Consider the following 144179-nt stretch of genomic DNA (forward strand, 5'->3'; position numbering starts at 1 on the left):
TTGTGTGTTATAACCTAATCCACTGTCTAGTTGTTCTAGCGCTTCACTAACACCGCAGAATTCCTTCTTTCTTGATTGCTAATCTCCCTTGTGGAGAGCGGTGGAAGCTGCTCTGTTTACAACTAGCCTACTACAGGACCTGCCGTGATGTCATTGTGGAATGCCCACTTCGGTCACACGGTTCTGGTCATGTGACCGCTGAAGCAGACAGAAGCTCCCTAGAACAGTTCCTGCTAAGTTGTGATCATCTTACAGACTCCCACCTGGAAGCGTTTTCCCTTGTTGTGCGGGGCTCCTTTGCACAACAGGACCAGGTGAGTGGTCACAACATCTCCCCCTTCATTTCCCCCCCCCCCAAACCTCAGGCTCTTCACCATTGGCGCTCCTACTGTTTTTGTTTTCCACCTCATGTTCTCTATAGCATCTTTCCTCCCCCCATGTTCTTCACAGCATGTTTCCTCCTCCCCATGTTCTCCATAGCGTGCTCCCTCCATGATCTCCATAATATGCCCCCCATGTTCTCCATAGCATATTTCCTCCTCCTATGTTCTCTATAGCTTGTTTCCTCTTCCCATGTTCTCCATAGCTTGTTTCCCCATGCCATGTTCTCCATAGCATGTTTCCCCACCCCATTTTCTCCATAACATGTTTCCTCCCTCCATGTTCTCCATAGCATGTTTCTTCCCCCCATGTTCTCCATAGCATGTTACCTCCCTGATGTACTCCATAGCATGTTTCCTCCCCCCATGTTCTCCATAGCATCTTTCCTCCCCCCATGTTCTTCATAGCATGTTTCCTCCCCCCATGTTCTCCATATGTTCTGCATAGCACGTTTCCTCTCCCCAAGTTCTCTATAGCATGTTTCTTCCCCCCATGTTCTCCATGGCATGTTTCCTCTTCCAATGTTCTCTATGGCATGTTTCACCCCCATGTTCTCCATAGCATGCTTTCCCTCTCATTTTCTCCATAGCGTGCTTCTCCCCCTCATGCTCTCCATAACAAGTTTCCTCCACCTCATGTTCTCCATAGCTTGCTCCCTCCATGTTCTTCATAGTATGCCCCCCATGTTCTCCATAGCATGTTTCCTCCCCCCATGTTCTCTATGTTCTGCATAGCGTGCTTCTCCCCCTCATGTTTTCCATAGCATGCTCCCACCCTCATGTTCTCCATAGCATGTTTCCTCCCGCCATGTTCTTCAAAGCATATTTCCTCCCCCCATGTTCTCCATAGCATGTTTCCTCCCCCCATGTTCTCCATATCATGTTTCGTCCCCTATGTTCTCCATAGCGTGCTCCCCCCATGTTCTCCATAGCGTGCTCCCCCCATGTTCTCCATAGCTTGCTCCCTCCATGTTCTTCATAGTATGCCCCCCCATGTTCTCCATAGCATGTTTCCTCCCCCCATGTTCTCTATGTTCTGCATAGCGTGCTTCTCCCCCTCATGTTGTCCATAGCATGCTCCCCCCCTCATGTTCACCATAGCATGTTTCCTCCCCCCATGTTCTCCATAGCATGTTTCCTCCCGCCATGTTCTTCAAAGCATATTTCCTCCCCCCCCATGTTCTCTATAGCATGTTTCCTCCCCCCATGTTCTCCATATCATGTTTCGTCCCCCATGTTCTCCACAGCGTGCTCCCCCCATGTTCTCCACAGCGTTCTCCCCCCATGTTCTCCATAGCGTGCTCCCCCCATGTTCTCCATAGCTTGCTCCCCATATTCTCCATAGCGTGTTTCCTCCCCCTCATGTTTTCCATAGCATGTTTCCTCCCCCCATTTTATCGATAGCATGTTTCCAGACCCCTATGTTCTCCATAGCGTGTTCCCCCCATGTTCTCCATAGCACGTTTTCGCCTATATACGTTCTCCAGAGCATGTTTCCTCCCTCCATGTCCTTATAGCATGTTTCTTCCCCCCATGTTCTCCATAGCATGTTTCCTCCCCCCCTTTTTCTCCATAGCATGTTTCCTCCCCCATGTTCTCCATAGCATCTTTCCTCCCCCATGTTCTTCATAGCATGTTTCCTCCCCTCCATGTTCTCCATAGTATGCCCCCCTATGTTCTTCATAGCATGCTTCCTCCTCCCCATGTTCTCCATAGCGTGCTCCCTCCATGATCTCCATAATATGCCCCCCATGTTCTCCATAGCATGTTTCCTCATCCCATGTTCTCCATAGCTTGTTTCCTCTTCCCATGTTCTCCCTAGCTTGTTTCCCCATGCCATGTTCTCCATAGCATGTTTCCCCACCCCATTTTCTCCATAACATGTTTCCTCCCTCCATGTTCTCCATAGCATGTTTCTTCCCCCATGTTCTCCATAGCATGTTTCCTCCCCCCATGTTCTCCATAGCATCTTTCCTCCCCCCATGTTCTTCATAGCATGTTTCCTCCTCCCCATGTTCTCCATAGCGTGCTCCCTCCATGTTCTCCATAGCATGTTTCCTCCCCCATATGTTCTCCATAGCATGTTTCCTCTTCCCATGTTCTCCATACCATGTTTCCACCCCCATAGGTTCTCCATAGCATGTTTCCTCTTCCCATGTTCTCCATAGCATCTTTCCTCCCCCCATGTTCTTCATAGCATGTTTCCTCCTCCCCATGTTCTCCATAGCGTGCTCCCTCCATGTTCTCCATAGCATGTTGCCTCCCCCATATGTTCTCCATAGCATGTTTCCTCTTCCCATGTTCTCCATAGCATCTTTCCTCCCCCATGTTCTTCATAGCATGTTTCCTCCTCCCCATGTTATCCATAGCATGTTCCCCCCCCCCCCATGTTCTCCAGAGCATGTTTTCTCCCACTATATTCTCCTTGGCAGGTTTTCTCCCCCCCCATGTTCTCCATAGCACGTTTCCCCGTTCCATTTTCTCCATAGCATGTTTCGTCCCCTATGCTCTCCATAGCACGTTTCCCTGTTCCATGTTCTCCATAGCATGTTTCATCACCTTAATGTTCTCCATTGTGTGCTCCCCCCATGTTCTCCATAGCGGAACCCCCACATTTCCCCCATGTTCTCCATAACATGTTTTCTCCCCCCATGTTCTCTATAGCATGTTTCCTCCCTCCCATGTTCTACATATCATGTTTCCTCTCCCAATGCTCTCCTTAGCATATTTTCTCTCCCCATGTTCTCCATAGCATGTTTCCTTCCACATGTTCTCCATAGTATGTCGCCCTCATTTTCTCCATAGTGTGCTCCCTCCCATATTCTCCATAGCATTTTTTCTCCCCAGCATGTTCTCCATAGCATGCTTCCCCCATGTTCCCCATAGAGTTCTAGCCCATGTTCTCCGTAGCATCCCCCCATGTTCTCCATAGCATGTTTCTCCCCATGTTCTCCATAGCATGTTCTGCCCCCATGTTTTTCATAGCATGTTTCCTCCCCCCATGTTTTCCATAGCATGTTTTCTCCCCCCCATTTTCTCTATATCATGTTTCCTACCATCACTTTCTTCATAGCATGTCCCCCCCATGCTCTCCAAAGCATGTTTCCTCTCCCTCATGTTCTCCATAGCATGTTTCCTCCCTCCCATGTTCTACATATCATGTTTCCTCTCCCAATGTTCTCCATAGCATGTTTCCTTCCACATGTTCTCCATAGTATGTCCCCCCCCATTTTCTCCATAGTGTGCTCCCTCCCATGTTCTCCATAGCATTTTTTCTCCCCAGCATGTTCTCCATAGCAAGCTTCCCCCATGTTCTCCATAGAGTTCTACCCCATGTTCTCCGTAGCATCCCCCCCATGTTCTCCATAGCATGTTTTGTCCCCCCCATGTCCTCCATAGCATGTTTCTCCCCCATGTTCTCCATAGCATGTTTTGTCCCCCAATGTCCTCCATAGCATGTTCCCCCCATGTTCTCCATAGCATATTTCCTCCCCCTTGTTCTCCATAGCATGTTTCCTCCCCCCATATTCTCCATAGTATGTTATCCCCCATGTTTTCCATAGCATGTTTCCTCCCCCCATGTTCTCCATATCATGTTTCCTACCATCACGTTCTCCATAGCATGTCCCCCCCCATGCTCTCAAAAGAATGTTTCCTCTCCCTCATGTTCTTCATAGCATGTTCTCCCCCCCCATGTTCTCCATAGCATGCTCCCCCCCGATGTTCTCCATAGCGTTCTCCCCCATGTTCTCCATAGCATGCTCCCCCCGATGTTCTCCCCCATGTTCTCCATAGCATGTTACTTCCCCCCCATGTTCTCCATAGCATGTTTCCTCCCTCCCATGTTCTACATATCATGTTTCCTCTCCCAATGTTCTCCTTAGCATATTTTCTCTCCCCATGTTCACCATAGCATGTTTCCTTCCACATGTCCTCCATAGTATGTCCCCCCCCATTTTCTCCATAGTGTGCTCCCTCCCATGTTCTCCATAGCATTTTTTCTCCCCAGCATGTTCTCCATAGCATGCTTCCCCTATGTTCTCCATAGAGTTCTACCCCATGTTCTCTGTAGCATCCCCCCATGTTCTCCATAGCATGTTTTGTCCCCCCCATGTCCTCCATAGTATGTTTCTCCCCCATGTCCTCCATAGCATGTTTCTCCCCATGTTCTCCTTAGCATGTTTCTCCCCCATGTTATCCATAGCATGTTTCTCCCCCCATGTTCTCCATAGCATGTTTTGTCCCCCCATGTCCTCCATAGCATGTCCCCCCCCATGTTTTCCATAGCATATATCCTCCCCCTTGTTCTCCGTAGCATGTTTCCTCCCCCCATATTCTCCATAGCATGTTCTCCCCCATGTTTTCCATAGCATGTTTCCTCACCCCATGTTCTCCATATCATGTTTCCTACCATCACGTTCTCCATAGCATGCCCCCCATGCTCTCCAAAGCATGTTTCCTCTCCCTCATGTTCATCATAGCATGTCCCCCTCCATGTTCTCCATAGCATGCTCCCCCGATGTTCTCCATAGCGTTCTCCCCCATGTTGTCCATAGCATGCTCCCACCGATCTTCTCCATAGCATTCTCCCCCATGTTCTCCATAGCTTGTTACTTCCCCCTCATGTTCTCCATAGCATGTCCCCCCCTCCCATGTTCTCCAGAGCATGTTTCCTCACACTATGTTCTCCTTAACAGGTCCCCCCCCCCCATGTTCTCCATAGCATGTTTCCTCGTTCCATGTTCTCCATAGCATGTTTCATCACCTTAATGTTCTCCATTGTGTGCTCCCCCCATATTCTCCATAGCGACCCCCACATTTCCCCCATGTTCTCCATAACATATTTTCTCCCCCCATGTCCTCCATAGCATGTTCCCCTACTAGGCCTAAGGACGCGTTGCCGTGGCAACTGGTGACGGAGCGAGAGAGACGAGTGTACCTCGCTGCATGCTGGAATATCATCACATCAGTAACATCAGGCATAAACAATTCACCTATCAGTCTATGCTGTGTATCAATCGTCAGAATGGTTCAATGGGACATGAATAATGGTTTGTACAGTGGGTACGGAAACCCTTACAATTTTTCACTCTTTGTTTCATTGCAGCCATTTGGTAAATTCTAAAAAAGTTCATTTGTTTTTCTCATTAAGGTACACTCTGCAACCCATCTTGACTGAAGAAAAAACAGAAATGTAGAAATTTTTGCAAATTTATTAAAAAAGAAAAACTGAAATATCATATGGTCATAAGTATTCAGACCCTTTGCTCAGACACTCATATTTAAGTCACATGCTGTCCATTTCCTTGTGATCCTCCTTGAGATGGTTCTACTCCTTCATTGGAGTACAGCTGTGTTTAATTAAGCTGATAGGACTTGATTTGGAAAGGCACACACCTGTCTATATAAGACCTCACAGCTCACAGTGCATGTCAGACCAAATGAGAATCATGAGCTCAAAGGAGCTGCCCAAGGAGCTCAGAGACAGAATTGTGGCAAGGCACAGATCTGGCCAAGGTTACAAAAGAATTTCTGCATTACTGAAGGTTCGTAAGAGCACAGTGGCCTCCATAATACTTAAATGGAAGAAGTTTGGGACCACCAGATGTCTTCCTAGACCTGCCCGTCCAGCCAAACTGAGCAATCATGGGAAAAGAGCCTTGGTGAGAGAGGTAAAGAAGAACCTCAAGATCACTGTGGCTGAGCTCCAGAGATGCAGTAGGGAGATGGGAGAAAGTTCCACAACGTCAACTATAACTGCAGCCCTCCACCAGTCGGGCCTTTATGGCAGAGTGGCCCGACGGAAGCCTCTCCTCAGTGCAAGACATATGAAAGCCCGCATAGAGTTTGCTCAAAAACACATGAAGGACTCCCAGACTATGAGAAATAAGATTCTCTGGTCTGATGAGAAGAAGATAGAACTTTTTGGTGATAATTCTAAGCGGTATGTGTGGAGAAAACCAGGCACTGCTCATCATCTGCCCAATACAATCCCAACAGTGAAACATGGTGGTGGCAGCATCATGCTATGGGGGTGTTTTTCAGCTGCAGAGACAGGATGGCTGGTTGCAATTGAAGGAAACATGAATGCGGCCAAGTACAGAAATATCCTGGATGAAAACCTCTTCCAGAGTGCTCTGGACCTCAGACTTGGCTGAAGGTTCACCTTCCAAGACAATGACCTTAAGCACACAGCTAAAATAACAAAGAAGTAGCTTCAAAACAACTCTGTGACCATTCTTGACTGGCACAGCCAGAGCACTGACCTAAACCCAATTGAGCATCTCTGGAGAGACCTGAAAATGGCTGTCCACCAACGTTCACCATCCAACCTGACGGAACTGGAGAGGATCTGCAAGGAAGAATGGCAGAGGATCCCCAAATACAGGTGTGAAAAAATTGTTGCATCATTCCCAAGAAGACTCATGGCTGTACTAGCTCAAAAGGGTGCTTCTACTCAATACTGAGAAAAGGGTCTGAATACTTATGACCATGTGATATTTCAGTTTTACTTTTTTAATAAACTTGCAAACATTTCTACATTTGTTTTTTTTTTTCAGTCAAGATGGAGTGCAGAGTGTACTTCAATGAGAAAAAAATGAACTTTTTAGAATTTACCAAATAGCTGCAATGAAACAAAGAGTGAATTCTTTCCGTACCCACTGTATATTCTATTATATGAGGCAAAACACTTAATGACAAAATCAAGGACATGTGAATAAAGGCCTGAAGAGGCAGAATAGAACAATTGAAGAGAAAGTGCTCAGTACAAACAAAGGGAGTAACAATAAATACAGAAAAGTATCAACAAGTATATAAGCACATCTGTAGCACCCTGAGGATTCGGCTGCTACAGGGGTATTGCACCTCAACCCAGAGGTGTGATATTCCACTCCCGGGTAAGGATGGAGTGTGGAACTGAGCTCAGTTAGCTGCATGCACTACACACATCCCATTTCCGAGGAACAGACCGATGGTACTCCCACTAGAGAAATGTGCAGGTACGACAGAGTCTGTTCCTGGCTGGAGTGGGAGGGGGGTGGAACATCCCAGTAGTGTAGGGGCAGATAGGGGGAGCAGTCTGGGTAGTGCTAGGAGCTCATTGGGTGCTGGTCACCTGAGCTCACACATAGAGGGAGTATATAAGGTGGGAACCATCTTAGATCAGGGTCAGTCAGTCTGAGAACCTGAGAAGCAGAGCAGAGGAGAAGAGCAGCTCCAAGGCCAAGAGAGAGAGAGAGGAGAAAGAAAGACCCAGAGGGGGAGAAAGAAGGAACTCCAAGAGCCCAAATTAGACCAGAGGGTGAAGAGTTGGCAACAGGGTACCGGATCCCAAGCTGGCAGAGGCTACAGCACACCTTAGCCAGGAACCGGAGGTCGTGGGCAGGACCGATCTGCCACGATCACCCACTAAATCCACCCGGAAGGCAGACCAGGAATAGGGTCAGGGAACCCAGAGACAAGGGTTTACCACCAAGAGGCCCGAGGGAGCCGGACATAGGTGGATCCCTGGTGGGGAAGGCCAGAGAAGAGGACAGGACAGAAAGGGAGCTCAGGACCACGCTCCAGAATCACCTGGGGGTTGGCTGAGTCCAGGACCTGGTGGACGCAGCACGGCTCGGGTGGTCACTTAAGGCCGGAGTGACCAGAACAACTGCAGTAAGTAAACAAACCCTGAACTGCACAGCCCGACTCTGAGTCTCATTTCCATCCCCGCTGCACCACCACAACCCCCATCCTCTGCAACTGACCCCCTGAGGCTATACCCCTCCCGTTGGGGGTTATACTACCTGAGCTGCACATACATCACCAGCCTCAGCGGACCCTGCTGCAGCGGCGGCCGTATTGACCGCAATTCAACGGGTGGCGTAGTCGACACAAAAGAACATCTAGTAACATCATAAGGACTGCCACACACTGAGCTTGACACCCTGGGCACGGACCGGGTCACAGCCACTCGGAGACTACAACCCCCATCTGATCCGGCTCCGGGTATCCCTAACAGCACTGGCCCAGGGGGCGCGTCAACTTTGGCGTAGTCGGCAGGATTACGTGCCCGCAACAACCGGGTACTGCGTGCCTGAAGAAAAGTTCATCGTTACCTTAAAAAGAAGTCTCCCGCCGGTTCCGGAGGGTCCCCGCCATCGGGCCCCATCACAGGTCGTTTCCCGCCGGTTGTCCGCCATTTGCAGCTTTTTCCCGCCATCCATGGAGTTTCCCGCCACTGGGAGACGATTCCCGCCATTTCCGAAGATTTCCCGCCTTGGGGGAGCGGACGCCATTATGGGCGTGCCAGAGGGTGGCAAAAGGCCACCTCCCATCGTGGGCCAGGTCGAAGAATGGCGCCAAAAGCGGAAACCGCGCCCACCAACAGAGACTGTGATGCTGGAAGTGTCCATCAGCGTAAGAGAACTGCCCCTGGAACTGAAGTTGCCCCGGGACCACCCTCGATGTGGGCGGAGACAGAAGAAGAGAACAAAGATGGGTGTCGCCTGGAGCAGTCTGGAGAGAGCGCACCCGGAGACAAGACGTCTGGAAGAGAGTCCAGAGAAAGCCTACCCGGAGATGGAGGGAGAGCCAGGCAGCACCGACCCAGTGGTCAGGAGCCTGATGCGGGCCGCCACTCCAGGCAGCACCGACCCAGTGGTCAGGAGCCTGTTGCAGGTCGCCACTCCAGAAGGCCTGCTGGAGATCCTAGCACAGCTCCCCCGAGATCGGAAGTGTGCACAGACTGCGCTGGAGGGCCTCGCACAGAGGTTGGCCCGGGTGCAACGAGAGACGTTGGCGGAGTGGAGCCGAGAGATGGCCCAGCAGACCGAGACTCGTCAGCGGAGCACGCCACCCGAGACGAGGAGACAGACCGCCTCTGAGGATGGCGCAGGAGGACTGAAGGCCGGAGACGGCGCCGAGAAGGGAGCCGAACGAATGGAGGCAGGTAAAGGGGACGTCACTACCCCGAGCCGGGAAACCGCGTGCCTGCCCCAGCTCCCCGTCGCAGAGCCCGAAGTACCCCCTGCCGTGCCCGTCGCTGCAACGTCACCGCCGCAGACTAGGCCTCAAACGGAAGCCGCGACCCCTGTGACGTCACACGCTTCGACCCCGAGCGTGGCCAAGCAGGAAGTACCATCAGCCTGGTTGCAAGGCCTAGTACCCCCGGGCGCCGCAATACCAACAGCGCCCCCTACCTCCGCGAAGCCCCCGGCCTGGTCGCAGGGCCAAGTAACACAGGGCGCCGCCGTTCTTACGGTGCCCTTTACTTTCAAGGTGCCCCAGGCCTGGTCGCAAGGCCTGGTTAACCCGGGCGCCGCTACCACCACGGCGCCCATAACACCTAAAGTACCGCACCTGGGTGAGGACCTGTTCGCCCAGCATACGTGCCCGGATGGGCAGCCCTTCATATGGCCACCGGAGTTTCACCATCCCCGACTCCGGAAAGAGAGACCCCTAGACGAGCCCCTGATTCCGGCTCCGAAGCCTGTAAAGAGGACCTCGCCCCCGCTGGAGGAGGAGCTGCGGTGTGAGGAGGAGCAAGAGGACCCGGACGGGTCTGAAGAATCTAAAGAAGGAGCAGGAGGACGCCGTCGTTGAAGTACGGTAGAGATAGACTGTATAAAGTTGCCCGTCAGGGTATAAGAACTGTTCTAGTTAAAATATAGTCCCCGTTGGGACCAGCCAAGAGTGAACTGTTAATCCCGTGTGTCCCTATTCCCACTGACCGAGGACTGAGAGCGGTCATTCCTTTCCTAATACCTGGCCGAGGACTGAGAGCGGCCATATCCCCTTGTATATAGTTGCGCTTTCTAAAGGCGCCCCCTACCGGTTTTATAGAGAACTGTTTTATTCCAAGAGAGACTGTCGCACTTTACCCGGTCACAAGTTGCACCGTGACCGGAGGAACCAGAAACAAGAATGTTATATATGAAAAGTTTATTGCTGATGATATCTATATGATGTTTTCTATGTTTATGTTTATGAAAAAAATTGTATGTTTTGGATGTTTATATTTTACAGCCCGAGGACGTGCTGTGATTTACCAGGGGGGAATGTAGCACCCTGAGGATTCGGCTGCTACAGGGGTATTGCACCTCAACCCAGAGGTGTGATATTCCACTCCCGGGTAAGGATGGAGTGTGGAACTGAGCTCAGTTAGCTGCATGCACTACACACATCCCATTTCCGAGGAACAGACCGATGGTACTCCCACTAGAGAAATGTGCAGGTACGACAGAGTCTGTTCCTGGCTGGAGTGGGAGGGGGGTGGAACATCCCAGTAGTGTAGGGGCAGATAGGGGGAGCAGTCTGGGTAGTGCTAGGAGCTCATTGGGTGCTGGTCACCTGAGCTCACACATAGAGGGAGTATATAAGGTGGGAACCATCTTAGATCAGGGTCAGTCAGTCTGAGAACCTGAGAAGCAGAGCAGAGGAGAAGAGCAGCTCCAAGGCCAAGAGAGAGAGAGAGGAGAAAGAAAGACCCAGAGGGGGAGAAAGAAGGAACTCCAAGAGCCCAAATTAGACCAGAGGGTGAAGAGTTGGCAACAGGGTACCGGATCCCAAGCTGGCAGAGGCTACAGCACACCTTAGCCAGGAACCGGAGGTCGTGGGCAGGACCGATCTGCCACGATCACCCACTAAATCCACCCGGAAGGCAGACCAGGAATAGGGTCAGGGAACCCAGAGACAAGGGTTTACCACCAAGAGGCCCGAGGGAGCCGGACATAGGTGGATCCCTGGTGGGGAAGGCCAGAGAAGAGGACAGGACAGAAAGGGAGCTCAGGACCACGCTCCAGAATCACCTGGGGGTTGGCTGAGTCCAGGACCTGGTGGACGCAGCACGGCTCGGGTGGTCACTTAAGGCCGGAGTGACCAGAACAATTGCAGTAAGTAAACAAACCCTGAACTGCACAGCCCGACTCTGAGTCTCATTTCCATCCCCGCTGCACCACCACAACCCCCATCCTCTGCAACTGACCCCCTGAGACTATACCCCTCCCGTTGGGGGTTATACTGCCTGAGCTGCACATACATCACCAGCCTCAGCGGACCCTGCTGCAGCGGCGGCCGTATTGACCGCAATTCAACGGGTGGCGTAGTCGACACAAAAGAACATCTAGTAACATCATAAGGACTGCCACACACTGAGCTTGACACCCTGGGCACGGACCGGGTCACAGCCACTCGGAGACTACAACCCCCATCTGATCCGGCTCCGGGTATCCCTAACAGCACTGGCCCAGGGGGCGCGTCACATCCATGATAAGAAAGTTATTAAAAGATAATAAGACTAGATGTAACAAGAGAGAGATCAGAGATGCAAAAATCATTTTATTGTGAGATAGTAAGTAAAAAACAGCTAGTGCAAAAGGAGGGCAGTGAAAGCAGAATATATTCATTCTTAAAAAAGTGATACAATGCATATTAAGGTACAATTGCACAAAACCCACAAATAAAGTGCATGATAATAAAGTGCATAATGATAAATAGGTGCATATAAGTGAAAAGAGAATATTGAATATAATAAAACAATATAAAAACTAGTGACCAAGACAAATATATAAAAAATATCTTAAAAGAAGTAACATACACACGTGCACACACACATACTTGGATACGTTATTGTGTTTTTTATATATATATGACAAGATCTTTCACATATATTTAATATACTTACCATTTATTATTTATTTATAACGTATCCTGCTTTCGCTGCCCTCCTTTTGCACTTGTTTTTTACTTACTCACTATCTCACAATAAAATGATTTTTGCATCTCTGATCTCTCTCTTGTTACATCTAGTCTTATTATCTTTTAATAACCTTCTTATCATGGAAGTGCTTATATACTTGTTGATACTTTTCGGCATTTATTGTTACTCCCTTTCTTTGCACTGAGCACTTTCTCTTTAATTGTTCTATTCTACCTCTTCAGGCCTTTATTCACACTTCCTTGATTTTGTCATAAAGTGTTTTGCCTCATATAGTAGAATATACAAACCATTATTCATGTCCCATTGAACCATTCTGACGATTGATACACAGCATAGGTGAATTGTTAATGCCTGATATTACTGATGTGATGATTTTCCAGCATGCAGTGAGATGCACTCGTCTCTCCCGCTCCATCATCGGTTGCTGCGGCAACGCGTCCTTAGGCCTTGCCCCTGTCCGCCCACGCCGCGGTCACGTGGTGGTGGGCGGGCGGGGGTGATGCTGGACGCTGAGCCACGTACATTCGGATGGCTTGGGAGATGCGAGCGCCGACACTCGCAAGTATGTCCTCCGATTCTGACGTGTGCACTTGCCCCGCCCCCGGTCATCCCGGCAACGTGTGCTTTGCCTCGCTCTCTCCAGCCCACGCCATGGTTCCATGGTAGTGGGCGGGAGGAAGTGACGCCAGATGCCAAGCCGTGGACTTCCGGTTGGCGAGGGATGATGATGATACGGGCGCCACATCATATGGAATTTACTAATGGGGAATAAATAGCCACAGTGACCATCCAAACGTACCCCTCTGAGGAAGCTACAAACGTCAAACGCACGTTAGGGGCACTCTGTGGATCATTTGTCCTGACCTTTAGGTAACTATTAACGATCATGAATGATTTGATAGACATCAATGTACTTCAATTGGCATATTCACTGCTTTGGTTAAAATAATTTTTCTACCCATGTGGATGGCAGTGCTTTTTCTGGCTTATATCCTATGACAGGATGATAAACGTTGGCTACTAGTATCCGTGATGGCGTGACATCTTTAGTATTTACATGTGATTTATATACATTTCTTTTTTTGTCTTGATATGTTCATTCACTGTTCCTATTATATGCTTATACTTACCTGCCACAAGCAGTATATTGCACATGTGCTTCTTCAGATTCAAAGTGCGATGTAGTACATATGCCCTTTAGGTCAGGGTCTTATTTCTGGTACATCTTCTCTGTTGGTTTTTATGTTTATATTTTTCTTATCTCTATTCAATAAAATTTGTTATTTTATTCATATTTGGCTGTGTACTCCTATCTTTTCTATATAGGATTTAGTGTGCGCACGTCGCAGCACGTGGGGTCAGTGGAGCTGATTGGCGCTCCATTGACCACAGAAGTGCCGGTGCACACGGAGGATCATTTGTATTCACGTCTTAAAGATGTGAATGCAAATGAATATGGCACCCTCCTCCAGGAAGACGCCAGTTTTCTTAAAGAGTCTGAATGAGGAAGGGAGATTTAAAAAAGTTGTGGTAAAGCGACTTGCTCGGCTGGGTGCGGAGATAGACAAGGAACACTGTCTCTTTAAACTTATTAAACGTCATAAATCAACCTGGAGTCCGTAAAGTAAACATACAAAGATGCAGTACAGTCCGTGTCTCAGACGGGGTCCGGCCACTCAGGGTTAGGCACACACGGTTCAGCACAACACGTGCGAGCTCCTCTCTGGAGCAGGTTTCTCCAGACACTGAACACACCTGAGTGTAAAGGCTGGCTATTTAAAGCCCAGGCTACTCCCTGGAGTGGAGATATGCAGAATGGCTTCCCGCCTTGCACTTAGCCATCCACGTAAAAACATGCCCTTGTAAACCTGGCTCATTAACCCTCTCTGCACCTAATATGCAGGAGCAACTTCCATATCTCCCCTCTGTCACTCTGCCAGTGACTTTGCCACAAAGTATATATCTCTTTTTAATCTAGACTCGGGCGCCGATGCCTGCAAGCTGCCGCCCTAGGCACCGGATCTCCGGTGCCTAGTGGCAAATACGGGCCTGTGTATACTCCATACAATACTGGGTATATGATGCTTTAAAATGACTTGAGCAATTATTTTTATAATTAAGGCTATATTTTATTCACATAACTAATCCCCCTTCTGCCCCCCTCACGCTTCATTGCTCCTCTAATGGTATATACTCATGCGAATAAGATGTTCATTGAGATTGAACTACCTTAATTACCGGAGTTTATTATACTCTATGTGGGTGAGATATAGGCAGTTCGGACATGACACCTCCCACTTCTCCCTACCAGTCAGAAGTTAGGTCTCACATCTGACTACGGTGCCTATCAACACTTATCGATAGTACTAGGTAGTCTTAATGCTGCCTACCTGCCCAACAGTGGTCACAGTAAGTTAAGTAGTCAGTAGTAGTTTAATACTGACACGCAGGGCCACCATCAGGGCATTACTGTCCTTACTGGTGTAAGGGGCCCGGTGAGCAGAGGGGGACCTGTATCGAGCTAGCCTTCCTCTTTCTCCTTCTGCTCAAAGGGCCCCAGCGAACTGAATGTGCGTCCTTGGATGCATGTTCAGTTGAAATCTATTGACGCGCGGAAGCCAGTGGTTTCCCGAACGGCAATAGTTAACAGCCTCCAGCCAATCACAGGCTGGCAGCTGACGTCGGTGTGCACGTCACTGGCGTATGAAGTCACTGTCATGCGCCGGTTTCGCATCTGCGCTTCAGATGGATGGAAGAAGGGGATGCCACTGGACCGCAGTCAGGCAAGGAGAAACTTTTTTTTTTACTTTTTTTTGTAAAGGCACACTATTGGGGTAAAATGGAGACAAATGTGGGCAGAATGGAGGCAAGGGGGTAGAATGGAGACAAATGGGTCAGATTGGAGACAAATGGGTCAGATTGGAGAGAAATGGGGGCAGAATGGAGACGACATGGGAGCAGAATGGAGACGACATGGCGGCAGAATGAAGACGACATGGGGGCAGAATGGAGACGACATGGGGGCAGAATAGAGACGACATGGGGGCAGAGTGGAGACACATGGGAGCAGAATGGAGACGACAAGGAGGCAGAATGGACACATGGGGGCAGAATGGAGACACATGGGGCAGGTTGAAGTCACATGGGGCCAGGATGGGAGAACACAAGGGGCCAGGAATGAGACATGTGGGATCCAGAAAGGAGTACATATGGGACCAGGATGTGGGATATTAGTGCTGTAGGGGCTAATTATGGATATTATTACTGCTGTGATGTATGCTATTTTTGAGGATACTCTTCTCAGTGAGGGGGGGTTCCTGTTACTGTGCAGAGTGACACTATGTCGCTTTTTTTGGTAATATGTGGTCTGGTCATGGTGTGGTGGTAATTGTCCCTTGCATGTGGTATTATTCGGTCACTATGTGGTGGTAATATATGGTCTGGTCATGGTGAGCCAGTATTTGTCCCCTGTATGAGGTATTATTCGGTCACTATGTGGTCTGGTCATTGTGTGCCGGTATTTGTCCCCTGTATGAGGTATTATTCGGTCACTATATGGTGGTAATATGTGGTCTGGTCATGGTGTGGTGGTATTTTTCCCTTGTATGTGGTATTATTCGGTCACTATGTGGTGGGAATATGTGGTCTGGTCACAGTGTGACATTATTTGTCTTTCGTATGTGGTATTATTGGTCATTTTACAAAAAAATGTATGTGACACATTACCTTAAAGAAAAATAAATGAAAATATACCTAAAAAAGAATATTGGATATTGATAGAAATGTTAATAGGTTAGTGTAGAGTAGGGCCCGGCCAAAAAAGTCAGCCTTGTCGTGGTATGAAATAAAGAATGGAGGACAAGGGGCGCTATGGGTGAAACCTGGAGGTGAATGAGGAAGGGGGGTAGAGAGGCGTCTGCTCACCTAACCGGGTTGTGCACCCCTGCACAACCCCGGACACAGCCTGGAAAGAGGAGGACCCGGAGAGCTGCCACGTGGCTGCGGCTGTGCGATCCCGTGACCGACGTTGATGCAGGTCCTCAAGACACTCGGCTCTTATGGCGTGGCAGCTCCTGCCGCGGAAACTCAAGGAGGGATAGTAGCAGACAAAGGGAAGGAAAACCGCGGTCTATGGAGTGCCAGGGACCTGCCTGAAGGTGACCTGAAGAAGGCAGTATTCCACTGCCGAAACGTGTTGTCTTATTCTGACCTAATAAAGGTTTGTTTTTAAGCATAATTCCCCCTCCATCCTGAATCCCTGGCGCTCCATAGACCGCGGTTTTCCTTCCCTTTGTATAACCTTGTCGTGGTGGCGGCTTAAAAAATCATTTGTCCAAAATAAAAGCTGATGGCTGTGTATTTGATCTTGGTTTCAGTGGGAACTGTTAATGTGTGATAGGTGAGGACGTGGTGAAGTGGAGTTTTTCCAAGAGTGGGGGGGGGGGGTGGAGGCAGAGCTGGGGTGGAACCTGGGCAGAGTCTCCAGGGGGCCCCACAATTTTGCCAGTATAGGGCCCAGAAATCACTGGCAGCTGCCCTGCTGACACGGGGCACTGACTGCTGCACAGCTTGTAAATGAGCGCTGCTGGAATACCAGAGGAACACCCTCTACCTGCGCTAAGCGCTGCCTCTGCCTGACATTGACAAGCTGCGCAGCTGTCAGTGCCCGGTGCCAGTATTAAACTACCACTGACTACCGTACTGACTTTGCCCACTGGTGAGCAGGGCAGATACTGCACTCTCTGTGGTGCTAAAGTCCAAATAAAGCAGTGATGAACATCATGACTGCCTAGTACCATGGATAAGTGGTGTCAGCCCTTCCTTCTAATCCTGAGGTAATGCCCTAGACAGGTGCGTAGCTCTGTCTATAATTAATCCCTGCCCTAGTTGTGAAAGTGGGATTAATTATACAAGGGGGAGTAATCACTTCAACTGATGAAGGTGTGATTCTAATACTGCGGGAAGGGATATCGATAGGACATGTCCGATTTTGGATTGCCAATCACATTGTTCTCCATGAGATAAGCTTTCCCCTAGAGAACACAGGAGTTCTCAGCCGAACGTTCCTGTGTAGGGGAGAGTCAGCTGAGATGGCTGTCGGCTTAACGATTGGAAGAAACTTCATTTGACTGACAGCTATTTAAAGTGTATGGCTTAAAGATGGGCCACACCATTCATGGGCCTGTGCATTGTGCTTGTCCCCCAGGCAAAAATTTGCCAGCTTGCCACTGGTCCTATCCTTGGATAGATGGTGGGGTCTGACACCCAGCCCCGCCCCTCTGATCAGCTGTTATCACCTACCATGACACAGCAGAACAGCACGCTGTGCGCTGCCCATTGGTGGCTGCCAGGTATTGACTTCAGTGTGAACTGCCCATGGGTGGCTGCCAGGTACTGACTCCAGTGTGTGCTGCCCATGGATGGCTGCTAGGTACTGCCTCCAGTGTCTGCTGCCCATGGGTGACTGCTAGGTACTGGCTCTGTGCGCTGCCCATGGGTGGATGCCAGGTACCAACTCCAGTGTGCACTGCCCATGGGTGGCTGCCATGTACTGGCTCTATGCGCTGCCCATGGGTGGCTGCCAGGTACTGACTCCAGTGTGTGCTGCCCATGGGCGGATGCCAGGTACTGGTTCTGTGCGCTGCCCATGGGTGGCTGCCAGGTACTGACTCCAGTGTCCGCTGCCCATGGGCGGATGCCAGGTACTGGCTCTGTGCGCTGCTCATGGGTGGCTGCCAGGTACCGACTCCAGTGTGCACTGCCCATGGGTGGCTGCCATGTACTGGCTCTGTGCGCTGCCCATGGGTGGCTGCCAGGTACTGACTCCAGTGTGCGCTGCCCATGGGCGGATGCCAGGTACTGGCTCTGTGCGCTGCCCATGGGTGGCTGCCAGGTACTGACTCCAGTGTCTGCTGTCCATGGGTGGCTGCCAGGTACTGACTCCAGTGTCCGAGACCGATGAGCGGCTGCCAGGTACTGGCTCTGTGCGCTGCTCATGGGTGGCTGCCAGGTACCGACTCCAGTGTGCACTGCCCATGGGTGGCTGCCATGTACTGGCTCTGTGCGCTGCCCATGGGTGGCTGCCAGGTACTGACTCCAGTGTGCGCTGCCCATGGGCGGATGCCAGGTACTGGCTCTGTGCGCTGCCCATGGGTGGCTGCCAGGTACTGACTCCAGTGTCTGCTGTCCATGGGTGGCTGCCAGGTACTGACTCCAGTGTCCGAGGCCCATGGGCGGCTGCCAGGTACAGGCTCTGTGTGCTGCCCATGGGTGGCTGCCAGGTACCGACTCCAGTGTGCACTGCCCATGGGTGGCTGCCATGTACAGGCTCTGTGTGCTGCCCATGGGTGGCTGCCAGGTACTGATTCCAGTGTGCACTGCCCATGGGTGACTGCCAGGTACTGACTCTGTGCGCTGCCCATGGGCGGCTGTCAGGTACCAAAGCTCAGCTGCTATTCTCTTCAATAGGACCTAGAGGTAGAGGCCAGGTAGGTGTCTGAACATAAAACCAGAGGGGGTGAGTATAACTTTATTTTCCAAACCACGTTCAACACTTTGCAAAAAAATAAAACTTCCATGAAAGACAACCTGTAAGAAACCTCACCAGGTAACGCACACTGCCCTTATCCATGGTTCTGTTTAATGAAAAAAAGTGTTTGCTTCTGGATAGCCCCTTTTAAAATGTTATTAAGTACTGGGCCCCACAAGGAGGGGTCTGTCCAGCCCTGGTCCCGCACAAAAACTGTGCTACACCAATGTACAACCTTCACACAGTTACCAACCACAGGTGTACAAATACTATGGTGGACGGGCTGGTAACTTCCTTCTCACACAGTATCGCTACAGCCGCCATTACCGCCCGCTCTGGGCTCTATTTGTCCTCAGCCGTCACTGCTAAAATGTGCCGGGAAGGCGCATGTTAATACACCTTTTATAGAGTCACGCTAAAATGACGTCACGTGAATCTAGAGTCACGTGACTGTACGTCATCAAGGTCCTATCTACTAGGAAGCGACAGCTCTCAAGGTGAGTGGGAATGAGTGTTTGCTCCGCAGTGCTCGCTGGTAGCACGGCGCTGTGCGCAGGACTAGAGGCTGTGGGCTGCGCAGTGGCGCCCGGCATGTCTCCCGCTCAGTGTATGCAGGGTCCCTAGTAATGTGCCCATGTCAGGACGCCTCAGCTGGCACTGCCACTCGAGCTATTAGCCATTGGTGGCGAGCCTGGTTCAGTGTCTGCATGCACTATAAGGCTATGTGCCCACGATGCAGAAATGAAGCAGAAAATTTCTGCAGCGTCTCTGCATGTTCTCGGCAGTAAAAACGCTTGCGGATTTTACATGCGTTTTTGCAGCGTTTTTACATGCGTATTTGACTTGCGTTTTTCAAATGCATTGGGACATCAAATCCGCATTCAGAAACGCACAAATAATGGACATGCTGCGGATTTTTCCGCAAGGAAAATCCGCTGCGGAAAATTCCGCTGCATGAGCACAGAACATGCAGATTTTCATTGGGGACCATGGGGCATGGATTACCAAGCGTTTTTAAAGCATTTACGCTGCGGAAATTCCGTTGCAAAAACGCTTAAAAAACGCATAGTGGGCACGCAGCCTTAGGCTATGTGCCCACGATGCAGAAATGCTCCGGATTTTTTCCTGAGCGTTTCTGCATCTCCCTGGCAGAAAAAAACGCATGCGGATTGTACATGCGGATTGTACATGCGTTTTCCTGCCAGGGACAAGCGGATGTGAAGCGTTCTTCACATGCATTTCCGCATGCGGGTTGACAAGCACTATCCAAGCGATTTTAGCATCACTTGGAAAGTGCTTGACAACTTGGTCACACTATATAAATCCATGCAAATGGCATGGATTTATATAGTGTGACAGAAAGAATGGTAAAAATAAATCTATAGTTACCTTCCGATGGCCCCCAGAGTCTTGCTTCACTCCGTCCTGGCTTGCTGGCAGCTCGCGGTACACTGAAGGACCTGCCGTCACATGACTATGACGTCAACGCAGGTCCTTCAGTCCACCGCGATCTGCGCAGCGGGGGCCATCAGAAGGTAAATATAATATTTATTTTTTATTTTATTCTTTTTTTTATAGGTTCTATGGTACCCGGGTCCGGAGGAGAGTCTCCTCCTCTCCAGACCCGGGTACCATCCGCACATTGAAGCGCATGGATTCCACATGTACAGATGCAGTGATGCGGAATCCATGCATTCCAATGCAAGTCAAAGGCGGCAAAAACGCAGCGCTTCCGGAAAAAAAAATTGTTAGTGCTGCGTCTTTTTCCGCAATGATAATCTGCAGTGGAAATTTCCGCAGCATGTGCACAGCACATGCGGATTATCATTGGGGAACATGGCAGGTCTTCTACCAAGCGTTTTTTAAGCATTTCTGCAGCGTTTTTGCCGCTGCGGAAGCACTTAAAAAACGCATCGTGGGCACACAGCCTAAGAGCCCTCTTCGGGGTCTCCGCGGTGCTTGTTCAGTACAGGCTTTATAAGCCTTGATGTATTCTCTTTCCCCTTGGCCGTTCCGTGACACCGGTTACAGGGAGCCAGACCACAGGCTTCCCCCACAGGCTAGGTGCACACAGATATTTCTGTTGGCAGGAAAAACACTATATATATATGTACGGTTTTATTTCTTTTTGCAGATATCTTTCCTTGCATTTATCCCTTTCATTTAGGGTATGTGCACACCATCAGTATTTGCTGCGGATTGGACCAGGGCTGTGGAGTCGGTAAACCAAATCTCCGACTCCTCAATTTCCATGACACCGACTCAGACTCCCTCATACATGGCTTATGTTTAAGTGATAAATTGACTGTAGCACAGATTCATCTCCGCTAAAGGTCTAGACCCTTAGATCAGGAATAGGACAGACATTTATAGGACATTTCATAACTTTCACAAATTCTTATGAAAAAATATTCCCCACAAACTGCATTGAATTACTGTACCCAATTTATTATATATTTTAGGAGTTGGAGTCAATCCATTTTATACTAACTCCACCAAAATGGACACCGACTCCACAGCCTTGGATTGGACACGGTGCACTTGTGCTGCATCCAATCCGCAGCCGCCAGATGTTACAGCATAGTGGATGGGATTTGTAGAAACCCCACACCCACTATGCGTCTGTGGATCACCCGTGGAAACTGACATGCATCGCGTCTTTCCAGACCGCAGCATGTCAATTTCTCTTGCGGGTCCGCATACAGGCTTTCCCCATAGACCTAACCTCTATGAGGAAAGTCCACAGGTAGAGGAAAAACAAAAGCCTACTCTAATTAGCATATTGTGTGGAAGCCGCCGGCGGTGAGACATCATGTGCACATACCCTTAAATGGTGAAAAACGCTGAAAGAATTGATGTGTTGCAGATTTGAATAAACACTTTATTTCTAACTTGCAAGGAAGCTATAGGTAGAATGTGCAGAAATCTCATTCACTTTACCAGGACTGTAAAATGCTGTTTTTTTTTTTTTTCTGTGGCAAAACGCAGTACGTGAACAAACCCATAATGTGCTAGGAGTACTGCATCAGCCTTCTGATAATGGTTGTTGCATCAGCCTTCTGATAATGGTTGTAATCAGATTTAATCTCTGCACGCCCGTACCTGGACTAACCTGGGAGCGCTGTCACTCCTCTCTGCACTTCACAGGTATCTCGCCCACAGCGCCATGAGTGACAAACCAGCGAGTGCAGGGAGGAGGAGGAGAAGAGGGATGACTTGTTCTCCCTGCACACCCTGGCTTGTCACTTATGGTGCTGTGGGTGAGATACCAGTGAATTGCAGGAGGAGAAGAGGGATGACTTGTTCTCCCTGCACACCCTGGCTTGTCACTTATGGTGCTGTGGGTGAGATACTAGTGAAGTGCAGGTAGGAGGAGAGGGATGACTTGTTCTCCCTGCACACCCTGGCTTGTCACTTATGGTGCTGTGAGTGAGATAGCAGTGAATTGCAGGAGGAGAAGAGGGGTGACTTGTTCTCCCTGCACACCCTGGCTTGTCACTTATGGTGCTGTGAGTGAGATAGCAGTGAATTGCAGGAGGAGAAGAGGGGTGACTTGTTCTCCCTGCACACCCTGGCTTGTCACTTATGGTGCTGTGGGTGAGATACCAGTGAATTGCAGGAGGAGAAGAGGTGTGACTTGTTCTCCCTGCACACCCTGGCTTGTCACTTATGGTGCTGTGGGTGAGATACCAGTGAATTGCAGGAGGAGAAGAGGGATGACTTGTTCTCCCTGCACACCCTGGCTTGTCACTTATGGTGCTGTGGGTGAGATACCAGTGAAGTGCAGGTAGGAGGAGAGGGATGACTTGTTCTCCCTGCACACCCTGGCTTGTCACTTATGGTGCTGTGGGCGAGATACCAGTGAATTGCAGGAGGAGAAGAGGGATGACTTGTTCTCCCTGCACACCCTGGCTTGTCACTTATGGTGCTGTGGGTGAGATATCAGTGAATTGCAGGAGGAGAAGAGGGATGACTTGTTCTCCCTGCACACCCTGGCTTGTCACTTATGGTGCTGTGGGTGAGATACCAGTGAATTGCAGGAGGAGAAGAGGGATGACTTGTTCTCCCTGCACACCCTGGCTTGTCACTTATGGTGCTGTGGGTGAGATACCAGTGAAGTGCAGGTAGGAGGAGAGGGATGACTTGTTCTCCCTGCACACCCTGGCTTGTCACTTATGGTGCTGTGGGTGAGATACCAGTGAATTGCTGGAGGAGAAGAGGGATGACTTGTTCTCCCTGCACACCCTGGCTTGTCACTTATGGTGCTGTGGGTGAGATACCAGTGAAGTGCAGGTAGGAGGAGAGGGATGACTTGTTCTCCCTGCACACCCTGGCTTGTCACTTATGGTGCTGTGGGCGAGATACCAGTGAATTGCAGGAGGAGAAGAGGGATGACTTGTTCTCCCTGCACACCCTGGCTTGTCACTTATGGTGCTGTGGGTGAGATACCAGTGAATTGCAGGAGGAGAAGAGGGATGACTTGTTCTCCCTGCACACCCTTGCTTGTCACTTATGGTGCTGTGGGTGAGATACCAGTGAAGTGCAGGTAGGAGGAGAGGGATGACTTGTTCTCCCTGCACACCCTGGCTTGTCACTTATGGTGCTGTGAGTGAGATAGCAGTGAATTGCAGGAGGAGAAGAGGGGTGACTTGTTCTCCCTGCACACCCTGGCTTGTCACTTATGGTGCTGTGGGTGAGATACCAGTGAATTGCAGGAGGAGAAGAGGTGTGACTTGTTCTCCCTGCACACCCTGGCTTGTCACTTATGGTGCTGTGGGTGAGATACCAGTGAATTGCAGGAGGAGAAGAGGGATGACTTGTTCTCCCTGCACACCCTGGCTTGTCACTTATGGTGCTGTGGGTGAGATACCAGTGAAGTGCAGGTAGGAGGAGAGGGATGACTTGTTCTCCCTGCACACCCTGGCTTGTCACTTATGGTGCTGTGGGTGAGATATCAGTGAATTGCAGGAGGAGAAGAGGGATGACTTGTTCTCCCTGCACACCCTGGCTTGTCACTTATGGTGCTGTGGGTGAGATACCAGTGAATTGCAGGAGGAGAAGAGGGATGACTTGTTCTCCCTGCACACCCTGGCTTGTCACTTATGGTGCTGTGGGTGAGATACCAGTGAAGTGCAGGTAGGAGGAGAGGGATGACTTGTTCTCCCTGCACACCCTGGCTTGTCACTTATGGTGCTGTGGGTGAGATACCAGTGAATTGCTGGAGGAGAAGAGGGATGACTTGTTCTCCCTGCACACCCTGGCTTGTCACTTATGGTGCTGTGGGTGAGATACCAGTGAAGTGTAGGTAGGAGGAGAGGGATGACTTGTTCTCCCTGCACACCCTGGCTTGTCACTTATGGTGCTGTGGGTGAGATACCAGTGAATTGCAGGAGGAGAAGAGGGATGACTTGTTCTCCCTGCACACCCTGGCTTGTCACTTATGGTGCTGTGGGTGAGATACCAGTGAATTGCAGGAGGAGAAGAGGGATGACTTGTTCTCCCTGCACACCCTGGCTTGTCACTTATGGTGCTGTGGGCGAGATACCAGTGAATTGCAGGAGGAGAAGAGGGATGACTTGTTCTCCCTGCACACCCTGGCTTGTCACTTATGGTGCTGTGGGCGAGATACCAGTGAATTACAGGAGGAGAAGAGGGGTGACTTGTTCTCCCTGCACACCCTGGCTTGTCACTTATGGTGCTGTGAGTGAGATAGCAGTGAATTGCAGGAGGAGAAGAGGGGTGACTTGTTCTCCCTGCACACCCTGGCTTGTCACTTATGGTGCTGTGAGTGAGATAGCAGTGAATTGCAGGAGGAGAAGAGGTGTGACTTGTTCTCCCTGCACACCCTGGCTTGTCACTTATGGTGCTGTGGGTGAGATACCAGTGAATTGCAGGAGGAGAAGAGGGATGACTTGTTCTCCCTGCACACCCTTGCTTGTCACTTATGGTGCTGTGGGTGAGATACCAGTGAATTGCAGGAGGAGAAGAGGGATGACTTGTTCTCCCTGCACACCCTTGCTTGTCACTTATGGTGCTGTGGGTGAGATACCAGTGAAGTGCAGGTAGGAGGAGAGGGATGACTTGTTCTCCCTGCACACCCTGGCTTGTCACTTATGGTGCTGTGGGTGAGATACCAGTGAATTGCAGGAGGAGAAGAGGGGTGACTTTTTCTCCCTGCACACCCTGGCTTGTCACTTATGGTGCTGTGAGTGAGATACCAGTGAATTGCAAGAGGAGAAGAGGGATGACTTGTTCTCCCTGCACACACTGGCTTGTCACTTATGGTGCTGTGGGTGAGATACCAGTGAAGTGCAGGTAGGAGGAGAGGGATGACTTGTTCTCCCTGCACACCCTGGCTTGTCACTTATGGTGCTGTGGGCGAGATACCAGTGAATTGCAGGAGGAGAAGAGGGATGACTTGTTCTCCCTGCACACCCTGGCTTGTCACTTATGGTGCTGTGGGTGAGATACCAGTGAATTGCAGGAGGAGAAGAGGGATGACTTGTTCTCCCTGCACACCCTGGCTTGTCACTTATGGTGCTGTGGGTGAGATACCAGTGAATTGCAGGAGGAGAAGAGGGATGACTTGTTCTCCCTGCACACCCTGGCTTGTCACTTATGGTGCTGTGGGTGAGATACCAGTGAATTGCAGGAGGAGAAGAGGGATGACTTGTTCTCCCTGCACACCCTGGCTTGTCACTTATGGTGCTGTGGGTGAGATACCAGTGAATTGCAGGAGGAGAAGAGGGGTGACTTGTTCTCCCTGCACACCCTTGCTTGTCACTTATGGTGCTGTGGGTGAGATACCAGTGAATTGCAGGAGGAGAAGAGGGATGACTTGTTCTCCCTGCACACCCTGGCTTGTCACTTATGGTGCTGTGGGTGAGATACCAGTGAATTGCAGGAGGAGAAGAGTGGTGACTTGTTCTCCCTGCACACCCTGGCTTGTCACTTATGGTGCTGTGGGTGAGATACCAGTGAATTGCAGGAGGAGAAGAGGGGTGACTTGTTCTCCCTGCACACCCTTGCTTGTCACTTATGGTGCTGTGGGTGAGATACCAGTGAATTGCAGGAGGAGAAGAGGGATGACTTGTTCTCCCTGCACACCCTGGCTTGTCACTTATGGTGCTGTGGGTGAGATACCAGTGAAGTGCAGGTAGGAGGAGAGGGATGACTTGTTCTCCCTGCACACTCTGGCTTGTCACTTATGGTGCTGTGGGTGAGATACCAGTGAAGTGCAGGTAGGAGGAGAGGGATGACTTGTTCTCCCTGCACACCCTGGCTTGTCACTTATGGTGCTGTGGGTGAGATACCAGTGAAGTGCAGGTAGGAGGAGAGGGATGACTTGTTCTCCCTGCACACTCTGGCTTGTCACTTATGGTGCTGTGGGTGAGATACCAGTGAAGTGCAGGTAGGAGGAGAGGGATGACTTGTTCTCCCTGCACACCCTGGCTTGTCACTTATGGTGCTGTGGGTGAGATACCAGTGAATTGCAGGAGGAGAAGAGGGATGACTTGTTCTCCCTGCACACCCTGGCTTGTCACTTATGGTGCTGTGAGTGAGATAGCAGTGAAGTGCAGGTAGGAGCGATGACGATAAAGCTCTCTCAACACATTATGGGAGTCAATTCTGCTGTTAGGTCCCCTTTTTAAAAAATAAAAAAGCAAAACAACAAACCTATACCTGGTTTCTGAGTCCATTGATCAGAATCAGATCCGATTTTATTTCTATAGATGGAGTTGTATAAGGACTTCTTTCATGTGGCAAGCCGAAGTTTTTATTGGTATAATTTTGGGGTACATGCGATTCTTTAGCCATTGCTTATTTCATTTTTTTAGGGAGATAAGGTGACTACTAAATCTCCTTTCTGGCACTGTTATTTCTGTATTTTTATGGCATTCACCATTAAACAGTGTTTAGACAGTTATGGGCTTTTTTCACTAAACAGAGGGGAAGAAACCTGAAATTTTAGTCATTTCTTATTTAAAAAAAATAAACATTTTTATTTTATTTTTTTGTGTGTTCCAAGTTCCAACTTGCAGATCTGAACTGGCAAAGGCTTGCTCAGGCTCCATTTGACTCATTGTGAGTTAAGTGGTGCTGCTGACTGTTGCCTGCCAGGACGGATGCACACATCCTATGGTAATGATTAAGACCGCTGTACAATACCTTCCGGTTGTGCATGCGACTTGACAGACACCAGTCAATGGGACGTCATCAACACTGATAACCTTATGATTCAAAAGTGAGCACCACTTTAAGGGGTTGTCTAACAAGTGCAACATATCACTTTTCTATAGTGTCTGATAGTCAGTATCCCACAGGAGTGCTGATGAGGTATTTTTTGGGAGTTGGGGACATCCTGTTGTACTGATTTTTTTTTAAGGGTACAGCTACTACTGCATGAACTAGGGGTTGGAGGTTGGTGTAACTACTATAGAAAGGGGTTCACTGTGTGACTACTATTAAAGGGAATATCCACTATTTTTACATTGATGACCTCTCATCACCTTTGGCTGCAACTGGATTTAAACAGTATATGGAGTGGAAAACCACCCTCTTTAGTGGCAACTGGCAGGGACTATAGATACGCTTCTATTGAAGAAGATAAGAGGAGATCTGCAGTATCCGGCAGCAGCCTCTAAACTGTGTTTTTTAAGCGTTTCCGCAGCGGCAATTCCGCTGCCGAAACTCTTAAACGCTTGGTAGAAGGCCTGCCATGTTCTCCAATGATAATCCGCATGTGCTGTGCACATGCTGCGGAAATTTCCGCTGCGGATTATCATTGTGGAAAAATCCGCAGCACTACCAATTATTTTGCGGAATCGCGGCGTTTTCGCCGCCATTGACTTGCATTGGACCGCATGACATCCGCATCACTGCATCTGCACATGCTGATGTATCATGCGGCTCAATCAATGTGCGGATGGTACCCGGGTTTGGAGAAGAGGAGACTCTCCTCCGGACCCGGGTACCATAGAACCTGTAAAAAAAAGAATAAAATAAAAAATAAATATTATATTTACTTTCTGATGGCCCCTGGTGTGCTTGTCTTGGCTTGCCGGCAGCTCGCGGTGGACTCAAGGACCTGTGCTGACGTCATTTAGTCATGTGACGGGTCACGCGACACTGACGTCGGCAGGTCCTTGAGTGTACCGCGAGCTGCCGGCAAGCCGAGATGCATCGAATAAAGACTCCGGGGGCCATCAGAAGGTAAGTATGATATTTATTTTTTACCTTTCTTTCGGTCACACTATATAAATCCATGCCGTTTGCATGGATTTATATAGTGTGACCTAGTTGACAAGCAGTTTCCAAGTGATGCTAAAATCGCTTGGAAAGCGCTTGTCAACCCGCATGCGGAAATATATGTGAAGAACGCTTCACTTCCACTTGTCCCTGGCAGGAAAAACACATGTACAATCCACATGCGTTTTTTCTGCCAGGGAGATGCAGAAACGCTCAGGAAAAAATCCGGAGCATTTCTGCATCGTGGGCACATAGCCTTAAGAACTATAGTGTTCATGTGTATATCCGTCTGCTACCAGAGGTGATAACAGCTGATTAATGGGTGGTGTGCTGGTTGTGGGAACCCCACAGCTCTTCTATTGATAACCTATTTCAAGTATAAGTCATCAGGTTAAAAGTAGTGGACAACTCCTTTATGATGAGCTCCGTTCTCTGTATAGTAAGTGGCATGTACAGGCCCCCATACAAATTAATTACTATATATTCTAATGCTGAAATTGACTATTGGCCGACCATCTAACGTATTGCCTCCTGAGTCTCCTGTGAGAGATGATTTAGGGGTGAGTAGGACTGGGCAGTCTATAATCAAATGGTCAGTCTTTTTCTGCACTTTCGGTAGATACACCAGTCATAGGTGTCTAGCAGTGGCTTACTCTCCTCTCAGGTGCACAGGTATGTCAATGTCTGATCAAAACCTGATTTCACATTGCGTATATTTTGATGTCTTGCCCAAAATACTAAATCACACAGTTGTGAGACATGCAGATGTTGGAAGGACCTAAACGGTGACAACGAGGGAAATGCAAGGAGATCTAAATTTACTTATATAATGTAATTTTTAAACATTTTGGGGACTTCTTTGTATATTTAGATTTAGTTGCCCATTACCTTTTTTTTCTGCCCTGCATTCCTCTTACATCTGTTTGTCTTGCTACTGTGGAAAGTTAAAAAAACAACAACCCAAAACTCTGTTGTAAATGTATTTCTTGTATTTCTCTTTCCAGATGGCACAGAGGGTGATGTTAAGACAGTTTATTTCTTCATTTCGGAGAAGTTTCACTGGCCCAGTACAACCCCTTCCTGGCTACCGTTCGGTGTGCACGCAAACACGTGGTCTGCTATTTACAGCAAAACCTGTCCTTACCTCTGCTCGAACAATCCATGTATCACAGACTTGTAGAGTGACGTTCAATGTCCAGAATAAAGATGACTTTCAGGATCGAGTTGTTGGGAGTGAATCACCAGTTATTGTGGATTTCCATGCACAGTAAGTTAAAATATCTTTTAGAATTCCAAAGCATGCAAGAGTTTTTCATAAACAATGTAGGTCTTGACTGCATACAAACACTTAAAGGGGTTTTGCCACAAACAAAAGTTCATATTAGTAAATGGCTATGTCTGACTGTGCAGGAACATGGTCTGATCATACCACAGCTCCTGGGCAGGGGAGGAAGCAAAAGAGTATACAGACATTACAGCAGGGGATCACAGAGGATTCTTTCTTTGAAGTAAAACATTGTTTAAAAACAGACAGGGAAATGTTTTACCTCACCAAAAGAATCATTTGTAATCCCCTGCTGTAATGCCTGTATTGTCTTTTGTTCTCCCCTGCCCAGGAGATGTGGTATGATCAGACCATGTTCCTGTACATGGTCACACACGGCCATTACACGGGAACAATTACAAGACTATCTCAGCACAGGAACACTTTAAATAAAACACATCTAATTGTGGAACTTATTATGATTTCAAAACTTATTGATTAAAATCAAATTTCGTTCATGGGAAAACCCCTTTAAGCAAGATTGCAGAAATTAATCTTAATATGAAAATACATCTATGGCATAGTGTAAGGATTAGGGCTCATACCCATATGTGTGAAAAAAATGGTTCCGTATTCTGGGCCGAAAAAACGGGCAAGTGCCATGCGATTGCTATGCGATTTTCTCACCTAGCATCCGTATGACATCCGTGTGACATCTGTTTGCAATGCGATTTTAACATGGGTTTTTACATAGGTGAACAGTCTAGGGACAGTTACACAGTTTCCTTTGGCAGTTTCTCCCATGCTCACAGTGACGTCATTGAGGTGAACGGAGTTCATGTTACATGAACTAAGCTCATCTCTATGCCGTCACAGCGAGTCACTGAGGAGCGCACGCATGCTCTCCTCAGTGTCTCTATAGGATGGCTGGTTGGATGGTGGCATCCAGCTACGATCCAGCCTGCAATCTAGATGTAGCAGTGCTGGAGCCATCGCGGGACATATGGATGTTCCTCACGTCGGAAAGGTAAGGATGAGGTTGCTTTTTTATTTTACTTTTATTACAGGGGACATTGGCTTCAGCTGGAATGGGCGTGACGGTAAGTATGGTTTAATTTAGAACAATAAAGGTTGTCTGTTTTATTTCAAATAAAATATTTTATTTTGGGCATGGGTGTTTTTATTTTACATTATCCTAACACTATAGGGTTAGTATAGACGCCTCTCCATTAGTAACCTGGGCTTGATGTCAGCTGGCATTACTAGCTGACATCAACCCCAACCCTATAACCCCACTGCCACCGCTGCAGGGCAGTGGGCACAGCGAGGCTAAGTGCCAGAATTGGCCCATCCTATTTATGCGCCATTTCTGGAGCGGCTGAGGGCTCCTGTTTCTAGCCTCAGAGGGGGCCAATATTCATTGCCCCTTCCTAGGCTATTAATATCAGCCCCCAGCTGTCTGCATAGCCTTTGCTAGCTGTTAAAATAGGGGGGGGCCTAACGCCATTTTGTTTTTTGAGGTCCCCCATTTAAATAGCCAGTAAAGGCTAAGAATTCAGCTGGGGGCTGATATTAGTAGCCTGGGAAGGTCCATGGGTATTACCCCCTTCCCAGGCTTCAAACATCTGCCCCAGTTGTCTGCTTAACCTCTGCTAGACTATAATATTACGGGGGACCCCACGCCATTTTTTATTTTTTTTATTTTTTTTTATTTAATTTAAAACAAAGCCTTTATTTGTAGGCCTGAAAAAAATGCTTTTAATAAATACAAATACAACATAATTTTTAAACAATAACATTTTATAAAACGAAAAATGTTTGTCATTGTTTTTCAAAAAACAGATTAAACAAATGCAACAGGTGTTAAAAACAAAAAAAAACTAACAGGACAATATAAAGCCTATAAATTTTGATATTTGGGGGGCTTATAAAAATGGGTACCTGGACTAGGGGTTGGGAAGGGTGAGGGGGGCACATATGGGAGTTGACACATAGGGGGGTCCAGACGGCGGGGGAGTTGAGGGTGGGAGCAGTGATGGTTCTGGAGTGGACGGGTAAGGTTTTCCGGTACTGACCCAAAATTGCTTGGTTACATTTCCCACAGGAGATTCATAAGATGGATTATTTGGAAAAGGAGATGTTGAATTGGCATTGGATTTTGGGTTTTGAAAAAATAATGCAACATAACCTCATACAAGTTATGGCGGAGGAGAGCAGGAACTAGAGGTTGGAGGAGGCGGAGGAGAGCAGGAACCAGCAGACGGAGGAGGTGGTGGCAGAGGAGAGCAGGAACCAGCGGTTGGAAGAGGTTGTGGCGGAGGAGAGCAGGAACCAGCTGATGGAGGAGGATGAAGGGGAACCAAAAATGATGCCAGGCTTGGAAGAGGCTGTAGGGGAACGAAACATGTGTGGGGCCTTGGAGGAGGGTGTTGCTTATCCGAATGAGGAAGGTGGGTGTACCGAGGCTGGGCATGTAGGATCTGGCATCCAGGGGCAAGAGGCTCAGAGGATTGTATTTGATTTGCATTAGAAAGCTGCCACCTTTCCAGCAAATCAAATAGAACCATTGGCATGTTTGGGGAGGTGGCAGCAGAAATCAAGATTTGTATAGCCATCCTGGTCCTCAGCCTCAAATGGAAAGAAACCTTTTCCAAATATTGGGCAGACTCCTACAGAACCCCTCCTTACCATCCTCAATCACAACCTCCTCGTGGCTGGTGGTTTTTGGGATCTTGTGGCCCCCTCCTTCGCCAGTTGACATCAGGACGGCTCATGGGTGGCTTGGGGGAGCTGTCCTGAGAAGACACTGGTGCTGCTTGTTTTAAGGGACTGCTCCTAAGCCTCCGGTCCACTTGACACAGTCTGGTTGGAAAGGCCACCTGGAACACCAAACTCTGAAGCCGAAGGTTTTTCCTTTTTGGATCTGTATGGAAAAGCAAACAAATAACAATGAAGGATATATAACACTAGCTATTGAACCCGTTCTACGCCCGGGTGGCGAGCATTTTTATTGGTATATGGTCTCTCATGCTGGTATGTGCTGCCCCCCTCCTGGTATTTGTGCTCCCCCCCATCCTGTCTCCACCATCCTATCCTGGTATGCATGGCACCCCTCATCCCTATCCTGGTATGCATGGTACCCCATCCCTCATCTCTATCCTGGTATGTATGGTATCCCTCATCCTGGTATGCATGGGCCCCTCACCCACATCCTGGTATGCATGGCACCCCTCATCCCCATCCTGGTATTGCTGGCCCCTCATCCGAATCCTGGTATGCATGGCACTCCTCATCCCTATCCTGGTATGCATGGCACTCCTCATCCCTATCCTGGTATGCATGGCACTCCTCATCCCTATCCTGGTATGCATGGCACCCCTCGTCCCCAATCCTGGTATGCATGGCACCCCTCGTCACCAATCCTGGTATGCATGGTCCCCTCACCCCCCAATCCTGTAATGCATGGTCCCCTCACCCCCCAATCCTGGTATGCATGGGCCCCTCACCCCCCAATAATGGTATGTGTGGTACCCCTCATCCTGGTATGCATGGTTCCCTCACCCCCCAATCCTGCTATGTGTGGTACCCATCACCCCCCAATCCTGGTATGCATGGTCCCCTCACCTCCCAATCCTGGTATGTGTGGTACCCCTCACCCCCCAATCCTGGTATGTGTGGTACCCCTCACCCCCAATCCTGGTATGCGTGGTACCCCCCAATCCTTGTATGCAAAGTCCCCTCACCCACCAATCCTGGTATGCGTGGTACCCTTCACCCCCCATCCTTGTATGCATGGCCCCCTCACCCACCAATCCTGGTATGTGTGGTACCCCTCACCCCCCAATCCTGGTATGCATGGTCCCCTCACCCCCCAATCCTTATATGCATGGTCCCCTCACCCCCCAAACCTGGTATGCTTGGGCCCCTCTCCTCCCAATAATGGTATGTGTGGTACCCCTCATCCTGGTATGCATGGTCCCCTCACCCCCCTAATCCTGGTATGTGTGGTACCCCTCAATCCTGGTATGTGTGGTACCCCTCACCCCCCAATCCTTGTATGCATGGTCCCCTCACCCCCAATCCTGGTATGCATGGCTCCCCTCACCCACCAATCCTGGTATGCGTGGTACCTCTCACCCCCCAATCCTTGTATGCATGGTCCCCTCACCCCCCAATCCTTGTATGCATGGTCCCCTCACCCCAATAATCCTGGTATGCGTGGTACCCCTCATCCCCCAATCCTGGTATGCGTGGTACCCCTCACCCACCAATCCTGGTATGCGTGGTACCCCTCACCCACCAATCCTGGTATGCGTGGTACCCCTCACTCCCCAATCCTGGTATGTGTGGTACTCCTCACCCCCCAATCCTGGTATGCATGGTCCCCTCACCCTGCAATCCTGGAATGCATGGTCCCCTCACCCACCAATCCTGCTATGTGTGGTACCCCTCATCCTTGTATGTGTGGCCCCCTCACCCCCCAATCCTTGTATGTGTGACCCCCTCACCTCCCAATCCTGGTATGTGTGGCCTCCTCATCCCTTTCACACTGTACACACATACAAAAAAATAAACAGTTATATTCACCTTTCTTCTCTGTGCTCCAGCGCTGCTGCGTCCTGTTCTGCCGGAGGCTGGGGGAGGAGTGCGGCGCCGGAGTACTGCGCTGTCCGGCGCCATTTTGCTGAAGACACACTGTAAATGTGTCTTCAGTAAAATAGCGCCGGATAGCGCTATGCGCATGCGCTGATCTGACGCCTCACTCCTGCCCCGGTCTCCAGCGAAGAGAGGCGCTGCTGCAACGCTCCTCCTGGTCAGGTAAGTATGTAAGTATGGTGCCGGAGATCGCGGTATGCGTTCAGTGCCTACGCATACCGCGATCTCCGGTGCCATACACACTTCTCTTACCTGTAACGGCTGGATGCATGATTGTCTGGAGCCAGACTGCGCGTCGCGCATGCGCAGTCTATCGAGGCTTCAGACAGAGGCACACATCCCCGGTTATATTGTAGATGACTATTTACTTACATTACAAATAGCATACTATTCTAAACTTACGGTCTCAGATCAATTACGGGTGACAAAAATTGCATCTTTTCAAAATAGAAATATTCCCGCTTCTTGGATCACTCTGGGAGCACATCTGTCTCTCTCGCCTAAATTGATCTCGGCAGCGTTTCTGCACTGTAAGCACTGGAAAAACACAACATATTTAGGACTTTTAATGATTCAGACAAGTACGTTAGAAAGTAAAAGCAAAAAAAACACACTTATGCCTTCCTGATCTTTTTTTAGACATCTTATAGAAGTTAGGGTACAGAATCCCACTTATGTAGCACCAAGCTGCATTTCGCTGGCCCACATCCTCGTAGCCAACATGTCCAATGTCCCATAACTGGGGCCCCTGCTGCACTAAGGAAATAAGGCTGCTCACATTCATTTTTTGTCTCGGCTTCCGTGGAGGCATGACTGTGTGGAGACTTCCTATATATGACATCACTTGTGTGAATTAATGAGCTTCCTGGGTTGTCCTGATCAATTTCGCGGGATTTGAATACTTGAGTGCGTTTTTTACGCAACAAAAACGGATGGACCGCGTGCTGCGCGTATTTTTTTTCGCACCCATTGACTTGCATTGGCGAGTCTTGTCCGATATACGCAGCATAAATCAGTACAATTTTGGAGCCCAAATTTTTTTTTTTTTTTAAGTTATAAGGGTTAAAAGTTGACCAGCGATTTTTTTTTTTTTTTTTTTTTTCCAACAAAATTTTCAAAAAAATTTTTTAGGGACCACATCACATTTGAAGTGACTGAGGGGCCTTTATGACAGAAAATGGCCAAAAGTGACACCATTCTAAAAACTGCACCCCTCAAGGTGCTCAAAACCACATACAAGAAGTTTATTAACCCTTCAGGTGCTTCACGGAATTTTTGGAATGTGGAAGAAAAAAAATGTTCATTTATTTCTTTTTCACAAAAATGTTACTTTAGACCCCAATTTTTTTATTTTCGCAAGGGTATCAGGATAAAATGGACCGCAAAATTTGTTGTGCAATTCCTCTTGTGCACGCCGATGCCCCATATGAGGGGGAAAACCACGGTTTGGGCGCACGGCAGGGCTCGGAAGGGAAGGAGCGCCATTTGACTTTTTGAATGTAAAATTTGTTTGAATAATTAGCGGATGCCATGTTGCGTTTGGGGAGCCCCTGATGTGCCTAAACACTGGAATCCCCCCACAAGTGACACTATTTTGAAAATTAAACCCCTCAAGGATTTTATCAAGGGGTCATTTTGAACCCAGAAGTACGACACAGAATTTGATAACATTAGGTCAGCATATTGAATAAGTTGTCATTAGTCTTGAGCGCAAGTGCTCTCTACTTGAGTTTGCATCGGGTACTCTGGTATGCACCAAATATCGCGGGTGCTCGAGTCCATAGTTGCTAGACACCCAAAAAAAACAGGCATGCATGGCATGCAATCCCCGCAAGTTTTTTTTGGCTGTATAACAGCTGCAAAACATATAGGGCAGAGACTAGAGCATGTCACTCGAGCACCCACGATACTAGGTGCATACCCGAGCACCCAATGCAAACTGAAGTAGCACTTGTGCTCAACACTAGTCGCCATATCGTCGTCATTTTTATTTCTTTACTTTTGAAAAAATCCCAATCCGATCCACAACCCTAGCCCACCCCTAACCCTAGCACAACCCTAAACCTAGAGTTGATTTTTTACGCCGTTCCTCGTGCGATATAAGTGATTAGACGACTTTATTCTTTGGGTCAGCGCGATTACAGCGATACCAGGTTCATATAGTTTTTTATGACTGACAGCTGTCACACACTAAAAGATGCTTTTTTTTGCAAAGACTAGTTTTTGCATCGCCATATTTTGAAAGCTATAATTTTTCCATATTTCGGCTTGTTTTTTGCGGGACGAGTTGATGTTTTTATTGGTACCATTTTCGGGCACGTGACATTTTTTGATCGCTTTCTATTCTGATTTTAGGGAGGCAGAATAAACAAAAACCAACAATTCCGGAATCGTTTTTTTTTTTTTTTTTTTTTTTAATTACGCCCCACATGTGGTGAAATTGATAAGGCAGCTTTATTCAGCGGTACCACATTTATATATTTTTTTTATGTTTTGGTGCTTTTACGCAATAAAAAATATTTTATAGAAAAAATATTTTTTTTATATCGCTTTATTCTGAGAGCTATAAAACTTTTTTATGTTCCAGCTGATGGAGCTGTATGGCGGCTTGTTTTTTTGCGGAACAAAATGACGTTTTCAGCTTTACCATTTTTATTTGCATTTGTCTTTTTGATCGCGTTTTATTGCATTTTTTGTTTGGTGGTATGATGATAAAGCATAGTTTTTTGCTTCGTGTTTTTTTTTTTTTTACCGTGTTCAATAAAGGGGTTAACTAGTGGTACAGTTTTATAGGTCAGGTCGTTCCGGACATGGCGATACCACATATGTGTACTTTTATTGTTTTGTTTTTTTCCATAATATTTATTTATAGGTACAGTACATTTTTATTTTTTTGGGATTATTATTATTTTTTTTAATATATATATATTTTTTTAAAAAATTCACTTTGATACATTTTGACCATTTACACTTTGTCCCGCTATAGGACATTCACTTTTTGCAGTCTGATTGGCTGTATAGCATAGGAATGTAGCAGCGTCCCTGTGCTATACAGTCTGTCAGCGCTGCACAGGGAGAAGTTACTTTGATCTTGCACTGCGCCTGATCAAAGTAACTTCTTGCCTCTCCTTGCTCCCGGAATGGTTAATATGCAGGGAGCAGTGCGGGACCGCTCCTTGCACATAGTAACGGGTATCAGCTGACACTCAGCGGCTATCGCACCGCTTGTATGCGATCGCTATATTCGTAATAGTACTTCCCTGGCCCAATAGGCCCAGAACACAAGGACTTACTATTACCACATACAGGTGCATCTCACTAAATTAGAATATCATCAAAAAGTTAATTTATTTCAGTTCTTCAATACAAAAAGTTAGATTCATATATTATATAGAGAGTCATTACAAACAGAGTGATCTATTTCAAGTGTTTATTTTTGTTAACGTTGATGATTATGGCTTACAGCCAAGGAAAACACAAAAGTCATTATCTCAGTAAATTAGAATATTTTATAACAGGTTGAAAAATGTTTTTAACATCCGAAATGTTGTCCTACTGAAATGTATGTTCAGTAAATGTACTCAATACTTGGTTGGGGCTCCTTTTGTATTAGTTGCTACATCAGTGTGGCGTGGCATGGAGGCGATCAGCCTGTGGCACTGCTGAGGTGTTATGGAAGCCCAGGTTGCTTAGATAGCAGCATTGTTGGGTCTGGTGTATCATCTTCCTCTTGACAATACCCCATAGATTCTCTATGGGGTTAAGGTCAGACGAGTTTGCTGGCCCATCAACCACAGTGATACTGTTGCTTTTAAACGAGGTATTGGTACTTTTGGCAGTGTGGACAGGTGCCAAGTCCTGCTGGAGAATGAAATTTCCATCTCCAAAAAGCTTGTCGGCAGAGGGAAGCATGAAGTGCTCTAAAAATTCCTGGTAGACGGCTGCGCTGACTTTGGTCTTAATAAAACACAGTGGACCTACACCAGCAGATGACATGGCTCCCCAAACCATCACTGATTGTGGAAACTTCACACTGGACCTCAAGCAGCTTGGATTGTGTGCCTCTCCACTCTTCCTACAGACTCTGGGACCTTGATTTCCAAATGAAAATTGGAACTCTGGGACCTTGTGGAGTGTTTCAATAACTGCCTTCTGGACATCTGTCAAGTCAGCAGTCTTCCCCACGATTGTGGAGCCTACTGAAACAGACTAAGGGGCCTTTTTAAACACTTAGAAAGCCTTTGCAGGTGTTTTTTAATTATTCTAATTTACTGAGATAATGATTTTTGTGTTTTCATTGGCTGTAAGCCATAATCATCAACATTTACAGAAATAAACACTTGAAATAGATCACTGTTTGTAATCACTCTATATAATATATGAGTTTCACTTTTTGTGTTGAAGAACTGAAATAAATGAAGTTTTTGATGATATTCTAATTTAGTGAGATGCACCTGTATGTCAGAAAGGGGTTAACATTGGTCCGAGTGCAATCCGATTTTTTATTCTCTGCTTAGATCGGACTGAGAAAAAAAAATTGCAGCATGCTGTGAGTGGCCGCGTATATGGGACAAGACTCACCAATGCAAGTCAATGGGTGCGATAAAAAAAAAAATCGCACGGCACTCGTACCATGTGTAACGGGTCTGGGAGGCGGAACCTCTGAGCAACTTATACAAGGGGGCGGTCCTTGTAAGGAAGCGGGTGGCGACCAGGGAAGACAGGCAGGTAGTCACAGCAGGTGACCGGGACAGTCTCTGGGTAAACGGGCAGGAGGTCACAGCAAGTGACCGGGGCAGTCTCTGGGTGAACGGGCAGGAGGTCACGGCAAGTGACCGGGACCGTCTCTGGGTGAACGAGCAGGAGGTCACGGCAAGTGACCGGGACAGTCTCTGGGTAAAGGGTGACCGGGACAGTCTCTGGGTAAAGGGTAGGTACGACCTGTGACGGCTGAGCCTCCAGGTAGGCTAGCAGGCAGATGGCAGATGTGTGCTCCCAGGTGTGCAGGCGAGAGTCTCTGGATAAGCAGGTGGTCACAGCATGTGACGGCGGAGCCTCCAGGTAGGCTAACAGGCAGGTAGCAGATGAGCGCTCCCAGGTGAGCGGGCAAGAGTCTCTGGACTGGCAGGTGGTCACAGCACGTGACGGCGGAACCTCCTGGTAGGCTAGCAGGCAGGTAGCAGGTGGGCGCTCCCAGGTGAGCGGGCAAGCTGGTCCATAGACAGACTGACAGGTGTCGGAAGGCAGACCGTCGGACCTCAGGCTAGCAAGCAGGTAAGCGGATAACAGGCAGGAATCAGACAGCAATCTGGCAGGAAACTGGCAGGTAACTGGAAACGGGACCTGAGGGCTGAAGCAGAGTAGTGAACAGTGCAACAACATTGCTCGGGCACCTCCATTTTGGAGGAGGTGCCTTATATATGGTGAAGTCCTCCGGCCATTGGCCGGGGACTCCTTAGGACGGCGCGCGCGGCCCCTTTAAGAGGGAGGGAGCGCGCGCGCGCCCTAAGCACCGTGGCCGGGAAGGAGCGCGCGCTGCCAGCAGAGCGGGAGGAGGACGCCGGGCTCGGAGCGGAGAGGTGAGGGAAACAGCGTCCCTGCCTAGCAGAGGGCAGGGACGCCGACGCTACAGTACCCCCCCCTTTAGGCCCCCCCTTTTTAGGCCAGACAGAAATTTAGCAAGGATGAGAGGGGCATGGATGTTCTCCCGGGGCTCCCACGTTCTCTCTTCAGGACCAAACCCCTTCCAATCTACTAGAAAAAAGGTCTTTCCTCTTACCCTTTTTGTGGCCAGAATATTCTCTACCTCAAACTCGTTTTCAGCGGAAACCGGAGCAGGAGGCGTACCTGTAGACTTGGAAAAAGAGTTAAGTACCACGGGTTTGAGGAGAGATACATGGAAGGAGTTATGGATCCGCAAGTTGGCCGGGAGTTTCAATTTATAGGCCACCGGGTTGATCTGACTGATGACCTCCAGAGGACCGATGAACCGAGGCCCTAACTTATAGGAAGGAATCTTGAGCCGGACATACTTGGACGAGAGCCAGACCTTATCCCCTGGACAGAATTGAGGAGGATCCAGACGTTTTTTGTCAGCATGTCTTTTCATACGCTCGGACGACTGAAGGAGTGCGGACCGGGTACTCTCCCACATGGAGGAAAATTTGTTAACAAGAGATTCCGCAGCCGGATTATCCACCGAGGTGGAGACAGGAAATGGGATCCGAGGATGCTGACCGAAGGCTACAAAAAACGGGGATTTGGAGGAAGATTCGCTCTCGTGATTGTTGTAAGAGAATTCGGCCCATGGCTGGAGATCCACCCAGTCAGAATGGTGGGCATTAACGAAGTGCCGGAGGTAACTGGTCAAGATCTGATTGATCCGCTCCAGTTGACCATTAGACTGTGGGTGGTAAGCGGAGGAGAAGTCCAGGGTGACGTCTAGCAATTTACAAGTGGCTCTCCAGAAGCGTGAGGTGAACTGTACCCCACGATCCGACACGACGTGGAGGGGCAGGCCATGAAGACGGAAGATGTGGCGGATAAAGTCTTTAGCCAGCTCTGGTGCAGACGGGAGGCCTGACAGGGGAATAAAGTGAGCCATCTTGGAAAAGCGGTCAGCGACAACCCAAATGACCGTACAACCGGCAGAGACGGGGAGATCAGTTATGAAGTCCATAGCAATATGCTGCCAGGGGGCAGCAGGCACAGGAAGCGGAAGGAGGCGACCGGCTGGCAGGTGTCTCGGGACTTTGTTGCGGGCGCAGGACACACAGGCAGAAACAAAGTCTATTACGTCCTTGTGCAGGGTAGGCCACCAGTAGTGCCGGGTAATAAGCTGGAGGGTCTTTTTCTGACCGGCGTGGCCAGCTAGTTTAGACGAATGGCCCCAGTGTAGGATCTTCTCCCGATCAGGTACTGAAACGAACGTCTTACCGGGAGGGAGACGATTTAGACTCACGGGAGCCACCTGCATTACTCTGGCGGGATCGATGATATGTTTAGGTTCTTCCTCGAGATCGGACACCAGAAAGGATCGGGACAAGGCGTCTGCTTTGATGTTTGTCAGCCGGGCGAAAATGAAGAACAAAATCAAAGCGAGCAAAAAACAAGGACCACCGGGCTTGGCGCGGGTTAAGTCTCTGGGCATGCTGGAGGTAAGCCAAGTTCTTGTGGTCAGTGTAAATTATTACCGGGTGAAGAGCCCCCTCGAGTAGGTAACGCCACTCCTCCAATGCCAGCTTGATGGCCAATAACTCTCGGTCTCCTATGGAATAGTTGCGCTCAGAAGAGGAGAAGAGTTTGGAGAAGAAGCCACAAGTTACCATTCTCCCGGAAGACGATTTTTGGGTAAGTACCGCTCCGGCTCCAGAGGAGGAGGCGTCAACTTCCAGGAAGAACTGCTTGTTGCCGTCCGGGCGATGCAGCACCGGGGCGGAAGAGAAGGCCTGTTTTAAGGAAAGAAAGGCCTCCTCTGCTTCGGGCGGCCACTCTCTGGGATTAGTGCCCTTACGGGTGAGCGCGGAAATTGGGGCAGTCCGGGAAGAGAAGTGCGGTATGAAGAGGCGGTAGTAGTTGGCGAAGCCCAGGAACCGCTGAATAGCCTTCAACCCCTCCGGTCGAGGTCATTTCTCGATGGCAGACAGGTTCTCTGGATCCATTCGGAGGCCGGTCTGAGAAATAATGTAGCCCAAAAACGGAAGCGAGGTCTGCTCAAAGAGGCACTTCTCGTATTTAGCGAAGAGGTGATTCTGCCTGAGCCTGAGCAGGACCTGACGAACGTCCCTCCGGTGAGTCTGGAGATCCGGAGAGAAGACCAAGATGTCGTCCAGGTACACCACTACGCAGGAGTAGAGAAGGTCCCGGAAGATGTCATTGACCAACTCTTGAAAGACGGCAGGAGCATTACAGAGACCAAAGGGCATTACCAGATATTCATAGTGGCCGTCCCGGGTGTTGAATGCAGTCTTCCATTCATCCCCTTGACGGATACGGACCAGGTTGTACGCCCCACGGAGGTCCAGTTTGGTGAAGATTCTAGCCCCCCTCAGACGATCAAATAACTCCGGAATGAGCGGAAGGGGGTACTTATTCTTCACCGTGATCTGGTTAAGGCCTCTATAGTCTATACAGGGACGGAGAGAGCCGTCCTTCTTTTTAACGAAAAAGAAGCCTGCTCCCGCCGGGGAGGTAGATTTCCGGATGAATCCCCGGGCCAGATTCTCCTCAATATATTCGGACATCGACCGGGTCTCCGCAGCGGACAATGGGTAAATACGCCCACGGGGAGGCATAGTACCGGGTAACAGGTCGATAGGACAGTCGTATGGTCTATGAGGGGGTAATGTCTCTGCCTCCTTTTTATTAAAGACATCAGCAAATGACCAATAAGGAATCGGAAGTCCAGGTAGATTAGTTGGGGTAGGAGAAGGACGGACGGGATGAACGGGAACCAAACAAGTCTTATGGCAGTCCTGTCCCCAACGAAGGACTTCTCCGGTCTTCCAGTCAAGCACGGGTGCATGTTTCTGGAGCCAAGGTAGGCCTAGTAAGAGGGCGTGAGAGAGTCCAGGCAGAACATGAAAAGAGATGCTCTCAGAATGCAGCATTCCAACCTGCAGAGTAATGGATTCGGTGATGAGTTGGATGGGACGTGGTAAGAGGCCCCCATCCACGGCAGCGACAGATAAGGGTACAGCCAGAGGTTTGGTGGGAATGCGGTGTTTTTCTACCAGGGACTGTGAAATAAGATTCCCGGCTGCTCCAGAGTCAAGTTGGGCTAGTTCGAAATAACGATTCTCCCCGCAGATAATTGAGACTGACAGCAGCAGAGATGGAGAGGATTTATTCTTGTCTAGGTCGACCTCTCTGAGCGAACCTAGACACAGGCGTTTCCCGACCTCTCCGGGCAGGTACGGATCCGGTGCTCCTTGCTACCACAGTAGAAGCAGCTCCCCTCGGCATGGCGTAAGTCCTGACGGGTTTTGACCATCTTGGTCTGGTCGACCTGCATAGGCTCAGGAGAGTGTACCTGGGGAGAAACGGAGGGAGTGACGGATTTCTGAAAAGTAGGAGCTAGACGTGGAAACCTCCTCTCACGGGTGACCTCTTTGGCACGCTCCTGGAACCGTAGGTCAATCCGGGTGGCAAGAGTTATTAAGTCATCGAGAGTGGTAGGAATGTCCCGACCGGCGAGTTAATCTTTAATACGGCCGGACAGACCCTCCCAGAAGACAGACACCAGAGCGTCGTTATCCCAGGTCAGCTCCGAGGCAAGGGTACGGAACCGTATGGCATATTGGCCCACGGTGAGACTTCCCTGACGGAGGCGTAGCAGAGACGATGCGGATGAGGTCTTCCGTCCGGGTTCGTCGAAAACTTTCCGGAAAGCCGTGAGAAAGGCAGGCAAGTCGGACGCCAGGGGGTCTCCTCTCTCCCATAGAGGATTTAGCCAAGCCAGTGCCTCCCCCGTGAGATGGGACATGATGAAGGCTACTTTGGCCCGGTCGGAGTTAAACTGGTGGGACAGGAGTTCAAAGTGCAGGGTGCACTGGTTTATGAAGCCCCGAGCCAGAGCGGAGTCGCCTCCGAAGCGAGGAGGTGCAGAAAGCCGGGGTCCGGAGCAGGATACCATGGTATTGGTGGGCAGCGGAGCTGCCGGGTTGCGAGTCAAGACACTAGCGGTGGTTGCTGGTGGAGCAGTCAGAGTGTCCAGGCGAGAATTGACATTCCGCAGGTGACTCAGGATGGACTCCTGTTGGGACCTCTGACGGGACAGTTCATGACAAAGGTCCGAGAGCGAGGGAGCTTGGGTGCCACCGGGTTCCATGGCCCGAGCAAACTGTAACGGGTCTGGGAGGCGGAACCTCTGAGCAACTTATACAAGGGGGCGGTCCTTGTAAGGAAGCGGGTGGCGACCAGGGAAGACAGGCAGGTAGTCACAGCAGGTGACCGGGACAGTCTCTGGGTAAACGGGCAGGAGGTCACAGCAAGTGACCGGGGCAGTCTCTCGGTGAACGGGCAGGAGGTCACGGCAAGTGACCGGGACAGTCTCTGGGTGAACGGGCAGGAGGTCACGGCAAGTGACTGGGACAGTCTCTGGGTAAAGGGTAGGTACGACCTGTGACGGCTGAGCCTCCAGGTAGGCTAGCAGGCAGATGGCAGATGTGTGCTCCCAGGTGAGCAGGCGAGAGTCTCTGGATAAGCAGGTGGTCACAGCATGTGACGGCGGAGCCTCCAGGTAGGCTAACACCATGCATGTGTCATCCGATTTTTATGCAACCGTCTCCTGGAAAACCCGACATTTCATAAGCAGAGTACAGTAAAATCACAGTGTGAATTGCCACAAGAGAATATATATATATATATATATATATATATTCAAAATCAAATAAATACCATTATGTGAGTGACATATATAATTAGTACAGTGCGTGTGTAGCTTACTGTACATGTATTTTAGTAAGAAATAAATTACAGAAATTTTGTAGGATCTTCCGAAATTTTGTTTACCAGCTGAGGTACGTACGTTGGCAAGTGGGGTTATAGTATTGGGGTTGATGTCAGCTTTGTATTGTTAGCTGAAATCAAGCCCAGGGGTTAGTAATGGAGAGGCGTCTATAAGACGCCCCCATTACTAACCCCATAGTCATATTGTAAATAAGAAAACACCCAGAATAAAGTCGTTTATTTTAAATAATGACAGACTCCTTTGTTGGAATAAACACTCTCTGTCCCTCTTACCCATTTATTATGGAAAAAAGAAAAAATAATAAACCACATAATATTCCTCACTTGTCCGACAAGAAGATAATCCATTTGTCCCACGACATGTCTAGCTCTGCTACATCTAGATGCCTTGCTGAATGGTCGCATCATGCAACCATTCAGCCTGGCATCTAGCAGAGACACTGAGCTGCGCGTTCTAGCGCAGCATCGGTGACCAGATTAAGGTGAGCGGAGTTCTTAGCCAATGAATGCCATTTACCTCACTGACTGCCAATACAAAGCTGACATAAACCCCAATACTATTAACCCACTGATGTTTTTAGTTTGAGAGGGGGCCAATATCCATTGCCCCTTCCTAGCCTATTAATATCAGCCCACAGCTGTCTGCCTAGCCTTTGCTGGTTATTAATTATTGGGGGACCCCACAATTTTTTGGGAGTCCCCCATTTTAATAACCAGTTAAGGCAAAGTATACAGCTGTGAGCTAATATTAATAGCCTGGGAATCTCCATGTTTATTACCCCCTTCCCAAGCTATAAACATCAGTCCCCAGCTGTCCACTTTCCCTCAGCTGTTTAATAAAAATTATGCGGGACCCCACCCCATTTTTCTTCATTTATTTATTTCTTAAATACATGTACATTAAGCTACACACGCAAAGCACTGCTTATATATCTCGCTTACCTATCTACCTGTTTTTTAAAAATATTTGAAAACTATGTAAAAGCTAAAGTTAAAATCGCATTGCATTCGTATGTTATTCGGATACTATGTGAGAAAGATCGCATTATGCTCGCATGACACTAGGCCGACTTTTCAGGAACAACATCAGACTGATTTTTTTTTTTTTTTTTTGTAACGGGTATGAGCCATGTTTCATCTGATCACTTGTCTAATGTACTGCAATACTTATGCATTAGAGCTGTCACTTTGACAATGACAGAACGCCTGTTAAACTCTGCTTTCATGGTCTATCAGGCTACTGTACTTGGCAGACCCAATGGTAATTTTTTTACCTCTGTTTGCCATAACAACCATCTTCTCCCCATGATCATGTTGCGGGAGTGCCAATGAGGTGAGAGAGGGAGCAACGTCCCTTTCACAATTAGCGATCGCTGTTGATTGTGGCATTTAGGGGATTAAACAGTCAAGGCTGGAACCATCCTTGGCTGTCACATTGACATATTAGTTAACCCTTTCGCGCCAGAGCCTGTTTTTGCCTTCGTGACCAGTCCAATTTTTTCAATTCTGACCACTGTCACTTTGAGGTAATAATTCTGGAACGCTTCTGATTCTGAGATTGTTTTTTCGTGACATTTTGTACTTCAAGATATTGGTAAAATTTCTTCAATATGACTTGCGTTATTTTGTGAAAAAATCGGAAATTTGGCAAAAATGTTGAAAATTTTTCAATTTTCAAACTTTGAATTTTCATGCCCTTAAATCAGAGAGATATGTCACACAAAATAGTTAATAAATAACATTTCCCACATGTCTACTTTTACATCAGCACAATTTTGGAACCAAAATTTTTTTTTGTTAGGAGGTTATAGGGGTTAAACGTTGACCATTGACTAATTTTTCCAACAAAATTTACAAAACCATTCACGTGCTTCACAGGAATTTTTGTAATGTGGAAGAAAACAATGAACATTTAACTTTTTTTCACAAAAATGTTACTTTAGACCCAATTTTTCTTATTTTAACAAGGGTAACAGAAAAAAATAGACTGCAAAATTTGTTGTGGAATTTCTCCCGAGCAAACTGATACCCCATATGTGAGGGAAAACCACTGTTGGGCGCACGGCAGGGCTCCGAAGGGAAGGAGCGCCATTTGACTTTTTGAATGTAAAATTTGCTTGAATAATTAGCAGACGCCATGTCGCGTTTGGGGAGCCCCTGATGTGCTTAAACCGTGGAAACCCCCCACAAGTGACCCCATTTTGGAAACTAAACCCCTAAAGGAACTTATCTAGATGTGTGGTGAGCATCTTGAACTCCCAGGTGCTTCACAGAAGTTTATAACGTAGAGCCGTGAAAATAAAAAAATCTAACTTTTTCCACAAAAATGATATTTTAGCCTCAATTTTTTAATTTTCATAAGGGTAAGAGGAGAAAATGGACCCCAAAAAACAGTCTTGCAATTTCTCCTGAGTACGCCGATACCCCATATGTGCTGGAAAACTACTGCTTTGGCGCACGGCAGGGCTTGTAGAGAAAGAAGCGCTATGCTGGCTGGGATAGGTTGCAGACACCATGTCACATTTGAAGAGTCGCTGACATGCCGAAACAGCAGAAACCCCCACAAGTGACCCGATTTTGTAAACTACACTTCTCAAGGAATTCATCTAGGGGAGCAGTGAGTAATTTTTAAACCATCAGGCGATACACAAACTTGTATAACATTGGGCTGAGTAAATGAAATATTACTATTTTTTTCCACTAAAATGTTGCTTTGACCCCAAGTTTGCAATTTTCAAAAGGGGTAATAAGAGAAAATATTACACAACTTCTCTTAAGTACATAATACCCCATAAGTGGTCGAAAACGACTTTTCAGGCACAATGCAAAGCTCATAAGGAATGGAGTGCCATGTTACAGAGCAGATTTTACTGTTGTGGTTTCCAGGTGACATGACACACCGGGAGAGCCCCTGAGGTCCCAGAACAGCAGAAACCCCTCATAAGTGACCCCATTTTACAAACTACACCTCTCAATGAATTCATCTAGGGGTGCAGTGATCATATTGACACCACATGTGACTCACAGAAATTTATATCATTGGGCAGTGAAGAAAAAATAATTATATTTTTACCACAAAAAAATAGTTTTAGCCTCAGATTTTACATTTTCACACAGTGGAATAGGTAAAAATGGTGCTGAAATGTGTCACACAATTTTTTCTAAACATGTCAATACACCATATGTGGTTGTACAGTACCGCTTAGCCATACGGCAAGACCCGGGAGGGACGGAGCGCTATTTGACTCTTGGAGAACAAATTATTGTAGAATAGTTTGCGGACTCCATATACAGAGCCCCTAAGTGCTAGAAGAGCAGAATCCCCCCTCAAGTGACCCAATTTTGGAATTTATACCCCTTTGGGAATTTACCTACAGGTGTAGTGACAATTTTTACTTTGTGGGTGTTTTCCAGAAACAAGCAGCAGTGGATGTTGCTGAGTGAAAATTTCAAACTGCCGTTGTAGTGACCAGTACATTGTTGTGCCCAGCTCATACTTCTGGAGACATGCACCTGTAAATTAGGCAGGCTCTCATCTCTACAGGAATGCCAAACATGTGGACCCTAAAAGTAGTTTAGGCACATTGTGGGGCTCAGAAGGGAGGGGAGCATTTGGATTTGGGATCACAGAATTTTCTTAATTTCTTTTGGGGGGCAAGGGCCATTTCTTTTTTCCAGAACCTTTGTGCTACCAGTAACTTGTAAGTCCCTTATATTTTCTTTAACAGATGACAGACCTGAGTGGGCACTTGCTTTTTTGTGGATTGAGTTGAAGCTTTTATTGAGAACATTTTACATATCTTTTATCCTGCCCTCTACCTTGAGCACTTACATCGGGGTTTCCATCTGAATCTCCAAGTGATGTAGTTCAGATGAAACCCCCGAGGGATCCATTCACGATAGTGATGCAGCAGACTTACTCTGGACTCAGTCTGGCCTCTGTTTAACTCATGTTCTTTTCTTCAGAGGTTAACAAAACTGTGGCCAACCGCACTTTTATGCATCCTAAAAAAACTGACACCGTGGGATTATAGGCCAGATGGCGTCCATCTGCCTCATTACAGGGAATCTTCCGCCAGAGGTTCCGTCTGAATCACGTATTTCAGAGATTTACACAGAAACCCCGGTGTAAGTGCTCAGCGCAGAGCGCAGAATAAATGTGAGCCAAGCCTTACTGTTTTGTTTTGGGAAGCTGAATGAACAAATTAGCAGCAGATGAAGAATTGGTTTTATTTATTTTTTATGCCTTTACTCATGCGGTATAAGTGATTAGACGACTTTATTCTTCGGGTCGGTGCGATTTCAGCGATACTAGATTTATATTGGGTTTGTATGTTTGGCAGCAGTCACACACTAAAAGACGCTTGTATTGCAAAATCTAGTTTTTGCATTGCCATATTTTGAGAGCTATAATTTTTCCATATTTCGGCCGACACAGTCATGTACGGGCTTTTTTTTTTGCGGGACGATTTGACATTTTTATTGGTACCATTTTTGGGTATGTGACATTTTTGATCGCTTTCTATTCCTTTTTTTTGGAGATGGAATGAACAAAAACTAGGATTTATTTTTTGAGCTTTTTTCTTTTAAGACCGTTCCACGTGTGGTAAAAGTGATAAGGCAGTTTTATTCTTCTGGTCAGTACGATTACGGCGATACCACACTTAAATGTTTTTGGCACTTTTACACCATAAAAACTATTTTATAGAAAAAATAATTGTTTTTGCATCGCTTTGTTCCGAGAGCTATAGCTTTTTTATTTTTCGGGTGATGGAGCTACATGGCTGCTTTTTTTGGGGGGACAAGATGATGCTTTTAGCGGTACCATTTTTATTTCCATTTGGCTTTTTGATCGCATTTTATTCCACTTTTTGTGTGGCGATATGATGAAAAAGCATATTTTTTTGCGCTGTTTTTTTTTTTCTTCTTACGGTTTGCACAGAAGGGGTTAATTAGTATGACAGTTTTATAAATCGGGTTGTTCCGGACGCAGCGATACCAAATGTGTATGTACTTTTTTTGTTTTTGCATAAATATACGGATTTATTGGTTTAAAAAATTATTTTTGATTTTTTTTTTTTAAAAACAGTTTGAAAACATTTTTAGACTTTTTTTTTTACATTTTTACTTAGTTCCTGTATGGGTCTTCAATTTTTAGTTTTCTGACCGCTGCGCTTGCAGGACCGTGGGGGTCCTGAGCGATGCGGGACCGCCGACCGTTTATAAACGGCGCTGCACAGAGCCCAGCAGGCGCCGACGTTTATGTACAGTGAGTGGTCGGGAAGCGGTTAAGCCAGGCTTCCCTGTCACGCTGTCTCTGTGTACTGGAGGTAGGGGGCCTAAGCTGACCCTGAGCTGGGGCCCTGACTAATCCCTCTACCTGGAGGTACTGTTAAAGGTACAGAGGTCCAGGCCGCCAGCGTATCCCCTACCTCCTGAGGATCCCTGCACCTAAGTAATCTAGTCCTGAGAAGGACCCCGATCACAACAAAAGGGGACAGGTAATAATATGCCAACACTCAGTACTTAGACGAACGAGACAGTACAAGGGTAAAACCAAAACCACCTTGCATACAAAAACTACACAACTACAACAGAGGGAACACCAACGGCAAAGGAGATAAATGATAAAGCGAGGAAGGGAAAAAACACTCCAAATACACTTATCTCTGAAACTCCAAATACCACGATCCGCTCTGTTAGTCTGCATGAAATGCTTTCACCGACACTTCCCTAACAGAGCAGCAGACATATGAAGGAATCTCACTACTGCAGAATTGATTGCAGCTGGGCGAGGCTGGACCTTGTCTAGCACAGAGAGAGAGAGAGTTAACTCCCTCACTGCCGAAAAGCACAAAGCACCAAAAACTCAGCTGCGAGAAGTCAGGCTGTGCAATCGTGACGATCTTCGTGGCGACACAACCATGACATTCCCTCAGAGATTGTGCGGGCACTGCTCCTGTTCTCATATAATCACCATAACATGTTTCGGTACCCACAAAATATTACATACTAGTACGTCCTATGTTGGGAAGGGGGTAAAGAGTGACTGTCTTTTTATTTTTTTTTTATAAATCAGTAGTGCACATTAAAAATAATGAACTTTGTAATATAATTTATTAGAGAAATCCGCTTCTTTCTCCTAGATTAATCATTATTTTGCAAAATTCTCAATTCATGGGTAAAATCTATGTTCAGTAAATACATATTTTCACATCACTGTGATTGGAGATGGGGGTTGGTTCTCATGAAATTGTATGGAAAACTTATAACTGTCGTTTCAGGAGAACTTGTAGTAGAATGTCTGTCTGCTTACAAACAACTCTTCCTTCCTCTCCATAGAACTTTATGAGCAGCCACTGCCATCTCCTATCTCCGTAGTGGGAAAATCTGTCTTCACTAGTGTTGAGCGATACCTTCCGATATCAGGAAATATCGTATCGGATTGGATCGGGCCGATACCCAAAAAGTATCGGATATCGCCGATTCCGATACCGGAAACCAATGCAAGTCAATGGGACACAAATATCGGAATGAAAATAAACCCTTTCTTTCCTTGTAGGTTAATTCTACATGAAGTAAAACAACTAAGAATAATGTAGAATGACATGAAAAGCCGGCAATTCATCAGCGGCATTCACCGGTACCCGACAATTTACAACAGAAAGAATAGAGCTTCACACATAGATTAGGTAGATAGAACCATGTCAGTCACATATATATGAAGTACAGTGCCAGTGTTGCTTACTGTACTTGTCATTTAGTGTAAAGGATTTATTTTAAAAAATATTAGTGTTTTCGTGCACCGTCTCTTTAAAAAAGCCGGCCGGCAATTCAGCAGCGGTACCCGACAATTTATAACAGACAGAATAGAGCTTCACACATAGATTAGATAGATAGAAAAATGTCAGTCACATATATATGAAGTACAGTGACAGTGTTGATTACTGTACTTGTCATTTACTGTTAAAATAAAGGATTTATTTAAAAAAAAATTGGCGTGGGGTTCCCCTTAATTTTAGGCTCTAACGGAGGTTAAGCAGACAGCTGGGGCAAATGTTTGAAGCCTGGGAAGGGGGTAATACCCACGGAGCTTCCCAGGCAACTAATATCAGCCCCCAGCTGAATACCTAGCCTTTACTAGCTATTAAAATGGGGGAACCCCCCCAAAAAAATAACGTGGGGTCCCCCCTAATTTAATAGCTAGCAAAGGCTAGGCAGACAGCTGGGGGCTGATTTTAATAGCCCAGGAAGGGTGCCATGAATATTGGCCCCCTCCCAGGCTAGAAACACCAGCCGTCAGCCGCCCCAGAAATGGCGCATCCATAGGATGCGCCAATTCTGGCACTTAGCCTCGCTCTTCCCACTGCCCTGTAGCGGTGGCAGTGGGGTAATAGGGCTGGGGTTGATGTCAGCTTATAATGCCAGATGACATCAAGCCCAGGTTAGTAATGGAGAGGCGTCTATAAGACACCCCCATTACTAACCCCATAGTCAAAGTTAAAGAAAAACACAAACACCCAGAATAAAGTCCTTTAATTGAAATAAAGACACAATTCTTTATTGTTCTAAATTAAACCATACTTACCATCACGCCCATTCCAGCTGAAGCCAACGATCTCCTGCAATAAAAGAAAAATAATAAAGCAACATCATCCTTACCTTTCGATGGTTCCCAGGACAGCTCCAGCTCTGCTACATCGAGATGACAGGCTGGACCGCAGCAGAACGCTGCCATCCAGCCTGTCATCCCGCAGACACTGAGAAGCGCAGGCTTGCTTGCGCTCCTCAGTGTCTCTCTGGGACGTCATCCAGATGAGCCGAGTTCATGTCCAATGAACTCAGCTCACCTCATGCACGTCACTGACAGCGTGGGAAAATTCTCACGCTGAAGTGCTGAGTGCAGGAGAATTTTCCCACGCTGTCAGTGACGTGCATGAGGTGAGCTGAGTTCATTGGACATGACCTCGGCTCATCTTTATGCCGTCACAGCCAGACACTGAGGAGTGGAAGTATGCCTGCGCTTCTCAGTGTCTGCGGGATGACAGGCTGGATGGCAGCGTTCTCCTGCGGTCCAGCCTGTCATCTCGATGTAGCAGAGCTGAAGCTGTCGTGGGAGCCATGGAAAGGTAAGGATGAGGTTGCTTTATTATTTTACTTTTATTGCAGGAGATCGTTGGCTTCAGCTGGAATGGGCGTGACGGTAAGTATGGTTTAATTTAGAACAATAAAGAATTGTGTGTTTATTTCAATTAAAGGACTTTATTCTGGGTGTTTGTGTTTTTTTAAATACTTTACTAGAAATTCATGGTGGTCATGTCTAATATTGGCGTGACCCCATGAATTTCGGGCTTAGGGCCAGCTGATAATGCCAAGCTGGCCTTAACCCCTTTATTACCCAGTGAGCCACCGCACCAGGGCCCTGGATGAGTTGGGTACAGCGCCAGAAGATGGCGCTTCTATGAACGCGCCATTTTCTGGGGCGGCTGCGGACTGCAATTTGCAGCGGGGGTGGCCCAGAAAGCTTGGGTCTCCCTGCGCTGCGGATTCCAGCCCCCAGCTGCCTAGTTGTACCTGGCTGGGCACAAAAATAGGGCGAAGCCCCACGCATTTTTTTTTTAATTATTTCATGAAATTCATGGAATAATTAAGAAAAAAAGGGCTTCCCTATATTGTTGTGTCCAACCAGGTACAAATAGGCAGCTGGTGGTTGGGGGCAGCCCGTTCCTGCCTGCTGTACCTGGCTGGACACAAATATAGTGCGAAGCCCCACGTCAATTTTTTTTAAATTATTTCATGAAATAATTTTTTTAAAAAAGGGCTTCCCTATATTGTTGTGTCTGGCCAGGTACAAATAGGCAGCTGGTGGTTGGGGGCAGCCCGTTCCTGCCTGCTGTACCTGACTGGACACAAATATAGGGCGAAGCCCCACGTCAATTTTTTTTTAATTATTTCATGAAATAATTTTTTTAAAAAAGGGCTTCCCTATATTGTTGTGTCCGGCCAGGTACAAATAGGCAGCTGGTGGTTGGGGGCAGCCTGTTCCTGCCTGCTGTACCTGGCTGGACACAAATATAGGGCGAAGCCCCACATCAATTTTTTTTTAAATAAATCCTTTATTTTAACACTAAATGACATTTGAGGAGTTAATAAAGATGCAGTCCCTAAATTATTATTTATTTTTTAATTAATTTTTCCCAAAACTTTTGACGTGGGCTTCGCCATATTTTTGTATGCCAGCCAGGTACAGCATCCAGCTTCTATGAACGCGTCATTTTCCGGGGTGGCTGTGGACTGCAATTTTCAGCGGGGGGGGGGGGGGGGGGGCAGAAAGCTTGGGCCTCCCTGCGCTGCAGATTCCATCCCCCAGCTGCCTAGTTGTACCTGGCTGGACACAAAAATAGGGAGAAGCTTCATGTATTTTTTTTTTTAATTATTTCATGAAATTCATGAAATAATTAAGAAAAAAAGGGCTTCCCTATATTGTTGTGTCCAACCAGGTACAAATAGGCAGCTGGTGGTTGGGGGCAGCCCGTTCCTGCCTGCTGTACCTGGCTGGACACAAATATAGTGCGAAGCCCCACGTCAATTTTTTTTAAATCATTTCAGGAAATTCATGAAATAATTAAAAAAAATTGAAGTGGGGCTTCGCCCTATATTTGTGTCCAGTCAGGTACAGCAGGCAGGAACGGGCTGCCCCCAACCACCAGCTGCCTATTTGTACCTAGCCGGACACAACAATATAGGGAAGCCCTTTTTTTCTTAATTATTCCATGAATTTCATGAATTTAAAAAAAAAATACGTGGAGCTTCGTCCTATTTTTGTGTCCAGCCAGGTACAACTAGGCAGCTGGGGGCTGGAATCTGCAGCGCAGGGAGGCCCAAGCTTTCTGGGCCCCACCCGCTGCAAATTGCAGTCCGCAGCCGCCCCGGAAAATGGCGCGTTCATAGAAGCGCCATCTTCTGGCGCTGTACCCAACTCATCCAGGGCCCTGGTGCGGTGGCTCACTGGGTAATAAAGGGGTTAAGGCCAGCTTGGCATTATCAGCTGGCCCTAAGCCCGAAATTCATGGGGTCACACCAATATTAGACATGACCACCATGAATTTCTAGTAAAGTATTTAAAAAAAACACAAACACCCAGAAAAAAGTCCTTTAATTGAAATAAACACACAATTCTTTATTGTTCTAAATTAAACCATACTTACAGTCACGCCCATTCCAGCTGAAGCCAACGATCTCCTGCAATAAAAGTAAAATAATAAAGCAACATCATCCTTACCTTTCCATGGCTCCCACGACAGCTTCAGCTCTGCTACATCGAGATGACAGGCTGGACCGCAGCAGAACGCTGCCATCCAGCCTGTCATCCCGCAGACACTGAGAAGCGCAGGCATGCTTGCGCTCCTCAGTGTCTGGCTGTGACGGCATCCAGATGAGCCGAGGTCATGTCCAATGAACTCGGCGCACCTCATGCACGTCACTGACAGCGTGGGAAAATTCTCAAGCTGAAGCGCTGAGTGCAGGAGAATTTTCCCACGCTGTCAGTGACGTGCATGAGGTGAGCTGAGTTCATTGGACATGACCTCACCTCATGTATGTCACTGACAGCGTGGGAGAAGTCTCACGCTGAAGCGTTGAGTGCAGGAGAATTCTCCCACGCTGTCAGTGACGTGCATGAGGTGAGCTGAGTTCATTGGACATGACCTCGGCTCATCTGGATGCCGTCACAGCCAGACACTGAGGAGCGCAAGCATGCCTGCGCTTCTCAGTGTCTGCGGGATGACAGGCTGGATGGCAGCGTTCTGCTGCGGTCCAGCCTGTCATCTCGATGTAGCAGAGCTGAAGCTGTCGTGGGAACCATGGAAAGGTAAGGATGAGGTTGCTTTATTATTTTTCTTTTATTGAAGGAGATCGTTGGCTTCAGCTGGAATGGGCGTGACTGTAAGTATGGTTTAATTTAGAACAATAAAGAATTGTGTCTTTATTTCAATTAAAGGACTTTTTTCTGGGTGTTTGTGTTTTTTTTAAGTACTTTACTAGAAATTCATGGCGGTCATGTCTAATATTGGCGTGACCCCATGAATTTCGGGCTTAGGGCCAGCTGATAATGCCAAGCTGGCCTTAACCCCTTTATTACCCAGTGAGCCACCGCACCAGGGCCCTGGATGAGTTGGGTACAGCGCCAGAAGATGGCGCTTCTATGAACGCGCCATTTTCCGGGGCGGCTGCGGACTGCAATTTGCAGAGGGTGGGGCCCAGAAAGCTTGGGCCTCCCTGCGCTGCGGATTCCAGCCCCCAGTTGCCTTGTTGTACCTGGCTGGACACAAAAATAGGGCGAAGCCCCACGTATTTTTTTTTTTAATTATTTCATGAAATTCATGGAATAATTAAGAAAAAAAGGGCTTCCCTATATTGTTGTGTCCGGCTAGGTACAAATAGGCAGCTGGTGGTTGGGGGCAGCCCGTTCCTGCCTGCTGTACCTGACTGGACACAAATATAGGGCGAAGCCCCACATAATTTTTTTTGAATTATTTCATGAATTTCCTGAAATAATTAAAAAAAAATTGACCTGGGGCTTTGCACTATATTTGTGTCCAGCCAGGTACAGCAGGCAGGAACGGGCTGCCCCCAACCACCAGCTGCCTATTTGTACCTGGTTGGACACAACAATATAGGGAAGCCCTTTTTTTCTTAATTATTCCATGAATTTCATGAAATAATTAAAAAAAAAACAAAAACGTGGAGCTTCTCCCTATTTTTGTGTCCAGCCAGGTACAACTAGGCAACTGGGGGATGGAATCTGCAGCGCAGGGAGGCCCAAGCTTTCTGCCCCCCCCCCCCCCCGCTGAAAATTGCAGTCCGCAGCCGCCCCGGAAAATGGCGCGTTCATAGAAGCTGGATGCTGTACCTGGCTGGCATACAAAAATATGGCGAAGCCCACGTCAAAAGTTTTGGGAAAAATGAATTAAAAAATAAATAATAATTTAGGGACTGCATCTTTATTAACTCCTCAAATGTCATTTAGTGTTAAAATAAAGGATTTATTTAAAAAAAAAATGGCGTGGGATCCCCCATAATTTTAGTCTCTAGCGGAGGTTAAGCAGACGGCTGGGGCAGATGTTTGAAGCCTGGGAAGGGGGTAAAACCCACGGAGCTTCCCAGGCTACTAATATCAGCCCCCAGCTGAATACCTAGCCTTTACTAGCTATTAAAATGGGGGACCCCCCCAAAAAAAATGACGTGGGGTCCCCCCTATTTTAATAGCTAGCAAAGGCTAGGCAGACAGCTGGGGGCTGATATTAATAGCCCAGGAAGGGTGCCATGAATATTGGCCCCCTCCCAGGCTAGAAACACCAGCCGTCAGCCGCCCCAGAAATGGCGCATCCATAGGATGCGCCAATTCTGGCACTTAGCCTCGCTCTTCCACGCTGCCCTGGTGCGGTGGCAGGGGGTAATAGTGGTGGGGTTCATGTCAGCGCCAGCTGCCATGAAGCCCAGGTTAGTAATGATGGCCGTCTATAAGACACCCCCATTACTAACCTACAAAGTGTTAAAAAGAAAAAACACACTACACCCAGAAAAAAATAATTTATTTGAAATAAAACACACCATTTTATTTAATTCTTAGTTTACTAAAAATAATAGTTACCTGTCCACGTTCCTGCGCTGATCTCCCATGCACAGCTGTCACATCTGGAGAAGGTGACAGCTGTGCATGGCTGCTGTAAGCTCACGCTGCCGGGAACACGTCCGCTCCCGGCAGCGGGAGCCACTGACTTGAGGTCACCGGAGTGCATTCAGTCAGCGCAGCTCCGGAGACCTCCTTTACGGCACTGCTGTACCGTGCGAATTTCTCACGATACAGCAGGGCCGTAAAGCAGCTAACCGGAGCAGCGCTGCCTGAACTCCGGTGAACCCTTACGGCCCCGTCATTCTAGCGGCGGCAGCGGTTCAGAGCGGTCACATTCTATGCGGCTGCTCTGAACTGGAGATCTTCGTGGGACACTCGTGGACTACTACAGAGGGGTAAGGATAAGGTTGTGGTTTATTATTTTATATTTTATTACAGGAGATCGATGGCTTCGGGGAATTAGGTGTCTAGGTGAGTATAGGTGTAGTTTTTTATTTTTTACTTAATTTTAGGTGGCGATCGGCGGGGACAGGTAATGTATGAACTAATTTCTTTTAGGTAACCACTGGCCACCAATGACATGTATCTAACATTTATTGGGGACACAGTAGGGCAATTTAAATAGCAGGATCATGCTGATGGGAACTACTGCTCCCATCGAGCGGATCCTGCTGGCACGAGTGGACGGGGGACAGACATAGGCCGATGGGAGTAGTAGTGTCACATCGGCCTATGTCTGCCTGCACACACAGACACCGCGCACACCCGCACAAACATCGCACAGACACCCCGCACAGACACCCCGCACAGACACCCCGCACAGACACCCCGCACAGACACCCCGCACACACACTAATCATGACGGGTCTGGGAGGTGAGGCTGACCTGTGCGGCCGTGGGAAAGTTCATGTGAGTTCATGCAGTCAAGCATGAACTCACATGAACCCTCTGAGGGCACCGCGGCGACTTCAAATGAACAGCTGATCGGCATCACCTGATACCTCAGCTGTTCATTTGAAATAACCGGCGGGAAAGCGCAGCACAGAACGGGAAAGCCGGCGGTGAAGTCTTTTCACTGCCGGCTTCCCCGCCCGGGTCCTTCGCTCCTTGGTGCTGCGCTCCCCGCCCGGTCCTAATTTACGATTGGGATTGGAGGTGGCGAGGGGAGCGGAGGATCGGGGTGGGAGGCTGCGGGGAAGCAGTATGGGGCTGTGTGATTGTTTAAAAGCCGGCGGCTTTTTACCGCGCGCCGGCTTTTAAACAATCAGGAGAATTCTCCCCCGCTGGGATGGCATTCTGATGACAGGCTGGATCTCAGCTGAGCGCTGCCATCCAGCTTGTCATACTTCACAGACAATGCAGAGCGCAGGCATTATGGGAACTTCCGATTCCGGTATTCGATATTGTAAAAGTATCGGAATTAAGTATCGGAATTCCGATACCGCGAATATCGGCCGATACCCGATATTACAGTATCGGAATGCTCAACACTAGTCTTCACTGAATATAGATTTTACCTCAGAATTGTGAGTTAAAGGTCAATCCAGAAGGTAACAGAAGAAAACTTTTCAAATAAAATATACTACAAAGTTACTTATTGTATTGTGAGCAATTGATTTTGAAATAAAATCTAAAGTGAGGGTTACTATTTAACCCTTTCCAGACATATGTTGAACCGGTACGTCATATTTTCCAGGACTTCCCGCAAATGAACGTACCGGTACACCATGGTGATCGTGCGGGCACAGCTTCTGATCACCTACGGGATCAACATAAATGATAGCCGAGCCCTGGCTGTGACAGCCAGAGGCGGTGCCCATTCTTCCGCCACCTGTTTAACCCTCTAAATCAATCAATAGCGATCACAGCATTTAGAAAGCTAGGAGAGGGAGCGGGCTCCCTCTCCATTCCGATCGGCACTCCCGAGAAGTTATCGCGGGTGCTCGATGGTTGCCATGACATAAGGATGTTAAATGACGACCTCCTGATCTGACAGCCATGGTGGCCTTTTAGACTATACCAGTAGCATGGTCAAAAAGGCGTTCTGTTAGTGTAACACCGACAGGTATAGTACATTGCAATACATCATACCAGCAATCGGAATTTAACCCCTTTACCCCCGAGGGTGGTTTGCACGTTAATGACCAGGCGAATTTTTACAATTTTGACCACTGTCACTTTATGAGGTAATAACTCTGAAATGCTGCAACGGATCCCACTGATTCTGAGATTCTTTTTTCGTGACATATTGTACTTCATGATAATGGTAAAATATATTCGATATGACTTGCGTTTATTTGTGAAAATTTTGCAATTTTCAAACTTTGAATTTTCACGCCCTTAAATCACAGTCATGTCACACAAAATAGTTAATAAATAACATTTCCCACATGTCTACTTTGCATCAGCACAATTTTGGAACCAAATATTTTTTTTGTTAGGAAGTTATAAGAGTTAAAAGCGATTTTTCATTTTCCCAACAAAATTTACAAAACCATATTTTTAGGGACCACATCACATTTGAAGTGACTTTGAGGGGCCTTTATGACAGAAAATACCCAAAAGTGACACCATTCTAAAAACTGCACCCCTCAAGGTGCTAAAAACCATATTCAAGAAGTTTATTAACCCTTCAGGTGCTTCACAGAAATTTTTGTAATGTGGAAGAAAAAAAATGAACAATGAGCAATGTCTCCTGTGCACGCCAATACCCCAAATGTGGGGGAAAATCACTGTTTGGGCGCACATTAGGGTTCAGAAGGGAAGGAGCGCCATTTGACTTTTTGAATGTAAAATTTGCTTGAAGAGTTAGCGGACGCCATGTTGCGTTTGAATAGCCCCTGATGTGCCTAAACAGAGGAACCCCCCACAAGCGACACCATTTTGAAAGCTAGACCCCTCAGGGAACTTATCTAGATGTGTGGTAAGCACCCTGAACCCCCAAGTCCTTTACAGAAGTTTAGAATATGAAGCCGTGAAAATTTAACTTTTTCCACAAAAATGATGTTTTATCCTTAAATTTATTATTTTCACAACGGTAAGAGGAGAAAATGGACCCCAAAAAACGTTTGTGCAATTTCTCCTGAGTACGCCGATACCCCATATGTGGGTAAAATACACTGTTTGGGCGCACGGCAGAGTTCAGAAGGGAAGGAGCACTGTGTGACTTTTTGAACGCAAAATTGGCTGGAATTGAGAGTGGACACCATGTTGCGTTTGGAGAGCCTCTGATGCGCCTATATAGTGGAAACTCCCCACAAGTGACCCCATTTTGGAAACTAGACCCCACAAGGATTTTATAAAGGGATATAGTCAACATTTTGAACCCAGAGGTACGACACAGAAATTTGACAACATTAGGTCATCATATTGAATAAGCTGTCATTAGTCTTGAGCGGAAGTGCTCGCTAGTTCAGTTTGCATCGGGTACTCAGGTATGCACCATAAATCGTGGATGCTATAATCCCCGCCCCGCTTGTTTCACTGTTGTTAGACACCCAAAAAAAAGAAAACATGCGAGGATCGCTCGTTCATGGCAGGCAATCCCCGCAAGGTTTTTTTGGCCGCAAAGCATATGGGGCGGAGACTCGAGCATATCACTCGATCACCCGCGATACTTGGTGCATACCCGAGCACCCGATGCAAACTCTAGTAGCGAGCACATTTGCTCAACATTGGTTGCCATATCGTCATCATTTTTTTTTTTTCTTTGAAATAATCCCAACCCTAACCCTAGCACAACCCTATCCCTTTCACAACCCTATTTCTAGAGTTTATTTTTTGCTCCTTTCCTTGTGCGGTATGAGTGATTAGACGACTTTATTCTTCGGGTCGGTGTGAGTACAGCGATGCCAGATTCATATTGGGTTTTTATGATTGACAGCTGTCACACACTAAAATACGCTTTTTTTTGCAAAAACTAGTTTTTGCATCGCCATATTTTGAGAGCTATAATTTTTCCATATTTTGGCCGACAGAGTCATGTAAAGGCTTGTGTTTTGCGGGAAGAGTTGACGTTTTTATTGGTACCATTTTCGGGCACGTGACATTTTTTGATCGCTTTCTATTGCCGATTTTTTTGAGGCAGAATAAACAAAAAACAACAATTCAATTTTTTGGTGTTTTTTTTATGCAGTTCTGCGTGTGTTAAAATTGATAAGACAGCTTTATTCTTCAGGTCAGTACGTTTACAGCGGTATATCATTTATATAGTTGTTTTTTATGTTTTGGTGCTTTTACACAATATAAGCTATTTTATAGAAAAAATATTTTTTTTGCATCGCTTTATTCTGAGAGCTATAACTTTTTTATTTTTTGGCTGATGGAGCTGTATGGCGGCTTGTTTTATTGTGGGACAAGATGACGTTTTCAGCGCTACCATTTTTATTTACATTCGTCTTTTTGATCGCGTTTTATTCCATTTTTTGTTTGGCAGTATGATGATAAAGCAGTTTTTTGCTTTGTTTTTTATTTTTTTTAGCGTGTTCACTAAAGGGGTTAACTAGTGGGACAGTTTTATAGGTTAGGTCGTTCTGGCGATACCAAATAGGTGTACTTTTATTATTTTGTTTTTTTCAGAATAATATTTACAGTGGGGAAAAAAGTATTTAGTCAGCCGCCAATTGTGCAAGTTCTCCCACTTAAAAAGATGAGAGAGGCCTGTAATTGACATCATAGGTAGACCTCAACTATGAGAGACAAAATGAGAAAACAAATCCTAAAAATCACATTGTCTGATTTGGAAAGAATTTTTTTCAAATTTTGGTGGAAAATAAGTATTTGGTCAATTACAAAAGTTAATCTCGTTACTTTGTTATATATCCTTTGTTGGCAATGACAGAGGTCAAGCATTTTCTGTAAGTCTTCACAAGGTTGGCACATACTGTTGCTGTTATGTTGGCCCTTTCCTCCATGCAGATCTCCTCTAGAGCAGTGATGTTTTGGGGCTGTCGCTGGGCAACATGGACTTTCAACTCCCTCCAAAGGTTTTCTATAGGGTTTAGATCTGGAGACTGTCTAGGCCACTCCAGGACCTTGAAATGCTTCTTAAGAAGCCACTCCTTCATTGCCCTGGCAGTGTGCTTGGGATCATAGTCATGCTGAAAGACCCAGCCACGTTTCATCTTTAATGCCCTTGCTGATGCAAGGAGGTTTGCACTCAAAATCTCACAATACATGGCCCCATTCATTCTTTCATGTACACGAATCAGTCGTCCTGGTCCCTTGGCCGAGAAACAGCCCCAAATCATGATGTTGCTACCCCCATGCTTCACAGTAGGTATGGTGTTCTTTGGATGCAACTCAGCATTCTTTTTCTTCCAAACACGCTGAGTTGTGTTTCTACCAAACAGTTCTACTTTGGTTTCATCTGACCATATGACAATCTCGAAATACTCTTCTGGATCATCCAAATGCTCTCTAGCAAACTTCAGACGGGACCGTAATGGCTTAAGCAGGGGGACACGTCTGGCACTGCAGGATCTGAGTCCCTGACGGAGTATTGTGTTACTAATGGTAGCCTGTGTAAAGTTGGTCCCAGCTCTCTGCTGGTCATTCTCTAGGCCCCCCTGTTGGGTTCTGGGATTTTTGCTCACTGTTCTTGAGATCATTTTGACCCCACGCGGTGAGATCTTGTGTGGAGCCCCAGATCGAGGGAGATTATCAGTGGTCTTGTATGTCTTCCATTTTCTAATTATTGCTCTCACAGTTGATTTCTTCACACCAAGCTGCTTGCCTATTGCAGATTCAGTCTTCCCAGCCTGATGCAGTTCTACAATTTTGTTTCTGGTGTCCTGCAACAGCTCTTTGGTCTTCACCATAGTGGAGTTTGGAGTGTGAGTGTTTGAGGTTGCGGACAGGTGTCTTTTATACTGATAACAAGTTCAAACAGGTGCCAGTACTACAGGTAATGAGTGGACGACAGAGGAGCCTCTTAAAGAAGAAGTTACTGGTCTGTGAGAGGCAGAAATCTTGCTTGTTTGTAATTGACCAAATAGTTATTTTCCACCAAAATTTGAAAATTTCATTTCAAGAAAAGTCCAGATTTCGCTCAGACAAGCCGCAAAAACGGCTGAGCACCTTCCGTCTTGACAACCAACGCACATTGCTGTGCAGAAGTAGATCAGGATCATTATTCCCAACTTCATCCAACAGTGTTTTAAACTGGCGATCATTTAAAGGTCGGGCAACAATAAAGTTGACCACCTGAATGACCAGCGACATCACTTCATCAACCTGCTCGCCATACATCTGAGCACAAAGTGCCTCCTGATGTAGGATAGGTATCTTTTCATGTTCATGAAGAAGCGCTACGAATCCTCTGTTTTTCCCCGCCAGGCACGGAGCACCATCAGTACACGCCGAAATAAATTTATCCATTGGTAGATTTTTTTCTTTAGCGAGCTCAGTGAAAGACTTGAATAAATCCTCCCCTCTTGTTGTCCCTTTCATAGGCAAAACAGCAAGACTTTCCTCACGTAGTGTGTCACCGGCAGCATACCTTACAATCACGCTGAACTAGGATAAATGGCTTACTTCTGTTGACTCATCCAAAGCGAGAGAAAAGAATGGTGCTGCATTTATGTCTTTCACTTGTGTTGGCTCAATTTGATTTGCCATCATGATGGTACGATCGTGAACAGTTCTTGCCGACAGAGGCATGTCTTTTATTTCTTTGATTATTTTGTCTTGATCCGAAAAGTCGTCAAAAAGTTCTTTGGCAACATCAAGCATGAATGTTTTGGCATACTCTCCATCTGTGAATGGCTTTCCGTTTCTCACAATTGCTAAAGCACCAACAAAACTAGCCGAATTCCAGTCACCTTGTTGGGTCCAAACACTGAGTTGCTGCTGACTAGCTTGCATTCTGCACAGTAGCTCTTGACATGCTTTTTTCCTGCTGTCCCCCGCAGGATATTTCGATACAAATGTAGTATGGCGTGTGTCGAAGTGCCGCCTTATATTTGACCGTTTCATCGATGCAATTTTATCATTGCATATTAGACACACTGCAGAACCTGCTCTCTCCACAAAGGCAAATTCTTCTGTCCATTCCTGCTGAAAAGTATGATACTCCTCATCTTTTTTTCTTTTAGCCATCTTCTTCAATAAAAGGGTTTCTGCAATTAGCTAGCTGACTACTTGATTAAAAGGAGGGAAGTTTACTTCCATATGCTGGAGGTGTCCCTGGCTGATTCCATGTGGGGAACAGAGACGGCGTCTTTGCTCTTAAGGGGAAGGGCAAACTGTACCCCCGCAGTACTGTGTATATAGGTAACTGGCGTCCCCCCTAATTGACTGGTGGTATGAAGTAAGAGCGTTACCTGTATTCAGGCACTCTCTGACTGACTGATGCTGCTGATTCTTGCCAGTGGAGTTTAAAATGGCGCTGCCGCTTCTGATCTGCACCACAGGAAGCTGTCACCCCTATAAGGCGCCCGCTTTCCTGACAGCTAAAGCGGGGCTTGAGCAAGCGGAGCTCAGTTGCTGCTATGCTGGGGTGAGGCGAACGATGGCTGACAGCGCGGGAACTCCCTATACCTGCTGGTGAGCCTGCCTCCGGTCTGCGCTTAATGATGACTCACCCCAGCGTAGCAACAACTGAGCTTCGCTCGCTCAAGCGCCGCTCTAGCTGTCAGGAGTATATCCCGGGTGACGGCTTCCTGTGGTGCGGATCAGAAGCAATGGCGCCATTTTAAGCTGTCATTGGCAAGTAGAGCGAGCCAGATGCAGCCTTCAAAAGAGCCACATCTGGCTCGCGAGCCATAGGTTCCCGACCCCTGACCTAGATCAATTATTTAAAGGGTGTAGTTTGTAAAGTAGGGTAACTTTATGGGAGGTTCTGCTGTTCTGCACCTCAGGGGCTCTGCCAATGTGATATGGTACCCGTAAATCATTCCAGCAATATATGAACTCCAATATGGCGCTTCAACCCTTTTGAGCTTAGCACTATGCCTGAAAAGTAGTTTCCGGCCACATATAGAATATTGGCGCACTTGGGAAATTGCGTGACAAATTATGTGCTCCATTTCCTACCAATAGCCCTTTTTGAAAATTAAAAACTTGGAGCTCAAACAATATTTTAGTGGAAAAAATTTAATTTTCATTTCCACAGCCCAAATGTTACACAATTCTGTGGATTTAAGTTAATAGTTGTTTTCTCCCCACAAATCAATGGTACACATAGTGAAATTTGGCCCTTTCTTCTTTCGGACTGATCTTTCATTCTCAATATTTTCAATTCTCAGGTAAAATCTGTCTTCAGTGACATTCCCATAACTGAGATAGGGAAAGACAGTTGGTGCTCATAAAGTTCTATTAATAGGGGAGGAGAAGGAGCGCACTAGAAGCAGACACAGACATTCTGAGTGAGTGTCTGAATTTTGTTTTTCAAGTATTCAAACCAAGGGCTCGTGCAGATGAGTGCAGAAATCGGATGTGTGCAATCTTATTTTTAATCGGATAGAACACAGTCAGCACACTGACCCATGTTATTCAATAGGGCTGTTCAAATTAACATTTTTTTTTCCTTTCCAATTGTGCACTAGTTTCTTTTGAGTCTCGGATGAGACTCACACGTTCATGTCTATGGCTGCGTGAAAAAATCAGATCCCACATAGGCCATCAGAGTGGCATGCGATATATATTTTTTACGGTTAGTTTTCTATTATAAACCTAGGAAATTGTATTTGTACATGTTTTCATGTAGTTGTACGAAAACGGACATAAAAATCAGACATGCACATGGATGAAAATGAGAACAAATCGTCCAAGCTTTCTGTTTCAAACTCGCATGATTTTCTTATGCAGCCGTCCTATAGGTGGAATCCTGGACAGGCAGCCAAATGCAGTGTGAATGCTGCCTTACACACAAGTATTTGTCACGATTATGTTCTATAAGTTTGAAATTGGGTTTCCTATTCTTTAATGTGCACAAATATATAGTTATGTTGTTTCTTAGAAGAAAATGTATATCCTGTTTTAGAAAGCTACCAGAATAATAGATGACATATGTAATGTCAGCATCTGTCTGTAAAATCTTGTTAAAGTGAAAAAAAATGTATCATTTCTTAGATGGTGTGGTCCATGCAAGATTTTGGGAACTCGTTTGGAAAAGGTGGTTGCTAAACAACAAGGAAAAGTTTTGATGGCCAAAGTTGACATTGATGACCATACTGATCTTGCTCTTGAATATAAAGTAAGTTTGCACATTTAGTTCACTCTCAGAACACATTTGTCTTTAAGCCCTATAAGGATTTATGAATTTATTAGGTAACTTCAGTAAACAGATTTATTGATGGATTGTTAGAGGTTTTTGCATATTCAATGTACGGTAAATGGTTGTTAATGTTTTAAATAATAGGGAAAAGAGCAATTTGGATACTGTTAGTATGAAAATAGAAAAAAAATCCTGAATCTTAAAAGGGTTGTTCGGTCCAAAATAAGTCTGCAGTCTCACTGTGTGCGGTGATTTACCGGTTTTTGAGTGACTGCAGACTTATCATTTTGGACCGAACTAATCCTTTAACAAGATGTCTTTTTATATGCTCCATTGAAATAAAATGGAAGAGAAAACTGTCGTCATGTGGCTGCAAGAGTGCAAATATCACATGAATTGTCAGATAACCACCAGGCAAGTGAAGCCGAGCAGATTTTTAACAGTGTGTACATTAGTATTTTAACTGCAAAATTAAATGATTGACTAAGGCCACGTGCACATGTTGAGTATTTTGTGAGGATTTTTTATCTCCAGTATTTGTAAAACAATCAGAGGAAAAGTATAATAGAAACACGTCACCACTTTTGTATTTCTCACCCACTCCTGGTTTTGGCTTAAGGAGGTAAAAAATGCACTAAATTCTGAACATGTACACGTGGGCCAAGTGTAAGTTAAGAAATCGCATTGGCTCATGGCAGCTGTGGTCTTTACCCATTGTGTGTAAACTCAGCCTAAGGGCTCTTTCATACGTCCGTGTTTCCATTATGTGTGGTGACAGTTTCCACACGTACTAGTTACACTGACACTCGTAGACCCATTCAAATCTATGGATCTGCGCACATGTCAGTGTATTTCCACGGACCGTGTGTCCATGCGCTCCGCACGCTGACATGTACATGTATGCTAATGCAATGTCTGCAAAACATCCCACACGGATGATATTCCGTGAGGGCAGGGAACCATGATGAGGGCAGTGTTCAGCACCCGGCGCTTGGGAGCAGCACTAACTGTAGCGCTGATTCCAAGGCGCCGGTACGTGTGCTCCTGATGCGGCACACGGTTGCCACACATGTGACACACAAGGGACATAGATATCTCTGGTACCGGTTTTTCCGGTACTGGAAATATACGGACGTGTGAAACCGGCCTAAAGCAGACTATTATAGATACAGTATTTAGATGCTCATTATTCCCTTAAATAGACATGGATGCGCTTGGAATATAAAAAAAAATGTTTGCAAACTCCCCTTCCATCATGCGGATTCAGAACAGGCTGAACATAAGGTCCATTTGGAAGTTAGAAAATCGCTGTAGCCTGGGATTGGCATGTAGCTGTCCGGTGACTAGAAATGTGTGTCATCAGATGTTTCTCTGATAACTTGCTCTTCTAGTTATCTGACCGCTGCAGTGATGACCAATCGTGGCTTTCTAACCTCATAGATGCCATTGTCAATAGCGACAACTGCATCTAGATGGTTAACCCCATTGTTAAATGTAATGGTGGGGTCCCAATGGTTACCATGGTGGCAACCCCAAGGCCAGCTACAGTGGCCTGTTGGACACGACCAGCAGTAGGGTGTAATATCATAGGTGTCCATGTAACACTATAGCGAAGTCACCCTAAAACCAATCCAACCGAATCTGCACCCCGAAATCCTAATGCCCTCTTTTCCCCACGGCTGAGCCGCACAATATACCTAAAGTTCTGTTAGTGACCACATGTTTTGGCATTACTGTATCGAGAAAAACCCGCTTCATTTACAGGGTGCATGGCTCCAGAAGCACAAGCAATGGGCACTAAGCTGGCATATTTGCAATTTTCACTTGGCAATATCCTGTCCATGCTCGGCTCTGGAAAATACCCGTGAGACCAAAATACGCTTCATCCATAGATTCATTAATGTAGAGGTGTTATTTCCAACATGGGGTCACTTTAGGGTTTTTATGCTGTTTTTCTCATGTCAATGGCTCGACTAGTGGCACTTGCATTGTATTTCAGCAATATCTGTGCTTTTAAAGTCTAATAGCTCTCCTTCCCTGGCAAGCCTGCTTTGTGGCCAAATAGTAGTAGTTTCCAACCACTTTTGGAGTATTGCTGCACTCAGAAGAAATTGTGTGGCCATTCCTCCTCGTGAAAATGACAGATTTGCAGGTAATATAACATTTTACTGGTTAAAATATATATTTTTTTTATTTTCACAGATCACTGTTATAAAATTCTGTGAGACAATTTGGTTCAAAATACTAACCACACCCCTAGATGAACTCCTTAGTTATGTTTTTTTTGGGCTGTTCTGCCACATCAGTGGCTTTGTAATGTGACATGGCGTCAGCAATTTATTCCAGCCAAATTTGCCTCCAAAAGTCAAACAGCAATACTATTTTCCATCCAAGCCCTGCAGTAAGACCAAAAAGTAGGATCCAGCCACATGGTGGTATCACTGTGTACAGCCAAACTTCTACTCTTTCCCTTCTGAGCTCTTCCATGTGCCTTAACAGCAATTTTTGACAACATGTGGAATATGGCCAAGTTCAGGAAAGATTCTGTAACAAATTATGTGGTCCATCTTCTCCAAAAGCAACATTTTTGTGGATTTTCTTTTTTTTTTCATTTTCCTTTTTGCATTCCAGCTTTTGTGAAGCATATATGGGTCAAAAATAGTCACTACACCCCCAATTGAATTCCTCGAGGGTATAGATTCCAAAATGGGTTCACTTATGGGGGGGTTATATGCTTTTGCACCTCAGGGGTTCTGCAAATGTGTGTGACATCTCTTCTACAATTTATTCCAGTCAAAATTTCTCGGCAAAACTTGTGTGCTCTTTATCTTCTGAGCCTTGCTGCATGCCAAAACTGTATTTTTCAACCATATATGGGGTATTCTGCAATAAGATAAATTATGTTGTTCAATTTCTTCTATTATTTCTTGTGAAAATGAAAAATTAGGGCAAAAGCAATATTTTGGTAGAAAAAATAGAATTAGTCTTACCGGTAATTCGGTTTCTAAGACCCTCCACGACAGCTCCACCTGGAGGTTGCCTCCCCATCCTAATTAGGGACATTAAACACAAGAGGTTAAATAGCCCCTCCCCTATACTATCCCCAGTGTTTTCAAAGGACCACACAAGATGAATGCTTCAATAATATTTTATTAACACTAAGGAGTTTTTCTCATAAATCAAGAAAGGGCTGGAATTACCCGTGCTGTAATGGAGGGTCTTAGAAACCGAATTACCGGTAAGACTAATTCTATTTTCTCCAATCCCCTCCATGACAGCACCACATGGAGCAATACCAAAGAATGAATTTTAGGGAGGGACAACCGCCTGAAGGACTTTCCTTCCAAATGCTATGTCTCTATTTGACATTACATCCAATCTATAATCTTTAGCAAAGGTATGGATGGATGACCATGTAGCTGCCCTGCAAATCTGCTCGACGGATGCGCTAGCCTTTTCAGCCCAGGAGACAGACATATCTCTGGTGGAATGAGCTTTCAAGGATTCTGGAGGAAGTAAATCTTGATTTTTGTATGCCTCACAAATCGCTTTTTTAATCCAATTTGCCAGCGTGTTTTTGGAGATTTTCTTCCCTTTTTTGGGGCCTCCATAGTCCACAAATAGGCTCTCATCCTTTCTCCAGGACTCAGTCTGACTTAAGTAGAAGCTGATAGTCCTTCTAACATCCAGTGAGTGGAACTCCTCTTCCCTGCTATTTGATGGATTCTAACAAAGGATGGAAGGATTATAGGCTGAGAAATATGGAATTCAGATGAGACTTTGGGAAGAAATGAAGGCTCCAACTGGAGGATGATTCTGTTTTCCAAAACACGAAAGTAAGGCTCTCTGATGGAAAGTGCTTGAATTTCCCCCACTCTCCTAGCTGTAGTCAGGGCTACCAACAATGCTGCTTTCCATGACCGCTTGTCTATTTGAGATTCAGATATTGGCTCGAAAGGTTGCATGGTAAGACCTTTAAGAACCGTATTGAGATCTCAAGGCGGAACATTTCTTGCTCTCGTCAGGTTCATTCGTGATGCAGCCGTCCTGAATCTCCTAATCCATCTGTTTTGGGCCAAGTCAGTATCAAAATAGGAGCTTAGGGCCGAGATCTGGACCTTAAGAGTGTTTGGTCTTAATCCTTTAGACAGACCCTTTTGCAAAAAATCCAGAATCTTAGATATATTAGGCTGAAAGGGATCTAGTGTATGAGGGTCATACCACAGCTTGAAGGTCTTCCAGATCTTTCCATAAATAGAGTTCGTGACCTGCTTCCTGCTTTTCTGCAGTGTATGGATCACCTCCTCTGAAAAGCCTCTGGCTTTCAGGATGGTGGCTTCAGAAGCCAGGCTGCTAAGGAGAGATTTTGAGGGGTCGGATGGTAGATCGGACCCTGATGCAACAGATCGTGTATCTGAGGAAGAATAAATGGATTTGCCACCTTCAAACTGTTCAATATTCCGAACCATGCCCTTTTGGGTCACGTCTTGCTACGAGGATTGTCTTTACCCTTTCGGCCCTAATTTTTTGTAAAGTCCTTGGTAACAACGGATTTGGGGGAAACGCATATGCGAGTCTGACATTCCAAGGATGAGCAAACGCGTCTATCCCCGCTGCCGGATCCTTGGGGTCCAGGGAGAAAATGGTTTTTACTTTTGCATTCTCGTGGCTTGCGAACAGATCCACTTCTTGATTTCCCCATTTCTGTACAACCATGTGGAATATCTTCCAGTTCAGACTCCATTCCCCCGGACGAATGTCCCTTCTGCTTAATAAATCTGCCTGATAATTGTCGGAGCCCTTCAGGTGCAGTGCCTACAGGGATAGGAGATGAAGCACTGCCCAGCGAAAGATCCTTGCTGAGATTAACTGCAGCTTTCTTTTCTTGTGCTTCCCTGATGTCTCAGATGGGCTACTGTTGTCATATTGTCCGAGTATATTCTGACATGCGACCCCTGGTGTAGGCACTCGGCTGCCAGAAGGGTCTCTTCCACCGCTTTCAATTCTCTTAAGTTCGAGGACTGATCCGCAATTTCTTGCGACCAAATTCCCTGAAAGGCCACCTGGGAGACTACGGCTCCCCATCCCCTCTTGCTGACATCTGTCTTGCCTGACACAAACTGATGCTGAAACCATACTGTTCCCTTTTCCAGATTTCTCGGACAAAGCCACCATCGTAAAGATACTTTCACCTGCTCTGGTAGATGAATCCTGCTGGTGAGGGAACTTAAAGATCTGTCCCAGTGGGAAAGGATGAAGCTCTGGAGAGCCCTTGTATGTGCTTGAGCCCCAGATACCGCTTGAATAGAGGAGGTCATGGTCCCCAGGAATGACATGGCAAATCTTATTGAGACCTTGTTCTGGTTCATTAGTGCACAGACGTTTGACCTCAGCTGAATTTGTTTTTGCCTTGGCAAAAACGAGGCCTGCTGCTGGGAATCCAGAAGAATCCCCGAAAGGGTCTTCTTGGTGGAGGGAAGTAGATCCGACTTGTTGCGATTTATCAGACATCCCAATGATTCCAGAGTATGAAGAGTCATCTGGAGGTGCTCCTTCAATATTGGGACTGAGGGAGCCATCAATAAAAAATTGGCCAAATATGGAACAATACTGATATCCCGTCTTCTTACATAGGCCACCACTTTCCTCCATGAGCTTCGTGAACAAGCGGGGAGCCGATGAAATCCCGAAGAGAAGCACGTTGAACTGAAAATGATGTATTCTTTGATTTTGACTTACAGCAAATCTGAGAAACTTCCTGTAAGAGGGATGCATTGGCACATGATGGTACACCTCTTGCAGGTCTATTGTTGCCATCACAAAATCTTCCCCAATCAGTGGAATTGTGTACTTTAAATATTCCATCTTGAACCTTCTGTATTTTACATATTGGTCGAGACGTTTCAGATTGAGAATTATCCTGTAGGCACCTGATGCCTTACTAGAATATTCGAGAATAGTGACCTTCTCCTCTTTCTCTGCCAGGAACTGTTGATATTACGCCTGCATTTTGTAAATCCTGAAGACCTGATATTAGGACTTTCTGCAATCTTGAGGAAGACAAGGTTGTGATCTCTACTCTTCTTGGTGGTTTTGACTCCTGTTTCCACTATCTCCAGTATCTTTCTGTCTGTTGATATTAGCCGCCACTGTGGAAGGAAACTTGCAATCCTGCCTCCTACCTTCCTGGCGTCATTATCTGTCTTGTCTTGAGTTTTTAAAAATATTCTTCCCTCTTCCACCTTTGGGGTAAGACCAGCGACCTTATTTTCCTTTGCCTCTATAGTGAAACAATTGCTGTTGCTGAGATGGAAGAAATGGCCTCTTCCTAAAGTTTTTTTGGAACTTTTGGCTCTGGTAAAGATTTTTTCTTGTCCGAAGATTTTTCTAATAGCTCATCCAAGGCCGAACCAAACATATATTCTCCTTTAAACGGGATGGAACAAAGCTTTGATTTTGACACATTATCTCCGCTCCACATCTTCAGCCATAAAGCCCTTCTCGTGGAATTGGATAGTACTGCCGATATTGCTGCAATTCTAACAGACTCTGCAGAGGCATCCGCTAAGAATCCTGTGGCTTTCTGCAGTAGGGGAAGAGATGCAAGAAGGTCCTCCATAGGAGTACCTTTCCAGAGATGATCCTCTAATTGCTGTAACCCGAGGAACATGGATCATGCTACACAAGTCGAGGCGATATTTGTCCTCAGGGAAGCCGCAGATGTTTCCCATGTCTTCCTCAACAGGCTGTCCATCTTCCTCTACATTGGGAGGAATCTTCAAATGGAAGGGTCGTCTTTTTCGCCACCCTTGCAAATTGAACATCTACTTTTGGAATCTCTGATCATGCTTTAGTCATACTCTCATCTAGCCGGAATCTCTCTTTCATTTCTCCAGCAGTATGTAACCTTTTTTCCGGAAACTCCAATTCATCCATGATGAGACTACGGATTTTGTCATGCACCGGGAACACTAGCTTTTTCTTTGACTTCAAGCCCCCAAACATCTCATTCTGGAGTGTACGGGTTTTCTTTTCTTCCTCCACTTGCATAGTGTCGCTCACTTGCAATAACAACTCTTCCATATTTTCTGACGAAAAATAGTACTTTTTGTCCTCCTCACTTCCCTGATCTGCACTCAGGTCACCCTCTTCAAGCTCTTCCATAGAAATATTTTCCTCTGAGTCTGAAGTATCCCTGACTGGATACTTCCTCTTTTTAGCCGGGGGAGGACCCTCAGCCCTCGCTTGCTGGAAGGACTGTGAGAAGGAAGCTAGGGAGGACTGTATTTCATGCTGGACCATTCCCCTAACCCCCTCCATAAGGTACTGCTGTTCCTCTTTCACAATATTCTCCGTACATCTCTGGCACAGGGGTTTCTTATGGCCTGAATTTAGCTTTTTTCTACAAATAGCACATTTGCGTATTGTAGTACTTTCACCCACTTTCGGTGCAGGATCCTTGTCTCCCTAAAATTAGAAGGGAAGATGTATTTAAACTTTTCAGATCCTTCTCAAGAGAGTGGGGAATAACCTATCCCAGTAGTACTTACTGGGGCTGGGTTCGCGCTGGGCTCTGCAAATGCAGGCTTTGAGACAACACCTTCCGTAGATACAGACATTTTCTGTCCTACCTTATCGGTGTCTTCTCATCTGGGCCTCTTACAGAAGGAACCGAGATCCAGCGCCGACTCCCACCAATCAGGTGGAAGCTTTCCTCCATTTCAGGGAAAAACCGCGGTTTCAAATTTCCTGCCGCGGCCCCATGCGTTCCACTGTGGAACGCAAACCGGAAGTGACGTCGCCGGCCGAACACCGTGTACTTGCGGTGCGTCCTGCATGCACGCCGGACTCTGCCATGGAGGACTGAGGACAATCCACAGGCTGGGTAGCTACAGGAGGCCCCCAGCCCACCACCCACTCAGCTTTACCCGAAGGCGCAGGAGAGTGAGGAGGTCCCGCTCCGGAGGGAACGGGAGCTAACAGGGGAGGAAGTCCAGAGGCGCTTGATGCCTGCAGCCCGGCTCAGGTATGTTATTAGGTCACTGCTCTCCCGCCACAGCTACCCTAGGAACCTCTTCATCCCATAGGGACAGGAAAACACTGGGGATAGTATAGGGGAGGGGCTATTTAACCTCTTGAGTTTCCTGTCCCTGATTAGGATGAGGAGACAACCTCCAGGTGGTGCTGCCGTGGAGGGGATTGGAGAAATATAATTTCTTTTACTCCACTTTGTGTTAATTCCAATGAAGCACCCGAAGGGTTAGCCTACTTTCTGACAGCAGATTTGACTGTATTGAGAAGTGCAGTTTTTTAAATTGTATCATTTTTGGGGGTTTTCCAATGGCCATTTGTAAGTTTTCATAAATATTTTAAATTTGCTGCTAATTTTTTAACCCTTTTGACATCCTAGCAAAATAAAGAATCGCTGGAAAAATGCTGCTGACGTCAGAAATGTTATCCATTAACCATTTTGTTCAGCATGGCTATTTGCTATAAGGGCATAAAAATACAAAATTTGAAAATTGTAAAATCCATCTCTCTACCCAGAGGCCACTAGGGATTGGAGGCAGGACACCAATCTATGTATTCAATACGGAGGCTGAGTTGGGGGGGAGAAGGAAGCTTCTAAACCTACTATAGCAAGATGGATTAGGTCCACAATATCCCTAGCCTATGCTTTGAAAAAAATACCCCCTCCAGTGGGTATAAAGGCCCATTCAACTAGAGTAGTCTCCACTTCCTTGGCAGAAAGAGAAGGTACTTCGGTAGAACAGATTTCCAGAGCAGCAACTTGGTCTAGCCTGAATGCTTTCTGTATGCATTATAAATTAGATATATTATCAGGACAACAAACTGCTTTCGGTAGAAAGGTTCTCCAGGCAGTGGTCCCACCCTAAGATGTCATACTTTGTTATTCTCCATGGTGCTGTCGGTAGGGACGTCCTGGAAAACTGGGATTAGTCCTACCGGTAATTATGTTTCCAGGAGTCCATCCTGACAGCACCATGGAAGGCGTTGTCACGGGTGTGTCAGAAGTGACAGACAGTCGCCCTTGCAGTTGGTTGCAGTAGATCTCTACGTTTGGCATTGCAGACATCTTAGAGGCTGTCTCTAGGACCCAGCGCCTACCTTCCTCTGGCTAATTAACACCCTGCCTGGGTGTATAAATACCTGCTGTGTTTCAGAGGGAGGTGCCGGCGATATTCATTACTACTTGTGAAGGCTTTAGCAAGAGAAGTACTTTGTCCTCTCTGGAGCTTGAGGACGTGTGCGCATTTGTCTGGAGTCGTCTAAAGCTAAGCAATTTCCCCCTGTTTGTCTACCCTTGTTGTCTATAGAGTTTAGTGGAGATCGACTAGTGCTGATCTCCTCCCTTCCCTAGCCTTAGCCATACGCCAGTGCAAGACAGGGCGAGGCACGCATATGGCGATTGGGGAAGAGCCAATACAGGGACGTTAGGGGAGACAGGGTGACGCTAGCTCAACCTAGGAAGTCTCCACCCCCCCCTTTCCCTAGAGTCTGGGTTCCCTTTCCCTCTTCCCTTTGTGTTGCACTAAATCTTTCCCACACCTTGCATGACAGTCGTCCTTCGTATCCTTATAGGGACAGGAAACACACGAGAGGTTAAAAGACCCCTCACACCCACACCCCTTAGTGCTTTTTCCAAGAACCACACCAGGATGGATGCAACTCTATTTTATTGAATCTCCATACAACGTTAAATCACATTAGTACTAGAAATTCACAAGGGAGGGAAACTAACCGTGCTGTCAGGTTGGACTGCTGGAAACATGATTATCGGTAGAACTAATCTCGTTTTTATTGACCTAAATTTACCACTAACATAAAGTACTGTGTGTCCCGAAAAAAAGTCTCAGAATCACTGGGATATGTAGAAGCATTCCAGAGTTATTACCACATTTAGTGATATATGTCAGAATTTAAAAATGAAGCTTTGGTTATTAAAGGTAATCTGTCCGTAGGATCAACCCTCATAAACCATTTAAATTAGCATGTAGATCATAGAAAGCTGAATAAAATGATACCATATCATCTGTGATCTGATGTCTTATTCAAGAGAAATATATGGGTCTGAAACTGATCTGTATGGGATTCTGTCTCGAGAGCTTATTTTAAATGAAAGGGGGAGTTACCAGTGTGATATGTAACTAACACCGTAGAGTAGAACTGAACTTTTTCCTTACAAATGTTTCAGCTCTCACAGCTCTGCTGTATTTCAACACTATTGAAACATTGGCTGCCTGTGAGATGGAAGCTGAAGTACTATGAGAGGACACCTGCAGATGTGATTAAAGGGGTGGTCCAAAGAAAAAGTAAGTTTCTTCCAAAATCCCTATCTATTTGATGCCATAATCTAAATGATTTTTTTAACACACCTACATTAAAAATTCATTTTTCTTCCCTAGCTACATTATCTAACTACTATTCTATTTTTTTCCCTACTTCCTTTCTGATGACACTTCAGTTGAGAATCCCAATGTGTGCTGGGATACTCAAACAAAGCTTGCACAGGGCGCAGAGACTGTGGTCACTGCCTCTGCTTCTGCCTGCATTATCCATGACTCTCATGTCAGCAGCTGGGCTAGTCCCTGCTATGTTGCTGTGCACTGCACAATGACAGCGTGTGCTCTGTTATTTGCTCAGATCAGCATTAACAAGCCGACAACAGAGCGGTGTCACAATACCCGGCGTGCGGAGACTAGCGCTGCCCCCACAAGTGACGTCACTGGTCTCTGCCCACCTGGTATTCAGAAACTGCTCTGTTGCTGGCTCGTTACTGCTAATCTGAGCTGATAACAGAGCATGCGCTGTCATTGTGCACATCTTGCAAGGACTAGCACAGCCCCTGAAACAATTTTCACTGATGACACTTCATTTCAGGGAGGGGACAGAGGCTGCAGCAGCGACCGCAGCCTCTGCCCCCTTATGGCGCTTCATTTGCGCATCCCAACATGCACTGGGATCCTCAAACAAATCGTCATCAGAAAGGAAGTAGCGGACAAAATAAAATAACAGTTAGTGTAGGTAGGGCACGATAGTACATTTTTAATGCACGTATAGTAGAAACTAGTTTAGAATGTGACATCAAATAGATGGGGATTTAAAATCAAATTTATTTTGCCTTCAGACCATCCCTTTAATGTTGTCCTGTGTCAGTTATAATCGCACACAGCTCTGCAAAGAGCAGCTATTGCATCTCACACTGGTAACTCCCCCTTTCAATTAAAGGGAACCTGTCACCAGGTTTTTCCAATATAAAGTGCTACCACCACCTTTACCGCTTTTTTTATAGTATTCTTGGAAGATGTATAGGAGTCCTCAACCCTCTCTGTATAGCCCCAAAAATACCTTGTATAATGCCCCCATACGGTGCGGTACGGTCCAATGGGCGTCTCTGGTTTTGATCCAGCGCCTCATCTCTGGTCGCGAATGCCACCTTCCTGCTAGCTTCATGGGGATGATGCCTCCTATGTCATCCACACAGTGTCCCCCAATTGCGCTCCTGCACAGGCATACTTTGCTCTTCCCTGCTGTAAACCCACCCCACCAAGGAGAAGCAGATTGCAGACAATTCTCAGTTCACACAGGGAGCTGCCAGTCGGGGGTGTGGGTGAGGTTAATCATTGAGCAGAAGACTTAGCTGTGCTACATCTATTTCAGACAAATCAGGTATTCTATCAAATCTACACCAAGCAGCCCGTGATACATTCCTGGAATCGGGGTCTTTGTCTCTACATTATGCTACTTTCAGCTTCCATAGCAAAAACCTACTGAAAGATTCCCTTTAAGTAAACAAATGCATGAATACAAAACAGTATAACAAGAAAGTAAATTCATAGAATATACTGAGACTAGCAAAAAAGTGCATGTTCAAACCAGTAAGATATAAGTTAATAGAAAAAAGAGAAGAATTGCCAGAAGGAATAACATTTTTTGTTCTGTTCCTTTTTTTTTTTTTTTAACCAAACTTTTTTAACCTTTACCTAATTTATTGTTATCACTTTTCAGGTTGATTATTGTTGATTGGTTTGGTCTGTTGTGCTTCTGTGTGTAGTGATGCATTAGCTGCATGGTGCAGGGGGTGATGGAATTAGGGTTATTTATGTGAAAGACATGTGGTTGTCCTGAGGGAGGAGTCAGATTTGACTCTGAAATGCGTTGACTGACAAACCACCTTTTAATTTGTTCTATGATTCGTTCCTGACTACGCAACGCCCTTGAAGTCCACTTACTCTGGCATTGTATTATATACAAATCTGTGGACGTTGCAACAGCTGATAACTAGGCTTTGATAGTGGTTGTGTCACACAACCCCTACAGGTGAGCAGCTTTCAACTAAATCTCCAACCTTAATACCCAGATGAGACCCTATTGCGCTTTTTATCTTTTTACAGTTCTTAAAAATGTGATACTACTGGTTATACCATACTATTTTACAGCATAATCAATTGTACTACTCACCTCAAATCTAAAAGCTACCATTTTATTGTACATTAGCCACATCTTGTCATCTCACAGGATCTTCAAATCCTATCCTACGTGCCATCATTAGTACGTGAAAGGCCAGTGATCCTTCACTCTGTGATCCTGATCCTGGGGCTACCACTGCCTAACAGTGTTCAATTCCCTCTGCTAGCAAAGATCTAGCAGAGGGAATGTTTGCACCTGCTCAGTTAATTCTTTACTTTCCAAAAGCCATAACTGCATGTAAAATGTGTGAGAGTTCGCTCTCTCTGTCACTCTCTTCTCCCCCAGCGCGATAATAGGGATAGGGAGCCGATGGTTGCTATGCCATATGGAGGCCTAATCATGGCTTCCAGGTCTTACATAGATCAAAGCATAACAGACCAGGAGCAAGGTAGACTAGATGCAGAATTCTATCTTTCATCAAATAAGTATTGTAAAAAAAAAAATACAGTGGTGTGAAAGTGTTTGCCTCCTTCCTGATTTCTTATTCTTTTGCATGTTTGTCACACTTTAAATCTTCCAGATTACAAAATAAATGTAAATATTAGACAGAGATAACACAAGTAAAGACAAAATACAGGTTTTAAATAAATGTCTTTATTATTAAGGGAAACAGAAATCCAAACCTACAGGGCCCTGTGTGAAAAAGTGATTGCCCCACTCTTCCCCAAAACATTAAATTTAACTGTGGTTTATCACATCTTTGGGAAGCAGAGTTCAATTTCCCTAGCCACACAGAGGCCTGATTACTGCCACATCTATTCTCAATCAAGAAATCAGTTAAAGAAGTTGGCCACTACTTTTTATGATTGCCCCAATCGATGGACCCTGCGCCCCTAAGTGTTTTAAGTGTTTTTCTAATTACCTCCTGCTGTCCTTCTTGCCTGTGAGCGGCGCTATCGCTGGCCGCTCACAGGCATCACTGTGACCCCCGGCTGCAGCCAGCTCTGACATCCGCTGAAGTCATGTCAAGTTCAGACTGCAGCCTTGGGCGACTTACTTCTGTGTTCCACGGTGGATGCTGGGCTGTGGGTGGGGTTACCCCGCATGTCACACCCAGCATCCACCGCGTGCTCTCCCTCTCCCCATTCATTGGGAAAGCGTGCAGTGGATGCTGGGTGTGATGGGAGGGGTAACCCCGCCCACAGCCCAGCAGCCAACGCGGGGACCACATCACTGATGTCACGCCTCACTTGACGTGACATCAGCGGTGGGTCACGTGATGCCTGTGAGTGGCCAAGGATAGCAAGCAAGAAGGACAGCAGGAGGTAATTAAAAAAACACTTAGGGGCACAGGGTCCATCGATTGAGGCTATCATAAAAAGTAGTGGCCAACTTCTTTAATCCCTTAACAACCTTGGGATTTTCCGTTTTTGCGTTTTCATTTTTTGCTACATGGCCATGTGAGGGCTTATTTTTTTGCGGGACAAGTTGTACTTATAAACGCCATCACTGGTTTTACCATATTGTGTAAGGGAAAATGGGAAAAAAAAATTCCAAGTTTGGTGAAATTAAAAAAAAAAAAAAAATGCAATTCCACAGTTGTTTTTTTTTTTTTTTTTACCATGTTCACTGAATGCTAAAACCGACCTGACATTATTATTCTCCAAGCCATTACGAGTTCGTAGACACCAAACGTATAGGTTCTTTTTTAAGTGGTAAAAAAAGAAAAAAACCCGTAGCGTCTACATTTTTCGGGATCTGGGGCTGGGTGAAGACTTATTTTTTGCGCACCGAGCTGACGTTTGTACTGATACCATTTTGGGGTAGATCCGATGTTTTGATTGCCTGTTATTGCATTTTATTTCAATGTTGCCAAAAAAACGTAATTCTGGCGTTTAGAATTGTTTTCTCGTTACGCCGTTTACCGATCGAATTACTTCTTTTTTTATATTGATAGATCGGGCGATTCTGAACGCGGCGATACCAAATATGTGTATGTGTTTTTTTTTTTTTTATTATTATTTTATTTTGAATGGGGTAAAAGGGGGGTGATTTAAACTTTTTATATATTTTTTTTATTTTTTTAAAAACATTTTTTTTACACTTTCTTCTTGCTTCAATAGTCTTCATAGGAGACTAGAAATAGCAGTTGTCAGATTGCCTCTGCTGCATACAAGCAATGAGCAGATCGCTTGTATGCAGCAGAAATGCTCACTTGCTATGAGCGCCGACCACTGGGTGGCACTCATAGCAATCGAGACATGACAACCACAGGGGTCTGCTGCAGACCCCGGGTTGTCATGCCAACCCATCAGTGACCCGCGATCATGTGACGGGGTCACCGATGGGCGGGGCAAATGCCGCACTTCCGGCACGGCGATGTTAAATGTCAGAGATTGACAGCGGCATTTAACTTGTTAACACCCGCGGTTGGATTGCGAATCCACCCGCGGCTGCTGCGGGCACATGTCAGCTGTATAAATCAGCTGACATGTGCCCGGTTCAGTGCGGGCTCAGGGACGGAGCCCGTGCTGAACCGGGGGTGATGGCTGAATAAGCCCCTGGCCAGAAAGGAGTTAAATAGGACCTGCCTTACAAAGTAAAGTAGACCAAAAGATCCTCAAAAGCTAGACGACGTGCTGTGATTCAAAGAAATTCAGGAACAAATGAGAAAGTAATTAAGATCTATCAGTCTGAGAAAGGTTATAAAGCCTTTTCTAAAGCTTTGGGACTCCAGCGAACCACAGTGAGAGCCAATATCCACAAATGGCAAAAACATGGAACAGTGGGGAACCTTCCCAGGAGTGGCCAGCCGCCCAAAATTACCCTCAGAGCGCAACAATGACACATCCAAGAGGTCACAAAAGACCCCACAACAACACCCGAAGAACTGCAGACCTCACTCGCCTCAGTTAAGGTCCGTGTTCATGACTGCACTATAAGAAAGAGACTGGGTAGAAATGTCATGCATGGCAGAGTTCCAAGACAAAAACCACTGCTGAGCAAAGAGAACATAAAGACCCATCTCCGTTTTGCCAGAAAACATCTAGATGATCGCCAAAACTTTTGGGAGAATACTCTATAGACAAACAAGACAAAAGTTGAACTTTTCAGAAGTTGTATATCCCATTACATCTGGCGTAAAAGCAACACAGCATTTCAGAAAAGGAATATCATACCAACAGTTAAATATGGTGGTGGTAGTGTGATGGTTTGTGATTGTTTTACTGCTTTAGGATCTAGAAGACTTTCTGTGGTAAATGGAATCATGAATTCTGCTGGCTTCCAAAAATCCTGAAGGAGAATGTCCAGCCATCTGTTTGTGATCTCAAGTTGAAGTGCTCTTGGGTTATGCAGCAGGACAGTGATCCAAAACACACCAGCAAGTCCACCTCTGAATGGCTTAAGAAAAACAAAATGAAGACTTTGGAATGGCCTAGTCAGTCCTGACCTTAATCCGATTGGGATGCTGTGGCATGACCTTAAAAAGACAGTTCATGCTCGGAAAACCTCCAATGTGGCTGAACTACAACAATTTTGCAAAGATGAGTGGGCCAAAATTCCTCCAGCGCATTGTAAAAGGACTCATTGCTAGTAATCGCAAATGCTTGATTGCAGTTGTTACTGCTAAGGGTAGCTCAACCAGTTATTAGGTTCAGGGGCAATCACTTTTTCACACAGGGTCCTGTATGTTTGGATTTCTTTTTTCCTTAATAATAAAGATCTTCATTTAAAATATGCATTTTGTGTTTACTTATGTTATCTCTGTCTAATATTTAAATTTGTTTTGTAACCTGAAACATGTAAGTGTTACAGACATGCAAAAAAATAAGAAACTTTTTTTTATTGCTGAATCAATATGTTTTTTCTTATACCCCCTTTCCATTAATCTAGATGTTGCTACCTTTGCTTGTTCATTGAATAGTGTGATATCAGAGCTATTTCTATAAATTCTGTTTAATTCACCATAGAGGATTGAATTCAAAGTATGGGCAGGGTGGCAGCTGTCTGCTCTAAGTGTAGTGTTCCCACTAAGGCTGTGTGCCCACGATGCGTTTTTTAAGCGTTTCCGCAGCGGCAATTCCGCTGCAGAAACACTTAAAAAACGCATGGTAGAAGGCCTGCCATGTTCCCCAATGATAATCAGCATGTGCTGTGCACATGCTGCGGAAATTTCCGCTGCGGGTTATCATTGCGGAAAAAAATGCAGCACTACCAATTATTTTGCGGAAGCGCTGCTTTTTCGCCGCCATTGACTTGCATTGGAACGCTTGGATTCCGCATCACTGCATCTGTACATGCGGAATCCAAGCGTTTCAATGTGCGGATGGTACCCGGGTTTGGAGAAGAGGAGACTCTCCTCCAGACCCGGGTACCATAGAACCTGTAAAAAAAAAGAATAAAATAAAAAATAAATATTATATTTACCTTCTGATGGCCTGCGGTGTGCTTGCCGGCAGATCGCTGTGGACTGAAGGACCTGTGCTGACGTCATTTAGTCATGTGACGGCAGGTCCTTCAGTGTACCGCGAGCTGCCGGCAAGCCAGGACGGAGCGAACAAAGGCTCCGGGGGCCATCAGAAGTTAAGTATATATTTATTTTTTTATTTTTTACCATTCTTTGAGGTCACACTATATAAATCCATGCCGGTTGCATGGATTTATATAGTGTGACCAAGTTGTCAAGCACTTTCCAAGTGATGCTAAAATCGCTTGGAAAGCGCTTGACAACCCGCATGCGGAAATGCATGTGAAGAACGCTGTACAATCCGCATGTCCCTGGCAGGAAAAACGCATGTACAACCCGCATGTACAATCCGCATGCATTTTTTCTGCCAGGGAGATGCAGAAACGCTCAGGAAAAATCCTGAGCATTTCTGCATCATGGGCACATAGCCTTATAGATTTTCTAGAGTTGCGATATCTAACCTTTTGTTGTTTTACATCCTCCATGAGATACCAGTCCAAAAAGCTGGATTTTATCCTGCGGTTAAGTATAAGTAAATTTACATCATTAGCATTGATATAGGATAAAAAATATGGGATTTTTTTCACTTCTCCTACCCATTGTAATGCCGCGGCTTGTTGCATTGCCAAATGTCTGAGGGGGTGTGTTCTGGCTGACCACGTACCTCCCCTTCAGGTGACTGATCACATGATTGTGACATCATCACAGGTCCTGTGCGCACAGAGGGATATGTATATCCGGGTGGTTTTTGAAACGGAGGGGGTAAAGGGACCCGATCTCTGTCCTGGGACACCATTAGCCCTGGAAGGCACGAGGCCCGGAGGCCACACCTGGTGAGCCTTAAATCACAGGTTTGGCCGAACAGAGCTGATGGAAGCAGCTACACCCGGCAAAGGTAAAAATGGTGCTTGATATGGACATTGATGTTGTTACCTTGCTGAAGGCTGTATCTGGAGCCAAGCGGGCATATCTGCCACTGAAAAGGCTCTAGAATATCACATGTGTAACATTCCTGCGAGCCACTGAGATGGACTATGTTATAGGCAGTTTATGATGTGTAATAAACTGCTGGACTTCAGATTACCGGAAAACGTTGCATGTGTGCTTTAATTGACCCGGTGAAGTGAGTGCCCCTCAACATGATCAATAGCACTACCTCACACCATATTAGTAAAACATCGTCCAAATATCTAACATATAGTTCAATGTCATTTTTAAAAGGATTTTTGTCTGTGCTTTCTTTTCACCATGATACAAAAAGTATGGATAAAGATGGAGAGAAACATGAGCCCATTGGGTAACCTTTAGGCTGTGTGCCCACGATGCGTTTTTTAAGCATTTCCGCAGCGGCAAAATCGCTGCAGAAACGCTTAAACGCATGGTAGAAGGCCTGCCATGTTCCCCAATGATGATCCGCATGTGCTGTGCACATGCTGCGGAAATTTCCGCTGCGGATTATCATTGTGGAAAAAAACGCAGCACTACCAATTATTTTACGGAAGCGCTGCGTTTTCGCCGCCATTGACTTGCATTGGAACGTATGGATTCCGCATCACTATATATGTAGATGCGCATTCCACACGTTCCAATGTGCGGATGGTACCCGGGTGTGGAGGACAGGAGACTCTCCTCCAGACCCTTGTACCATAGAACCTGTAAAAAAAAGAATAAAATAAAAAATAAATATTATATTTACCTTCTGATGGCCCCCGCTGCGCTTGTCCTCCCATGCCGGCAGATCGTGGTGGACTGAAGGACTTGCGCTGACGTCATAGTCATGTGACGGGTCACGCGATGCTGACGTCGGCAGGTCCTTCAGTGTACCCCGATCTGCCGGCAGCCAGGACGGAGCGAAGCAAGACTGTGTGGGCCATCAGAAGGTAAGTATATATTTATTTTTTACCTTTCTTTCGGTCACACTATATAAATCCATGCCGTTTGCATGGATTTATATAGTGTGACCTAGTTGACAAGCAGTTTCCAAGTGATGCTAAATTCGCTTGGAAAGCGCTTGTCAACCCGCATGTGGAAATGCATGTGAAGAACGCTTCACATCCACATGTCCCTGGCAGGAAAAACACATGTACAATCGGCATGTACAATCCACATGCGTTTTTTCTGCCAGGGGAGATACAGAAACACTCAGGAAAAATCCGGAGCATTTCTGCATCGTGTGCACATAGCCTTAATTTGGAAATAATATTCTTCATTGAACATAAAAAATTATGCTCAAGGAGATATTCAATACTACGGATAATCATTTCCTTCGTTTCATCCGTATAGCCGCTATATTTTTGTAAATGGTGGAACACAGCAGTTAATGCTAGATTATGTGGAATAGATGAAAACAGATTTACCACATCACATGACAGAAATTTAGATTTTCAGACCATTTTACATTTTTCGTACCTTTTAATTAACCCGGTGTTCTGAGAATTAATGGCTGTAGATAAAAATCTACCCATCGACTTCAATTTTCATTCAAAGAAAAAATACTTGATATAATGGGGCTTAAAGGTGTAGGAAATTCTAATTTGTGGGTTTTAGGGAGCCCATGAAAAATTGGTGTTATCGGATTATCAGGTATAATATTATAACCCATTTTTTCAGTAAACACCCCCATTTTTTCTCTGTCTTCAACCAATTTACTCAAGATTTTTCTGCATGATTCTGTAGGATTAAATTGTATCTTTTTATACGTCTCATTATCATCCAGGATATCATAAACACATTTTTCATAGAGTTTCTTATCCATAAGAACAATGCAGCCTGCTTTGTCGGATTGTAGCAAAGACAGCAGCACAGAGGGGGGGGGGGAGGCGTAGCAGGAACAGGCAGGAACAAGCAGTGGGGTGGCCACAGACACAAGGTGGGCAACTGTTCCCGGAACACCAACACAAGGGAAGTTGCCAGTCCAACTGTTAGGTCTTCCAGAGTCTGGTTCTTTTTTAAAGATTGTCCAGATAACCCCAAAAAGGCCTATTGCAACCTCTGCCATGCCAGTATCAGCTGTCGCAGCAAAACTACCAGCCTGACCACCACCAGCTTGCTCAGGCACATGACCGCAAAGCACCCATATAGTTGGGCTGAATAGCAGGGTTCAGAAACGGGTCTGCAGGTGACACCACTGCCTGTTCCGCTGTTGTGTGTGCACGCCAATCCTCTGTCTATGGTACAGGCGAGGATGCTTCCCGCCCTGCACCTATCGTTGCACACTTGCAACAATCACCGTCAGGAACCATGTCCTTATCCCAGCGCAGCATCCAGTTGTCCCTACCCCAGTTATTTGAACGTCAGCGCAAATACGCAGCCAAAGGCCCACAGGCCACAATACTAAACTCCCACATTTCTCGAATGCTTGAACTTGAAATGTTGCCTTTTAGGCTCATAGAGACAGAATCTCTCCGCAACCTGATGGCGGCGGCCGTCCCTCGGTACTCGGTCCCCAGCCGCCACTATTTTCCCCGGTGTGCCGTGCTCGCATTACACAAGCACATGTCCCAGAACATTACCCGTGCCCTCAACAACGCAGTTACTGGGAAGGTCCACCTAACCACGGACATATGGACAAGTGCTTGAGGCCAGGGGCTGTACATCTCGCTAACGGCACACTGGGTTAATATAGTGGAACCGGGACCCAGTCGGACCCTGGGACGGAACACATCCTCCCGATGAGGATTGTGGGCCCTGCGTCAATCAGGGCTGCCCCCCCCATTCTACAGCTTCTGCACTTCCACCTCTTCAGCCTCCTTCTCCGAAATGACCACATCAGTCGGAAGCTGGAAGCACTGCAGCTTTGCCTCGGCCAAGCGGCAACAGGCTGTGCTGGAGCTAACATGCTTAGGTGACAAACCGCACACCGCTGCAGAGTTGTTGACAGCTGTAAAAGAGCAGGCAGATCTGTGACTGTCACCGCTGAACCTACAGCCAGGCATGGTCATGTGTGACAATGGCCGGAACCTGGTGGCAGCTCTGAAGCAAGTCAAGCTCGCACACGTACCGTGCCTGGCCCATGTGCTCAACCTAGTGGTTCAGCAGTTTCTCAAAACCCACCTGGATCTGCCTGAGCTGCTTGTCAAAGTACTCCGCGTGTGTGCCCATTTTCAAAAGTCACCTACAGCTTCCGCTACCCTTACCGTGCTTCAGCAGCGTTTGCAGCTTCCAGCTCCCAGCCCATCGACTGGTGTGCGATGTCAACACACCTTGGAGCTCAACGTTGCATATGTTGGAAAGGATTTGTGAGCAGCAGATGGCAGTTGAGTACAAGCTTCAGCACGCCTGTCGTTATTCAGGTCAGCCTCCGCACTTAAGAGCCGATGAGTGGGCATGGATGTCTGACATCTGTGCCGTCCTCCAAAACTTTGATGAGTCCACCAAGATGATGAGCGGTGATGATGCCATAACTAGCGTTACCATCCCGCTTCTCTGTCTACTGAAACGCTCTCTGCTCACAATTAAAGAGGAGGCATTGCAAGCGGGGCACAATGAGAAAGAGCAAGTTACCATACAGGGTGATTCCGCACAGCCCAGCCTCTTCTCAACCCAACGCGCAGATTGGGTGATAATGAGGAGGAGGAAAAGGAGCTGGTTTTCTGCGCTACAGACTGTACTACCCACACAACTGTCATACCGGCATGGACAGTCGTCCTCTTGGTCAGGAAAGGGAAGACTTGGCTGTTAACAGTCTGGCACACATGGTTGACTTCATGTTCCTCTGCCTTTCCCGTGACCCTCACGTTGTACACATTTTGGCCGACCATAATTACTGGTTGGTCACACTTCTAGACCCACGCTACAAGGAGAACTTTCTATCTCTCCTTCCCATGGCGGAGAGGTCTAATAAGATGTTGCAGTACCAGAAGACCCTTGTTGAGGAATTATTAAAAAAAAAAATTCTCATCTGAAAACGCTGGCCACAGAGGTCACAGTTCCTTGGACAACCAAGAAGTACAGGCGAGGGAGACACAAATACGATGCAGCAGAGGCAGGGGAACACTGTCAAAGGTGTGGGACAGTTTTCTCAGACCCTCCCAGTGCCCACGCCCTGATGCTTGGGGGACTCTGCTCTGACAATGAGGGAAAAGTTTTGGAAGATGCTGAAGGAGTACCTTGCACCGTATACAGTACAGACCAAAAGGTTGGACACACCTTCTCATTTCAAGATTTTTCTGTATTTCCATGACTATGAAAATTGTACATTCACACTGAAGGCATCAAAACTATGAATTAACACATGTGGAATTATATACTTAACAAAAAAGTGTGAAACAACTGAAAATATGTCTTCTATTCTAGGTTCTTCAAAGTAGCCACCATTTGCTTTGATGACTGCTTTGCACACTCTTGGCATTCTCTTGATGAGCTTCATTTGAAGGATCCATTGGATGGGAACCCAGACCGTAGGAGAGTTTTGATGGAGGAATTATTTTCTGATCTTCGGTTGCCGGTCCTCTCTCCTGGGGCTATTGCATCTCTCAATGAACTGGTTTCGGCAGAGGAACTTCAGGATATACTGAGGGTCTTGCCCTCAGGGAGATTGCCGGGGTCCGATGGTCTAACGTACTTGTATTATAAGACCTTCTCGGATATATTGCTCCCCTACATGATGGAAACGTTTAACTCTTTTATGTTGGGTTCCCCTATACTGGAATCCCTTTCACACACTCACTTAATACTTACAAACCAGATAGAGACTCTCTTGATTGTGAAAACTATAGACCCATTGCCCTACTTAACTCAGATTTGAAAATTTTCACAAGGCTATTGGCTAATATACTTAACCCTTGGCTTCCCTGTCTCATTCACAAGGACTAGGTGGGGTTTATTCCCTATAGGCAGCACGGTGGCTCAGTGGTTAGCACTGCAGCCTTGCAGTTCTGTGGTCCTAGGTTCAAATCCCACCAAGGACAATATCGGCAAGGAGTTTGTATGTTCTCCCCGTGTTTCCTCCGGGTTCTCCGGTTTCCTCCCACACTCCAGACATACTGATAGGGATAATGTCTGTAAAGCGCTGCGGAATATGTCAGCATTATATAAAAATAAAGATTATTATTATAAGCAGGGAGGAGACAACACTCAGACAGTGGGGGATCTGGTGGATGTAGCTAATAAAAATAAGGTTGGAGCGCTCTTGCTAAGCCCAGACGCTGAAAAGGCCTTCGACTGCCTCAGCTGGTCTTTCTTGTTTGAGACTGTTAAGTCATTTGGGATTTCGGGATCCTATATGATAGCTTTACAAGACCTCTATTCCTCTCCCACACCGTTTATTAAACTCCCCAATCATATTTCCCCCAGATTTAGTATAGCTAATGGAACGAGGTACGGATGCCCTCTGTCTCCGCTTCTGCTTGCATAGTGCATTGAGCCTTTGGCTGCAGCTATACGGAATAATAGAGATATTTTGAGTATTGAGGTCTGAGACAGAGACTTTAAAATCTCCCTATTTGCGAATGATGTCCTCCTTACTCTTACTAATTTACACATTACCCTATCTAATCTTAAAGCTGTCCTTTTAGTACTATCTCAAGGTATATGGTTATTTCGGATAAAACTGAGGTTCTGGACCATCTCAAACAAAACTATAAATTCAGGTGTTAGGCTGATGCCATAAAGTATCTGAGGGTTAATTTGAAATCCTCTTATAGAACTCTTATCTTCCCAGAATTTTCCTCCCCCTATTGCAGAATTGAGGGGACTATTGCCCAAGTGGTCTAAGCTCCCAATCTCCTCCTTGGGCCGCATATCAGCGGTAAAAATGACCTTACTAGCTAAAGCCCTTGTCTCACATAGCGAGATCGCTGCTGTGTCACATTTTTGGTGACGCAACAGCGACCTCACCAGCGATGTCGCTATGTGTGACACTTTGCAGCGATCAGGCCCCTGCTGTGAGGTCGCTGATCGCTGCAAAGTGTCTTGGACCATTTTTTGGTCGTTGCCCTCCCGCTGGTCAGCACACATCGCTGTGTGTGACCAGCGATCAGGCTGGTAACCATGATAAACATCGGGTTACTAGGGGCACACGCGCACTTAGTAGCCCGCTGTTTATCATGGTTACGAGCCTGCTAAAGTGAGGGGTAACCTCCTGCTCACTGCAGCAGAGTGGTAACCATGATAAACAACGGGTTACTAGGTGCGCGTGTGCCCCTAGTAACCCAATGTTTATCATGGTTACCAGCCTGCTCCTGCTTCAGCAGGCTGGTAACCAGGAGCAGGACATCGTGGAAAGATTCTTTCCACGATGTCGCTGCTCCCCTGATCGTTGGTGAGCCTGCCTGTTTGACAGCTCACAAGCGACCACATAGCGACGCAGCAACGATCCCTGACAGGTCGTATCGTTGTCGGAATCGTTGCAGCGTCGCTAAGTGTGACGGGGCCTTAAACTGCTATATTAATTTGAGATCTTACCAGTCATGATTCCTTTAGGTGAGCTTAGGGCTCTACAGGCTTGTATATTTAAGTTCATTTGGAATAATAGGAGACAGGATTTCCAAACAAATTTTGACCATTAGTAGATCTTTCGGGGGGTTGGCAGTGCCAGACCTTCTTAAGTATTTCTGGGCCACACATCTTAGGAGGATTTCATCTTGGTCCTCTTTGTGGGCCTATAATAAGTGGATGGAAATTGAAAAATTGTGTCTGGCGCCAATCCATCCCAATTCTCTGCTCTGGTCAAATAAACTAATTAAGACTTATTGCTCATTACTGGGCCCAATACAGTTTACCAAGGATGTGTGGGAGTTCTGCAATAGGCGTTTTGCTCTTTCCTCCAAACATTTCCCTAGGATTTCTTTTATATTTCAACCTCTGTTGCTAAATAGTCTAGAGTCACCGATGGCCTCTCCATGGATTGCTGCGGGATTATTTAGATATGCAGATATAGTGAACAGACATTCGTTGGAGATTCTCTAGTTTGACTTCTTAAAGTCCAATTATGGGATAACTAACCGTGAATTCATGCTGTATATACAAATTAAACACCTGGCGAGATCATTATTTGGTTCACACAGTTTCAGGGGTGTATCAGAGGTGACAGACAGTCCCCCTGCGGTTGGTTGCAGGAGATCTCTACGTTTGGCATTACAGATGACATCTTAGAGGCTGTCTCTAGGACCCAGCGGCTACCTCCCTGGCCTGGGTGTATAAATACCTGGTGTGTTCTAGAGGGACGTGCCCGCGATATTCATTATTCCTTGTGAAGGCTTAGCAAGAGCAGTACCTTTTCCTCTCTGGAGCTTGAGGACGTGTTTGTGCATTTGTCTGGAGTCATCTAAAGCTAAGCACTTTTCCCCTGTTTGTCCTTCCTTGTTGTCTATAGTTTTTAGTGGAGATCGACTAGTGCTCATCTCCTCCCTTCCCTAGCTTGAGCCTAGAGGTACGCGTGCGGCGATTGGTTAAGAACCAATACAGGGACGTTAAGGAAGACAGGGTGACGCTAGATCAACCTAGGAGGTCTCCACTTTCCCCCCTTTTCCTAGAGTCTGGGCTCTCTTCCCTTTGTGTTGCACTAAGTCTTTCCCACACCTTGCGTGACACACAGGGTATCGAATCCTACTGACTTTGAGATTTTGTGTAGAAAGGGTCCCTCCACCAAAGTCCTTATTTCGAATATTTATAATTTGATTGGCTCTCCACAAGGAGACTCCCCTACTAAACATCCTTATATGACAAACTGGGAGGACTTCTTGGGGAGAACTCTTCCTTATGAGACGTGGCAGTTAATCTGGGCCAAGGCAGCAAAGACGTCAATTTATACTTTGTATAAAGAAAACCAGTATAAGATCATAATGTTTTGGTATCGTACTCTATAACTGCTTAATAAAATAAATCCACAACTCTCCAAACTTTGCAGGCGGTGTGGAGCAAAAACTGGGACCTTACTGCACATTTTTTTGGACATGTGGAAGTTTGGTCCCCTTTAGGGAGGAAACGAAAACTCTGATACAAGAGGTTCTGTTGGAATTAGATTTGGACCCCTCAGTCTTCCTTCTTCATGTTCCTCCTAAGGGGATGGGCAAGAGCTCTCGCAAATTGCTCCTCCAGCAACGAGATGTATAATTGCATGGGAAGCAAAGCAGGGCTGTGGAGTCGGTATAAAATGGACCGACTCCTAAAGCATATAATAAATTGGGTACAGTAGTTCCAGCCAGTTTGTGGGGAATATTTTTTTCATAAGAATTTGGGAAAGTTATGAAATGTCCTATAAATGTCTGTCCTATTCCTGATCTAAGGGTCTAGACTTTTAGCTGAGATGAATCTGTGCTACAGTAAATTTATCACTTAAACATGAGCCATGTATGAGGGAGTCTGAGTCGGTGTCTTGGAAATTGAGGAGTCGGAGGTTTGGCTTACCGACTCCACAGCCCTGGTTGGAAGAGAACCTCTCCTCCAACTCGGCTGGAGTATACTTCCAGAGTGTGTGATGTTCACCGGGTGGAATTTTTAACAGCTTCTTTAAACGCTAAGATTGAATTGTTTAATAAGGTGTGGGATTTTTTCTGGGCGCAACAAACTGATTCTTCTTCCTCATCATATATTGAAATATCTTTTCCTCCTATACCTCCCCCTCTTATCCCAGATATATCCTCTTCCCATTACCTCCTTCCTTTATGTCTGATGTATCGTGATAGTTATAATTTTTTTCTTATAGTCAAAATATAGGCTTGAGTGGACTATTATAACTAGTGAGAGGGTTGTCCACAAAGATAATGTGATTTTGAAAAGTACTATTGGGAATAAGGACAAATTTTGTTATTCTTGTAATAAGTTATATTTTGTGGGTTTATCTGTACATATTTGCTGTGTCGAATTCTCTTTAAAAATGTTGGAAAATCTTTAATAAAAATAGTTTGTTTTTTTAAAAAGACATTTACTGGTGAATGTATTTTGGAGGAGCATTTTTTTTGCCTTATATGCCTGAAAAGAATGTCCCTTAACATTTTTTCCAGGAAAATCCATTTTGGCTTTATTTTTATATGTTTTATTGTCTGTCCGTAAATGTGGCGTACGTGTTTATATCGATTTGACCAATTTTTAGGCCTCCTCCTGACTTCTGGGGGGGGGAGGCTGAAAAGTGCTCAAGTTTCACATAGACTCACATTGGTCTCGTTGCTCGGGTCGAGCACCCGAGCCTTACGATTTGCTTGACCCGAGCAACGCGCACCCAAGCATTTTAGTGCTCGCTCATCACTAGTAGGGACGTGTAAAATTGAAAAGATTTTTAAAATTTTGTAGTTTTTTTTTTTTTTACCCACATGAATCATTTCAGAGGGTGCCCCATCAAAAAATTGAAAATATATTTTTTGCTTGCATTAAGGACCATCTTAGTGGTACACGTTATTTTTTAACAAATCAAAAAAATAGAGTATGCCAGGTTTGATTAATAAGCCAGTTGTAAAAGGTCTAAGTAAAAAAGATATATACTGTATATATTTTTTCTTTCAAAGAATAAATCAAAAGTGCAGCAGGATTTCTTTTTACGATTCAACCCTAAGGACACTGATGTCAAGATTAAAGGTGTTGTCAGCTATAGAATGACAAGTCTGTAGTAACTTTGTGTCTGCAGACTTGTGAATCCTCCAAGCGCACGTATTGTGCACTGGGAGGATTTGCTGGTGTCTGCACCAGGAACAATGGTCAAGTATGCGATATGCATGATCCCAGCCAGAACTTATTGAGTAAGGTTGTGCCCACTAGTCGGGTTCTGGCTTGGAGTGTGCATGTCGCATACTTGACCACCGTTCCGGCAAAGACACCGGCATATCCTCACAGCGCACAATGTGTGACTGCAGCATTGTCATTCTTGACTTGACGGCCCCTTTAATCTAGACACCAGAGTGCTCTTAAGGTTGAAGCGAGTGCATTGAGCGAGGCTGTGCTCACTAGTCTGGTGTTAGCTTGGCGTATGCATATCACTCACTTGACAGCCGTTCCCGGTGCAGACACCATCTGACTCTCGCAGCTCACAGTGCGTGCGCCAGGAGGATTAACAAGTATGCTGTCACACAGAGTGACTGCAGAGTTGTCATTCTAAACCGGTCAACCCCTTTAAATATCCACCAGGCGTCTGAAAGCATTTTTTATTTTTTTTTTTTATCACCACCACAAAGTGATGGTTGTTTTTGTTCAATAGCATATGTGATTTGTTTAATGGCATATTTTGTTTTTTTGTTTTTTATTTAGACTTTTTACGACTGGCTTGTTAAATTTATCAAATCTGGCATATGTTCTATTTTTTTTATTCAATCTTGCCCACCACCTTCATATCTTAACACCTTGTTCACATTAATCTGAGGCTTCTCCAATGTGAATAACTCTTTGCCCACACAAACAATCCAATAAGATAATTAAATCTTACATTCGGCGTGGTTATCTTCTGAGGGGGATGGATTTTGCTATTGTACAGTATAGGTTTAATCTACATAGCCAGAACTGTATTTCATAGCGATCAACCCCTTCACGACACATTACTTACATTTATACATCATATGTGTCTTGTCCCTTACTTTGATGCACCTTTCCAGGCAGATGATGGCTGGTTTAACCTGTTTAAATGCCGCTGTCAATATCTGAGTGCAATAAGGAGTTCAAACGGTTTTTCACTGCGCTGCTGGTCATCCATGTGGAAAAGATGTCTCGAATCAAACGATTCGAATAAGGATTTTTTATTTTTGTTACAAATTAAAACTTCATCAGGATGGGATATACTGAAACACATAGATTTTTCATTTGTATCAAACAAAAATAAAAAATCCTTATTGGAATCTTTTGATTTGAGACATCTTTTCCACGTGGATGACCAGCAGTGAAATGAAAAACCGTTTGAACTCCTTATTGCATGCAGTTTTGGTCTATTGATCCGCGTTGTGCAGCAGCTGGTACATGCTTTCATATAGTTGCAGGTTGCAACTTATCAAGGTGAGCGTAAAATCACTTTTATTTTGCATTTATTTTAACCAGTGGAAGCCCTATTTTGCGCTCAATTGTCCTTTCAGTGTTTCTACAATCTCTGAGTGCAGCATTTAACAATCGTCGGCAGGAGGGCTGTTATTCCACACACCCATTGACACGCCCGTGATGTAATCGCTGGGCGCGGATGGTTTGCTATGACAGCCGAAGGTCTGTTGAGGAACTTCATGCTTGTCATTACGATTCTCCTGTGAAAGCCTGATGCAGTGCTGATGCACAGCTTATGTGTAGCACAAGCGATCAGATGATCACTGCTTCTAGTCCACTTGGGGACTATTAAAAAGTTTTTTTAAAAAAAGTCAAATCACCCCTCTTTTGCCCCATTAAAAATAAAACAACAAAAAAAATAACACACATTTGGTATTGTTGCATTCGTAAAAGTCTGATCTATGAAAATATAAAGTAAAACCAATCTGATCGGTACACGGCGTAACAAGGAAAACTAAAACTGCCAGAATTCCTTTTTTTTTGGCCGCAGCAACACTGCAGTAAAATGTATTAAGAGGCGATCAAAATTTGTCTACCTCAAGATGGTATCGGTAAAGATGTCAGCTAGGGGCGCAAAAAATAAGCCCTCACACAGCAATATCTCCTGAAAATTTAAAGCGTTATGGATCTCAGAAAATGGCGACACAAGCAAAAAGTTTTTTTTTGGTTTTTTTTTTACAAATTTCCCAAAAAATGTTCACTTAAATAAAAAAAACAAAAAACTATGCATGAATTGTATTGACATGGAGAATCATATTGCCAGGTAATTTTTGCCATATAATGAACATTGTCAAATTGCTTTTTTTTTAAAATTTCAACACACTTGGACTTTTTTTCCCGCTTTTCAGTGCATCATATCATAAAATTATATCATTAAAAAGCCAAGCCTTCATACTGCTATGTGGACGAAAAAATAAAGTTATGACTCTTTGAAGAAGGGGAGGAGAAAATGGAAAAAAAAACAAAAAAAAACGGAAAATTGCCAGGGGAAAAAAAGATTAAGAACGCATATAGTGTTTGAAATATGTTGATGATCAGTATCCATCCATCCCTCTTCTATGCAAAATGTGATGTGAGCATAATTCTTATAAATCAGTAATCATTTTTTATTCTTTATGCATTCTACAGGTATCTGCTGTACCCACGGTACTTGCTATGAAGAATGGTATAATTATTGATCAGTTTGTGGGCATCAAAGAGGAAGATCAGTTGGAGGCTTTTCTTAAGAAACTCATTGGACCATAACTTCATTACAAATCCGAAATGTACCTGTAACTGTGATAAAAAGACATTTACATTTTTTTTTCCAGTGTCCTCTCCTACCTTAGTCCTGCCTTTTGTCATGTTTTCCAGATGTAATATAAGTTAATATATAAAACTGATATTTCCCTTAATGCAATTTCAGAATTTATTTTACAATCCTGTTTTTTTTCCCATTATTCCTATTAATAGAAAATTATGATAACACACCTGCATTGTTTCTCATGTTCCATGGTATTAAGTACTTTCATTAGGTAATTTTCTTTCTCAAAGTAACTGCAGTGAGTGACAGCTTAGCCACCCTATGGATTTCAGTTGTGTGCTGGGCTGTCTGTTTTGTGAATGGGATAGCCCGGCTGCCCAATCAAGGGCTGATCTTTGTTGCCTGATCTCAGACTTTGCCTTTTGACTATTTGTTTGTCTTGCCCCTTTTTCTTTGACGTACACTTTTGGCATTTGACCCCGGACTCCTTGACTCCCCTGTCTCACTTGTAACACTGACTTGTCCGTGAGAAGTCACTATCCGGTGTAACACTACAACTGGCTGTATACATTATTATTTTTTAGCCAGAATGGATCCTTTGTGAACTGGTGGCGTATCTGACTGGGGTGATTCAGGATTTGGCTAAAGAGCACCAGAGCCTTGAGTCATCTCAATCCCAGTTGCAGAGTTAGGTGTCTAGCTTGATGAAAGTTTCCTATAGCACCTTGATGCCAACAGTGACTGTGATGTCTGTACCCTCAGACATGCAGTTGGTTTTTCCCAAACCTGTAGTGGCCCTTTCTGATAAACTTACAGGAGAGAATAAACAGTTTAGGGTGTTCAGGGGATGCTATCAGTTATTTTTTAACCTGCAACCTCTGTCGTCAGGGGATGAGCCCCAGCAGGTAGGAATAATTATGTCCTTCCTGCGAGGGAGCCCTCAGACATTTGCGTTTTCTTTGCCCCCGCAAGACCCAGAGCGAGTTTATGTTGACGCTTTCTTTGATGAATTAGGCTTAATCTAGGACGAACTTGACAGAATCCAGGTCGCTGAGGCTTATATGAGGGAACTGACACAGGGGAACCAATTTCTGGCAATGGTCCACTGAAGTTCAGTGGAACGTCGCGGCCATCAGATGCCAATTCCATAGAGGCCTTACCGATGCTCTTAAAAGACAAAAAAGGGGAGAGAAGCGCACCTTGAAAAGCACCTGGTGGTCCAGTGGTCTAAGGAAAGAGGGGGGGGGGGGGTCGATGGGTCATTCACCTCCTAGGGTTGTGCACCCCTGCACAACTTCAGCTCATTGCTCCGAGGCGAGGACCTTGCTGCTGTAGTAATTTGCAGCTCTGCCTGGATCTGGCCACATGATCACGGGAGGCATAGCCAGTATTGCATCACCGCAGGTCCTTTAACTCGTATACAGATGATTAAGGTAGGCCCAGAGCAGCTCCTGCCGCGTACCCTCGAACAGGAAGTGGATATGGAAAAAGAGGATTCAGGACAATATTGAAGATTATAAGGTGACAAACGCATTTCGGTAGCAGCCTGCTACCTTCATAAGGTGGTATCACCTGATGAAGGTAACAGGCCGCTCCCGAAACGCGTTGTGGAGCACAAGTGATTAATAAAGGTTTGTCACCTTATAATCTTCAATATTGGCCTGAATCCTCTTTTGGCTTTAGGGCTCCTATAGACCGCTTTGTTCTTTCTCCTTACCGATGCTCTTCATGCTCCCTTCTTGTTCTTTTGGTGGTGGCCATGACCCAGGCCATACGGATGGACCGCTGAATTCTTGAGAGACGTGGTGAGCAGCAGGGTGTCTTAGTCTCCCCCTGAGCATGTCAGTTTACCTGAGGTAGAGCCCATGGAGGTTAAAGTTGCCAGTTCTCGTACTGTGGAGAGTAAACGTTGGCACAATCTTGAACTCTGTCCCTACTGTGGTCTCGCTGGGCACTTTCTAAAGGACTGTCCAACTCTCCTTCTAGCAAGCAAGCCGTCTGGGAAACTCCTAAGTCTGGGTGATTATCAAGGGGGTCACCCAGACTTCCTGGTACCTTTTTTTTTCTCCTTTGATAAAGTACTCATTAATGCGGTTCTATCCTTTGAGAACCAGGTTTTTCAGCATTGGCTTTTATTTACTGTAGGTCTGCAGCTAACTTTATTTGGAACTGGTTCTGAAATTAAGATTAGGGACAGTTAGTTTGGAGCACTCATTAAAATTTTCGCCATTGACAAGACACAGTTACTTCAAGCCCACCTGTCAGCAGGATTGTGCGCATTAAACCACATACACTGTCAGGTGGGCGCAGTTATACTGATTAATATGATACCTTGCTTGATGAAATCCGTCCTGTGGTTCTTTTATAATCTTTATTTTCTGTGTAATTGTGTTCTAAACTTGAAATTTACATGCAGCAAAATGGCCCCAGCGCATGCGCAGTAGCATCTCTTGTTTGCCGAGATATGCTGCTGCACAAGCGCAGACGAAGGCGCAATATTGCTGCATTCAAATTTCTTTTTCCTCCTGAAAAATTGCGCTTCTAGCGGCGCTTTTGCAGTAGCATCTATCAACAAGCATTAGGCGCTACTGTACACGCATGGGCGCCATTTTGCTGAAGGAAAAATAAATGTGCCTGCAGCAATATGGCGCCTCCAGCCGCACTTGTGCAGTAAGATATCTCGGCAACTGAGAGATAGTACTGCACAGGTGCAGCTGGTGGCGTCATATTGCTGCAGGCAAATTTCTTTTTCATCCATCAAAACTGCAGCGCTTGCGCAGTAGCGTCTATCGGCAAGCGTTAGGTGCTACTTGCACACGTGGGCGCCATTTTGCTGGGGGAAAAAGAAATTTGCCTCCAGCAATATGGCGCCTCCGGCCGCGCTTGTGCAGTAGCATATCTCAGCCATCGAGAAATGCTACTGCACATGCGCGGGCGGTGGGGGCCATTTTGCTGCATGTAAATTTCAGGTTTGGAACACAATTACAGAGACAGCATTTAAAATAGTAGGCAGGTCACAGAAGGCTTTGTGAAGTGTCAGGAGGCAGACATAGGAATTCATAACCAGAGCACCAGATAAAGCCCCTCCCCAAAGGCCTGCCCCTAAGCATGAGAATCTCATTAACTGAAAACTGAAAGTAAAGTTTACACAAGAACCACAGGACAGATTTCATCAACAAAGGTATCATATTAATCAGTATAACGGTGCCCACCTGACAGTGTATGTGGTTTACTGCACACAATCCTTCTGACAGGTGCACTTTCAGAATTTTGTGAAACAAGTAACAGAGGAATTCATGCTCCAAATGGGAGCACTTCACTCTGAATCAACCTCCTGGTGGGTTGGCAGTGGGGCTTCCATGGCTGCTTATTCACAATCCTGTTATTGATTTTTGTTAGAAATTAAGTGGAGCTTCAATTTTTATAAGAAATGTCTAGGTTTTGAATAAATATGTTCTGCTAGTCTGGGAGGTCTGCCAGGGTACCTGAAAGACTTGGGGGATGTGTTTTTGGAAAAAGAGGCCTAGATAGTACCTCCCCATCGTCCATGTGATGCTAGTCACTACTCACGGACAAGGTCTGGGGTCAGATACCAAGAGGGTTTGTCATAAACAAAAGGGGTAAGGCAAAGCGTAGTCCGGTAACAGTCTGAGTTCCGAACTCCAGGAAGGTAGAGGATCAAGACAAAGGGGCTAGACAAACAGATGGTCAGGCAGCAATAAATCAGAGACAGAATACTGAGGAACAGCACAAAGCTACACTACTGAGCTAAGGCTACAACTGGCAGTAATCAGAGGCAGACCGCCTGCTAAATAACCAGGGAATATATAGATCAACGGACCGAACCCCGTGATTATCTAGCATAATTAGTAGTCAGGGTGTTCCTCAAAATATACATAGAGCCTACAAAAAATACAGAGTATCAACCCCAAAGAAAAATAATAATCTAAAACAAGATTATGATGCAAATATAGAACAACTTTATTAATGAGACAGAATAAAATCGTATAGCAAGATTAAAAAAGGTCACTCGGGGTAGAAATACACACACATACAGAGCGGCACATGTAAGTAGTCCACAAATGGATAATCGACCCTCTAGGCACATGTATTACATAGTACAAGTATACCTATGTGTAGGCTAATATATTTCAAACATTGTGAACTTAATACGTGTGAACTAGGGGGCCTCCATATGAACCAGTTAGACAGATACATGCACAGGTGGGGGCCATATACATAGTAGAGAGTCAAAGTAAGAAGCGTGTCAATAAGGTAAAGGGCTCACCCATAAAGTGCTGGTAGAGACCACTAGGTCGCTCTGAAGCCCCGACGCGCGTTTCGCGTAGCTTCTTCGGGGGGCTGTGGTTGTGGAAGCGAGTGGGCATCATTATATATGTTTACCGGACTATCACCCAGGTGGCGCCGCTGATGTATGCAGCGCATGCGCAGTGACGCGCGTCTCCCCGCGCCGCGTCATGTCCGGCCAGTTTCCCGAGGGGTGTTGTGGGTAGGTACGTCACTATGACGTTGTTACCCACACTCCCATCGTACGGAAGCCCGACAGGACGTGGTTAGGGCGAGACAGCACCGCGCATGCGCGGCTCGGCGGCCATATTAGACAGGGGCGAGAGTATGGGCAAATACATAAAAGTATATAGATAGGACAAAAAATTGGACAGCTATGGGGCCAAGAATCGAATACAGTAAGTCATCAAATTGGTCTAAACACAGGTCAAGCATAGTAAGACCAGAGTGTACATATACAAATATATATCATAATACATATACAGTGCTGCGACGTCTTGTTAAGTCCCATGATACATTTTAAGAAGACGATTTCATGTTAGTCTGGGTAGCAGGTACCAATGTATCCAATCATCCTGTACATGGTGGAAGCTGAATAATGATGACACCAAGATGCAAGAGCTATAGAAGAAACACATAAAAAATTAAAATCCACATAAAAATTCAAGGGAAAGAGATCTATAGAAATGAGGAAAAGCTATTGAATTCATTAAGGCCCCTAGGGGTCACCGTGTCCAGGATCGCCATCCAACGGCACTCAAGCTGCGCCAAAATCCGTTTATAGTTGCCACCTCTTGTTCCCAGGTGTACCCGATCGATACCTCTAAATTTGAGGACAGAGGGGTCACAGTTATGGCGCAGCCTAAAGTGCCGCGGGATGGTTTTAAGTGTAGTAACGTCCAGGGTATCTCGTGCTGAGAGTACATCCCTGACGTGTTCCCTCACACGGACCCGGAATTCTCTAGATGTAAGCCCCACATAGTGTAGATCACAGGGACAAGTAGCCAAATAGACAATGTGTGTGGAGCTGCAAGAAATATAGTGCGTAATTTTATATTCTTTACCTCTATTGGATGTGAATGATTTGGTGTGAACTATATTTCTGCAGGCCACACACGATCCACAGGGGTAACACCCCCATTTCTGTCTACCGGCCCCAAATAGAGTGGGGATAGGGGCAGTGTAGTGACTCCTAACCAATGAGTCTCTCAGGCTTTTACCCCTTCTCGGGGTCATCAGTGGTCTATCAGGTAGGATCCTACTCAGTATTGGTTCAGTTTTGAGGATTGACCAATATTTGGTGAGAATATTACGTATCGCATACCAATGGCTATTGTATGTGGATATAAACCTAATGGGGGGATCAGTCTCGGGTGGCTTCTTAGTATTACTTAAAAGAAGATCCCGTGGCGTACTCCTCGCCCGCCTATAGCCTCTTTTGATACTCCGCGCGCTATAGCCCCTTTCACGGAATCTCTGGTCAAGGTCCCGAGACCGAGCCTCAAATGCTGCATCAGTAGAACAAATGCGTTTCGTTCTTAGATATTGTCCAACAGGGATGGCTCGAATAGTAGACGGTGTATGAGCCGATGTTGCATGAAGTAATGAGTTAACCGATGTCTTCTTGCGAAAGACATCGGTTTGTAGTAGACCATCCTGTTGGACAATAATCTTAATGTCCAAAAAGTCAATATGGGTATCTTCCCATGTGTATGTAAGTTTAATGTTACGATCATTGGTATTTAATGCGACAATAAAATCGTGTAGTTCGGTCTCGGGACCCTGCCAGATGATGAAAATATCGTCTATATATCTATACCAGCACTGCGCATGGATAGAGGCGCACGCTCCATCCCCGAAAATCTCCCTCTCCCAAAAGCCAAGAAAAAGATTAGCGTAGGATGGAGCGCACGCCGCGCCCATCGCAGTGCCGCGTTTCTGAAGAAAAAATCTATCTTTGAATGTAAAAAAATTGTGAGTAAGTATAAATTCTAATAGTTCCAAGACGAGCGCACGGAGTGAGGCATCAAGGCTACTGGCGTCGAGGAAGAACTCCACAGCCCGCAGGCCATCTTGATGGTTAATGCTAGTATATAGCGATTCCACATCAACGGCCACCAATAGACTATTCGGATCTAAATACAGACCATCAATTTTCCTCAGGACGTCTCCAGTGTCCCTGACATAGGAGGGCAGCGTCTCAACAAGTGGATGTAGATAATACTCAATAAATTTACAAATAGGATCACACAACCCTCCAATGCCAGAGACAATAGGACGTCCCGGGGGCTCCATAAGATTCTTATGAATCTTAGGGAGCAGATAGAAGGTAGGGACTACTGGATATTGAACACAGAGGCCATCAAAGATTTTTTTTGGTATAATGCCCTGTTCATATGCCCGCTCTAAAATGTCAAAGAGATCTGCCTTGAAAGCTACTACAGGGTTGTCTGATAAAGTAGTGTATGAGGACCTATCCCTAAGTTGTCTAAAGGCTTCTTTCTCGTACTTAGTCACCGGCCAGACCACGACGTTCCCTCCCTTGTCCGCAGGTTTGAATACTACATCCTTGAGTGCCTGTAATTCACCAAGTGCCTTTCTCTGTCCCACAGTAAGGTTATCGCGTTTAGGTCCACCGGACAACATCCTAAGGTCATTACTGACTAGTTCGTTGAATATCTCCACTTGTGGGCAGAGGGAGAAGGGAGGGAAAGTGGTGGATCTGGCCAGAGCCGAGCAAGGGAAAGTACCTGTGGGAGTTGAATTGCTTTCTCCGTCCAGAGGGAGATTTTCGGGGATGGAGCGTGCGCCTCTATCCATGCGCAGTGCTGGTATAGATATATAGACGGTATTTTCATCATCTGGCAGGGTCCCGAGACCGAACTACACGATTTTATTGTCGCATTAAATACCAATGATCGTAACATTAAACTTACTTACACATGGGACGATACCCATATTGACTTTTTGGACATTAAGATTATTGTCCAACAGGATGGTCTACTACAAACCGATGTCTTTCGCAAGAAGACATCGGTTAACTCATTACTTCATGCAACATCGGCTCATACACCGTCTACTATTCGAGCCATCCCTGTTGGACAATATCTAAGAACGAAACGCATTTGTTCTACTGATGCAGCATTTGAGGCTCGGTCTCGGGACCTTGACCAGAGATTCCGTGAAAGGGGCTATAGCGCGCGGAGTATCAAAAGAGGCTATAGGCGGGCGAGGAGTACGCCACGGGATCTTCTTTTAAGTAATACTAAGAAGCCACCCGAGACTGATCCCCCCATTAGGTTTATATCCACATACAATAGCCATTGGTATGCGATACGTAATATTCTCACCAAATATTGGTCAATCCTCAAAACTGAACCAATACTGAGTAGGATCCTACCTGATAGACCACTGATGACCCCGAGAAGGGGTAAAAGCCTGAGAGACTCATTGGTTAGGAGTCACTACACTGCCCCTATCCCCACTCTATTTGGGGCCGGTAGACAGAAATGGGGGTGTTACCCCTGTGGATCGTGTGTGGCCTGCAGAAATATAGTTCGCACCAAATCATTCACCTCCAATAGAGGTAAAGAATATAAAATTACGCACTATATTTCTTGCAGCTCCACACACATTGTCTATTTGGCTACTTGTCCCTGTGATCTACACTATGTGGGGCTTACATCTAGAGAATTCCGGGTCCGTGTGAGGGAACACGTCAGGGATGTACTCTCAGCACGAGATACCCTGGACGTTACTACACTTAAAACCATCCCGCGGCACTTTAGGCTGCGCCATAACTGTGACCCCTCTGTCCTCAAATTTAGAGGTATCGATCGGGTACACCTGGGAACAAGAGGTGGCAACTATAAACGGATTTTGGCGCAGCTTGAGTGCCGTTGGATGGCGATCCTGGACACGGTGACCCCTAGGGGCCTTAATGAATTCAATAGCTTTTCCTCATTTCTATAGATCTCTTTCCCTTGAATTTTTATGTGGATTTTAATTTTTTATGTGTTTCTTCTATAGCTCTTGCATCTTGGTGTCATCATTATTCAGCTTCCACCATGTACAGGATGATTGGATACATTGGTACCTGCTACCCAGACTAACATGAAATCGTCTTCTTAAAATGTATCATGGGACTTAACAAGACGTCGCAGCACTGTATATGTATTATGATATATATTTGTATATGTACACTCTGGTCTTACTATGCTTGACCTGTGTTTAGACCAATTTGATGACTTACTGTATTCGATTCTTGGCCCCATAGCTGTCCAATTTTTTGTCCTATCTATATACTTTTATGTATTTGCCCATACTCTCGCCCCTGTCTAATATGGCCGCCGAGCCGCGCATGCGCGGTGCTGTCTCGCCCTAACCACGTCCTGTCGGGCTTCCGTACGATGGGAGTGTGGGTAACAACGTCATAGTGACGTACCTACCCACAACACCCCTCGGGAAACTGGCCGGACATGACGCGGCGCGGGGAGACGCGCGTCACTGCGCATGCGCTGCATACATCAGCGGCGCCACCTGGGTGATAGTCCGGTAAACATATATAATGATGCCCACTCGCTTCCACAACCACAGCCCCCCGAAGAAGCTACGCGAAACGCGCGTCGGGGCTTCAGAGCGACCTAGTGGTCTCTACCAGCACTTTATGGGTGAGCCCTTTACCTTATTGACACGCTTCTTACTTTGACTCTCTACTATGTATATGGCCCCCACCTGTGCATGTATCTGTCTAACTGGTTCATATGGAGGCCCCCTAGTTCACACGTATTAAGTTCACAATGTTTGAAATATATTAGCCTACACATAGGTATACTTGTACTATGTAATACATGTGCCTAGAGGGTCGATTATCCATTTGTGGACTACTTACATGTGCCGCTCTGTATGTGTGTGTATTTCTACCCCGAGTGACCTTTTTTAATCTTGCTATACGATTTTATTCTGTCTCATTAATAAAGTTGTTCTATATTTGCATCATAATCTTGTTTTAGATTATTATTTTTCTTTGGGGTTGATACTCTGTATTTTTTGTAGGCTCTAAATAACCAGGGAATCACTCAAAACAGGAAACACCTGTAGGAAAAGCAGCACACATCGGTTCCGATTGGTTGACTGGACTGTCACTCACAACACAGAGTGGAGGAATCATGACAGTATCCCCTCTTCTAGAGGGGCCACCGGACCGTCAGATTTCTCAGGAAACCTACAATGGAAGGTCCTGACCAAACGATAGGCCTTCATAGTACGAGCCATAACCCAGCGTCTCCGCTATTCCGTATCTCCTCCAATGAAGTGGAGGGAATCATGAACCCTCAGAGAATCTACGATCCTCTGCACCTCGTACTCTAAAACCTCCATCGAACGAACTTGAAGGAGGCGCAGACCACACTGAAGAAAGAATCTTTTTTTAGCAGGGATTTTTGGAACTTCTTCAGGATGCAAAGAGATGGAGGAAGTTTTAATCTTAAGGCCACCAAATTAACTACCTCCAGAATCTCATACAGGCCAATAAATTTTGGATCCAACTTTGCTGATGGTATTTTTAGCTTAATATTTTTGGTTGATAACCAAACCTTATCACCTACTTTGAAGATGGGACCTGCTGAATGTTTCTGACCGGCCTTCTGTTTTTGACAAATCTGAGCCACCCTAATATTCTTTTAACCCTCCCTCCAGAGATCCCCAAGTTTCTCTTTGGCAACCTCTACACCAGAACACACAGAACTCATCCTAGAAAATTAACAAAAATGGGGATGAGACTGACTGACCCAACCTTTAAAAGCGAACTCTGCATGAGCTAAAAAATGAGCACCAGTCCTCCTGCTGAGCCACAACAAAAAGCCGTAAAACTTGTTCCAATGATTGATTAGCCCTTTCTGTCTGACGGTTGGTTTCAGGGTGGTAGGCAGAGGAAAATGGCAAATCAATCCCCAATTTCCTACAAAATGCTCTCCAGAATTTTGAGACAAATTGCACCCCCCTATTATGTTCTGAGGGATTCCATTCAATCTCACCACATGATTCTTAAACAACCTGGACAGTGCTTAAGCATTCGGTAACCCTGATTACGAAACTAAATGAGCTCATTAACTGAATCGGTCAATTACCACCCAAATGACAGTTTACCCTCCAGACAAAGGCAAATCTTTGATGAAATCCATGGACAAATGAGTCCACGGTCTTTAAGAATTGGCAATGGAACAAATTCCATGGCTGGCCAGTTATGACCGGCTTTAGCGCGTGTGCTAAGTTCACAAGTGGATACAAAATCTTTAATAATGATTAAGCATGGATGGGCCACCAAAAGAGTCTAGCAATAGCTTTCTGCGTAGCTGTGACACCAGGATGACCACTCAAGATGGAATCGTGAAACTCCTGCGACAGATGGACCCCTTTACCCCCGAAGGCTGTTTGCATGTTAATGACCAGGCCAATTTTTACTATTCTGACCAGTGTCACTTTATGAGGTAATAGCTCTGGAAGGCTTCAACGGATCCCACTGATTCTGAGTTTGTTTTTTCATGACATATTGTACTTCATGATAGTGGTAAAATTTATTTGATATGACTGGCGTTACTTTGTGAAAAAATCTTTAAATTTGGCGAAAATTTAGAAAATTTTGCAATTTTCAAACTTTGAATTTTCATGCCCTTAAATCAGAGAGATGTCACACAAAATAGTTAATAAATAACGTTTCCCACATGTCTACTTTACATCAGCACAATTTTTGAACCAACATTTTTTTTTGTTAGGAAGTTATAAGTGTTAAAAGTTGACCAGCGATTTCTCATTTTACCAACAAAATTTACAAAACCATTTTTTTAGGGACCACATCACATATGAAGTGACTTTGAGGGGCCTTTATGATAGAAAATAGCCAAAAGTGACACCATTCTCAAAACCACATTCAAGAATTTTATTAACCCTTCAGGTGCTTCATAGGAACTGAAGCAATGTGGATGGAAAATATTAACATTTAACTTTTTTTCACAAATTTTACTTTAGACCCAATTTTTTTTTATTTTCACAAGGGTAACAGGAGAAATGAAACCATAAAATGTGTTGTGCAATTTCTCCTCAGTACACTGATACCCCATATCTGGGGGCGTACGGCATGGCTCGGAAGGGAAGGAGGGCCATTTGACTGCAAAATGGGCAGTGTTTTCTCCTCAGATTTTACATTTTCACACTGGGAAATGGGTAAAAATGGCTCCAAAATTTGTCCCAGAATTTCTGCTGAATTTAGAAATACCCCATATGTGGCTGCACAGTACTGCTTAGCCATACAGCGAGTCTCTGTAGGGATGGAGCGCTATTTGCCTCCTAGAGCACAGCTTTTCCTAAAATAGTTTGTGGGCTCCATATACAGAGCCCCTAAGTGCTAGAAGAGGAGAATTCTCCCTCAAGTGACTCATTTTGGAAATGATGCCCCTTTGGGAATTTATCTACAAATGTACTGACTCTTTTGACTCCATGGGTGTTTTAAAGAAACAAGCAGCAGTGGATGTTGCTGAGTGAATATTGCAGACTGCCATTGTAGTGCACAGTATGTGGTATTGCCCATCTCATGCTTCTGGAGACACGCATCAGTAAATTAGGCGGGCTTTCATGGCTACAGAAATGTCAAACATGTGGATGCTAAATGTGGTTTGGGCACCCTGGGGCTCAGATGGGAAGGAGCATTTGCATCTGGGAGCGCAGAATTTACTGAATTTCTTTTGGGGGATGAGGAGCCATTTCCCTTTTCCAGAGCCTTTGTACTACCAGTAACGTGGAAGCCCCCCCCATATTTCTGTTAACAGATAATGGACCTGAGTGGGGACTTTCTTTTTTTCGTGGATTGAGTTGAAGCTTTTAATGGGTACTATCAAGGATATCCCAAATATCACAGCCCGGGAAGGTCATGCAGAACCACCTGCTGTGATCTCTGGAGCCAACAGCTCTCTGCTGCCTCCTATCACCCAGACAATTACATGATTGGCCGACGATAAGCAGAGGAGACAGCAGGCTGTTCGCACTAATAGGCCGGTTATCGAAAAACTAGCAGTGAGCGTATGATATATACACCTCCAGATTCCATCGCATGGAATATATGTTTATACCCCTGTACGATCAATGCTAGCTGCACTATAACCCCAGACTACTCGCTGCCACCACCAGTCATTTTTTAAAATACGGCCTAACTGGAGGCCTGGTTCTGGTTGGCGTATGGCTTTGGTGTGCAATTTACAGAACAAAAGGAACAGAACTATTAAATTTTGTATTTGATCCAAAGGGAGGCAGTGTTTATGTAAAATATTTAAAAGATTTTACAGATGGGACAATACAATTACAGAAAAAAAGGGATAAAACAACAGAAACTTACTACACTGATCGCAGAGTCGAATCAGTTTAGCCGAAGGAGAGTGCTTCGCTGGGGACAGTTCAGTAAACTGGATTTGTGCATACATGAGGTGTATCTTTCAACTGGAACTCAGATCATAATTCAGATTTATCTTTTCTCAGGCCCTGAGTTCCACCCACACAACCCCAAAATGATGACCTCACGTTGGCTGGTTTGTGGGATGTCCTCAGCCTTTTAGGACTTTAGGAAATCCCCAACTTACAGAACAGACCAAAAGTTTGGACACACCTTCTCATTCAAAGATTTTTCTGTATTTTCATGACTTTGAAAATTGTACATTCACACTGAAGGCATCAAAACTATGAATTAACACATGTGGAATTATATACTTAACAAAAAAGTGTGAAACAACTGAAAATATGTCTTATATTCTAGGTTCTTCAGAGTAGCCACCTTTTGCTTTGATGACTGCTTTTCACACTCTTGGCATTCTCTTGATGAGCTTCAAGAGGTAGTCACCGGAAATGGTTTTCACTTCACAGGTGTGCCCTGTCAGGTTTAATAAGTGGGATTTCTTGCCTTATAAATGGGATTGGGACCATCAGTTGTGTTGTGCAGAAGTCAGGTGGATACACAGCTGATAGTCCTACTGAATAGACTGTTAGCTGCTTTTTTCTTGCCATAATACAAATTCTAAGTAAAGAAAAACGAGTGGCCATCATTACTTAAGAAATGAAGGTCAGTCAGTCTGAAAGAACCTAGAATATAAGACATATTTTCAGTTGTTTCACACTTTTTTGTTAAGTATATAATTCCACATGTGTTAATTCATAGTTTTGATGCCTTCAATGTGAATGTACAATTTTCAAAGTCATGAAAATACAGAAGCATCTTTAAATGAGAAGGTGTGTCCAAACTTTTGGTCTGTACTCTATTATAACCTTATCTGGTCATGTGGTGTGTGAGACATGATCAGACACATCCTGTTTCATTTACGAAGGATGGGCTCTGAAAGTCACAAAGCCTATTTTTATAGGGCCATCAGACGGCCTTTACTATTGTTAAAGGGCCAGCAGTCGGCCCTCACTATTCTTAGAGAGCCATCAGCCGGCTATGCTTTGTTGTTCCCATTACTAAAGAGTGGGTCTCCTATACTGTTATTGCGTATGCAGTGAGTGGCAGGGCTGCCCAAAATTCGGACGCACCCCAATACCCCTTTGAAAATTCGGACGCACCCCAATACCCCTTTGAAGATACTTAGAGGAGGGCCTCCTGAAAACAATGTTCCCATTATTAGGAAGTGGGTCTTTCATACTGTTTGCCTATGCAGTGAATGCAAGGGCTGCCAAAAATTTGGAGGTACTCCTTTGTTTTCAGGAGGCCCTCTGACCTCCACGTCTTTTCCAAGGGGCAATGTTCCCATTATTAGGAAGGGGGTCTCCCATAGTGTTGGCCTATGCAGTGAATGCCAGGGCTGCCAAAAATTGGGAGGCACTCCAATGCCCCTTGGAAGAGATGTAGAGGGCCTCATGAAAAAATGTTCCCATTATTAGGAAGTGGGTCTCCAAACCCCCACTCCCATTGTCAATCCCCGTAGCCCAGGCCAGTACCCCGCAACCCCTCCTTGGCGAGGGATCCATGTTATCGGTGGCCCCCTCGCTCCATGATGCCTCTGCAATCGCGTGATTTAGCGCCGGCGAATGGTGCTGCTTTGCTGTTATGCCCGCCGGATGCGGTGGGTTGTGATTTCCCCTATCTGCCCCACGAGTTGCGGCGGCCTGTGCAGCGCTGGATATGGCCCTACCATCGCATCCTATTGAAATAGCCGAGTCAGTGCCCCCAACACACCGGCAGGCGCAAGCAGCGACGAGCCGCGCTGCGCCTGCACTTAGTGCGCACCTGCTGCCAGCATGCGGCATGGATCGCGGTGCCCAGCCGTCCCCTTTGTTTCCCACACAGGCGCCGCACCTGGCACCGGTGCCCACGGAGCCCACCTCCCGACCCTCCCCGTACTCACCTACGCCGAAGGAGGGCCCTGGAGAGCGGCGGTCTGGCAGGCACTCCAGCCCTCCGGAGCGCTTCAGGCACAGCACCCCGCTGCCCAGAAGCTGCCGGTCACATGTGCAGGATTCCTCGCCCCCTCAGCAGCACACAGCAGAGGAGACGATCACAAACCAGAATACAACAAAAAAAAAAAAAGGTAAAAATTCAAAAAACAGTGCATATACTGTAACAGTACATACATTGATAACCCACTAACAAGCACTGCAGGGAGAGTATACGCTTCAGCAGCCACCCTGCCCACTTACATACACCCCCACAAAGGCGCGGCAAAGGACTTGCTTAACCCCACGTCGACAGCAGCGCAGCTGCCTATGACCAGATTACTTTCAACGTCCCCCTGACATCCACCAGCTGGCCACAAGTTGCACCCACAGGTCCTGGCAGGACAGCTGCTAACATAGCATGAGTCCCCATACCCTCCCACGGAGAGAGAGACACCAGGCTTACTCGCACCAGGCGAACTCGCCATAGTTCCTCCGAGGAAACGTTCACATCCTCACACAATCATCGGTGAAGGAAGCGGTCGTCGCACTCACGGAGGAGATCAGCATCCCACAGGAGGGGTCACATCCAGGTCCTCAAGGTGGCGCTCACCATCCTCAGCATCAGAGATGTTGAGCACATGTCGAGCCCCTACAGCCATTGCAACGATCCCGTCCTCCGAGGGATAGAAGCGAAGCAAGGGCACCCTCTAGAGCTTCCAGCCTGCACAATTCAATGGTTTCACACAGGACTACAAGCAGAGGCACGCTGCTCACACTGAACGAGACTGGTGCCGGAGTTCCTCCACACATCGGAGTCCCTCCTACAGCCGCAGGCACAGGTGAGTGCGATATGACTGAAATGGGAAATAGTAACACCCACTTGATAGCGGCCCTTAAGGCCCTAGTTGAACAATTATCCACGCCTCCAGGCATGGAAAATAATTCTACGAAAGCGACAACACCATTAGCTATGATACACAAGGACACATTTTTTGGTGGGATTAGTCCATTAGGAGCACACATAGATGAGGAAACCAAAACTAAAATATGGAATAATGAGTACATCGACATTTGGTCACTCGTATCCGCTGACCAGCATACTATAGACAAAGAGAGAAGGGTAGCCGACAGACCGTTCAACAAACACAGACAAAAAGTCACAAAGACAATGAGTAACTGTTACAAGCGTTCTCTGTGCTGGGTTGCATTATGGGCCAAAGCATCCGTAACACTGTTCGGAACTATTCATATACCAAGATAAGGTATATAACTCGTACAAAGCCCACGGCAGTTTAGCATGGTGGCGCTACGATGAAAAGTTCCAGAGGCAGTTGGCCCTGCAACCACAGCTAGGCTGGGGGGTAAAACTACAGACATTTGGCTACGACTAATGCGGTCACAAAAACACTATCCCTTTCCCACAACGGCTACTGGACAACCGACAACAGCAGGCCAAAATTCAGTGGTCGTACGGAGACCCGGGGGCCTGCTGGCTGTATAACGAGGGACATTGTCGTTTTTACACCTTATGGAGATACAAGCACGAATGCTCAGCCTGCGGGGGAGCCCATCCCGCAGCAAAATGTTCTCGTCCTGCAGGCAAATTATAAATTAAACTCTCACAGTCACAATTCAAGGACCCCCGTGAGAGTAACCGTGATGGGCCCCTGGCTAGACCAATATCCTAAGAAAGATGCAGCAGGGCAGTTATGTTTCAGTTTCACATACGGTTTTTCATCCCATTCAAGCTCAATAAATCGCCCACCTTTCAAATGACCTTAAATCAGCAAGAGAGCACTCTAATCCCCAAAAAAAGAGCCAGGTTCATTCCGCCTTATCCACCATCTGTCCTACCCCAAAGGAGATTCTGGGAATGATGGTATTTCATCGGAAGACGCCTCGGTCTCTTACTCGTCCTTCGACAGAGCAGTAATGTTAGTACGCGATGCGGGGCCAGGAGCGCTCCTCGCTAAATCCGACATAGAATCCGCCTTTCACCTACTACCGGTACACCCAGATTGCTACTACCTGTTGGGATGCCGAGTGGACAACGACTACTTCTACGACACTTGCCTCCCAATGGGTTGTTCAATATCTTGTTATTACTTCGAGCTATTAAGTTCCTTCCTGGAATGGGTGCTGAGGTATGAAACTGGCAACAGGTCCATCACACATTACCTAGATGACTTCCTATTCGGCGGACCAAAAAAACTCAAACCAATGCCAATCATTACTGAACGAATTCACAAACATCTCGCGACGGTTCTGAGTCCCGTTATGCCCAACAAAAACCGTAGGCCCCACAACAAAGCTGTTGTCCTTAGGCATCGAAATCGACACCCTGGCAAGGTTGTTCCGCCTCCCAACGGAAAGAAAAAAAAATACAAAATCACTACACCTGATCGAGGGTTTTTGTTCAGTACGGAAAGTAACGCTACAGCAGATGCAAGTATTACTAGGGCTCCTCGTGTTTGCGAGCCGGGTGATGCCAGTCGGAAGGGTTTTTTCTCGTCGTTTATCGATTGATACAAAAGGGGCACTAGAATCATCAGGCAGCTACGGATGGACTTACAGGTGTGGAAAACCTTTTTACCATCATTCAACGGTCACACGTTATTTATGTCATGAGAAACATCCAACACTTGATTAAAATTATTCACCGGGGCGGCTGAATCAGGCGGTTATGCAGTAATATTAGATAACCAATGGTGCACTGGCTTATGGTCTCCGTATTGGTCGGAACAAGGACTAACAAAAATCCTGACACTCCTGGAACTATTCCCGATAGTGGTAGCAATAGAACTATGGGGCACGCAGCTGGTGAACAAAAATATACGCTTCATAACAACAAACAGCAGCCTAGCGCACTGCATTAACAAAATGGCATCATCGTCTCTCCCCGTGCTAGGCCTACTACGCCGGCTGGCACTTCTGTGCCTAAAACACAATATATGGGTCCGCGCTAGCCACGACGCTGAGGGGTCAAATGCTACTGTTAACTCTTAATCACAATTTAATTGGCAGGTTTTCACAGAGCTCCTCCCCAACGCCCATCCGTCGGGCACCAGTTGCCCCCCATCCCTATGGGATATAGTGGCGAACAGCTGATGCCATTGACAGTTGCCCCGTCGACGTGGCAAGCATACGGTAAGGCAGGGAAGAGTGACACAACTAGTAACATTGAGTTGACCAATGTGACCAAGCCAGGTTAGAAATCACCATAGAATTTCTCCACCAGCTAATGAGGAGAGGCATATCAGGGGCGTCGGCGCAAGGGTGGCTGGCCAGAATGGCATTTTATTTTCAACTACTAAATAGGGGAGACGTGACAAAAAGATTCAGCATCAGAAAATCCTTGAAAGGGTGGAAAAGGGCTCAGCCAAGCAAGGAGTGTCACTAAAACTGCTTTCCCACGTCATATCCCTAACATCAGTGACCTGACACGCACAATTTGAAGCGATGCTACTGTCTACCGCAATTACTATTCCCTTCTTCGGGGCGAGGTGTATAGGCGAATTAGTCCCTCCATCCAAAAATAGCGCCAGCGGAGGCTTATTGCATAATAATAATAATATTTATTTATATAGCGCCGACATATTCCGCAGCGCTTAACAATTCACAGGTTCATATACAACAGTCATATGTAACATAGCTAAAGATAATACAATAGTTACAGCAAAAATAATGACAACTCTGCTCGTAAGAGCTTACAATCTACAATGAGGTGGGGGTGACACAACGGACAATGGCTTATTTACAAGGATGGTCCAGCCATCTTGAGGGGATGAGGGATAGATAAAGGCTGCATGAGCTCATCACCAGCCAGTATCTATAGTGCTTTTTGGTTCGGTGGAGACATATGTTTGGAGAAATAAGGGATGGGCTATAAGAATATAAAAGGACTTCGATTAGGGAAGGTTATAGGCTGCATTAAACAGGTGTGTTTTTAGGGAGCGCCTAAAACTGTGTAAGTTGTGGTTCATCCTAAGTTCTTGGGGTAGAGCATTCCAGAGAAGAGGTGCAGCTCGGGAGAAGTCTTGAAGCCGGGAGTGGGAGGTACGGATTAGTGCGGATGTTAGTCGAAAGTCGCTTGTGGAGCGTAGAGAACGGGTAGGCTGATAAACAGAAATGAGGGAAGAGATGTAGGGGGGTGCCACACTGTGGAGAGCTTTGTGGGTGAGAACAAGCAATTTAAATTGGATCCTATAATTCATGGGCAGCCAGTGCAATGACTGGCACAGAGCGGAGGAGTCTGAGTAACGGTTAGCCAAATAGATGACCCTGGCTGTAGCATTAAGGATAGACTGGAGGGGGCAAAGTCGAGTGAGGGGGAGGCCATTTAATAGAGAGTTACAGTAGTCAAGGTGGGAGTGGATCAGGGCAACAGTGAGGGTTTTTGTTGTTTCCAAGGTGAGAAAGGGGCGGATTCTAGAGATGTTCTTCAGGTGCAAGCGACAAGAGCGGGCAAGAGATTGTATGTGGAAGGTGAAGGAGAGATTGGTGTCAAACACAATGCCCAGACAACGCGCCTGCTGGCTCGGCATAATTGTGGTACCACACACAGAGAGAGAGATGTCAGATTTAGAGAGGTGAGTAGACGGCGGGAGTAAAAGAAGTTCAGTTTTGTAAAGGTTGAGTTTCAGGTAGAGAGCGGACATGATGTTAGAAATTGCGGCCAGACAGTCACTGGTGTTCTGTAGTACAGCGGGGGTAAGGTCAGGGGATGAGGTGTATAGTTGTGTGTCATCAGCATAAAGATGGTACTGAAAGCTAAATTTGCTGATGGTCTGTCCAATTGGGGCTGTGTAGAGAGAGAAGAGAAGAGGGCCAAGGACTGAACCCTGAGGAACCCCAACAATAAGAGGAAGAGGGGAAGAAGTGGAGCCAGCGAACAATACACTGAAAGAGCGGTCAGATAGGTAGGAGGAGAACCAGGAGAGAGCAGTGTCTTTTATGCCGATTGAGTGGAGCATAGAGAGTAGGAGGTGGTGGTCAACGGTGTCGAAGGCTGCAGAGAGGTCAAGAAGAATGAGCAGAGAGTGATCGCCATTGCGTTTTGCTGTCAGAAGGTCATTGGTTACTTTGATGAGTGCAGTTTCTGTAGAATGTAGGGGGCCGAAGCGGACTGTGATGGGTCTAGAAGAGAGTGAGTGGAGAGGTAACTGGTAAGGCGGGAGTAGACCAGGCGCTCCAAGAGTTTAGAGATGAAGGGAAGATTGGAGACTGGTCTGTAGTTGTTTGTGCAGGAAGGGTTAAGAGAGGGCTTTATTAATAATGGAGTAATGATGGAGTGTTTGAAGGAGGAGGGGAAAATACCAGAAGAGAGGGAGAGGTTGAAGATTTTAGTTAGGTGAGTAGTGACTACTGAAGGAGACTGGAGTAGATGAGAGGGGATGGGGTCAGTGGTACATGTAGTGAGATGAGAAGAAGAGAGGAGCCTGGAGACTTTGTCTTCAGTGACTGGGTCAAATGTGGAGAGTGATCCAGAAGGGATGTGGGGGGGGGGTGGGAGCCACGGCACTTGGTGGCTGGGAGATGATTTCCTGACGGATGGTGTCTATTTTCTCTGTGAAGTAGGAGGCCAAGTCCTCGGCACAAATGTCCGTGATGGGGGCCTGTGCTTTAGGACTGAGGAGGGAGTGAAAGGTATCGAAGAGTTTTTTGGGGTTGTTGGATAGTGAGGATATCAGGGTGGTGAAGTAGGTCTGTTTGGCGAGGTGGAGGGCAGAGTTATATGTTTTTAAAATAAATTTGTAGTGGATAAAGTTTTCTGGTGTCCGAGCTTTCCTCCATAGGCGTTCGGCACTTCTAGAGCAACGCTGGAGAAATCGGGTTTGCAGTGTGAGCCAGGGCTGGTTTACTCTGTGTTTAGAGGTTCTGATAGTGAGGGGCGCTACTTGGTCCAGCGTGCTTCTGAGAGTGTCATTGTAGTGGTTTACAGCCAGATCAGGACTGGAAAAAGAGGAGATTGGGGACAGTGATGAGTGAAGGGAGTCTGTAAGTGTATGAGGGTTAATGGCTTGTAGATTTCTGAATGTGTGATAGGTAGAAGTGTGCTGGGGTGGGTGAGGATTTGTGAGCGTGAAGGAGAAAATGTTATGATCAGAGAGGGGAAGAGGAGAGTTATTTAGGTGGGGGATTGAACTAAGCCGGACAAAGACCAGATCAAGGGTGTTTCCATCTTTGTGTGTCTCAGAGGTTGAAAGCTGAGAGAGGCCAAGAGAAGTGGTTAAACATAGAAGCTGGGATGCGGATGAGGAGGTAGTGCTGTTTATGGGGATGTTGAAGTCTCCCAGGATAAGGGTCGGTAAGCCTGAGGACATGAAGTGCGGCAGCCAGGCAGAAAAATGGTCAAGGAACTGGGTGGGTGAGCCTGGGGGACGGTATATGACCGCTACTCTGAGGGAGAGGGGGATGGAAGAGCCTGATGGTGTGGACCTCAAAAGAAGGGAATGAGAGTGATGGTACTGGGGGGATGACCTGGAAGGTGCAATGTGGGGACAGGAGAATGCTGACCCCACCACCAAGTCTGTTTGCAAGTCTCGGGGAATGGGAAAAATGCAAGCCGCCATGAGAAATAGTGGCAGGGGAGACAGTGTCAGAATCCTGGATCCAGGTTTCAGTGAGGGCCAGCAGATTGAGAGAGGTGGTCAGAAAGTAATTGTGCAGGAAAGGAAGCTTGTTGCATACAGACCGAGGATTCCACAGTGCACAATTGAAGGAGGGAGACGAAGGAGTACAGCTGATGTTAATAAGGTTAGCAGGGTTTTGATATGAGGTGGGGGAAGGGTTCAGGTTGGCAGAGGGTGGTCCGGGGTTAGTGTTATGAACTGCTACAAGCACTAAGGAAAGATAGGAAAACTGTCCCTACAATAGGACTAAGCTGATTCCCTACGATGCAGCGGGGGACCTGTTCCTTGTGAACAGACCCGCCTAAGTCCTAGGCTAGTCTGAACGCAGACCTATAGATATAAGGGAGGGGTCCCTACAAGAACTAAGGACTGGGATATAGTTGGACACCTCCTAGCAGAAATAGTAGCAGAGCAAAGACAAACAAACAAAAAGTACTAGTGGTCCAAAGACCAAGCAAACTACAGAGTTAGGTACAAGGCACCTGGCTAGCTTAAGAGTAAAAGTAACACTGAAGTCCAGCAAGGCCAGAAGGGCGGAGCTGGATTATATAGGCAGAAAGTCATGTGACCAACAAAATAGAAAAAGAACTAACAGGAGGGTTCTAACAGTTAGGTGAGATATCCCGAGAAATGAGTAGTAGCAGTAAAAAGAGAAAGAGCAGATAGTTTTTGGATTTATGACATGGTTTCTTGTGCAATACCTTTGGATGAGACAGAGTGAGATTTGTCATGAAGTTCAAAAGAGCATGGGAGCTGTACATGGGAGAGGGAAGGAGAGAGGGGCAGATATGGATGAGTGGTGATGGAGGGGGGATAGGACGGTGAATGTGGATGAAAAAAGCACACAGGAATATGGAGGCAGGAATAAAGTACATAGACGAGAGTACAAAGTGTGAGTTACCTGACTCCTGCCCTGAATGACTTCCATTGAAATGACTGTCAGACACTTGTCGATCAGGACACTTTGCTGAAGAGGACATGTGCATACACCCCACACCACGTGCATCCCTTATGAGATGTCTAGATTTATAGGAAGGACTATAGCATCAGGTGAGAGGAATTGTGGGAGCTGCTTGTGACTAAATTGCCAGCCGCCCTGCTCACCAAGGGGGTTTAGGGCTGATCAAAGAAACAGACCTAGCACACTATGCTTGACACAGTGTAACACCTTTCACCATCAGATAAAGTCTACAATGATGGCAGGACAGACAGTGAATATTGAGTACAATGCATCAAATAACAGAGCACAGATACAGCAAGCAGACACATTATACCATAGAAATAGTTTCAAGATGAGGGTTCAGCAGATGACAGATACAGCAAGCAGAGATGTTATACCATAGAAATAGTTTTAAGAAGAGGGTTCAGCAGATGACATAGATACAGCAAGCAGAGATGTTTTACCATAGAAATAGTTTCAAGATGAGGGTTCAGCAGATGACATAGATACAGCAAGCAGAGATGTTATACCTGTGTGAAGATAGAAGAGATGGATGGACGTTAGTCAGTTGACATTGAAATGACTGTCAGACACTTGTCGAACAGCACACTTTGCTGAAGAGGACACGTGCATACACCCCACACCGCGTGCACCCCTTATGCATATGCAAATACAAAATGGATCCAGCTGGCAGGGGCGCTTGGGTGCTTGTTCAACCCACAAATGATACACTTTGTCCAGTTAAAATACTTAAAAGATATATAGCCATCAGACCACAAAGTAATTTTTTCTTATCACATAACGATGGATCCCCATTAACTAGATTCCAGTTCCAATCAATATGTAATAAATGCCTAACATCAGCAGGGAATCCCCCTAAAGAGTACGGGACACACTCATTCCGCATAGGCGCAGCCACGGAAGCAGCAAGAGCAGGACTGTCAGAAACGGAAGTTCAGAGGATAGGGAGATGGCGATCCACGTGTTTCGCCAGATACATAAGACCGGACTAACGTGGTTTGTTTTCTTCCAGGTGACACTAAGCCAATAGTTTGGGTCATAGGCCACTCATACATATATTGTTCAGAAAAAAGGGCAAAAGTCTGCCCAGGTGGGAGGACTTTGGGGTTTCAGGATACACATCTCAACTGGAGAAGCATTAGAGTCCTGCGATGGCCACAGGTACTACTAGAGGTGATCGAGATAGGGAGAAAAGCAAGTTGTTCGGTCATCTTAGTCGTGCACGCCGGGGGAAACGACATAGGTCATCACAAGAGAGCAGGAATAATGGCAATGATGAAACTAGACACTGAGCGCTTCAGAGTATTTCTCCCAAAACTCATATTAGTGTGGTCAGAGATTGTGCCGAGAGCGGTATGGCGAGGTGCACGAGACAGCGCGGCCATTGAACGAACAAACAAGGCGGATAATAAACACACGGATGGCAAAATTTATAAGAGACAGAGGCGGTGTAGTGATATGGCACCGACACCAGTATATAACTGATATTGGTTTTGATATATTCTTGTCAGGACTCCAGGACAGAGTCGAGCAAGCGTTAAGAGTGATGTGGGGGGGGGGGGAAATCGGAGTCCTAAGGAAGGAGGGGTGGGACATCCCGTGTTTATATATCCATGGGACGGCTTGTGGCAGCCGTCCCTTCCACTTCAGGGACTTCAGGATCACTGGTCAGTAAGGGAGCAGTGAAGGGGAATCAACAATTGCCACGGCCTGGAAGGGGCCACCACAGTCAGAGGCTCTTTCCTTATTTATTTTGAGAACACGAGGGTCACGGGAAAGGCAGCGTAACATAATCTCAGCTATGCATGCCAGACTGCAAAGAGGCAAGACTTCCGTGTCCTCACCAAGAGGACGACTGACCATGCTCTCCTCCTCCTCCCTATCCTCAGGCCATCCACGCTGAACAGACGGTATGACAGTTGTGCAGGTTGTACTGTCACATGAAAACTAGCGCATGAAACTAGCTCCTGTTCTTCCTCCTCCTCCTCCTCCTCACTGTCACCCAATCCATGTTGGGATGAGATGAGGCTGGGCTGTGTGTAATCACCCTGTATGGTTCCTTGCTTCATCTCATCGTGCTCCGCCTGCAATGCATCCTCTTTGATTGTGAGCAGAGAGCGTTTCAGAAGACAAAGAAGCGGGATGGTGACGCTAATTATGGCGTCATCGCCGCTCACCATCTTGGTGGAGTCCTCAAAGTTTTGGAGGATGGTGTTAGAGCCCTCCTGTTAGTTTTTTCTATCTTGTGTTTTGCGGTCACGTGACCATCTGGCTATATATTCCAGCTCCGACTTTCTGGCTTTGCTGGACTTCAGTGTTGTTTGACTGTTTTGCTAGCCTGGTGCTTCGGTGCCTATCTCTGTCAGTTTGCTTGGTCCTCTGGTACCTCTAGTACTTTTTGTCAGTTTGTCTTTTGTGTTCTACAACAATTTCTGTTTAGGAGGTGTCCCATTTTTGTCCCAGTCCTTAGTTCTTTTAGGGACCCCTCCCTTAATTCTATAGGTCTTCGTTCAGACTAGCCGAGGACGAAGGCGGGTCTGTTCACTAGGAACAGGCAGCCCGCTACATCGTAGGGATTCAGCTTAGTCTTATTGTAGGGACAGCTTTCCCCTATCTTTCCTTAGTTCTTGTTGCAGATCATAACAGATGGTACATATGACTGACATCCATGTCCACTCCTGAGGTCTTATGTGTGAAGTCTGAACTGAATACCAATGGCCTTGTTGATACTGGTAGTCAACAACTGCCCTCTTCTGCTCACAAATCCTTCCCAACATCTGCAGTGTAGAGTTCCAACGCGTAGGGAGATCACACACCAGTTGGTGAGCCGGAAGCTGCAAACGCTGCTTGAGTAGGGCAAGCTGTTGCTGACTTTCTAAAATGGGCACACAGGCAGTGTACTTTGACAAGCAGATCCGGCAGCTCCAGGTAGGTTTTGAGAAACCGCTGAACCACGAGGTTAAGCACATGGGCCAGGCATGGTACATATGTGAGCTCACCTCGCCTCAGAGCCGCCACTAGGTTCCGGCCATTGTCACACACGACGATGCCTGGCTGTAGGTTCAGCGGTGTCAACCACAGATCTGCCTGCTCTTTCAGAGCTGTCCACAACTCTTCAGCATTGTGCAGTTTGTCACCTAAGCATATTAGCTTCAGCACAGCCTATTGCCACTTGGCTGAGGCAGTGCTGCAGTGCTTCCAGCTTGTGACTGATGTGGTAATTTTGGAGATGGAGGCTGAATAGGAGGAGGAGGCTGAGGAGGATGAGGTGCAGGAGCTGTAGACTGTGGGGGCAACCCTGAGTGACCTAGGGCCCGCAGTCCTCGGCGTCGGGAGGATGTGTTTCGTCCCAAGGTCTGACTGGGTCCCGGCTTCCACTATGTTAACCCAGTGTGCCGTCAGCAGATGTACCGTCCCTGCCCACAAGCACTTGTCCTTGTGTCCGTGATTAGGTGGACTTTCCTAGTAACTGCATTGTTGAGGGCACGGCTAATGTTGTGGGACACGTGCTTGTGTAATGCGGGAACGGCACACCAGGAGAAATAGTGGCGGCTGGGGACCGAGTACCGAGGGACGGCCGCCGCCATCAGGTTGCGGAAAGCTTCAATCTCAACGAGCCTAAAAGGCAACATTTCAAGCGCAAGCTGTTGCAAAATGTGGGAATTTAGTAGTGTGGCCTGTGGGGCGTTGGCTGCGTATTTGCTCTTGCGTTCCAAGGACTGGGGTATGGACAACTGAACGCTGCGCTGGGACAAGGACATGCTTGCTGATGGTGCTACTTGAGAGTGTGCACCGACAGGTGCAGGGCAGGAGGCATCTTCGCATGCACTATGGACAGGGGATTGGCTTGCACGCACAGCAGCGGAAGAAGCAGTGGTGTCACCCGCAGACACTGTTCCTGGACCCTGGAGTTCGGCCCACAAAGTCCGGTGCTTTGCTGCCATGTGCCTGATCATGCTGGTGGTGGTCAGGCTGGTAGTTTTGCTACCCCTGCTGATGCTGGCCTGGCAGGTGGTGCAAATGGCCTTTTTGGGGTTATTGGCAGAGTCTTTAAAAAACAACCAGACTCGGGAAGACCTAACAGTCGTGTTGGTATTACAGGGAACGGTTGCCCGCCTTCTGTCTGTGCCACCACACTGCTTCTTCCTGGCAGTTGGGGTGCTCTGCCTCCCTCCCTATGTGCTGCTGTCCTCACTCTGCATGTCCTCCTGCCAGGTTGGGTCAGTTAATATATTATCCACCACCTCGTCTTCCACTTCCGCACCCAAGTCCTCCTCCTGACTTTCTGGCAATTGTGTCTCATCATTGTCTATCTCTTGTGACACTTTCCCACCATCGCCTTCATATGATCATGGCTGCTCAAATATTTAGGCATCGCTACATGCATCTCCTCTTGCCCCGCTTCAAGTGGACCAGGCAAGAGGTCCGAATCTATAGATGGAAAAGTGAACAGCTCTACTGAGTGTCCAAGTGTGGGATCAGTTGTGTCCGGGCACTTGGCATGGTGGAAGGAAGGAGGATAAGGGTGAGGAATATGCGGTCCAGACTAATGGTTACTGAGACTTGACCGTGTGGAAGACAGGGTGGTGGTGGTGGTGGTGGCAAAGTGACTGGAAGCATTATCCACTATCCAACCAACAACCTTTTGACACTGCTCTGGGTTTAATAGTGGTGTGCTGCGGTCTTCTAGTAATTGGGACAGGAAGGTCAGGCGAGAAGATGTGAGTGTTTGTTGTGGCACAATTTCAGCTTGCCCACGGCCTTGGCCTCTGCATGCACCATCACCATCACGTCCAGTTCCCCGTCCCTTGCCACGTGCCTTGCCCATTTTAAATGGAGGACAATATCTTCCACGCTCACTACAAATGGCTGAATTTAGAGCGAACTTATATGTGATCCGTGTGACGGACAAACCACAGTTTTAAATAGCTGGCCTGTAGGTAACTATTTTTAACAGCGACCTTGTGTCAATAAGTTCGCTGACACACTGCAACAAAATTTTAATGGAGGCCAGAAATGGCAGAATTTTCAGCGCAATTATATGTGATACGTGTGACGGACAAACCACAGTTTTAAATAGCTGGATTTTTAGTGCTCTATTATGGAAAGGACCTGGCTGTATTCTGCAGTGCCAACAAGCAAATGGTGCAGAAAAACTGTGTTCTCTGGATTGCTTTTTAAGCAAATAATCCGGATTAAGATAAAATATATATATATATATTCCTGGCCCCTGATACCTAGGGCTATTTCTACAAATATCTGTAAAAGCACCAGCAGACAGAACTGGAATGGATCCTCTTGCTATATGCACTGTAGTCTGCTATATACCCTACCTGCCTGCCTAGCACTGATATCTCTGCAGCTGGATTAGTCCTCAGAAGGACTGTTAGTTGAGATGGATATGTGTAGAGAATCTTGTGGAATACCTACACTAACTAATAAACAACCAAATCTCTCCCTAGCTCAGCAGCACCTCTCCCTACACTGCCTGATTGTGGAGTAGACTGTGACGAGCAGGGTGGTGCCAGGTCTGACATACACCTGATGACGCTGTGCGGCCAGCCAATCACTGTAATGCCACAACCAATATGGCTGCGGCATTACAGTGTGTGTCAGACAATTCCTGCATGTTGATTGGCGCTCTAAAGAGCGCCAAACATGCAGGGAGGGGACCCAAACATCCGCCCAAGCATCTCGGAAGTACTCGGCGAGCTCCGAGCATCTCAAGTACTGAGATGCTCGGGCGAGTGCCGAATATTTGCGAGTATGCTCGCTCATCACTACTGATTACCTGTCACTTGTGCCCCCATCTTCTCCAGCTACTGCTTCCTGCATGGTAAAACACTTATCTTCCTGCAATCTCTAGGATGGCTCCTCCCATATGAGTCACATGGTCATGATGTCATCACAGGTCCTTCACCTATAGCATTGATCGTTACTTCAATCCTGGCAGGGAGTTTATTACTGCTGCTCTGCCCATGCTGCACTCACCTCATCAACTTTCACCACCTTCCTCCTCCTATCCGCCCCCCAAACTAAAATGGTGGTATTGGCACTTTGTCAATCAGAGAAAAAGGGGCAAATTTAAAAAAAAATATATATATTTTTTATTTTACCTCTTTATGATGGCACTGCCGCCTGCAACCTGCCACCTAGGCACTTCATGCTTTTTTTTTTTCTGAACAAGTCTATAAACAAAAAATGCACCAAAATCTCACAGTTCATCAGCATCTTCAGACATGCAGAGGGCGGAAATTTCATGGAATCACATCCACTTTGCTTAGATATTTAGACCGTGTTCACATGTAGCGTAAATGCTGTGTTTTTCTGCTGTTTTTTTGCACAGAAATTCTGCGTTTAACTGTCCAAGCAAAGTGGATGTGATTTCATGAAAACTGTGCCCCATGTGGTCTAAAGACGCTGCTGAACTGTGTGGTTTTGGTGTTTTTTTTTCTAATCTTCTAATTGGAGCCTAAAAAAAAACTCATGTAAAAAATTGCAGTTACTTTATTAAGAATCAAAGCTTTTCTGTACTATCGCAGCTTCACATCTGCACCAAAAATGCATCAAATAAGTGGGAGACGGCATAAAAAAATGCAGCAATAATTAGAGAAGATTGTTACTGAGTAGTTTGGTGCAGACACCTGCAGAAAACAAAAAATACAGTATTTCTGCAACGTGTGAACACTGCCTTACAGACACAAAAAAGCCGGATGTCATATAGTGAAACTACATAAAGATGATAAAGTTCTGGCGGCTCAGACTGTGAATGAGGAAACAAAAAATAATCCACAAATCCCAACTAGAGATGAGCAGAATGCACAGATGATGTCCAACTGCCCTGGGTGATCAAAAGCCGCTGGGGACGCTGGATGATTAGAGATTCACGGCCTCCTGTCCAACTGTCCCGTACCACTGACCTGGACACTGAACCAGAGACCCATGAATCCATCTGCTCATCTCTAGTCCCAACTGTCCTGGATACAGCGGACAGTCCCGGATTTGGGTCTACACCCTGCAGTCTCAGGCATCTGCTGAATATCCCTCACTGCCAGCGCCCCTCTGACAACTCCTCCTGCCAGGGGAGAAAGCAATGGTAAAAGATTGTTGATTGGGGTGTGGCCAGGGGCGTGGCAAAAATTTGCCACGGCGCTCTGCATGCGCCGCAAGATCTATCCCTCTTTCTATTCTTCAAGAGTTGGAAGGTATGGTAAAGTGTGTAGAGTTTTGGCTATTGTTAGGGCAGCAAAAAGAAATCTACCCTCTGGTTCTGCATGTGAGACTGTGGCTATGTGCCCACGTAGCAGATTTGATGCAGTGCATTTTTGCCTCTCTCTGGCAGAAAAAAACGCATGCAGATTTACATACGTTTTTTTCTGCCAGAGAGAAGCGTGTTTACATGCGTTTTCACATGCTTTTTTTCAAGCAGTTTTCCAAGCGATTTTGAACATCACTTGGAAAAGTGCTTGACAACTTGGTCACATAATATAAATCCATGCAACCGACATGGATTTATAATGTGTGAACAACTGATAAATGCAGCATCTATAGTAAAAAAAAAAAAAAAAGAGAATTAAAACGTTAAAAATAAAAAAAAAAACTGTTTACTCACCTCTCCGGTCTCCTCCAGTCTCCTCCCGGCGGCGATCCTGCTATCCTCTCTCCTCGGCATCCCGCGGTGTACTGTCAGGACCTGCGGTGACGTCATTTAGTCAGCTGATGGTCACGCGACCATCACCTGATCGCCAATGTCAGCGGTCGTGTGACCATCAGGTGACTAAATGACGTCACCGCAGGTCCTGACAGTACACTGCGGGACGCCAAGGAAAGAGGACGTGGCCGGGAGCAGACTGGGGGCCGCCGGAGAGGTGAATATACAAGTTTTGTTTATTTTTAACTTTTTTATTTCTTTTTTTCACCGCGTGGTAGCCGGGATGAAGAGGAGTTGTAGTCTCCTCTTCATCCTGGGTACCACACGCACAGCGATTACGCTGCAAATTCGCGGCCATTGAATTTAATTGAAACGCAGCAAATCCACATATACCTGCGGGTTTGCTGCGTTTCAATGTTCCTCAATGGCTGCGAATTTGCAGCGTAATCGCGGTAGAAATGGTCATGCTGCGTTTTGCAACGCAATGCGAATTCAGCGCGCAAATTAGCGCATCATGTGCACAGCACACCCGAATTCACATTGCTTTGCATGGCAGACTGTTTTACAAGCGTTTTCACAGCCGTAAAAATGCCGCAAAAACGCTACAAAAACGCTACGTGGGCACATGGCCTAAGGCCACGTCCCTACTATCAGTATTTGGTCAGTATTTGTTCTCCGGTGTGGGAGCCAAAACCAGGAGTGGGTGATAAATGCAAAATTGGTGACTTGTTTCTATTATACCGTTTCTCTGATTGCTCCCACTCCTTGGAAAAATACCAACTTAATACTGATAGTGGGCCTGTGGCCTATGACAGATTGTGACAAGGCTTTTTTGATGAGAATGGCAATTCCCCTGCTCTTAGATATATAAGAGGTTTCTAGACAGAAGCCTATCCAATTGGCTTTTAAAGGTGATTAGTTTTTTGACATGGTTTAAGATTTTTTTTTTTTACAAATGCGTTTAAATCCACCACATTTCATTAGACTGTTTGAATTTTTGTGGGAGTAGTGGAAGTATTAGCACCTGTAAGATTGTTTGTACTCATCTTTCCTCCACCAAGTTCATTAGTGGAGGCCAGATGAGTTAATGTGATGATTTATCAGTGAGCAAAAGGACCCCATGGAAGGAGTTAATGACCCACAGACCAAGGGACGAGAAACTAAACAAAATAAAAGTGAAGCAAACACAAGATTAATGTTAAGTAAGTGGCTTTTAGGCACAATTGTTAAGTATAGGCAGGACAAAATCTGCAATAGCAACATTAATAGACAGTTTTTTAATAACTCCAGGTAGGGGGGTTTAACCCCTTTCTGATGTGGAGCGTAATAGTACGCCCCTGTTTGATGTGGACTCTGGCACTGAGCCCGCACCTTTCCGGGCACATGTCAGCTGATCTATACAGCTGACATGTGCCCGCAACAGCCGCGGGTGGAATCGCGATCCACCCGCAGCTGTTAACTAGTTAAATAGTGCTGTCACTCTATGACCGCGGCACTTGACTCGCACTTCCGGGAAGTATGTCATAGGCCCCGCCCATCGGCGACCCTGTCACATGATTGCGGGTCACCGATGGGTTGGCATGACAACCCAGGACAACCCGGGGTCTGCAGGAGACCGCTGTGGTTGTTATTGCCAGTTTGCTATGAGTATGAGCGCCGCCCAGTGGTCAGCGCTCATAGCAAGTGAGCAAATCTGCTACAGACTGGCAATCTGATCATCAACTGTGTGAAGCAGAGGCAATCAGATAATTGCAGCTTCAAGTATCCCATGGAGACTATTGAAGCAAGCAAAAAGTGTAAAAAAAAAAGTTTTTAAAAATATAAAAAAAAACTAAAAAAATATAAAAGTTTAAATCACCCCCTTTTGCCCCTTTCAAAATAAAACAGTAAAAAAAACCCCACATACACATATTTGGTATCGCAGGGCTCGACAAACCCAGGCGCCTGGTCGCCAGTGGCGCCTAGAAAATGTTGCCTGGTGCTTGAGGAGTTGAGGAGTTGAGAAGAAAAAAAAATACTCTCAATCCAATCCCACCTCCTGCACGGAGTCATCCAATCAGAGGAAGCAGGTACAGTATCGCTCAGGCCGCCTTCTCCACTTTGCTCCGCCCCCCTTATGCTCCGGGACTGGACAGGGAGAGTTGGGTTACGGGGGAAGCAGGGCCGGCGTCAGCACCCGGCGTACCCGGGCAAGTGCCGGGGCCCTGGAAAATCAGAGGGGCCCAGCCGCCCACTCACTGTCGGGGCCCGGGTCCACACACCCACCCGCCCACTCACTGTCGGGGCCGGGCCCACACACCCACCCGCCCACTCACTGTCGGGGCCCTGGCCGCTTCCTCGGCACCTGTTCAGGGACGCAGGCGCTGCTTGATTGCCGGCACTTCCCCCAGACATGGCCGCGCGCTGTCCGGCTGTGTCTGCTAGTAATGACACGGCAGGGTCGACGGCACTGCACCTTTAATTGTGCTTGTGTGTCGCTCCTGCCGCGTCATTACTAGCAGACACAGCCGCACAGCGCGCGGCCATGTCTGGGGGAGTGCCGGCAATCAAACACCGTCCTGCACAGATGGGCGGGAGGGGCCCGGACCCGACCGCAAGTGGGCCCCTCTGATGTCCCAGGGCCATGAAGTCTGTGACACGCCGGGGGCCCTGCACTGCCCCATACCCGAGGAGCTGCTGGACAGGACACTGGACCGTGGACAGGTGAGTGAGGCTTCCCCAATCCCCATATTAAAAATATTAGTAATGGGTCTGTGTGAGTGCATGTATGTGAATGTCAGTGTATATGACTGTGTATATATATTTGACTGTTTTATCTATGTGTATGTCTGTATGTGTACATATGTCTGCGTACCGTGTGTGCGCGTGCATATGTCTGCGTACCGTGTGTGCGCACGCATATGTCTGCGTACCGTGTGTGCGCACGCATATGTCTGTGTACCGTGTGTGCGTGCATATGTCTGCGTACCGTGTGTGCGTGCATATGTCTGCGTACCGTGTGTGCGCACGCATATGTCTGCGTACCGTGTGTGCGCACGCATATGTCTGCGTACCGTGTGTGCGCACGCATATGTCTGCGTACCGTGTGTGCGCACGCATATGTCTGCGTACCGTGTGTGCGTGCATATGTCTGCGTACCGTGTGTGCGCACGCATATGTCTGCGTACCGTGTGTGCGCACGCATATGTCTGCGTACCGTGTGTGCGTGCATATGTCTGCGTACCGTGTGTGCGTGCATATGTCTGCGTACCGTGTGTGCGCACGCATATGTCTGCGTACCGTGTGTGCGCACGCATATGTCTGCGTACCGTGTGTGCGCACGCATATGTCTGCGTACCGTGTGTGCGTGCATATGTCTGCGTACCGTGTGTGCGCACGCATATGTCTGCGTACCGTGTGTGCGCACGCATATGTCTGCGTATGTGAAGGATGAGGGGGCAGGCTGGGCCATGTGTAATAAATATAAATATATATATATATATATTTCTCCGCCGTATCTGTGCATCATGAATCGTGTATGTGTTAAAAGGGCCCACTGAGACTCTTTCGCCCGGGGCCCAGAAAAACCTGGAGCCGGCCCTGGGGGGAAGGATCGCTGTGGCCGGGGACCCGTTCTCATCTCCCGCTACCTGTGTAAGTACATACAAAGGCCGTGCTCCCCGGGGAGACGCCGTGTGTGAGGGGGTCTATATGTACAGTTTGTCAACAAAAAAAATTCTGGCTCCTAAATTTTTTGGCTGGCTCCTAGATTCTGAACAACTTTGTCGACCCCTGCCACCACGTTCAGAATCGCCCGATCAATATAAAAAAATAATTAATCTGATCGGTTAATGGTGTAACAATAAAAAATTCTAAATTGTGTTTTATTTTGGTCGCTGCAATATTGCAATAAAATGCAATAACAGGCGATTAACATATCGTATCTACCCCAAAATGTTATCAATAAAAATGTCAGCTCGGTGCGCAAAAAGTAAGCCATCACCTAGCCGCCGATCCTGAAAAATGGAGACACTACGGGTCTCGGAAAATGGCGCCATTTTTTTTTTATTTAGCAAACTTTGGAATTTTTTTTCACCACTTAAATAAGAAAGAACCTATATATATTTGGTGTCTATGAACTCGTAATGACCTGGAGAATAATAATAGCATGTCAATTTTAGCAATCAGTGAACGTGGTAAAAAAACAAACAAAAAACAACAGTGGAATTGCATTTTTTTTTTTGCAATTTCACCGCACTTGGATTTTTTTCCCTGTTTTCCAGTACACTATATGGTAAAACCAGTGACGTTGTTCAAAAGTACAACTTGTCCCGCAAAAAATAAGCCCTCATACAGCCATATTGACTAAAAAATAAAAATGCTATGGCTCTGGGAAGAAGGGGAGCAAAAAACGAAAATGCAAAAACGGTAAATGCTGTGGTCATGAAGGAGTTAAGCAGATGATTGCTACAGGAAATCAACTAATATCAGTCCACCATGGATCAGGGAGATGAAAGTATCTATGACGTGTCATCAAATAGAAGAGATTTGTTTCCGGCCAGGCTTGTGACTCTAAGCTTTGTCGAAAATTGGAGTTGGAATCTGAGAATTTCTCAATCGTATTTTCAGATTAGGGTGAAAGCATGTCTTATTTGGGTAATGGAAACACTGTAGTCTTTAAAATTAAATTATTTTAGCCTTGTATTAGAAGGAATGGTGTCTTTTTAAAGGGAATAATGTAAGAGAATGTAATTTGAAAGCAGCATGATGGAGGGGCAGAGATCGTGATTCCAGTGATTTATCACTTACTGAGCTGTTTGTTGTTGTTTCAATAAAATCAGTGTTTTATCAGCAGGGGATAGTGGAGGACTAGTTGTCTTGTGCCATGTAGTCCTCCTGTTCTTTGTAGCCACACCCTCACCACTGATTGTCAGCTTTCTGCCAATTTAAATTGTACACTGAAAGCTACCAGTCAGTGGTGTGGGTGGGGTTATACAGATCTAAGCATGCAGATAACTGCTAGATCTCTAGTGAAAACACACATTATATTAAAATGTAGCATGCAGACCATTAAATGACTAGTAAGTGACACATTGCTGGAATCAGTGTCTCTGTCCCTACCTTATGCTGCTCTCAGATTACTTAGCAAAAACTTGGCGACAGATTTCCTTTAAAGGTTTGGAAGATTTTTTCTTTCATCTGGAAATCTGTTCTAGCGGAATAATCCCAGAGGATTTAAACACTCAGTGCTGTATCTTTTTTTTCTCCTTTATTTTTCTTCTTCTTTCCTCTGCTTTCCACTTTCCTTAGTACAGCGTGAATAAGGTGTAGGCCAGATTAACTGAAGGTTAGGCTGCATTTACAATGAAAAAAAATCATAAATGAGCATTCTTATCTTATCTTGCAGCGTGAACAGGCTGCCGATCAACCGATTAATGAGCAAAACGCTTGTTCCTTAGATAATATAATCTTTGGCGCAGCGTAAAAGATTGTAATTCTCAGTGGTGCATCATCCTGGTTAAACAGGACTCGCACTGCCGAGAATCATGGCAGCCTGTGTGCACTGAGCAATCTATTACAGATCGTTTAGTGCTCATTGCTTACCTTTGTCTGACTGTAAATCGGCATTTAAATAACCGCTGATTGGTAAAGGTTTACCAATTGGTTGCTGTGTCATTCCTTGTAAATTGGTTACATTGTAATTTAAAAGAATTGCTGAGGCTGTAAGGCTGTTGAGAAGAGATTATAATCAATTGTAGGTACACAAATAGGACACAAGATGGCAGTCCTGTACTATGAATATGCTGAAACAACCCGCAATGTTTTTTTCTCTTCTGGAATTATTGATAAGCCTCGGGGAAATATGCAGAAGGAATAGATGTACTTTTTAAGGAAGCAACAGATAAAATGATTGTGGATATATAAATCCTGAGAGGGTAAACAGCAGATCAGAAGATATAGTAGAGAGATATACAAGGCCGTCTAAAACAAAATTATTATTATTATATATACAGGTCCTTGAAAAAGTATTCATACCCCATGAACTTTTCCACATTTTTCACGTTACACCCACAAACTTAAATGTATAATTGTGATTTTAAGTGATATATGAACACAAAGTAGCAAGTATTTGTGAAGTGTACAGGAAATGATACATGGTTTTCTAATTATTTTAAAGCAGTATCTTACGATCATTAAAACGGGTTGTCCAGTCTAAAATGAGAAGTCTGCAGTCACTCTGTGTGACTGCAGAGTTGTGAATCCTCCCAGTGCGCGCACTGTGTGCTGCGAGGATTCGCCGTTCTCTACCCCGAGAATGGCTTTCAGATATGCAATATGCATACTCCCAGGCAAAACCCGTGTCGTGGGCGCGGCCTAGCTCAATACACTTGTATTGGTGAAGTCATGCCCACTAGATGGCCACATCCAGTAGACGGCCGCACCCACTATATGGGGTGCGGTCTCGCTCCATACACTTGTATAGCGCGAGTCCGTGCCCACTTGATGGGTTCCGCCCAGGAGTATGTATATTTAATATCTGACTGCTGTTCCTGGGGTAGAGAACTGCAAATCCTCACAGCGCACAGTGCCAAAATGCATATTTGCAAGAAACAAATTTTCCGGCAGAATATTCTTTGGACAGATGAGACAACACTGGAGCTTTTTGGCAAGTCAAATCAGCTTTATGTTCACTGTGAAAGATGGAGGAGGCTCAGTTATGTTTTGGGGCTGCCCTGTTGCATCTGGCAGATCAGAATGTTTTCCGTGCTCCATTTATGAACCACACAGGTGAGCTGGCTTTACTCCTTCGTTATGTTTCTTGAATCTGTACAGGGTGCAATGAAATCTCAAGACTATCAATGCATTTTGGAGTAAAATGTGCTGCCAAAAAAAGCTTGCCTGAATCGCAAGTCATGGGTCTATCAACAGGATAATGAGCCAAAAACACAGCTAGAAAACATCCATGAATGGCTCGGAGTAAAGCATTGGACTATTCTGAAGTGGCTTCTATGAGCTGTGATCTAAGTCCTATTGAACATCCGTGGAACGAGCTGAAACATGCCGTCTGGAGAAGGCTCCCTATCAGGTGAGAGAGCTGGAGCAGGTTTCTCATGAGAAGTGGGCCAATATACCTGTGGACAAGTGCACAAGTCTAATTGAGAGTTACAGATATTTGTTTGCAGTGTAACGGTGGCATCCATCTTAGAAGGTAATATTACATCCGTTTTCTGTATAAAGTTCTAACACAACAGTTTTCAGAAAACTGGTCTGTAACTTTATTGCCTCCGACCACGACATTCATCTGTGATACGAGACTGATCCCTGCACGGCTAGCCCCCATAGTTGCTGTGACATTTCTTTGGTGGGGAGCGCAGACACTACAATAGTGTCACCGAACTGCAGACCCTTGGGCAGACCAGAATTCAGGAACAACTGCGGTAAGTAACCCATTGCGTTACTGCCTGCCTCCTGTAGCTCTGTCCATAACTCTGTAGTCTGGTCACGTAACGTGGTGCCTGCACCGTGTCACAGTGAATGCAAAATAGTACTGTCTACCCAGTTGTATGATATACTTCCCAACTTTTGAAGAATAGAAAAAGGGACAGATCATGCGGTGTGTATAGCGTGCCGCGGCAAATTTTGGCCACGCCAGTGGCGGCACCCCAATACACGGCTATTTACTATTTTTTTTCTCTCCTGGCAGGAAGAGTTGTCAGAGGGGCGCTGGTAGTGAGGGAAATTCAGCAGATACTCGAGACTGCAGAACGTAGACCCAAATCCGAGACTGTCCCCTGTATCCAGGACAGTTAGGACTAGACATGAGCGGATGGATTCATGGGTCTCTGGTCCAGGTCAGTGGTACCTGGTGGCTGGACAGAAGGCCGTGAGTCTCTTACCTTCCGGCGTCCCTGGGGCGGCTTTTGATTACCCAGGGCAGTGCGACGTCTTCTGTGCGTCCTGCTCATCTCTACTTTGGACCTGTGGATTATTTTTTGTTCCCAATCGGAGACGCCAGAACTTTCTCATCTCTATGTACCGTCACTATACGACATCCGGCTTTTTTGTGTTTGTCTGTTCACATGTTGCAGAAACACTGTGTTTTTTGTTTTCTGCAGATGTCCGCACCAAACTACACAATAACAATCTTTTCCCCCTTATTTGATGCGTTTCTGGTGCAGATGTGAAGCCACCTTTTTAATGTGCTTTTTATGGTACAGAAAAGCTTTGATTCTGCACTTAATAAAGTATCTGCAGTTTTTACATGCGTTTTTTTAGGCTCCACATAGAAACATCTAGAGAAAAAATGCACCAAAACTGTTCAACAGTGTACTTGGGCGCACAGAGGGCGCCTTTTTTGTTAAAGTAGTTTTCATTAAGGATTTTTTACGTAAATAGCGTAAAGAAAAAGGGGGCGACATATTATAAATACACAGTAATACAGAAGCAGACAACAAAATAAAAGCAAAAAAGCAAAATTTAAAGGGATGAAAGATTGGTGGAAAGGGTTGAGGAATCGGATGAGAAGGGGGAAGGAAAAATATGGTTTATTAAGGAAAATAGGAAAAAAAGGAAAAAGAAAAAATTAAAGGGATAGAAGGAAAATGAAAAAGATAGGTGTGTACAGAATAGGCAAGGAAAAGGGGTTACGATGCACATATACGATACCTTATATACCTTATATATAAAATATTTAAGAGGTAGGAGGGGAGAAAAGGAATGGGAAAGGCAAGGAAAGAAAAGGGAAAGGAAGAACACTTGTAATAACAGGTGGAGAGACAAGCATATCTTTCTCACTAAATTAGAATATCATCAAAAAGTTAATTTATTTAAATTCTTCAATACAAAAAGTGAAACTTATATATTATATAGACTCATTACAGAGTGATGTATTGAGTGCATTTACTGAGCATACATTTCAGTAGGAAAACATTTCGGATTTTAAAAACATTTTTCAAGCTGGTGTTATAAAGTATTCTAATTTACTGAGATAATGACTTTTGTGTTTTCATTGGCTGTAAGCCATAATCATCAACATTAACAGAAATAAACACTTGAAATAGATGACTCTGTTTGCAATGACTCTATATAATAAGAGTTTCACTTTTTGTATTGAAGAACTGAAATAGATTAATTTTTTGATGATATTCTAATTTAGTGAGAAGCACTTGTCGATAAATACTAACTTTTAAATAATGTAAAATACTGTTTGTTGAATTCTAATAGCGGGCGCAATTTTCATGGAATCACATCCAATTTGCTTGGACAGTTCAACAGCAGAATTTTTGTGCAAAATAAAAAAAAGCAACAGAATATACGCAGCTTTTATGATATATGTGAACACGGTCTAAATTTTAAAGCAAAGTGGATGTGAGTCCATTTCTCTATAGGCTTCTGAAAAAAAAAATCGCATGAAATAAAAATCGCCATTGCATTTTTAAGTGCAGAATCAAAGCTTTTCTGTACTATTAAAAAAAACGTTAAAAATTCTGCTTCATATCTAACCCAAAAACGAAAATCAAATAAGGGGAAAATGCATAAGAAACGCAGCAAACACGATAGTCAGAGAAGATTGTTATTGCATTGTGTGGTGCGGACATCTGCAGCAGAAAGAACATAGCATTTACTCTACGTGTGAACACAGCCTCAGCTGTGTGTAATATAAATTATGACATTTACCGATCCACATAAATAAGCTGATCGCTGTGTTGTGCGGGTCATGTGCTGATTTGTGATGTTCATTATTTAAAAAAAAAAAAAAACGCATTAAAAATGAAATTATTTTTTTCATTATGAAGTGTTTTCATTATTATTTTTTAGTAATTTTATAACATGAAAAAAATCTTTTATTCTCCCCCTAGAATAAAAATACATATACTGTACATAGCAATTCGTGACATACAGTACAGACCAAAAGTTTGGACACATCTCATTTAAAGATTTTCCTGTATTTTCATGACTATGAAAATTGTACCTTCACACTGAAGGCATCAAAACTATGAATTAACACATGTGGAATTATATACTTAACAAAAAAGTGTGAAACAACTGAAAATATGTCTTATAATCTAGGTTCTTCAAAGTAGCCACCTTTTGCTTTGATGACTGCTTTGCACACTCTTGGCATTCTCTTGATGAGCTTCAAGAGGTAGTCACCGGAAATGGTCTTCCAACAATCTTGAAGGAGTTCCCAGAGATGCTTAGCACTTGTTGGCCCTTTTGCCTTCACTCTGCGGTCCAGCTCACCCCAAACCATCTCGATTGGGTTCAGGTCTGGTGACTGTGGAGGCCAGGTCATCTGGCGTAGCACCCCATCACTCTCCTTCTTGGTCAAGTACCCCTTACACAGCCTGGAGGTGTGTTTGGGGTCATTGCCCTGTTGAAAAATAAATGATGGTCCAACTAAACGCATGGAATAGCATGCCGCTGCAAGATGCTGTGGTAGCCATGCTGGTTCAGTATGCCTTCAATTTTGAATAAATCCCCAACAGTGTCACCAGCAAAGCACCCCCACACCATCACACCTCCTCCTCCATGCTTCACGGTGGGAACCAGGCATGTACAGTCCATCCGTTCACCTTTTCTGCGTCGCACAAAGACACGGTGGTTGGAACCAAAGATCTCAAATTTGGATTCATCAGACCAAAGCACAGATTTCCACTGGTCTAATGTCCATTCCTTGTGTTCTTTAGCCCAAACAAGTCTCTTCTGCTTGTTTCCTGTCATTAGCAGTGGTTTCCTAGCAGCTATTTTATCATGAAGGCCTGCTGCACAAAGTCTCCTCTTACCAGTTGTTGTAGAGATGTGTCTGCTGCTAGAGCTCTGTGTGGCATTGACCTCGTCTCTCATCTGAGCTGCTGTTAACCTGCGATTTCTAAGGCTGGTGACTCGGATAAACTTATCCTCAGAAGCAGAGGTGACTCTTGGTCTTCCTTTCCTGGGGCGGTCCTCATGTGAGCCAGTTTCTTTGTAGCGCTTGATGGTTTTTGAAACTGCACTTGAGGACACATTCAAAGTTTGCCCAATTTTTCGGACTGACTGACCTTCATTTCTTAAAGTAATGATGGCCACTCGTTTTTCTTTACTTAGCTGCTTTTTTCTTGCCATAATACAAATTCTAACAGTCTATTCAGTAGGACTATCAGCTGTGTTTCCACCAGACTTCTGCAACAACACAACTGATGGTCCCAACCCCATTTATAAGCCAAGAAATCCCACTTATTAAACCTGACAAGGCACACCTGTGAAGTGAAAACCATTTCCGGTGACTACCTCTGGAAGCTCATGAAGAGAATGGCAAGAGTGTGCAAAGCAGTCATCAAAGCAAAAGGTGCTACTTTGAAGAACCTGGAATATAAGACATATTTTCAGATGTTTCACACTTTTTTGTTAAGTATATAATTCCACATGTGTTAATTCATAGTTTTGATGCCTTCAGTGTGAATGTACAATTTTCAAAGTCATGAAAATGCAGAAAAATCTTTAAATGAGATGGTGTGTCCAAACTTTTGGTCTGTACTGTACACTGCTCAAAAAAATAAAGGGAACACTCAAATAACACATCCTAGATCTGAATGAATGAAATATTCTCATTGAATACTTTGTTCTGTACAAAGTTGAATGTGCTGACAACAAAATCACACAAATATCATCAATGGAAATCAAATTTATTAACCAATGGAGGCCTGGATTTTGAGTCACCCCCAAAATTAAAGTGTAAAAACACACTACAGCCTGATCCAACTTTGATGTAATGTCCTTAAAACAAGTCAAAATGAGGCTCAGTATTGTGTGTGGCCTCCACGTGCCTGTATGACCTTCCTACAACGCCTGAACATGCTCCTGATGAGGTTACGGATGGTCTCCTGTGGGATCTCCTCCCAGACCTCGAGTAAAGCATCCGCTAACTCCTGGACAGTCTCTGGTGCAACGTGGCGATGGTGGATGGAGCAAGACATGATGTCCCAGATGTGCTCAATCTGATTCAGGTCTGGGGAATGGGCGGGCCAGTCCATAGCTTCAATGCCTTCATCTTGCAGGAACTGCTGACACACTCCAGCCACATGAGGTCTGGCATTGTCCTGCATTAGGAGGAACCCAGGGCCAACTGCACCAGCATATGGTCTCACAAGGGGTCTGAGGATCTCATCTTGGTACCTAATGGCAGTCAGGCTACCTCTGGTGAGCACATGGAGGGCTGTGCAGTCCTCCAAAGAAATGCCACCCCACACCATTACCGACCCAATGCCAAACCGGTCATGCTGAAGGATATTGCATGCAGCAGATCGCTCTCCACGGCGTCTCCAGACTCTGTCATGTCTGTCACATGTGCTCAGTGTGAACCTTCTTCCAACTGTGAAGAGCACAGGGCGCCAGTGGCGACTTTGACAATCCTGGTGTTCTGTGGCAAATGCCAAGTCTCCTGCACAGTGTTGGGCTGTGAGCACAACCCCCATCTGTGGATGTCAGGCCCTCATACCACCCTCATGGAGTCAGTTTCTAACCATTTGTGCAGACACATGCACATTTGTGGCCAGCTGGAGGTCATTTTGCAGGGCTCTGGCAGTGCTCCTCCTGTTCCTCCTTGCACAAAGGCAGAGGTAGCTTTCCTGCTGCTGGGTTGTTGCCCTCCTACGGCCCCCTCCACGTCTCCTGGTGTACTGGCCTGTCTCCTGGTAGCGCCTCCAGCCTCTGGACACTACGCTGACAGACACAGCAAACCTTCTTGCCACAGCTCACATTGACGTGCCATCCTGGATGAGCTGCACTACCTGAGCAACTTCTGTGGGTTGTAGAGTCTGTCTCATGCTACCACGAGTGTGAAAGCACAACCAACATTCAAAAGTGACCAAAACATCAACCAGAAAGCATTGGTACTGAGATGTGGTCTGTGGTCCCCACCTGCAGAACCACTCCTTTATTGAGGGTGTCTTGATAATTGCCAATAATTTCAATCTATTGTCTATTCCATTTGCACAACAGCATGTGAAATTGATTGTCAATCAGTGTTGCTTCCTAAGTGGACAGTTTGATTTCACAGACGTTTGATTTACTTGGAGTTATATTCTGTTGTTTAAGTGTTCCCTTTATTTTTTTGAGCAGTGTAATTTATACTTTTCAGGGACAAGTGGCTTCACCCCCGAGGAGGAGCTACAGGATCAATGAAAACCTCAGAGAGGCGAGTATAAATAGAAGCCGGGAGAACAGCTGAGACGTGATGGGAGAGTCCCGCCGAATCCGGGATCTTTGGGAGCTATGTGTATAATTCTGTGAGTAGTTGTGTGAGTGGCTAAGATAAGTGAACTTGGAGATTCCTGGTTCATTCTATTATCCTGCTGTTAAGACAACTCCTGAGGGCGCCCCTAGCAGCTATGCGCCGAGGGGTTTATCAGACTCCAAGAACTCTGAGTGAAGTGGTTGTGTATAAAGCCATCCCGAATGAATGCTAGGACCCCTGCAGTTCTTCAGACATACTTGAAGTCGTGGGGTCTGTCCTCTATATCCAGTCTGTCATGAAAATTGATACGGAACGTTGTGCATGATCAGTTGACGTAGTCCCGTGCAATGGTTGAGAAAGTACTGAAGGCCCAGTGTGAAGTGCCCCCATGAGGTTTTGACATAGGCCTAAATTGGCTGATTGTCATAACCATCTGTGTAGTGGCAATTTACTGTTGCTTCCTTTGTAATAGAAAGAACGTAGATGGGTTCAAGGGGTTTCCAGCGTAGACACCTCCTGAGGAGAACCGCGTAGATTTGAGCCTGCCTTGCAGTGCAGTACAGGTAGAGGTGTCTACCCTTGGCTCTCCAGCATATGTACCCTGACCCTCCATAACATACAAATAACGGTGCTAGTATAGTTGGATGGGTCCCTAGCTGCCTATTGAATGGTGGCTAAACAAAGCAAAGGGTCCTCCGGGAGTGACCCTGAACCATGGCATGGGTCACTGCCCTAGACATTATAGGAAGCATGAAGGGAAATTTTGCCACTAAAGGGAGCAAGTTATTGCTTAAGACAGTGGGAGCAGGAAGACATGGTACTTTAAATGAGGGGATATAGAAAAGATTTCTAACCAACCATAAAGGATGGCTGGAAGAAAACAGACTACTAACTATGGCACAGACATGGCATGCTTGTGCAAGCCACATGACATCGCATAAAGAAATAGAAACACCAGATGAACCCCAGTATCTAATATATAAGAAGCGCGTCCAACAGACAAAGGTGCGGGACCTAGTGATCCCACAGCCCCTCCACCTTATGGTAGGCTGTTCCCTAGGGTGAATGTCTCTACCCCTTCTCTCGTGGCAAGCTCCAGCAGCCACGGCAGATACCTCACAGGCAATACATACAATACAAAAAAAATGTAGCATGTTCTTTCCCCTTTGTTGGACCAGCACTCCTCCCATTTGGCACAGGTGATTTTAATTATCAGGAGACTGCAAAGATGGTCTAGGCTATTTTTGCTCTCAGTTGAGAGCTTGAGGAAGGTGAGTTGAAATGCTCCTTTCATGTGGTGTTGGTGCAGTATGTCGGCCATTGCTGCTGTGGTTTTGTGCTTGTGGGGCAGCGCAGCCTGGAGTCATGGGGACTCAGTCTAGCAGCATGGGTGCTGTGAGGCACCAGGCCGCCCGCCCAGCTATTGCATTGTCGCCACGGCGGTGGTTGGCACGGCGCCGCTCCTTTTAGGCAGGAAACGTTAGGACCCACTAAGAGGTTTGCCATGACGTGGCTGTGGGCTTCATACAGTCTGATCAGAATGTTAAACTAAGAACCTCATGTTCAGTTATATATATTTTTGCCGAGAGGCATTAGATCAACGTATGAATTTTTGGAGGTGCGGTCCATGCTTTTTTTTTTTTTGTAAAGCAATTGCAGGCACAGATAAAGCCTCAAGACCAGAGTCTAAGAAGTAACGTCTCTCCTTGCGGAGAGCGACATGCTGAGCACGTCAAGGTGAGGAAACTTTTCAAGCCACAATGCTCCTCTGGGAAATATGCAAATTGTCTCTTCAAGACTAGAGATGAGCGAACCTCTTAAGGTTCGATTCGTTTCAGATTGGCGAACTTCCCGATGTTCTCCAAACAATTCGGCGAACAGTTCGTCGAACATATCCGAATCCCATTGCATTCAATGGGAGGGAAAACAAAATGAACAGTTGAAACCAGAAGTTTACATACACTATATAAAAAGACACATATGCATGTTTTTCATAATATATGACATGAAATTAGAATAAACCTTTCCCGTTTTAGGTCAATTAGGATTACCATAATTTTTAATATTTGCCAAATGCCAGAATAATGAGTGAGCATGTTTTAAGGCATTTTTATTACTTACTGCAAAGTCAAAAGTTTACATACACTAAGATTACTATGCCTTTAAACAATTCTGGACCGCCCATATGATGATGTCATGTGTTTGGAAGCTTCTGATAGTTTTTTGGCAACATCTGAGTAAGGCTGCGTGCCCACTATGCGTTTTTCAAGCGTTTTTGCTGCGGAATTTCCGCAGCAAAAACGCTTAAAAAACGCTTGGTAATACGTGCCCCATGGTCCCCAATGATAATCCGCATGTGCTGTGCACATGCTGTGGAAATTTCCGCTGCGGATTATCATTGCGGAAAAATACGCATGTCCATTAATTTTGCGGACACGCAGCGTAATCGCCGCCATTGACTTGCATTGGACCGCGTGACATCCGCATCACTGCATCTGCACAAGCGGATATCACACGGTTTAATGTGCGGATGGTACCCAGGTCTGGAGGAGAGGAGACTCTCATCCAGACCTGGGTACCATAGAAACTGTAAAAAAAATAATTTAAAATAAAAAATAAAGATTATACTTACCTTCTGATGTCCTCCCGGTGTTTTCTCCCCTCCGTCTGGGTCGTGTTGTGTGAAGGACCTGCCATGACGTCATTGAGTCATGTGACCTGTCACATGACTCCATGACATCACCGCCGGTCCTTCACACCACCGCGAGCCGCCCAACACACCGGACGCAGTAGAGAAAACACCGGGAGGACATCGGAAGGTAAGTATAATCTTTTTTTTTAATTTTTTTACCATTCTTATTCTTTTTTTTAACTAACTTGGTCACACTACTATAAATCCATGCCGGTTGCATGGATTTATATAGTGTGAACAAATTGTCAAGCATTTTTCCAAGTGATGCTAAAATCGCTTGGAAAAGCGCTTGATAACCCGCATGCAGAAATCCATGCAAAAACGCTTGACAAACGCTTCTACCTGGCGGGAAAAACGCATGTAAAAACTGCATGCGTTTTTCCTGCCAGGGAGAAGCGAAAAAAATCTGCAGCATTTCAGCATCATGGGCACATAGCCTTTGAGACACACCTGTGGATGTATTTTAATGCACACCTGAAACACACTGCTTCTTTGTGTAGCATCATGGGAAAGTCTAAAGAAATCAGTCAAGATATCAGGAAGAGAATTGTGGACGTGCACAAGTTTGGCTCATCATTGGGTACAATTTCAAGATACCTGAAGGTGCCTCGTTCATCTGTACAAACAATTATATGCAAGTACAAACAAGATGGAAATGTCCAGCCATCATACCGCTCAGGAAGGAGACTGGTTCTGTGTCCTTGAGATGAACGTGCTTTGGTCCGGCAAGTGCATGTCAACCCAAGGACAAAAGCAAAAGACCTTGAGAATATGATGGTGGAAGCTGGTAAGATTGTGTCAATATGCACAGTGAAACGAGTACTGTATCAACATGGGCTGAAAGGCCACTCTGCCAGGAAGAAGCCATTACTGCAAAAGAAACATAAAAAGGCCAGATTAATGTTTGCAAATGCACACAGGAACAAAGACCTTAAATTTTGGAGACATGTCCTGTGGTCTGATGAAGCTAAAATTGAATTATTTGGGCATAATAACCATTGTTACATTTGGAAGAAAAAGGGAGAAGCTGTGAAGCCTAAGAACACCATCCCAACTGTGAAACACGGGGTTGACAGCATCATGTTGTGGGGTTGTTTTGCTGCAGGAAGGACTGGGGCAATTCACAAAATAGATGGCATCATGAGAAAAGAAGATTATGTGGCAATACTGAAGCAACATCTCAAGACATCAGCCAGGAAGTTAAAGTTTGGGCGGAAATTGGTCTTCCAAATGGACAATGACCTGAAGCATACTGCCAAAATGGTAACAAAGTGGCTTAAGTATAACCAAATCAATGTTTTGGAGTGGCCATCACAAAGCCCTGATCTCAATCCTATTGAAAATTTATGGGCAAAGCTGAAAAGGCAGGTGCAAGCAAGGCAACCTACAAACTTGGATCAGTTACACCAGTTTTGTCTGGAGGAATGGGCCCAAATTCTGACCAACTATTGTGAGAAGCTTGTGGAAGGATATCTCAAACGTTTGACCCAAGTCATTCAGTTTAAGGGCAATGGTACCAAATACTAATGAAATGTATGTAAACTTTTGACTTTGCAGTAAGTAATAAAAATGCTTTAAAACATTCTCTCTCTGTCTCTCTCATTATTCTAACATTTGGCAAAATATGAAAAATTATGGTAATCCTAACTGACCTAAAACGGGAAAGCTTTATTCTGATTTCATGTCAGATATTGAGGAAAACATGCATATGTGTCTTTTTATATAGTGTATGTAAACTTCTGGTTACAACTGTATACACAAAACCTTCAAAGGGGCCCAAAAGCTGCCAAAACAGCTCAAATTGAGGGCAGACACCAGGAAAAGTTGCATCAATTGACCAACAGTACATATAGTGTAATTATTATTATAGTGCCATTTATTCCATGGCGCTTTACATGTGAAAAGGGGTCACAGACTGGTACAGAAGGAGAGAGGACCCTGCAAACAATCTGCATGGGATGAGTGAGGCTATATTAGGTGAGGTTACAGCTGGTCGTGCAGCGGTATGGTGGAGCGAGGGTTACTGCAGGTTGTACACTTGTCGGTAGAGGTGGGTCTTCAGGTTCCTTTTGAAGGTTTCCACGGTAGACAAGAGTCTGAGGTGTTGGGGTAGAGCGTTCCAGAGTAGG

The 144179-nt window shown here is 45.9% G+C and overlaps 1 protein-coding gene across 2 annotated transcripts; it reads left to right on the forward strand.

Annotated features, from left to right (window-relative positions):
• The first annotated feature begins 18965 nt into the window (after window positions 1-18965).
• Window positions 18966-96424, forward strand: TXN2 (thioredoxin 2). Of its 2 annotated transcripts, XM_073644105.1 has the most exons (5): window positions 18966-19110; window positions 28867-29129; window positions 65959-66082; window positions 76320-76437; window positions 96084-96424. In XM_073644105.1, exons 2-5 carry the CDS (start codon window positions 28867-28869, stop codon window positions 96131-96133), a joined length of 555 nt encoding a protein of 184 aa, XP_073500206.1. In that variant the 5' UTR covers window positions 18966-19110; the 3' UTR covers window positions 96134-96424. The 2 variants fall into 2 exon arrangements, with proteins under 2 accessions (XP_073500206.1, XP_073500207.1); XM_073644106.1 differs by lacking the exon at window positions 76320-76437 and having other exon boundaries at window positions 18967-19110.
• The last annotated feature ends 47755 nt before the right edge of the window (window positions 96425-144179 follow it).

Source organism: Phyllobates terribilis, unplaced genomic scaffold (assembly GCF_046119375.1).
Source record: "Phyllobates terribilis strain yellow unplaced genomic scaffold, ASM4611937v1 Scaffold_8__6_contigs__length_399053987, whole genome shotgun sequence".
In the NCBI taxonomy this organism is placed as follows: domain Eukaryota; kingdom Metazoa; phylum Chordata; class Amphibia; order Anura; family Dendrobatidae; genus Phyllobates; species Phyllobates terribilis.

Bases quoted from the DNA above. Each gene is read 5' to 3' on its own strand.
- TXN2 (XM_073644105.1), top strand. From the start codon at position 28,867: ATGGCACAGAGGGTGATGTTAAGACAGTTTATTTCTTCATTTCGGAGA. The intron at 29,130-65,958 runs GTAAGTTAAAAT...ATCATTTCTTAG, and splicing joins ATTGTGGATTTCCATGCACA to ATGGTGTGGTCCATGCAAGA. The intron at 66,083-76,319 runs GTAAGTTTGCAC...CAAATGTTTCAG, and splicing joins ATCTTGCTCTTGAATATAAA to CTCTCACAGCTCTGCTGTAT.